Raw genomic sequence first — 144,179 nt, 5'->3', positions numbered from 1 at the left:
AGCTGAGAAGGCTGGAATGTTAACAAAGCTTCTAATACAAGCGATAGAGCAGGTTTCAAATATTCCAAGAGCATACAAGGGAGACCTTGTTTTAGAATCCCCTCCTACCATGGGGAAGCTGCACATATGGATGCAATGGACCACAAGTATGATCCTCATATTTGGTCAAAGCCTCAAACATCCAACATAGTCTTCCTTGAAGTGGTTCATCTCAATCATTGTCTGGGATCTTTGAAGTGCATGAATGAACAATGTACCTCCTTGGTCAACTATATATTGCTAATATAAGCCGTTTCTATGAAAAGCTCCTACACATGGGCAATATTGTGAGATAGCATATAAGAGCCTTACATGCCATTTCTATAAGGCAATTGATTTTTGTATTACATCATGTGAGTGTATAGTGTACTATGTCATACCAGCGGATGAGACAGCAATCCGGCTCATGATTCATCATGGCAAACATATACATGATGTGTGTAGCAGTGCATCCAAGACACTGACGGAAAGCACCAAAATGATGGTACATAGGATTTTGACCGTTGACCCACACGTAGGAGCCAAGAAGGTTCAAATGTGCTTAGCGAAGGAAATTATTAGCACAAAACTTCTTGGTAGCAATAGTAAGGACGAAAGTTTAGGTGAGCAACAACTATTTGCAATCGCAGAAGAGTTGGGACCCCTGGTGCAAGATAATTGGTATGTGTATTTGTCATTATCTTGTTACATGGGAAAAATTAAGGTATTGTGTATATTTAGTCCCAACACTTTGACACGTTTTGAAGGTGAGTGTTTGTTGCATGGGGGGGTATTGGAAAATTGATGCACTCAAACTAAAGTGAGACTGAACATATGATTTTTTTCACGGTGATAGGTTTCCTTGTCAGGGAAAGGAAGGAGAGAAATGTTTTGTCTTCAAAATGTCCATAGTAGGTCCAACATCCAGTGTAGAACTTGTTAATTGAATGAGACAAGATATGGATGGTGATCTTCGATGTGCGTGGATTCAATTTGATCACACTAGATGCATCAACGATTGGGTCACCATGGCTTCGTTGATTGGGTCACCATGGCTTGTCAAGTCTATGATCCAAGGTATGCGGGCAGCCTTGTCAGCAATGTAGGTCACACATGATGCATCCTATAACAATTTGTTTGCAGCATGCAGGACCTTCTCACTATTGCAACTTGTGAAATGAAGGAGGAAGATATGGAGTCTCAATGTTTTTTTTGGGAGTGCCTCAATGAGATAATGGTATCGCATGAATGTGAAAGAACTAACTTCTTTGGATTCATGGCAGACAAAGCTCAAGCAAATTGGAGTGCAATCTGAATTCTCTTCAATGGCAGTGACAAAAATAATGTGATGACAGGTGCGCGAACGCGCGTTGTTGCGGTCTATGTGCATTGGTATACAGAAAGAAGAGACTTAGCATTGACAAAATTAAGAGAGAGAGAGAGAGAGAGAGAGAGAGAGAGAGAGAGAGAGAGAGAGAGAGAGAGAGAGAGAGAGAGAGAGAGAGAGAGAGAGAGAGAGAGAGTCCATAAGGGAAAGATAGTAGGCTCCATAAGAGAGCGTCATAAGAAGCCGCCATAAGGGTGACTGAGTAGAGAGAAAGAGGAAGGATTTTTTCTAGAATTTGCTTGCCCGATTCCAAAAATAACTTGCTAAAAATTGCTCGCCTTAAAATTTCCCCCCATCTTACACCTATATGGATACAGTGGAGAAAAAGTCTTGTTTACTGATTGAGAAGGACATAGGTATTTGAGCAGCAGTAACAATAGCACAGGAGCCAAGATCATATTGATTAGAGTGAAGCAAGATCTAGATGTTCAAGATTTCAGTGGAGCCAGGTATTGCAAGCTCAAAGATGAGGTGCAGATAGATGCTCAAAAAATTGATCCAAGTGGTTATCCAAAATGTCCATAAGCAAGCAAACCATATAGTTTGGTGCATATGCAATGAGAATAATTGTACATGGATTATAGTGGTCAGATATACAATTGAGAGCCACAAATAGAAGTTCCAATAGATCAATAAAAAAAAGCCAGTCTAATCAAAGAACCAATTCAAAGGCAATATAAAGGGCAAGATGGAGCAATCTACAACCTGATGCTAAGTACTCTAAAAGAAGTTGTCGACAACTTGGTGAACACAGAAGTAGAGACTTCTCAACAAGAGCTTAAGATGGAAGAACCACCAATCATGGTGTACTGCTCAAATTGTGGAAGAAAAGGTAGACAATTTCCAAAGGATTGTCCTAGGAATGCGGACAATAGGGTGTTGGAATCAGGGTTGCATGAAAACACACACAACTTGGAGAAGATGAAGGAAGCTCAAGGCACACAACAAAGAGTGTATTACTTAGTGTGCAATGGAAAGATAAGATAGCTCTAGAGTGATGGGCGTATATACAATGCACGAAGGGAAAAACCTCCTAGTGAGAGAAAAAATGCCCCGATGCTCCAAAGTGTGTTCACACATCACTACCACATGTACATGGTAACAAGAGTGTTTTCACACACATCACTACCACATGTATATGGTAACAAATCCCCCCTGGGAGTGATGTGGTGAATGAGAGCTGGCACATTCGCTCTGAGGACATGATCAATCCACAAAGGGGAGTAAGCCTAAAGCTTTGAACTTCTCACGAGAGAACGCCTTTGTGAAAAGATATGCAATGTTGTCATGTGTTGGCAAGATCATCTCTCCTGCTAAGAGCCTCCCCGTGACATAGTCGTAATGCACCTCAATGTTTTTTGTGTGAGCATGAAAAATTAGGTTCCTCACAACTGCAAATGCGCTCTGACTGTCAGTGTAGATAATGTTGGCAGTGTCCTATCCAACACCCAAATCAGCCATAAGGCATTTGAGCCATACATACTCAACCATAGTTGTGAAGATTCCCCTATACTCAACCTCATAATTGGAAGCATGAAACAAAAATCACTTGTGGACACTCGCGTGTCAAAACAACCAATCCAATCTGTGTGCAAAAAAGCATGTAAATCTGGCGTCAATGATCTCCCCTTGGGATAAAAAACCCAAAGATGCAAAGTGCCACTCAAGTAGCAAAAGATCCACTTGATAGCTTGCTAATTCTTAGACCCTAGGCTATGCATAAATTTGTTGACTTGTGAGATTGCAAATCGAATATCCACCGGCCTCTTGTTGCATACATAACTGAGGCATCCAATATAAATTTTGGTAAAGAGTGACATCGCCAGAATCACTAGCATCATGAAGACTCAATTTCAAACATGTTTCCATGGAGTGGCAATAGGTTTGCAATCCTCAAGTCCAAACTTACATAGCAATGTCTTTATGTAACTTGTCTGACACAAGGCAATACCACCATCACACTGCATAAATTGTATGCCCAAGTAATGATGAAATAGCCCCAAATCTTTCATCTTGAAAGTGGCATTCAAATCAGCCTTAAATTCAGCAATATGTCTCTCATTTGGTCCAGTGATTAGTGAATCACCCACATAGAGAACGACAATAAGAAGTACATCACCCTCACACTTTACATACAATGTGCTTTTTGTTGGACTGTTACAAAAGCCTCGTTTGACCAAATAAGTGCCATCCTTCTCATACCAAGAACAAGGAGATTGTTACAACCCATACAACGCTTTCTTACATTTTCACACTTTATCTTCCTTCCCTTTAATGAAAAAACCAAAATGAGCTGCCAATGCACATAGAAAATGCACAGTAGTCATAAGCCAAGTGGGAGCAAAAGTCTCTTCATAATCTATGCCTTTTTGCTGTGCATAACCCTTTGCAACAAGTCGAGCCTTAAAGCGATCAATCTCACCATCCGGCTTGCGTTTAAACTTGTAAACCCTTTTGTTGATGAGGTTCATTCTGTTGTAGCATCTTGAATGTCCAAGGTGGTGTCTAGTGTGAGAGATGATGTCACATTTGTCCGTTGTAGCAGCATAATGGCGAGGCTATTGTTTATTTATTATGTTAAGAGTATGTACAAGGTAAGTAGAGAAGTGAGGATCTAAATTAGGTTTTTATACTTAGATGTCCAAATGGAAAAAACGCCATGGGAAAAAAGTACATTTGGGATAGATGCATTATTGGAGTACTTATTAGCATGGAAAATATTAATAAAGTACTAAAGGGATTATTTGTTGATGGATATAGAAATAAAAGGATAGAAATATGGGAAGCTCGTTTGCCTGTTGTAGTCCACTCAAGATGCATAGGGGGAAGCAAAAAAGAGTGTTTAATGCATATGTCCAATGATGGGACGTCCTATATTCATACACAAAAATGCATGGAAAACTATATGATGTGCAATAAATATTTTTGAGGGTTTTTTTAAAAAGAAGCTATAGCTATAAAAGCATATGATGTGGCTTTGGCACCTCTTTAAGAAGGCTTTTTGCTCTTAAGGATATGTGCTCTCATCTTACTAGGCACCGTGCGCAAGTATTGGACTCTATGTCACTCTATCATGATTAAGTTAATAGACTTTGACTCTTATGCTCATCTCATCCAGCATGAGCGACACAACTTAGATATGCCTAACTCTTCCAACTTGAGTGTAATCTTAATAACTAGGAATCTTAGCACAGATTTTATTAAGACTTGAAGCTTTGTGACTAACGCTTTGCTCATTTTCTGGCTTAGCAACCCGACTGTGACTATGCCAAAGAATGGGTTTTGCACCATGGCAAATTGACTTTTTACAATCTTTACTGCAAACTTTTCTTCAGGTAGAAGTAAGCTTGAATCCTCAAAAAGTGGATTAATGAAGGACCAAGTTGGCATTGAAGGTTTCTTTTGCCATACCTATTTCATCATCTTTGGATCTGTACCTTGGTTGGTTGGGTTGTCCTTCTTTGACGATGAAGACTCTATCGTTTGATTCTTCAGTTAGGCCAGTTGTAAGGAGCCTTTGATGTTGTTGTAGGCCTTTGATGATAGTTGGCATTTGTGTTTGAATAGGAGCATTGGAAGACTTAGGATCCAAATTCTTCTGCTACCTTGGTAGCTTCCTTGTTGACTTTGTTTGGCTTGAGCTCTTGTTGAGCTCTTGAGATCTTCATGCAACTTTGTCGTAATTGCAGTTGGTCTTTGGTTCATTGGTTGCCAAATCTTTGTATAGCCTCTGTCAAACCTTTGTTCAAGAGGAAGAGTCCATGTCCGCTTTGCATCTTCTTACAGGTTGTGGTAGACTTTAGCAGCTCTTGGTGTTGTTCAATTGTACACTTACTTCTTAGGTATCCTAGGAACTTGTCGCGGTTGAACCTAGAGGGCCTTCTACTCTGAGAGGTCCTCCATAGCACTTCATATGCCTTGACTTGCGGTTTTGGTACCCATATCTATCTGTTACCTCTGCAGCACTCTTGTTCTTTTAAACTCCATTGTGATGCTATCCACCCCATGTGTTTCTCTCTATGTTGATATTTCGTCTTCAATCCATACTGGATCACTGAATTTTATTAAACTGCTCAAAAAAAACACTTGCTTGACTTTCTTTTGCCTTCTTGAGTACTTGGGATGATATACCTTTGATTTCCTGGATGGCTTCCTAGAGGTTTTGTTTGGGTCAGGAATGGACTAGGAGTTTTTAAAGTTTGATTTGCTTGAAGAAGCAGATCCATGAGGGTTCTTTGATGTAGAGGCTATGATGCTACATTTTACTCGTGGATGGGGTTTCCACTTTAGCTTTACCTTTTTCTACAATCTGTGTCCTTGTTTCTTGTGACATGTGCAACTTTGAATCCAACATTAGTTGTACACCTGTATCGATTGCTTACTACCACTTAGGAAATAGAGTAATAGTATTGTATCTTCTTTGTAGGCCTTTTGTTGTCTAACCATTGATGTCCAAGGATGACATCTAGAGGCATTTCTTTTGAAGGCTTTACTTGAAACTTTACATGATGTTCATGCTTCTGGATGCTAAGGGAAGCAAATATTTCTCCTTGATTTGTAGTCTTACCCATGATTTCTCTATTATCTTGCTTGCATAGAGAAATTCCTAGAATGCTTTGGATGTTTGTCTGCCATCATATTGCACTTTTCTTCTTTATCGAGTAGAGCATTACATCTGAGACTTTCTCAATTTCCCCTACTGAGGACTATAGCTAGAGGGCCTTCTACTTTGAGAGGGCCTTGATAGCACTTTACTTTGCTTGATAATTTTTATTCATGCTCACCAATAATGTTGCACTTGATCTTTACAGGATTTCTTCATGTACTAAACTGGTCTTGATGTGGTGGTGTCCATGTGCTAAACTCTTTCTGCATCTTCTTTGCTTCGACCACTTGCTTTAGTCAATGTTGGCTCATTTTATTGTGATGTTGCACTTTTTGCTTGCAATTGTTACACATTGTCTGTCTGCGTTTGGTTAACCTTTGATCTTAGAAGATCCACTGCACTTTCTAGCAGAATCCATCTCTTTGGAGGAGATTTTGGTGTTGACCTTTGTGTAGCCTTTTGAGCTTTTGGTGTCGACCTTCAATTGATTTTGAGCTATCACCTATTTTGGCAGCTTGAGGTTCTACATCATCTTGAGATAATCTTTGACTTCAAGCTTACCATCCATATAAGTTTGTACAAGGTCATGAACTTGTTGGTATGTGTCATCTGCATCTCTTTATGCATATGTGAGCTCAAACCTTGTAGGATTTGTTGGCTTTTGACTTTGACTTATGGAAGTCAATTGAAACTTTTGTCCTTGATGATCTTCATAGAAGCATTTGTTAGGAGATTTTGAGGAATCTTGGTCAATTCGGAACTTCCAATAACCATATGATCGTTCAATGACTTCTCCTTTAAAGGGGTATGGCTAGAAGTTCTAGGGATTCTAATAAATGGCATCACATCTCCTTGTACAAGAGTTGAGTTTGATGGATTTACAGCTTCCCCCTTCCTAGGGTGATCACTAAATCTTTCTCCATGATGAGAGCTCAAAACTATTTGGCGTTGGTCTCACCCTTTGGGATTGTGAAGGCACATTGTCTATTGCATTCTCAATGTTTGGTATCTGCAAACCTTCTGCATAGTGTCCCATGTACCTCTGTGAAACATGACATATGTTTCTCCAAGTCAAGCTGTCAATTGCATTACTTCACCTAGATATTGTTTATCCTGTGGGTCTCCTATGACATGAGCTTCTATGATTTCAGGACCCAAGGCATCATTGATTGTAGATTTTTGTCTATATCTACGTCCATTTTGGTCATAATATGTGCTTGTCGGATCAAGCACTGAAACTTGACTTCTGATTGGTGAGAGTTTGGCTCTAGAAAAATTTCTGAGCTCCTTCAAGTAACATCATTCAACTCTAGAGTGGATGGGCTATAATGTATTCTTTCCAATGAAATAAACCATCCTTTTTTATCGATAACTGGGCATAATTCTACGAGCTAGTATGTAGGCCTCACTTTGATGTATCCCTTATACTCGTAAATGATTGCACACTACTGGCACTGGGTGCAGAATCATTTGCAAACCTGACACTCTTTTTGAACTTCCTTTGATTAAATTCATGCAAGATTTTTTTGTTGAACAGTTCTAGTTTAAGCTTTTTAGGTGCTTGTGCATCTTCATGCAGATTTTGAACTTGCATTGCTTTTATTGGAGCTTCTAATGTTGATGTAGGAGCTTTTGAATGTATCAAAATTGGTGAGTTAGATGCACTTACATCACAATTTTGTTTTTTAATCTGTACATGTGTTAGTGATGTGTGTGAAATCACTAGGACCGTCGGGGCATTTTTTCCCTCACAAGGAGGTTTTTTCCCCGTGCATTGTATATATGCCCATCATTCTAGGGCTATCTTATTTTTCCATTGAACACTAAGTAATAGACTCTCTGTTGTGTGACTTGAGATTTCTTTATCTTCTCCAAGCTGTGTGTGTTTCACTACAACCCTAATTGTTAGATTCTAACAATTGATATCAGAGCAGGTTGCGTCCTCTCGGGCTTAGTTGGCAGCAGCTCTAGCACATGCCTACTCACTTTCTCGGATTTGTATGAGCTTGGGCAAGCATCAACAGGTCGAAAAATACTTTAGGTATGCTCGACTAGCTCGGTCTGCTCAAAAATTTCATTTGGGCTTATTTCGGCCTCTGTTTTCACTACAGGTTGTACTGCACATTCTATTTTGTCATTTTGTGCAAAATTTTTGTCAGTGCCATATTTTTCATAACATGTCCCTTACAGTCTTCTACGATTTGTGCTATATAGTACGTGTTGTTCCTGCTTTGTTTCTCCTCTTCTTGGGCAGTTTTCACATCATGTGGAGCATTTGCCATGGCTAACAACAACACAAATGTGTTCAAGATGTTTGTTGCTAAGGATAGATTGCATAGGGAAAATTGCCCTATGTGGGCTTATATGATGCAACACGTCCTTGTGTCAAAGGGCATTTGCAATATTGTGCAGGGCATGGATGTACGTCCAGGTTTTGAGGATGTAGGTGATGTTGAGGATGTTGTAGGTTTTTCTGGCAAGATTTCTGCTACCATGGTAGTTTTGCCTACGGCTGATTCAGCAAAATCTGTAAAAGATGCTCGGGATATTCTGGTTGGTCTTTATGCAAGTCGCAATGAGGCTAAAATTACATTGATGCGTAAAGAGCTGGATTTGAAGATTATGCATGAGGAAGATGAGATGGACACTTTCCTTGCTAAAGTCAAGGATATCAATGAGCAACTTGTTTTTGCAGGTGAAGTCATTTTCTACAGTTCCCTTGTGCAGACTGCTCTTGATGCTTTGCCAAACTCTTACGAGACTTTTGCTAGTACTTGGAGACTTATGACCCGAGGGAATCCGGAAGTTGTCAAGTTTGATGCATTATGCACATTGTTGTTACAAGAGTCACTTTCTAGAAAAAATAGGGCTAGACAACGTGCAGTTGAACATGCCTTTATTGCTGCTCAAAGAAAAGGTGGTAACAACAATCTAGCCATGTTCTCGTGGTTCATCTACCAGTGATAAATCACATGATCCTAATGCTTCTGTTGGAACCAATTTGCTTGGGAAATTTGGTGAAAAGGGAAAAAATAAGATGCGTTGCCATTATTGTAAAGCTAATGATGACTTGATCAAGCACTTGTGCCAACAATGCCTCTTATGTGGTTAAGGGAGTTGTAAAGATTGTGCTTACTGCTACAAATGGTAGTTCTTTCACACTTGTTGATGCATTGTATGTACCTGGGATCAAGAAGAATCTTTTTTCTGTATTTGCACTTGCTAGACTTGGTCTTGTAGTCAAATTTGTGGATGATAGATGTACAGTACACGATCTCAGTTTTGGTGACGAAATTGTTGCATCTGGCATTTTATGCCGTGGGCTGTATAAACTCACTTTGTATGAGAAGTGTGGGTAGAATTTTGCAAATGATGTTGTGGATTCTAAGGCTATTTATGATGCAAAACTTTGGCATGCATGTTTTGGCCATTTGAATTTTTCCAATTTGTTGCGTTTGCAGAAATTTGATATGGTTGCTTCTTTGCCGCCTCTTGAACAACTTGTCAAACATGTTTGTGAAGGATGCATTTTGGGTAAGATGCAGTGTTTGAAGTTTCCAAAGGATGGTTCATTTAGGGTCACATGTAGGTTGCAGCTTGTGCATAGTGATGTTTGTGGGCCCATACAAACTTCTTCCTTTGGCAATTACCTTTGCTTCGTGACTTTCATTGATAATTACTCTAGGCATGCATGGGTGTATCCGCTTAAAGCAAAGTCCAAAGTGCCTATGTGCTTCAAACAATTTCTCGCTATGGCTAAAAATGTCTCAAAATGTACTATGGGCACCCTCCATCTGAATCGAAGGGGGGGGGGGGGGGGGTATATGTGTCATGAATTTAATGCATTTTCGGCTAGTTGTGGGATAAAAAAACCAATATACAATGCCGTATATGCCTCACCAAAATGGTGTTGTTGAGAGGAAAAATAGGTCACTTAGGCAAATGGCACGATGTATGGTGAAAGTCAAACTTTGCCGCATTCATTTTTGCTTGAGGCCATCATGTGTGCCACTTACGTACTTAACAGGTGTCCTACAAAAGTTTTGCAGTCTTTGACTCCTTATGAATGATACAAAGCCTTCTATTTAGCACATGCGCATTTCTGGTTGTTTGTCTTATGCTTTGGTGCCACAAACGTAGTGCAAAAAATTGGATGCTAAGGCTGTCAAATGCATTTTTGTTGGATATAGTGCTGAAAACAAAGGTTACAGGTTGTATCATCCACAAGCAAAGCATATTTTGGTCTCACAGGATGTTGTGCTTGTGGAAGATCTATTCAGCCCTTGATGTCATCATGCACTAGAGATAGTTATGTACGCTCACAAGAAATTTATGACACTTTGTTGTCTCTTTTTAGTTGTGGAAGTTTGAATGTAAATTCCAATGAGGCAAATGTACAACCTATGGGGGTTTCTTAAAAAATTAAGATCATGCTAGAGGTATGCCAAAATGGCTGGTGCATACTTTATGTGACAATAATATGGACGCACCTTTGTCTAGTTGTACTTGTTCAGGTCCTCACCATGCATCTTATGCATTAGATTGTTATGCTTTGGCTGTGTCTAACTTATGTGATGTTGAGGAACCTCTATCCTTTGATGAAGCATAAAATTCAAAAAATTGGGGATGGCTGTCATGGAATCAAAATATAATGCACTTATAGAAAATGACATATGGACTTTATGCGATTTTCCTCCTGGCATTGGTAAAAGTGGGTTCAACAATTGAAGACAATATAGCCCATCAACAACCAATTGACAACCTTCTAGCCTCCATGAAACTTCTCAACAGTGCCCAAGGACAGGCACTAAAATCTCAAGGGGGGAATGTTATCTGATTAACAAAATCTTCTAAAGGCACAATATGTACAAATGCACATCAGAGAAGCACTAAAGACTGGAGTTACACATTCACATTTTTAAAAAATGGTCATGTATTGTAAATTCTCGATTTATATCAAGCCATTGTAATAATTGTAATGTGTTACGAGCTCGATGATAGTTCCAAGCTGCTGTAAAGAATATGTCAGTTAGTGTGCCTAGGTTACATATACAGTTAATGATGGAGCCCTTAAGGCCTTTGGCACCTGGACATTGCACATTTTAAACCATATGGCTAAGGTGAAAAAGCACTCACATGGTTGGAATACATGCAATCTCAAGGACCATCTCCCAATTTAGTTACTTTGATGTGTGGTCTAAAAGCTTGTAGCAATTTGCAACCTCTAGAGAAGGGTCAAAAATTACATGCATAATTAGAGAATTAGTGATGGAAAAAGTACCGTGTTGTTGGTAACACATTAGTTGATATGTATCTTAAATATAGCAGCTTAGTTGTATCAAATCAAGTATTTGAAAAGCTGTCAGAGCGAGATATAGTTTCATGGACTACCACGATTGCAAGCTATGGTGAACATGGAGAAAGCACTTCCGTGCTTTGAAAAAATGCAACTTGAAGTGTGTGTGTGTGTGTGTGTGTGTGTGTGAGAGAGAGAGAGAGAGAGAGAGAGAGAGAGAGAGAGAGAGAGAGAGAGAGAGAGAGAGAGAGAGAGAGAGAGAGAGAGGACCGCATGAAATTAACATATTTTCTTCAAGGCAAGCTTGGAATCTATTCGCAATTGTGTAATTTTACTCTGTGAGGACTTTTGTGTGTGTGTGTGTGTGTGTGTGTGTGAGAGAGAGAGAGAGAGAGAGAGAGAGAGAGAGAGAGAGAGAGAGAGAGAGAGAGAGAGAGAGAGAGAGAGAGAGAGAGAGAGAGAGAGAGAGAGAGAGACTATTATCATCCTCAACGGTCAAATATGACCTATAGAAGCAAAGATGCATGTGATGTCCCTTGTATGGGGCTGATAAGTGATTCTCAATGCTCAAAGATCATGGTGATGAGAATCACATGGAGAGCCCACAATGTGGTAGGGAGAGGAAAGTGTGTAGGTCTAAGTCATGGCTAAAAGATGGGGGAAGCAAGTTCAGATGTGAGCAAATGTTGCTCACTCTAGTAGTGTGTGGTACTTATACTCTCGAGCTTATAGTGAGCGTAATGTACATAGTCGATGTGACTCTTCTCCATTGTCTAGTGCTCCATCTCACATCGAAGGGAGTGGGAACTAACTCGAAAGGTTGCGATGGTGCGTATTGTCAAGAAGGGGATAGGCTCAGCCATATAAGCGTGAGTACGGTTTCCATTTTTAGCAAAGAACATGGTTGTGTAGTTGGGGGAAATATGGTTGGTATAATGCATGAAGTGCAACCTATTGGGGTGTGTGTGTGTGTGTGTGTGTGTGTGTGAGAGAGAGAGAGAGAGAGAGAGAGAGAGAGAGAGGGATAAAATGTAAAGCCTAAGGAAAGGGGGAATTTGAAGTTCAATGAGAACTTTTGAAGCTCCTCCATCCGTTCGTTTGTCCCCCCCCATCCTCTCTCTCTCTCTCTCTCTCTCTCTCTCACACACACACACACACACACACACACACACACACACACCACCAATGTTTTTTGGCTTCTAAAGAATCCAATGGGTCACACTCATACATTACGCTACCCATATTGCTCCTAACTATAAAACCATGTTCTTCTCTATAAAAAAAAACCGTACTCACCTTTATATGTTTAAGCGTACCTTTTTGTCGATGGTACGCACTATCTTAGCCATTTGGCTTAGCTCTCGCTCCCCCCCCCCCCCCCCTCAATGTGAGATAGGGCACAGAGGCAATGAAAAAGATTCACATCAACTATGTAAAATATGCTCATTGCCTCCCACCGCATACCTCCCCCCCCCCCCCCCTCTCTCTCTCTCTCTCTCTCTCTCTCTCTCTCACCCACACACACACACACGACCACCAATATATTTTGGCTTTTGAGGAATCCAATGGGTCATGCTTCATACATTACACAATCCATATTGCCCCCAACTATAAAACCATGGTCTTCACTAAAAAGGGAAACCGTAATCATCCTTATATGGTTGAGCCTATCCCTTTGTCGATGGTACACACTATCTTAGCCATTTGATTAGTTTCCACTCCCCTCGATGCAAGACAGAGTTTTGGAGCAATGTAAAAGAGTGACATCGATTATGCAAGACGGGGCACTAGGAATGGAGAATAGAGAGAGAGAGAGAGAGAGAGAGAGAGAGAGAGAGAGAGAGAGAGAGAGAGAGAGAGAGGACATTCCATAAGAAAGTATGGAGAGCCATGGAGATGATGCAGAATACACACACACACACACACACACACACACACACACACACACACAAATTTTATAGATAGATTTTATAATCGTCATCGGAGGTCAAATATGACCTAGGGGACCAAAGTTACAAGTGATATAGTATATGTATGGCTGATGAGTGACTTTCGATGCTCCAAAATTGTGGTGATGAGAGGCTGGGAGAGGAAAGTGTGTAGGTCTAAGTCATGGCTAAAAATGTGAGAGAAGTAAGCTCGGATGTGACCAAAAGCTGAGCACTCTAGTAGTGTGTGGTACTTTGACTCTCAAACTTGCAGTGAGCATAATATGCACAGTCGATTTGACTCTTCTCCATTGCCCCAACGGCCTCTCTGGCATCGAAGAAAATGGGAGCTAAGCCGAATGGCTGCGATAGTGCGTATCATAGACAAGGGGATTGTTGGGGGTTCCATCGTTGCATAGCTCCAATGCCCAACAAAATTATCAATCCAAAGGGATGAGCTACCCAACTAGGGCATGGAAACACTCAAACGATTAGTGAGCTAATCATGGCAACACGAATGGTTGACTCTATGAGGTGAGCTTCTCGGCCTATGGAGGAGCTAAGCCACAATGAAGGGCAATCTCCACATCCACTTCTCTTCACCTCTAATCAAGCCAATCACACACACTAACGATTGCAAAACGCAGGCAACACTAATCCTATCATGCAACACACTAATTGCAAGCACACACACATAGATCTATTGAGCACCACACTCCAATCAAACCTACATGCACACACAAGCAAGAGCGGGCAATCACACAAGATTAGAGAGGGATTAACCACTAATTAGTTAATATCTAGCTGATCTAAGCATCATAGGCAATCATAAGAAGCATGAGAGAGGCATAGTGAAAGAGAATTAAGCATTGATTAGTGCTAACCAAGTCACATGAGCAAGGAGAAGTTCAAGGACTCCATAGGCACACACGTCAAGAGCTCTCACCAAAGAGTGCTCTCAACAAATGAGCTTGAGAACCCTAATTTCCTCACACACTGCCTTATGTACCTAGGGTAAAAACATGCAATGTCCGGGCACCCAAGGCCTTTAGAGCTCCACCACTTACTGAATCTACTACCTAGGCACACTAACTGACCTGTTTTTTATAGCTTGGAACTCCCATTGAGCCGTAACACATTAAAATATTATAATGGCTTGAAATAAATTGGGAATTTACAATACATTTCCGTTTTGGGAAAATGTGGAAAGTGTGTAACTCCAAACTTTACTGCTTCTTCTTGTTGATCTTTGATGTGCATCCGTAAAGCTCGAACCTTTAGCAACTTTTGTTAACTGACGTTGACTCAGTTAACATTCCCCCCTTCCGATTTTAGTGCCTGTCCTCAGACACTGTTGAAAAGTTTCCGTGGACGCAAGGGAAGTTTTTTGATTGGTTGTTGATGAGCTGATCGTCTTCATTTGTCGTTGAACTTGTTGACGAGGTCCAATTTGTTGCAGCATCTTCATTGGTCCGAACATGTTTGATGTTAGAGATGATGTTTCATTTGTCCGTTGTAATAACATAATGATGAGGCTGTTGATTATTTATGAAAATCATGTACAAGGGAAGTAGAATGATGAGATTCTAAATTAGGGTCTAATACCTGGATGACCAAAGGGAAAAAACCCAGTGGGGAAAAAGTGCCTTTGGGATACATGCATTATTGGAGTACTTATTAGCAATGGAATATTAATATAGTACTCAAGGGATTATTTGCTGATAGATATGGAAATAAACAATGCGATATCCGTGGAAGTTTACTCGGCCGATGCCAATTTGCCAAGGTCAGCACACCAAGCGATGGGGGACGTTGGGCAGTCACCAAGATTCCTATTCGCTTGATGCTAACTCCACTGTCGCATGTAGTGATTTTAACCCCAAGGTCAACACCAAGCGATGGGGAGCATTGGGTAGTCACCAAGCCTTCTATTCGCTCGGTGCTGACTCAACTGTCTGACTTGTAATCACATCATCGGTTTCCATCGTCGGTTATATGAAGGTCAGCACCAAGGGATAGGGAGTGTTGGGCAATCCCCAAGCTTCCTATTCACCCAGTATTGACTTCACTAAATTTTTTCTTTTCGTTGTCGGTTATCATGCCCCAAGGTCTTTGCTGGCCCTTGTAATGGATTTAACACCAAGGTCAACACCAAGCGATGGGGAGCGTTGGGTAGTCCCTAAGCCTCCTATTCGCTCAGTGCTGACTCCACTGTATGACACTGGTTTTGCCTATTGTAGTCCACTCAAGGTGCATAGGTAGAAGCAAAAAGAGTATCTAATGCATATGTCCAATGATGGGACATCCTATTTATGCATACACAAAAATGCATGGAAAACAATATGTTGTGCAAGAAGGATTTTAAGGAGTTCTTCAGAAAGATGGTGTAGCTATAAAAGCATATGACATGGCTTTGCAAGTTGGCACCCCTTTAAGAATGGTTTTCACTGACGAGGATATGTGCTCTCATCTTACTGTGCACTGTGAGTGAGTGTTGGACTCTACGACACTCCACCAATTGTAAGTTAATAGACTTCGACTCTTATGCTCATCTCATCAAGCATGAGCGACATGACTTAGATATGCTCAACTCTTCCAACTTGAGCGTAAGCCTAATTACTACGACTCTTAGCAGAGAGTTTAATATGACTTGAAGCTTTGGGACTAATGCTTTGCTCATTTTATGGCTCAACAGTCCGACTCTGACTATGCCAAAGAGTGTTTTTTCAACCCTGGCAACTTGACTTTTTAAATCTTGTGCTTACTACAAACATTTCTTCAAGTAAAAGTAAGCTCAAATCCTCAAAGAGAGGATTAGTGAATGACCAAGTTGGTATTCAAGGTTTCTTTTGCCATACATGTTTTATCTTCTTTGAATCTGCATTCTCGTTGGTTGGGTTGTTCTTCTTTGACTGTGAAGACTCCATTTTCTGTTTGATTCTCCAATTAATCCTGTTGATAGGAGTCTTTGATGTTGTTGTAGGCCTTTGTTCATTATCGACATCATCTGGCTTTTGACTAGGAGCATTGGAAGATTTAGGAATCTGAATCTCTTGATGACCTTTGTATCTCCTTTGTTGACTTTGTTGAGCTGAATGTCTTGTTGAGTTCTTGAGATCTTCAGGCAGGTCTGGTGTAGTTGCAGTTAGCTTGTGGTTGACTGCTAGCCAAATCTTTGTATAGCCTATGTAGAATCATTGTTTAAGAGGAACATTCTTTGAGATCCATCTTTGTTCTGTATCCTCTTGAGAGTCGTGGTTGACTTTAGCATATTTCCATGTTGTTCTATTGTATACTTGCTTCTTAGGTATCTAGAATATTGTCGAGGTTGATACCTGGTGGGCCTTCTTTCTTGGGAGGGTCTTGATGTTGCTTCATATGCTCTAACCTGCAGTTTTGGTACCCATATTTGTTTGTTACCTCCATAGTACTCTTGTTCTTTTAAGCTCCATTCTGATGCTATCCATCCCATGTGTTTGTCTCTCTGTGTTGATTTCTTGTCTTTAATCCAAATTGGATCATTGACTTTGACTAAACTGCTCGGGACAAATACTTGCTTGACTACCTTTTTCTTTCTTGAGTACTTTGGCTGAAATATCTTTGCTTTTCTGGGTGTCTCCTTAGAGGTTTCCATTGGGTCAACAATTGACTAAGTTTTGAAAGCCTGACTTGCTAGAAGAAGCTGATCCATGAGGATTCTTTGATGTAGAGGCATACGATGTTACACCTTCTTTGCTAATCGATGGAGGGCCACTTTAGCTTTACCTTTGTCTGCAATATTTACCTTTGATTCTTGTGACTTCTGCAACTCTGAATCTAGCATAAACGGTACTTGTAAATGTTGTTGGCTACCGCTTAAAAGAGAGTGATAGCATTGTATCTTCTTTGTAGGCCTGGTGTTGGTCTAACCACTGATGTCCAATGATGACATCTGCAAGCATTTCCTTTGAAGGCTTCACTTGAAATTTTACTTGCTCTTCATGTTGTTGGATGCTAGGTAGCAACCATTTCTTCTCAACCTGTATGCATACCGAGCATTGTTTTTCTATCATGCTTGCATGGAGTGATCTAGAGGATCCTTTGGATGTTCTTTGCAATCATATTGCACTTTGCATCTTCATTGCATCTGACACTTTCTCCTTTTGTATTGTTGAGAACTGTAGCTATTCTCACTGTTGGCTCTATTGAAAATTTCTATCCTGCTTTTGCCATGGTCTCATCTTGACCTAACTGTGTCTCTATGGAGGGTGACTTGAGACTGTGTTTTCCAATCTGAATTACATCATCTGATTCATCTGGCAATGAGTGATTCATCTTTGCACTTCCTATTGCTTCCTGATATTCATCAACCCACTCTTCTTAACTTTTGGCTTTGACGGCATTCTCTGCTCAATAGCTTTCGTGGTTGCTTTTTGTTCTGTCTGATCTGCACTTGCTATTTCTTGATTTGCTTTAAGCTCTTTTGAAGTTCTATTCAATGGAGATGATTCATTTTCAATAAGCTTTTCTTTAATGTAAGTCTCCATTTTAACTGTGCTTGAGGACCTTGTGCTGTTGTCCGCGGGTGACCAGTCCTGGTCTTTATTCTTTGATGTTTGTGATGAATCTGTCATGTTTGAATTCTGTACCTTTAACATCTTCTGGGCCATTGGCATTCCCATTATGACGTCCTCTGGCATATCTTTTGTTGTGATCACGTGGAATTGGGCTGTGATGATCTGTGAACTTACTTGAATGGTGGTGGAGACGATTAACCAACATTCTGCTCGTTTGTCTCTTGATATGCTTACAAATTTAGGAGCATCTTCCAGTTGTGGTTGGCCACATCTTTTCCAAGTGCGAAAGGACATGAGGTTCTTGTCTAGTTGAAAATCTAGCTTTACTTCTCTTGACAACTTTTCTTCGTTCTCACCAACAATGTTGCAATTGATCGTCTCAAGATTTCTTTCTATATTGACTGCTTTTGCTGTGGCAGTGTCCTTGAAATGAACTCCTTCTTCAACTTCTTTGCTTGATTACCTGCTTCAATTGATGTTGACTCCATTGGCTGTAATAGTCCACTTTTTGCTTGCAACTGTTGAGCATCGTGTGCCTGCATTTGAGTAACTTTTGATCTTAGAAGATGCACTGTACTTTCTGGTAGAATTTGTCTCCTCATAGGAGATTTTGGTGGTGACCTTTGTGTAGCCTTCTGGAATTTAGCTTTCATTGATTTTGCCTTTTATGTCACGTGTTCTGGCAGCTTTAGGCTTTGCATCATCTTCAGATAGTCTTTGACTTCAATTGGGTTATCCGTATGGGTTTGTACAAGGTCATGATGTTGTTGATATTTGTTACCATGTGCATCTCGATATGCATATGTGAGCTTGGTCACAAGTAACTGTTTGAACACTATTGGATTTGTCGATTTTTTGACTTTGATTTGTGGAGATCAGTTGAAACTTTTGTCCTTGATGATCTTCATAGAGGCATTTATCTGTAGACTCTAATGGGATATGGGTCAATTGGAAACTTCCAACAACAATATGATCTTTCAATGGTTTCTGCTTTGAAGAGGTCTGTTGGCTAGAAGCTCTAGGGCTTCTAATTGCTATTGCAATTCCTGGTACATGAGCTGAGCTTGATGGATTTGCAGCTTCCCCCTTCCTAGGGTGATCACTATAGCCTGCTTCATTATAAGGGTTCAAAATTGTTTGGCTTTGGTTTAGTCTCACCTTTTGGAACTGTGAAGATATACTTTGGGTAGCACTATTGACATTAGGCATCTGTAAACCTTCTGCATAGTTTCCTACGTATCTTCGTAAAACACGATGTATTATTCCCCAAGTCAAGTTGTAGATAGCATTATCTTTGCCGTGATATTGTCTATACCATGGGTCTCCTGTGATATGAGTTTATGTGGTTTTAGGACCCAAGTCATCCTAGATGCTAGACTCTCGTCTATATCTATGACTGTTTTGGTCAAAGAATATGCTCGTTTGGTCACAACATCGAAGCTTGATTTTCGATGGAGGAGAGTTTGGCTCTGAAATTTTTTTGGGGTTCACTCGGGTAATGTCCTTCAGCTCTAGAGAGGATGGGCTATAATAGATTCTTTCCTCTGAAATGAACCATGATTTTTTGATAATTTTGTTAATTTTTTGAGAGGTTTTTATTTTTATGAGGTTTTTTTCTAAATTTTAATCCCTTTTTTGAAATTTCTATGATTTTTTATTTTTCTTGTAATTTTTCTAGTGAATTTATGATTTTCTTAAGAATTTTCCAATAAGGTTTCTAATTTTTATTTTTATTTTTTACTTTTTTGATGAGTTTTTCTATTTTCTTTATTTTATATGTTTTTTTGGTAATTTCAAAAACTCTTTTTTTATGTTAGATTTTATTTTTTAATGTTTTAAAAAATAAAAAATAAAAAATCAAACTAACCTACTGACCTGGCGGGGCAGCGCGTGGGACTGCAGCGCTAATGGTGGACAACAGAGGTGGATGCAGGCTGGTTTAGCGCGTTGCACGAGACAAGGAGAGAATGGGAGTGCGACAATAGCGTGGCCGCTGCACAGAGAGAGAGAGAGAGAGAGAGAGAGAGAGAGAGAGAGAGAGAGAGAGAGAGAGAGAGAGAGAGAGAGAGAGAGACCTTGAAGGCGCTCACAACGAGACAGTGAGAGAGAGACGACGTGCGCTGATGTGGCAGTTGCAACCGTGCTCGCTGAGCCACGCGCTAAGGGGTTGTCTTTATGTTGCCGGACAGCAGCTAGCGAGGTAGGAGGTAGCGAAGAAGAGAGAGAGAGCACATGTCGTCAGCGTCGAAAGGCAACGGGGTACACGACATGGGAGGGGAGGAGAGGGTGTGTGTATGTGTGTTAATAAAACAAAAGGGAAAGAGAGGGTGGGGTACACGGTGGAGAGACAGAGTGAGAGGGGGAGGTGCTAGAGTATTGATAATCGCGCTTTTAGAGTAAGGGGGAAGAGAGAGAGTGAGGGGGAGGAGAGAGGTTGAAAATAATCGGACAAGAGAGTGAGTTGGAGTTAGAAAGAGAGTGAGGGGGTGTTCATGCGGAGAGAGAAAAAGGGAGCGGCCGGTAGAGAAAAAGAAGAAGCGAATTATTTTAATGTCGTAGGAAACTATCCCAAGAGACCGTAAAGATCTATCTGACACAGAGATTTTATGTGCCTAAAGGCACGGGTGTTGAAGCTCGAACCGGGGTTTTTTTAATTATTCCATCGTCCAAAAATGCCAAAAATAGGTCGAAAATAAGCCGAAACTCCAAAAAATCCCAAAAAATTGCCAGAAAAGACCAAAAATTTCTCAAAAACTTCTAGGAATCTTAGAAAATCACCTGCAATCAGAATCAAACACTTTCAATACGCAAAAGCACACCAAACATAGCAGTTTTTATCGAGAATGTCAAATTCGACAAAATCATCAACCCAGCCCTCGAAAATAGTAAAACGCTCAAAATTCTGCATACATAAGTCCAAATGCGCTCAAAATCAAGCCATAAATACACATTTAAAACAGCTCGTAAAGGTTGCCAAATATCAAATTTTTATGGAATTAGGCAAAAATTAATGTAAAAATTAGCAAAAAAATACCAAATATTTGTAAAAATTATCCAAAAATTATTGAAAATTATCCACACATTGGGATTAGTGGAGCTAAATAAAATCACAAAAATCACATCAATTCAATTGCCAAATAATTTGATCAATAAAATCCAAACTAAGCAAATAAATCGGTAAAATTAGCGACAAAATTAGATCAAAATTTGATGCAATTGAAGTGTGTAAGTCTCTGTTTTTGAGCTCAAAAATGCAACAATTAACCATTACACACATCAAACATGCAATCAAAAATTGAATTAATCATGCACATTCAACACTTTTTAGGCACACGCACACTAATAATTAGTAATTTTTACCAATCTTTAGGTGTGCACTTTCACAAATCTCTAGTTGGGCATGACCACAACACAAATCAATCATCACAATTGAAAAATCATTAAGCACACATTGATTTTTAGGTGCACAAACAAGGGCAAAATAGTGCACACACCTAAAATTAAGCATACACACTCAATTAGAATGCACATACACTTGATTTTAGTGTACACACACTTGCGATTGATCATTTAAGAATGCAATTAACTCAATTAGGCACCCAATCAGTAATGTACAATCACCAAGTAACAATTGAACTTGTCAAATTTATACGCCACCAAATCTGAAAAATTTCGGCATTACGACGGCATGAAAACGAACAGTCAAACAATTTTGAAAGCAACATAGCATCAACATTGCATTGCAAATAACATAGCATCAACATTACATTGCATCGTGGTGGAGTCTCTACACAATTCTACACATCTTTAGATTCTAGGGAGGTTGAGAATACGACCTTGATTACCTTTCCATTGAAGATCGATTCACGGTTGAAAGCTCCAATGCGTAGAGGCAAATTAGTGTATAAGTTAGAAAAAATTAGTGAAATTAGCGGGATTAGTGTGAAATTAGAGTGTGTAAACACACAATTGGCAAGATACGGTGATAAACTAGGGAATTATGAACACATTGCTTCATGCACACACATCCAAAATCCACAAAAATATAAACACACAAGTGGAATTAGTAGTGAAATTAGTGAGGAAACACATTCGATATGCCACAATTACACTAGCATAGGCCATCGTCCCCGGCAACAGCGCCAAATGTTGGGGGTTTCATCGTTACATAGCTCCAATGACCAACATAATTATCAATCCGGAGGGATGAGCTACCCGGTTAGGGCATGGAAACACTCACATGATTAGTGAGCTAATCATGGCAACACGAATGGTTGAATCTATGAGGTGAGCTTCTCGGCCTATGGAGGAGCTAAGCCACAATGAAGGGCAATCTCCACATCCACTTCTCTTCACCTCTAATCAACCCAATCACACATACTAGCAATTGCAAGACTCACACAACACTAATCCTATCATGCAACATACTAATCGCAAGCACACACACATAGATCTATCGAGCACCACACTCCAATCAAACATACATGCAAACACAAGCAAGAGAGGTCAATCACACAAGATTAGAGAGGGATTAACCACTAATTAGTTAAGATCTAGCTAATCTAAGCATCATAGGCAATCAATAAGAAGCATGAGAGAGGCATAGTGAAAGAAAATTAAGCATTGATTAGTGTTAACCAAGTCACATGAGCAAGGAGAAGGTCAAGAACTCCATAGGCACACACCTCAAGAGCTCTCACCAAAGAGTGCTCTCAACAGATGAGCTTGAGAACCCTAATTTCCTCTACACACTGCCTTATGTACCTAGGGTAAAAATATGCAATGTCTAGGTGCCCAAGGGCTTTAGGGCTCTACTGCTTACTGAATCTGCTACCTAGGCACACTAACTGACCTGTTCTTTACAGCTTGGAACCCCCATTGAGCCCATAGAACATTAAAATATTACAATGGCTTGAAATAAATCGAGAATTTACAATACATGACCATTTGGAAAAATGTGAAAAATGTGTAACTCCAATCTTTAATGCTTCTTCTTGTTGATCTTCGATGTGCATCCGTAAAGCTCAGACCTTTTGCAGCTTCTGTTAACTGGCGTTGACTCAGTTCACAGGGATAGGCCCAAGCATGTAAGTGTGAGAACGGTTTCTCTTTCAGTGAAGACCATGGTGTTGTAGTTGGGGGCAATATGGGTTGTGTAATGTATAAAGCGTGACCCACCGGATTTCTCCCAAGCCATAATACATTGCCGTTGTAGAAAAAGCTTCATTCACTTGGGAGTCAATTGAAGCATCATGTAGCAAGTGTAATGTATCCCATCTCCCAAGCCACTTCTTTATGTCTTGCATCCATCCCGTGCTCAAGATCTTTCTTTTATGCGTCTTTTGAACTTTTTTTCTTGCTTCCCATGCAATTGTAGGAATTCGATGTGAGGGGTTTTGATGCATCTTTATCATGGACCCAACAACCCTTTCCATGCACATAGTAGGAGCATATATGGTGTTTGTGTCTTAACTTGGAGAAAGTTTGTAAGAAAACTCTTTTGAACATTCTCAAACTCTTTCCAAGTAGACTTTGAGATGCTCCCGCCCCACACTTCAACTCCATAAAGAAGAACCGGTGTCACCAATGCATCAAAAAGATACTTCTTGAGAACCCAACACTTGATGTTTCCCACATTACACATGTTCTCAAATGCATAATCTCTTTCCCGCTTCCAAACAACGCAAGCACATTCATGCCACTTGTGGTTGGACGGAACCTCAAGGCCAAGGTACTTAAAGCTCTCAACAACTTCAATTGTCTCATTGTTCAATGCATGGCTTCTCCTTATGGTTGGTTTTCACAAGCAAAACTTTTGTTTTAATTTCATTCACAATCAGCCCACTATGCAAGCAAAATTTCTCAAGGCCAACCATAAGCTTTTGTGCATCTTTTATAGTTTGTGGTAGAAGTACTACATCAACCGCATACAACAAAAGCATGATTACCGCATTGCAAATAATGACCTCTTCAATGCCTTCTTCTTCCATAAAGTCAAGTACCATTTTTTCCAATTGATTGATGCATAGACCAAAGAGAGTTGGTGACAATAGACATCCTTGTTTAACCTCAATAATGCTTACAAAAATTTCCTAAATTTCTCTTCCCATGCGCAATTGACAAATCACCTTCTTAAAGATTCGAGAAATTGCAATCATAAACTCACTTGGCACTTGGAGTTCTTCCATCCTTCTCCACAAATTGTTATGTGGAATCATATCAAAGGCTTTCTTAAAGTCCACAAAACAACAATACAATCTCTTGCCTTTCAACTGACTTTCCTCCATGAGAACACGAAGAGTGACAAGATGATCAATGGTGCTATGGCATCAAGAAAAACCTGCTTGTCCTTTTGCATGCTTGTCATTCTCTTCGGCCCAATCACTCAATTTCATCTCCATTATGCACCCAAATATTTTTGCCATAAGAGACCCAATCATTATAGTCCGGTAGTTGTTTAAATTCTTTACATCCCCTCCTTTATGCAAAGGCTTAACCCAATTAATACTCCAATTATAAGGCATATCATATTGAAGTGCAAGGTTGAACATATCACACATCCACTCATGGGTAAAATCTCCTGTCCATTTGATCATCTCCGGCTTGAAACCTTGAAGATCTTCCGCTTTGCGAGTGGCCAACTTTTCAAGCCCATCGCATATATCCTCAATAGTAAAAAAGAGGGCATACATGGGAGTGAACCATAAAATGATATTTTTGCAGCATTTTCTTGCTCATATAACTGCCTACAATGTGTGTACAAATCCACAAGATTCAAGTTGCCAAAATTCTTAACCCACTTGCCCCTCAAGTTTCTCCAAAATCTTCCACATGCATGTGCCTTTTCTTGGACTTGAAAAAGTTGGTGCTTTACTTCCCATCTTCTTCTCTTCTTTTGAATCAATGCCTTGTATCTATGCAAATGACTTTGATAGTTGTCTTTGTCCATAGTTGCATCAAGCTTTATTAAGGACTTTTGAGCATCTTGACATTCTTTGACAAACCACCTTTTGCATGATCTATCTTTGTTGATACCATGGAGATGCTTTATGGCAAACCATTCTTCCGCACAATAACAAAAATATTTTTTAAAAGCTTCCCATTTAGTTTCCAATGGTGCGTCATATTGAAGCTTTGTCATCCATAACTTTTTCTCAACCATTTCAATGTACATTGGGGTCCGTTTGAAATCCATACATAGTGATAATTTCTCTACCCTTTGGCTGAGATTATCATGCTTGGTTGCTTCTCCACATGAAAGTGTTGGAATTAGGGTTGCAGAGAAACACACACAGCTTGGAGAAGATGAAGGAAGCTCAAAGCACACAATTCAGAGTGTGTTACTTAGTGTGTAATGGAAAGATAGATAGCCCTAGAGTGATGGGCGTATATACAATGCACAGGGGGAAAAACCTCCTAAAGAGGGAAAAAATACCTTGACGGTCCTAGTGTGTTTAGACACATCACTTCTACATGTATATGTTAATAGATCCCCCCTAGAGTGATGCAGTGAACGAGAGCTGGCACATGAGTAAAGGGAAGTGCCATGCCCTAAGGACATGATCAGTCCACAAAGGAGAGTAAGCCCAAAGCTTTGCGGAAAGCTTCGAGCTTCTCACGAGACAATTCCTTTGTGAAAAGATCTACAAGGTTGTCCTGTGTTGACACATAAGCCAAGCTGATCTCTCCTGCTGAGAGCCTCTCCCTGACATAGTGGTAATGCACCTCAATGTGCTTTGTGCGAGCATGAAAAACTGCGTTCCTCGCAACTGCCAATGCGCTCTGAATGTCAGTGTAGATAATGTTGGAAGTGTCCTATCCAACACCCAAATCAGCCATAAGGCGTTTGAGCCATACATACTCAACCGTAGCTGTGAAGACTGCCCTGTACTCAACCTCACAACTCGAAGTGGCCACAATAGGTTGCTTCTTGCTCAACCACGATATACATGAACTGCCAAGCATGAAACAAAAACCATTTGTGGACACTCGCGTGTCAAAAGAACCAGCCCAATCTGAGTCCGAAAAAGCATGTAAGTCTGGCGGCAATGATCCCCCCTTGGGATAAAACAAGCCAAGATGTAAAGTGCCACTAAGGTAGCGGAAAATCCTCTTGACAACCTGCCAATGCTTAGACCCTGGGCTATGCATAAATCTGCTGACCTGTGAGACTGCAAACTGAATATCCGGCCTCGTGTTGCATACATAAATGAGGCAGCCAACAACAATTTATAAAGAGTGACATCAATAGGATCGCGAGGATCATGTAGACTCAACTTCAAACCTGTTTCCATGGGAGTGGCAATAGGTTTGCAATCCTCAAGTCCAAACTTACATAGCAATGTCTCTATGTAACTTTTCTGACACAAGGCAATACCACCATCACACTGCTTAAACTGTATGCGCAAATAATGATGCAACAACCCCAAATCTTTCATGTTGAAAGTAGCATTCAAATCAGCCTTAAATTCAACAATATGTCTCTAATTTGGTCCAGTGATCAACAAACTCATCTACATAAAGAACCACAATGAGAAGTACATCACCCTCACACTTTACATACAATGTGCTTTTTGTTGGACTGTTAAGAAAGCCTCGTTCGACCAAATGAGTGTCAGCTTTCTCATACCAAGCACGAGGAGATTGCTTCAACCCATACAAAGCCTTCTTACATCTGTACACTTTGTCCTCTTGTCCTTTTATGAGAAAACCGCGAGGCTGCGTTACATAAACTTCCTCAAATATGTCACCATTCAAGAAAGCAGTAACAATGTCTGATTGATGTACATCCCAACCAAAAATAGCTACCAATGCACATAGAAAACGCATAGTAGTCATACGACAAGTGGGAGCAAAAGTCTCTTCATAATCTATGACTTTTTGCTGTGCATAACCCTTTGCAACAACTCCAGCCTTATGGCTCCCACTTGTCGTATGACTACTGTGCGTTTTCTATGTGCATTGGCAGCTCATTTTGGTTGGGATGTACATCAATCAGACATTGTTACTGCTTTCTTGAATGGTGACATATTTGAGGAATTTTATGTAACGCAGCCTCACGGTTTTGTGATAAAAGGACAAGAGGACAAAGTGTGCAAATGTAACAAGGCTTTGTATGGGTTGAAGCAATCTCCTCGTGCTTGGTATGAGAAAGCTGACACTCATTTGGTGAAACAAGGCTTTCGTAACAGTCCAACAGAAAGCACATTGTATGTAAAGCGTGAGGGTGATGTACTTCTCATTGTGGTTCTTTATGCTGATGATTTGCTGATCACTGGACCAAATGAGAGACATATTGCTGAATTTAAGGCTGATTTGAATGCTACTTTCAAGATGAAAGATTTGGGGCTGTTGCATCATTACTTGGGTATACATTCCTTCGTCTTCTCCAAGCTGTGTGTGTTTCTCTGCAACCCCAATTCTAGCAAGGTTAAAATGTAAAGCCTAAGGAAAGGGGAAATTTGAAGTTCAATGAGAACTTTTGAAGCTCCTCCATCCATCCGTTTGTCCCCCCCCCCCATCCTCTCTCTCTCTCTCTCTCTCTCTCACACACACACACACACACACACACACACACACACACACACACACACACACACACACACACACAACATACATACCACCAATGTATTTTGGCTTCTAAAGAATCTAATAAGTCACACTTCATACATTACGTCGCTACCCATATTGCTCCTAACTATAAAACCATGTTCTTCTCTAAAAAAGAAAACCGTACTCGCCTTGATATGTTTAACCGTACCTTTTTGTCGATGGTACGCACTATCTCAGCCATTTGGCTTAGCTCTTGCTCCCCCCCTCAATGTGAGACAAGGCACGGAGGCAATGAAAAGGATTCACATCAACTATGTAAAATAAGCTCATTGCCTCCCACCGCATATTCCCTTCCCCCCCCCCCCCCCCCCCCCACTCTCTCTCTCTCTCTCCCACACACACACACACACACGACTACCAATATATTTTGGCTTTTGAGGAATCCAATGAGTCATGCTTCATACATTACACAATTCATATTGCCCCCAACTATAAAAGCATGGTCTTCACTAAAAAGGGAAACCGTAATCATCCTTATATGTTTGAGCCTATCCCTTTGTCGATGGTATACACTATCTTAGCCATTTGATTAGTTTCCACTCCCCTCAATACAAGACGGAGTTTTGGAGCAATGTAAAAGAGTGACATCAATTATGCAAGACGGGGCACTCGGAATGGAGAGAGAGAGAGAGAGAGAGAGAGAGAGAGAGAGAGAGAGAGAGAGAGAGAGAGAGAGAGAGAGAGAGAGAGAGAGAGAGATTTTATTATCGCCTTTGGAGGCCAAATATGACCTATGGGACCAAAGTTACAAGTGATATAGTATACGTATGGCTGATGAGTGACTCTCGATGCTCCAAAATTGAGGTGATGAGAGTCGCAATGGAAAGCCCACACTGTGGGCTGGGAGAGGAAAGTGTGTAGGTCGAAGTCATGGCTAAAACTGTGAGAGAAGCAAGTTCGGATGTGACCAAAAGCTGAGAAATCTAGTAGTGTATGATACTCAGATTCTCGAACTTGCAGTGAGCATAATGTGCACAGTCGATTTGGCTCTTCTCCATTGCCCCAACGTGTTACCATATACATGTGGTAGTGATGTGTGTGAACAAACTAGGTACGCTGGGGCATTTTTCCCCTCTTTAGGAGGTTTTTTCCCCCGAGCATTGTATATACGCCCATCACTCTAGGGCTGTCTATCTTTCCATTGCACACTAAGTAATACACTCTCTATTGTGTGCCTTGAGCTTCCTTCGTCTTCTCCAAGCTGTGTGTGTTTCTATGCAACCCTAATTCCAACAATTGGTATCAGAGCAGGTTGCGTCCTCCCGAGCTTAGTCGCCAGCTGCTCCAGCACACACCTGCTCACTTTCTCCGATTTCAGTGAGCTTTGGCAAGAGTTCGCAGGTCGAAAAATATTTCGGGTCAGCTCGTAGAGCTTGGTCTGCTCATTTTGATTTGGGCTCATTTCGGCCTCCGTTTCCACTACAGGCAGTATTGCACAGGCTATTTCATCATTTTGTGCAGAATTTCTATCAGCGCCGTTTTTTGCATAACATGTGCCATACAGTCTTCTACGGTTTGTGCTATATAGCACGTGTTGTTTCCGCTCCATTTCTCCTATTTTCGGGCAGTTTTCACATCAGGTGCAGCATTTACCATGACTGAAAACAACAACACAGATGTGTTCAAGATGTTTGCTGCTGAGGACAGGTTGGATGGGGACAACTACCCTATGGGGGCTTATATGATGCAACACGTTCTTGTGTCAAAGGGCGTCTGGAATATTGTGCAGGGCATTGATGTACGTCTTGGTTCTGAGGATGTAGGCGATGTTGAGGATGTTGCAGGTCTTGCTGCAAGGATTGCTGCTATTAGAGTTGTTTTGCCTACGGCAGAACAAGCTCGTTGGGATGTTAAGGATGCACAGGCTCATGCATTGATTGCGTTGTCTATGAAACGCACCATTGTTCCTCACATCCGTTCAACAAAATCTGCAAAACACGCTTGGGATATTCTAGCAGGTCTTTATGCAAGTCGCAATGAGGCTAAAATTGCTTTGTTGCGTAAAGAGCTGGAGTCGAAGATTATGCATGAGGAAGATGATATGGACACTTTCCTTGATACTGTCAAGGATATCAATGAGCAACTCATTTCTGCAGGTGAAGTCATTTCAGATAGTTCCCTAGTGCAGACTGTTCCTGATGCCTTACCAGACTTTTGCTAGTACTTGGAGACTTATGACCCAAGGAAATCCTGAAGTTGTCAAGTTTGATGCATTATGCACATTGCTGTTGCAAGAGTCACTTTCCAGAAAAAACAGGACTAGGCAGCGTGTAGTTGAACAGGCTTTTATTGCTTCTCAAAGAAAGGGTGGTAACAATAATGCAGCCACTTCTTATGGTTCTACTGCGAGTGGCAAAATTTTTGTTCCTAATTCTTTTGCTGGCAGCAATTTGTCTGGAAATACTGGTGATAAGGGAAAAAAGAAGATGCTTTTCCATTATTGTAAAGCTAATGATCACTTGATCAAGTCGTGTCCTAAATTGAAGGCCAAAGAGGCTAAGAAGAAAGAGGGTGGTTCCACTGCAAATGCTGGTTCCACTACAAATGCAGCCATTGTTGAGTCTTCTGTAAAAGGAGACTGTAATGCTGATGTTGATGCAGAATGGGCTTTTAGCGCAGAGTGCACTTACAATCCTGCTGTCCATGATGCATGCTTGTCAAATGCTGCAGATTCACATGTGTGGTATTTCGACAGTGGTGCTACAAAGCACATTACCTCACATCGTGAATTGTTTACCTCTCTTGAGTCTATCCCTCATGGGAATTCAGTCACTTGTGCCAACAATGCCTCTTATCCGGTTCAGGGAGTTGGAAAGATTGTGCTTACTGCTGCTAATGGCAGTTCTTTCACACTTGTTGATGCACTTTATGTACCTCGGATCAAGAAGAATCTCTTGTCTTTATCCACACTTGCTAGACTTGGACTTGTAGTCAAATTTGTGGATGACAGATGTATAGTTCATGATCTCAGTTTTGGTGATGAAATTGTTGCATCTGGCCTTTTGTGTCGTGGGCTGTATAAGCTCACTTTGTATGACAAGTGTGAACAAAATTTTGCAAATGCAGTTGCAGATTCAAGGGCTATTTCAGATGCAAAACTTTGGCATGCACGTTTTGGTCATCTGAATTTTGCCAGTTTGCTGCGTTTGCAGAAATCTAATATGGTTGCTTCTTTGACGCCTCTTGAAGCACCTGTCAAACATGTTTGTGAAGGCTGTATTTTGGGTAAGATGCAGCGTTATAAGTTTCCAAAGGATGGTTCAGTTCGGGCCACATGCAGATTGCAGCCTGTGCATAGTGATGTTTGTGGGCCCATGCAAACTCCGTCCGTGGGCAATTACTTGTACTTCGTGACATTCATTGATGATTACTCCAGGCATGCATGGGTATTTCTGCTTAAAGCGAAGTCCGAAGTTTTTATGTGCTTCAAACAATTTCTGGCTATGGCTGAAAATGTCTCGAAATGTACTATGGGCACCCTCCATTCCGATCGAGGGGGGGAGTATATGTCTCATGAATTCAATGCATTTCTGGCTAGTCGTGGGATAAAACACCAATGTACATTGCCTTACACACCTCAACAAAATGGTGTTGCTGAGAGGAAAAACAGGTCACTGACGGAAATGGCATGGTGTATGGTCAAAAGTCAAGCTTTACTGCATTCTTTTTGGCTTGAGGCCATCATGTGTGCCACTTATGTACTTAACAGGTGTCCTACGAAAGCCTGGCAGTCTATTACTCCATATGAAGCATGGCATGATGGAAAGCCTTCTATTGAGCACATGCGTGTTTTTGGCTGTTTCGCATATGCTTTGGTGCCACAAGTGCAACGAAAAAAATTGGATGATAATGCTGTCAAATGTATTTTTGTTGGTTATAGTGCTGAAAGCGAAGGTTACAGGTTGTATCATCCACGAACAAAACGTATTCTAGTTTCTCGGGATGTAGTGTTTGTGGAAGATTCTGTTCAGCCCTTGCTGTCATGTACTAGAGACAATAATGTAAGCTCACATGACATTTATGACACTTTGTTGCCCCTTTTGAGTTGTGGAAATACGAATGGAATTTCCAATGAGGCAAATGTACAACCTATGGGGCTTTTTGAAAATGTTCTAGATCAGCCTATTACTGATGCAGATGTACATGATGTACTTGATGAGGAAAGGGCTGAAAATGAGCAAGCTAGAGGTATGCCAAAATGGCTGGTGCACACTTTGCGTGATAGTAAATTGGATGCACCTTTGTCTAGGCGTATTCGTTCAGGCTCTCACCATGCATCTTATGCATCAAATTGTTATGCTTTGGCTGTGTCTAGCTTACATGATGTTGAGGAGCCTCTGTCTTTTGATGAAGCACATAATTCATAAAATTGGATGGCTGCCATGCAATCAGAATATGATGCACTCATAGAAAATGACACATGGAATTTATGTGATTTGCCTCCTGGCAAAAAGGCCATTGGTACGAAGTGGGTTTACAAGTTGAAACACAAGCCGGATGGTGAGATTGATCGCCATAAGGCTGGAGTTGTTGCAAAGGGTTATGCACAGCAAAAAGGCATAGATTATGAAGAGACTTTTGCTCCCACTTGTCGTATGACTACTGTGCGTTTTCTATGTGCATTGGCAACTCATTTTGGTTGGGATGTACATCAATCAGACATTGTTACTGCTTTCTTGAATGGTGACATATTTGAGGAAGTTTATGTAACGCAGCCTCACGGTTTTGTCATAAAAGGACAAGAGGACAAAGTGTGCAAATGTAAGAAGGCTTTGTATGGGTTGAAGCAATCTCCTCATGCTTGGTATGAGAAAGCTGACACTCATTTGGTGAAAGGAGGCTTTCGTAACAGTCCAACAGAAAGCACATTGTATGTAAAGCGTGAGGGTGATGTACTTCTCATTGAGGTTCTTTATGTTGATGATTTGCCAATCACTGGACCAAATGAGAGACATATTGCTGAATTTAAGGTTGATTTGAATGCTACTTTAAAGATGAAAGATTTGGGGCTATTGCATCATTACTTGGGTATACAATTTAAGCAGTGTGATGGTGGTATTGCCTTGTGTCAGAAAAGTTACATAGAGACATTGCTATGTAAGTTTGGACTTGAGGATTGAAAACATATTGCCACTCGCATGGAAACAGGTTTGAAGTTGAGTCTACATGATGTTGGCGATCCTGCTAATGTCACTCTTTATCAAACTGCTGTTGGTTGCCTCATTTATGTATGTAACACGAGGCCGGATATTCAGTTTGCAGTCTCACAGGTCAGCAAATTTATGCATAGCCTAGGGTCTAAGCATTGGCAGGCTGTCAAGAGGATTTTCCGCTACCTTAGTGGCACTTTACATCTTGGCTTGTTTTATCCCAAGGGGGGATCATTGCCGCCAGACTTACATGCTTTTTCGGACTCAGATTGGGCTGGTTGTTTTGACACGAGAGTGTCCACAAGTGGTTTTTGTTTCATGCTTGGCAGTTCATGTATATCATGGTTGAGCAAGAAGCAACCTACTGTGGCCACTTCGAGTTGTGAGGTTGAGTACAGGGCAGCCTTCACAGCTACGGTTGAGTGTGTATGGCTCAGACGCCTTATGGATGATTTGGGTGTTGGACAGGACACTGCCAACACTATCTACACTGACAGTCAGAGCACATTGGCAGTTGCGAGGAACCCAGTTTTTCATGCTCGCACAAAGCACATTGAGGTGCATTACCACTATGTCAGGGAGAGGCTCTCAGCATGAGAGATCAGCTTGGCATATGTGCCAATACAGGACAACCTTGCAGATCTTTTTACAAAGGCGTTGTCTCGTGAGAAGCGTGAAGCTTTCCGTAAAGCTTTGGACTTACTCCCATTTGTGGACTGATCATGTCCTTAGGGCATGACACTTTCCTTTATTCATGTGCCAACTCTTGTTCACCGCATCACTCCAGGGGGGATTTGTTACCATATACATGTGGTAGTGATGTGTGTGAACACACTAGGACCGCCGGGGCATTTTTTCCCTCTTTAGGAGGTTTTTCCCCCCGAGCATTGTATATACGCCCATCACTCTAGGGCTATCTATCTTTCCATTGTACACTAAGTAATACACTCTCTATTGTGTGCCTTGAGCTTCCTTCGTCTTCTCCAAGCTGTGTGTGTTTCTCTGCAACCCTAATTCCAACACAACGCCCTGTCTCGCATCGAAGGAAATGGGAGCTAAGCCGAATGGCTGCGATAGTGCATATCATCGACAAGGGGATATGCTCAAGCATGTAAGTGTGAGTACGGTTTCCTCTTACAAAGAGAACATGGTGTTGTAGTTGGGGGCAATCTAGGTGGTGTAATGTATGAAGCGTGACCCACCAGATTTCTCCCAAGCCATAATACATTGGCGTTGTAGAAAAGCTTCATTCACTTGGGAGTCAATTGAAGCATCATGTAGCAAGTGTAATGCATCCCATCTCCCAGTACACTTCTTTATGTCTTGTATCCATCCCGTGCTCAAGATCTTGCTTTTATGCGTCTTATGAACTTTTTTGCTTGCTTCCCATGCAATTGTAGGAAGTCAATGTGAGGGGTTTTGACGCATCTTTATCATTACTCAACAACCCTTTCCATGCCCATAGTAGGAGCATATATGGTGTTTGTGTGTTAACTTGTAGAAAGTTTGTAAGAAAACTCTTTTGGACATTCTCAAACTCTTTTGGACATTCTCAAACTCTTTCCAAGTAGACTTTGATATGCTCTCTCCCCACACTTCAACTCCATAAAGGAGAAACGGTGTCACCAATGCATCAAAAAGATACTTCTTGAGAACCCAACACTTGATGTTTCCCGCATTACACATGTTCTCAACTGCATAATATGCTCTCTTTCCCGCTTCCAAACAACGCAAACACATTCATGCCACTTGTGGTTGGACGGAACCTCAAGGCCAAGGTACTTAAAGCTCTCAACAACTTCAATTGTCTCATTGTTGTACACAATGCATGGCTTCTCCTTATGGTTGGTTTTCACAAGTATAACCTTTGTTTTAATTTCATTCACGATCAGTCCACTATGCAAGCAAAAGTTCTCAAGGCCAACCATAAGCTTTTGCATACAACAAAAGCATGATTACCGCATTGCAAATAGTGACCTCTTCAATGCCTTCTTCTTCCATAAAGTCAAGTACCATTTGTTCCAATTGATCGATGCATAGACCAAAGAGAGTTGGTGACAACGGACATCCTTGTTTAACCTCAATAATGCTTACAAAAATTTCCTAAATTTCTCTTCCCATGCGCAATTGACAAATCACCTTCTCAAAGATTCGAGAAACTGCAAGCATAAACTCACTTGGCACTTGGAGTTCTTCCATCCTTCTCCACAAATTGTTATGTGGAATCATATCAAAGGCTTTCTTAAAGTCCACAAAACAACAATACAATCTCTTGCCTTTCAACCTACTTTCCTCCATGAGAACACGAAGAGTGACAAGATGATCAATGGTGCTATGGCATCAAGAAAAACCCGCTTTTCCTTTTGCTTGTCATTCTCTTCGGCCCAATCACTCAATTTCATCTCCATTATGCACCCAAATATTTTTGCCATAAGAGACCCAATCATTATAGTCCGGTAGTTGTTTACATTCTTTACATCCCCTCCTTTATGCAAAGGCTTAACCCAATTAGTACTCCAATTATAAAGCATATCATATTGAAGTGCAAGGTTGAACATATCACACATCCACTCATGGGTAAAATCTCCTGTCCATTTGATCATCTCCGGCTTGAAACCTTGAAGATCTTCCACTTTGCGAGTGGCCAACTTTTCAAGCCCATCGTATATATCCTCAATAGTAAAAAAGAGGGCATTCATGGGAGTGAACAATAAAATGACATTTTTTCAGCATTTTCTTGCTCATATAATTGCCTACAATGTGTGTACATATCCACAAGATTCAAGTTGCCAAAATTCTTAACCCGCTTGCCCCTCAAGTTTCTCCAAAATCTTCCACATGCATGTGCCTTTTCTTGGACTTGAAAAAGTTGTTGCTTTACTTCCCATCTTCTTCTCTTCTTTTGAATCAATGCCTTGTATGTATGCAAATGACTTTGATAGTTATCTTTCTCCATAGTTGCGTCAAGCTTTATTATGGACTTTCGAGCATCTCGACATTCTTTGATTAACCACCTTTTGCGTGATCTATCTTTGTTGATACCATGGAGATGCTTTATGGCAAACCATTCTTCGGCACAATAACAAGTAACTTTCTTGAAAGCTTCCCATTTAGTTTCCAATGGTGCGTCATATTGAAGCTTTGTTATCTATAACTTTTGCTCAACCATTTCAATGTACATTGGTGCCTGTTTGAAATCCATACATAGTGATAATTTCTTTACCCTTTGGCTGAGATTATCATGCTTAGTTGCTTCTCCACATGAAAGGTCAATACATAAGGTCAGATGGTCAAATTTCAGAGTCCGTTGGGCAAACATAAAACTCTCTATGCGATACATGATGACTTTAATGAGTAGCATTTAGTCAATCACACTATCCCCATTATGTTTCCTACATGTAAATCCACTGGTTCCACTCCATAAAGATACACCATTGGCAATGAGCATACCCGTGCTATTACACATGTGTAAAAGTAACTTTTCATAGTGATCCGACTCTTTCTCATCCATTGAAGTATGATCATACAAGTGAACTTCCTCCAAGTCCTTTGAAATGTATGGCATATCAAATTGTTGAGTATCATGTTGCAATGTTTTTGTGCGAGCATTCATATCCCTTAATATATGAACATCACCTTCGCCTTTGAAATAAGCAATGTCCTCTTCTAAATAAAAAAATGGTTGATCTCTATCTATGCAAGTATAAAAGGGGGAATCATGATGAGGAATGTAGCAATCGGCTACAAAAATGGGTGCTTTTTTGGTTTCATAATTTTCAGCAATACATAGCGTTTGTACTTGTCATCTTTCACAATTGATACAAAATCTTTCAATCCTTTCTTAACCATACATGCTACCCCTCCTTGCCCTCTTCGTTGCTTGAGATTCTTTGACCACATCAATGAATGTACATTGTAATCCTCCAAGCCGTTAATTCTTTGTGTATTATGCTTCTAAGTTTCAACGAGAAGTACAATATAGCCTGTGCTTGTTAGTTCATTAATGCCCACCCCTCCCATTCCATGGGTATCCATTATAATTCCAGAAGCATATTTTCAATTGTAACTCGGTCTCATAGGTCACGCATCCCTATTTGCTCGAGGGACTCCTCCTTGGGCACATTTTCTTCGTTAGAGATCTCCTTGTTTTTCTTACTCTTTTCCTCATATGCTTTGCGACGCATATTTTGTTGCTTAATAGTGTGATCTTCACATACAAAACATTTTGTATCCCTCAAATAGATACAACTATTATCAAGGATAATCTTTCGTTTGGTCTCATCCGGCATGGTGCATACAATTGGCTGTTCTCCCGAGTGAGGAGCTCCTTGCTTCCCCACTCTATGTGCCCCATAGACCATAACTCCTAACATGCCAAAGTGGGTTTTGAAGAAATCTTCAATAACAATGGCAAGAGAAGGAGGTGTCTCTAACTTCTCTTCGCGAATTCCACGAATAACAATGTTCTTGGAACGTCGCTCCTGTTCCTTCAACTCCTCCACATCCACATTTTCAACATTCTTTGTTTGAACCATAGCCTGCATGAGTGAGGATTAGGAACCACATTGTTACCACATACATCAACCCAAGACTTGTTTGTGCAGACAATTTTCATGTCGCATACATCCCGGCTCATGGTGTCAAATTTCTCTCAATACATGGTCATGCTCTACTTCACTCATGCGCTCCTTCAAAGCATTCAAGTCCATAAGAGAGCGTTTACATTCCTTGACTTCCTCCTCAAGTTGCATCAAATGTGTTGTTTGTATCTCAAGTGTCCTCTTGAGATTCTCATTTTCAACCACAAGTAGCCTTAGTGTGCCATTCTCCATTGCAAGTGCCCGTAAGTCTTCGCCTTGTTTGTTTACAGTCTCTTGCAACGATACCAAGTATGCCATGATCATGGTTTTCGATGTCGTTGGTTGGGTGGTTGTGTTGCTATTAGGAGATTTTGGATCATTTTCCACAATGGTTGTGGACCTTGTTGAAGAAGAAGAACCCTTGCGAGTGCCGGAAGACATTGTATATAAAATAAGAGATGAGAGTCAACTTTTTTGAACCTGTTCACTTCAAAAATGCTGCTACAGAAATGCCTTCCGGGTCTTTTTTTTTTTTTGGGTCTTTACATCAATGCGTAGAGGGTGTGGTGCTCTTCAATTGAAGCTATAGATCACCCAAATCGGAGTTCGGATGAAGAAGTTATGATAAAAAAAGTAATTGTTGTCTACTAGGTCAAAAAACGGCTGCGTTTTTTGTTGTGTGTGTGTGTGTGTGTGTGAGAGAGAGAGAGAGAGAGAGAGAGAGAGAGAGAGAGAGAGAGAGAGTACCTACTAAGAAAACTAGGGAGAGAGATAGAGACGGATAGATAGAGATGGTGCTACCTATGATAGGTACATATAGAGATGGAGGAAGGGAGAGGAAGAAAGAGAGAAAGAGAAAGAGGCATATTGAGAAAGAAGGAAGAGAGAGAAAAAAGAATTCAAGAGAGATTGTGTGTGTGTGTGTGTGTGTGTGTGAGAGAGAGAGAGAGAGAGAGAGAGAGAGAGAGAGAGAGAGGTTGGAGGTTGAGAGAAGAGGGCTATTGAAAGTGATGGTGCAATGTGGAGGAGCAAGAGGGGTTGTGATGGCTCAAAAAAATTGTCACTTGCCACCGATGGTAGAGGTGGCAGTGGGCGGGAGGGGTGGAAGGGCGAGGGGGGGGTCTCTTATAACGTTCCCCGTGTAGAGATACTCTGTAGCATCATGACTACATCAACCTAAACTCTCATGACTACGGGTGAGGCTACGGTCGCTTGCACTGCGGGAGTCGATCTACTATGAGGAAGAGGCCTACTGTAGCGGTTGTCAATGATCTAGGTGTGTGGAGATACTCTGTAGCATCGTGACTACATCAACCTGAACTTTCTCCAAGGCAGTCAATTTTGTGCTAAAATATTTAGCTTCATCTATGTTAGGTCATCAACAAGGTCAACCCCATACTACCACACTACTCTGAGCGTGCACGAGGAGGGCGACGACCCTAGTTCACCACATAGTTGTAGAGGAGAATAATGAGGAAGCCTTTCTCATTATTACACTTTATAGTGTGTGGCCTGTCGTCCACACTAGCCTGACCACCCATGCACTTTGGCATGGGCGTCCTCACCCATTGAACCCTAGATGCCACCTGGTCATGGCGCTCCAGCCATCCGGTCGGTCGTCTATCATGACATTACAACCTATGTGACAATAGGAGAGGACATGGGTGTGAAATAATCGATTAGGAGCCTGCTGCTGCGAATAGCTTAGGGTGGGTGTAGAATGCAACCACCAATGAAAAGTGAGGAAGAAGTTTGCTCTTCAAGGGCCTCCCATCTTTTAGATAGTATGAAAATGGGCACTCCATTTCCCTCCAACTATAGAGCACCACATTGACCCTGCTTCCTTTCGCTTTATGTGCCTTTGTACCGTGTGAGCCGAGTGTAAGACCTTCTTTAGAATCAAGGTCCTAAGTTGCAACAATAGGATATGACGCCTTCAACGCAGCATAAGAAGGGTTGATTGGTGAAGAAGCTTGCACCGCTTGAAGTTGAGGTGAAGATGAAATTGTCTTGCAATTAAGCAAGATGCGAGTTTGATCATGCACTGGAAGGGCTAACGAAGAACATGTCCTTCAAAAACCGAATCTAAACTGATCCACTCCATTCGAAACAACATTTCCAATCGAAACAACATTTCCAATTAGCAATGAGCCTTTGGGGCCTCGGCTTTGTCCAATGGCACATGTTACGTGTGAACACACTAGGCCGGACGAGACGGCATTATCGAATGTTCTTGATAGTGACTGTCGCAGCACCTTCTTCTCTGCGTCACCTTGAGCGCAGCGCCGGAGGCGCTCTTGCTTCATTGCCGAGTCTTGACCGAGCCACCAGCGTCCACCCTTTGCCACGCTGTGACCTGCAGTCGACTGCTTCAGACCTGCCGTTTGCGTGTCTCCTTCGCTTTACAGCTGCCTTTTGAGTGAGGTTCGTAGCGGCTCTTCCCTTGGTTCCCATCAGTCCCGCCTTGGCAGTATAGTGGCTCTCGATTCTATTCTCGTCATTTGGCATCGGCAACCTACGCAATTTCGCTTGAGCTCAAGAGTCTGGACTCGCCGATCACCGTAAAGGTATTTCTGTTTCTTTTTTCAAGATCATGTCTTTTGATTTCTAAGGTTAGCACTTTCAGAGCTTAACAGTTAACCATTAAGGACCTAGGTTTAGATAAAGCTGCAATGCTAAATAAATTTGTAGTGTAATTTTTATACACCTTCTGGGACAGAGAATGGGAGATGAGGCTTGGAGGGCATAGGAAAATGTGTATGCGCACTTGTGCTCTCTGGGAATTGGATCCCTCGTGGCAGACAACGCAAGAACAAGGGGATGTCGCAGCTCAATAGTGCATGGAGACCTACTGTCACCTACACTGAGATTGTGTGACACACGGGGGTGTCGCGGCTCAACCGTGCATGGAGACGTGTAGCGAGTTTGTGTGACACGGCACAGATTCCAAGGGATGCTAGATTGTGAGAAACGACGTTAGAGTGTAAAATGAAGGTGTACTGCATACGAATATGCTACACAAACATTTATACAAGATGGAAATATCTCCATATGTTGAGGATGCCCTAGCAAGAATCAGCAGATTAAGCGTTCCAAGTGGGCTGAAACCATGCTAACTCCTAAGAGACTGGCCACAACACATCCAACTCTCGCCAAGAGTGAGGCTGGTCCAGCAACCCATGGTCCTTTTGGGTCCACCAGTCAGGCATATCTCGTTTAGCGGTACTTGGGTCTGCTACGAGGCTAGTACCTATACACTCGGACTATCCAAGTGGAATACCTTCTCACCTATATCACCTAGTGCTCATGTTGTCGTGTTGCTTTGTGGCATTGCGAATATCCGGGAAAACTACTTGAAGAGCTGGTTCTAAATTGGTGGTGAATTGATCAAAATGTATGCCGAATGTGGTGCTTTTATGAAAGCTTGGAGAGGCCATGCGGAGCCCCTTTGATAAGGATCTAGAGTTACCAGCAGCCAAGACGACATTCCTTTGTACTTTTTCTATTACAATCAATTAATTCTACTTGGAATCTTTGTATCTCAAAGAACCGATACAGACTCTGGCGTGGCAGCACACTCAACTCCAGCCGAGAACTCACGGGTACAATGTGGGTGTCGAGGCTCATATGTGCAGACGTGCTGTGTGTCCAGACTCACTACTCTAGAGGATGACGCAGTACCATATATGAAGATGAAGATGACAATCTTGACCCAACAACTACTACTCACATGTACCACCATAACTTACTATAGTGATCCTTAGCGTTAGGGCAATGTCGGCAAGGAGGGGACCTTTCTGGCAACGGACATTTGCTCTGATAATGTCCATACTCCTTGCACGTGTAGCACAAAATTGGCCTATTGGAGGGGCAAGGTGGGTGCGGCCCTTGCTGCATGGGGACGGATGTTGATGTGTAGAAGCTTTAAGGAACTGAAGGAGCATTAGCATGATAAAAGCTGGGGGATGCGAAGTTGTTGTGCATACCTTGCATAGGAGGTGTTGTTAGCAGAGGTGGCATCGGGTTTTGATAGCCATAGGGTGAAACCATATTGGATGCAGGTGTCAACCCTTGTTGAAAGTTGGGGCGAGTCTTTGTTGTAGCTGCCGCATTCCCTTCAGATAATAGCACTCTTTGTCATCATGGCCAGGTTTCTCGCAGAAATGGCAGTAAGCTCGAAGTGAGCAGTCTTGAGGAGGATGCCCTGGTGAGCGACAGGAGGAACACCACACCATCGGCGGCTTAGTGTCTTGCTGTGCCCGGAGCTCTTCTAGCTCCCACTTGATTTGTTCTGAAGCCTCTTGTTGTGGAGACTTTTCCTGTCTAGGAGAGAAGGACCTTTCCTCTTGAAGTGCTCTTTGTAACTTCAGTGCTTCTAACTCCCTGCGTAAAGACAGCAAGGGGTCAGAGGGATTTTCTGTGAGTGCTGAGGCAGTCTCCACCTGAAGGGAGTCCTTAAATAGCCTCCTTGCTCCTTCTATCCTGGTAACGGCCGCTATAAACTCCTCTAGAGATGCATCAGGTTGGAGACTTTCGCGTAGTTTCTGCTGAGACGTCTTTGGAAGAGCTTTCTCTACCCACTTCTTGACCATAAACTCCCCTGGTTGCTGAGGAAGCTTGGCAGCCAGAGACTTGGTTTTAGTCATGAGTTCTGCAAAAGTCTCCTCTGGCTGGAGCACCATATTGGCCAACTCATCCAAAACCTTTTCCTGGAAGTCACGTGGCCTGAATGGTGCACATAACTGTTGTCTTAAGGGTGCCCAAGTTGCAAAGTGATTCTCTGCAAATTGACTGTACCACTTGTCTGCTAAACCATCTAAGGTTGATGGATACAATACCAAATAAGCATCTTCCCTGTTAAGACCACGACCTCTATAGAGAGATACAAACCTCCTTGCATGGTCGTCTGCATCTTCTGAGGAGAGTCCCTTGAAGGTAGGAAATTTGTTGTTTACCTTGGCCAACACACCGGTCAACGCCTCCATGGTCTCTTGCTCAGGAGCCTGTTGCTCAATAGCTTGCTGTAACAAAATGGGGGAGAGCTTCACTGGGAAAGGTGACCTGGAAGATGTAGAACCGGATGGAGGAATGGATGAGGCTGTATGTGGAGGTATGGGTGATGAGGTTGGTGGACTTCTACAAGGTACCAAGGATCAACGCCTTCTGTTGTAGTACTTCAGAGGACTCAGTAGTGCACTTTGACGCTCAAATGACCGCCTTGTATGTGTCATGCAGTGACCACAAACCCAACCCAACTTTGAGCAAGAAGACTTTTAATTGGCTGAATGAACACAGGTCTGGACTCTCTAGACCAGGGCAAGTGACTAGACCACCTAGCCGGACCAGGGACGAGGAAGGGCTAGACAAGGGATGAGGACTTGGTTGGACGTGGGCGAGAGAGGACTAGACCAGAAGGGCGAGAGGCCATGACAGCTAGAGTAAGCTGTTGTCACAAAACGGGCACCACGTGCCAATAGAAAAGAACATACTTAACATACTTTTAGCACTTCAATAACAACTGAACTGAGAGAGAGAGACGAGACGCGACGCGGAGTGGCGGAATTCCACCCCAGAGAGTATTGGCCCCAAACCTTGGCGCCCCTTTCTGTATTTCTTTATATTGCATCAACACAGTACAACCCGGTACTCCAGACTCTGCACCTTCTCCAGGAAGCATGCTAGAGAATGAGCCCTAACCTCATATTTAAAGGCCCTTGGCCTGAAAAGCACTTACAGTGAAAAGCCTTCAAAACTCAAAAGCTTCTTGTCCAAAAAGCAATGCCAAAAGCTGCCAACGTAAATCACGGAAATCCATACAACCTTCCACGTCATTAGCCAGCACAAAACGCGGAATTCCGTACAGCTTGCAACGTCATCATGATAGCGCAATTTTTGAAAAATCTTCCACGTCATCAGTTTGTGTGTGTGTGCGGGTCCTTCTTTATTTGAATCCTTTATGTCACTTGGGGCCCCATCAGACGGGGTCCCCATAAGTTGGTAGGACTTCTTTTATTACTTGCTCGTCTTAGGGTTTAGGCCCCTCGGCCGGCATCTGTAAGTTGGCTCCCTTCTTTAGGCTGACACGTCAGCAGTTTGTTACAACTGTCTAAGGTGAAAACTGGACCAGACCAGCAGGTTGCACTAGTCAAGGTGAAGTAGGCCAGGCTAGGTAAAACCCAGCTAGTCTAGGCTAGGCAAAACCCAGCTAGCTCCTCGATTTCTCGATTTGCACCTCAACAGAGAGCGAGACTTCAGTTGAGGTCCCATCGGGCGTGCCAAAAAGGAGAGCACCTGTAGCGCGGATAGTGTGTCGTGCTCTCTACAATGCAATGTGCGTGACATCTCACTTAAAACAGAATGAAAACAAGGAAACAATAGACAACAGCTGATCAACACAAAGACACAACAGCAGACCAGAACATATGGACTCGACTATCTCAAAGAACCGATACAGACTCTGGCGTGGCAGCACACTCAGCTCCAACCCAGAACTCACGGGTATAATGGGGGTGTCGAGGTCAGATATGCAGGGATGTGCAGATGTACTGTGTGTCCAGACTCACTACTCTATACGACGACGCAGTACCATATATGGAGACGAAGATGACAATCCTGACCCAATAGCTACTACTCACATGTACCACCATAAAGAGCCACCAACGGCTCATAAATGTCAGCCATCTAAGTGTATCTCCAGACTGAGTGGAGGTGGTGACCTGGCCACGATGTCCTCTAGACCATCGTCCGTATCCCTACCACGTGTCATTGCCCAGCCCAGAGAGTCCTTCCAGTGTGAACCATACCAGACCAATTGTACTAACTGTGTGTCCTGTGAAAGTGACACTGTAGCCTGCTACAAGGATCATACCATTGATCTGATACTTGGAAGCACACCACCGAACCGGCCACCTTACCGTGTGAGCCGAGCCCAAAATGAAAAAATTATGAACCAAGTGAAAGACCTCTTGGAAAAGGGTCTTGTCCAGCCGAGCACTTCACCTTACTGCTCTCCAGTGTTGTTGGTTTTGAAGAGAGACGGATCTTGGAGAATGTGCATTGACTATAGAGCTCTCAACAAAATCACCATCAAGAACAGAATTCCGATTCCTAGGATCGATGATAATCTAGACCGACTACAGGGATCCTCTTGTTTCAACAGGATCGATTTGAAGAGCGGATATCATCAGATCCAAATCGCACCGGGAGATGTCTACAAGAAAGCTTTTTGGACGATTTTTGGGTTATTTGAGTTTTTGGTCATGCCTTTTGCCTAACCAATGCTCCAGCGACATGTAACCGAATGATGGATAGGATTTTTTGAGAGTATAGACTATTTGTTGGCACTTTCTTTGACGACATCATTGTTTTTTTCAAGGATGAGGTAGAACATAGAGAACATCTGCTACAGGTCTTTCAGGCATTACGAGATCACAAGTTGGTGATTAATGCAAAGAAAAGTGAATTTTTCCTACCCGAGATACACTTTTTGGGACACATTGTCTCAGCAGCAGGAGTGCAGATGGATCCGGCTAAGATAGAGACTATCCGTGATTGGCCCGATTTGAAGAATGTCCATGAAGTTAGAAGCTTCTTGGGCTTATGTTCTTACTACAGGCGGTTCATTCGAAAGTTTGCGAAGGTTGCTTCCCCTTTGCATATGTTGACGCAGAAAGGAGTCCCTTTCTCGTGGGGACCAACAGAGGTAACTGCCTTTCAGACATTGAAAGAGAAATTGACTACAGGACCAGTTTTGACTTTGCCAGATTTGCAGAAGTCATTCGAAGTATATTGTGATGCTTGTGGTCATAGTCTGGGTGCGGTCTTAATGCAAGAAGGCCATGTCATTGCCTACGAGAGCCGATTGTTCTCAAGGCGGAAATTGACAGCACAGATATACGAGAAAGAGCTTTTGACAGTTATCCATGCTCTTACTCAGTGGCGACATTACCTACTCGGAGCCGATTTTACGGTCTTCACAGATCACCTGAGTTTACGCGACTTCTTGTCACAGAAGTAGCTATTGGAAAAGCAGATGCGGTGGACGAATATTTTGTCACAGTTTCACTTCCCGATTGTCCATGTGCAGGGACAGAAGAACTTGGTGGCAGATACTTTGTCTTGGAAGCCGTTGGTTCTGGATATTTCTGCGATACACCATAGGAGCTTCGAGGATACGGTCGATTAGTATGCCATAGATATAGATTTTGCAGATATTTTCCCTCGGATACGGAATGAGGAGGTAGTACCGGGAGATTCCATTCGGGATGGCTACTTGATGAAGAAAACCATGTTGTGTGTTACATAGCCGTTGAGGGAAAAGGTTGTAACCGAATGCCACTGTCCACCTTTTACGGGTCACCGCGGCATTGCTACCACCTTGAAAGGTGTGGAGAGATGCTTCTTTTGGCCGAGACTCAAGAAGGACGTGGACGATTTTGTACGCAGTTGCTTGGTATGCCAGAAGGTCAAGTTTGACAGGCATAAAGCACAGGGATTGTTATAGCGTTTACCCATACCCACCCGCCCCTGGGAAAGTATTGCAATGGATTTCATTTTTGATCTCTCGAGAACACAGAGTGGTCACGATGGTATGTGGACTGTTATTGATAGATTTAGCAAGCAAGCTCACTTCATTCCAGTGAAGAAAACAATCAAGCCGGATAACTTAAAGAGACTGTTTGTGGCCCAGATCTTCAGATTACATGGTATGCCTGAGACGATTGTCTCCGACAGGGACCCCAGATTCACGAGTTTGTTTTGGAAGGCTATTTGGGATAACATTGGCACGCAGTTGCAGTTCTCGTCATCGTTCCACCCGCAGACTGACGGGCAATCAGAGATTGCTAATTCAGTGGTACTAGATTTATTGAAGTCTTACATCTCGGATCAGAAGACTCAATGGGAAAAGTATTTACCTTTGGTGGAATTTGCCTACAATAACACGATACACTCTTCAACGGGGAAGGCGCCATTTGAGATTATTGGAGGTGCTACGAAGGTTCCACCCTTCCTAAGCACGAAAGATGAGATTTTTGAAGCCGACGAGTACACGCGGGACTTGGACACGGCTTTTGCCAAGGTCCGTGAGGCTTTGCAGAAATCTCAAGAAAGACACAAAAAGGCAGCAGATCGACATCGTCGCAATTTGAAATTAAAGGAGAACAATGGGGTGCTCTTACGTTTTGAGAAGGCACGCCTGAGAAAGAAAAAGGGAAAGGAGCGGCTTTTTCCAAAGCTTAGCATGAGATACTATGGACCTTTCCAGATTTTCGAAAAGATAAATGATGTCTCCTTTCGACTGAAGCTGCCCGATACTTAGAGGATTCACAATGCTTTTCTTGTGAGTCTCCTGAAGCCTTTTAAAGGCGATGTGCCCGATGATGGAGAGCCCGATAAGCAACCCGAAGTGGAGGAAAACGAGGAGATACTCGTTCTAGAACAGATTTTGGCACATAAAGATAGAAAGGTAAGAGGTAAAATGATAAGGCGGTTCTTGGTTAAATTCAAGAACTATCCCGCATTGGATGCGAAGTGGATGGAGCAGGAGGACCTGACAGATATTCCTCAGATTGTGAATCTTTACCTTGAAGCTTTTGGTTTAGCATAGTCTATTCCAAGTAGAACCCCGAAATCAGCTGGGCTGAATTTGGTGCAGCGGGTATGCACAAAAGGGGAGTCGCTCCACTCCTTTGTCAACAGATTGCCCTATTTTTGATACTAAAGTCATTGATGTCTCTTTTGAGTTTCAGGGATACTGTGGGCTGACAGTATTCTGCTGTAATGACTTTATGAACTGGAATTCCCGATAACATGGTACTGATTTGTTCTTGACTTGTCTAAGTGTAGGAACTGATAAACGAAATGACTGCAGCATTTCGGTATGAAAGATCTCGATAGACGTGATTGCAATAAGGATTAGTTAATCGAGTATCTATGAGGTCCCGAGTGGATCTAGATGCGATTGCTAAATACGTTGCTGATTAATCATGGTCTGAGATCCGAATGCATTTTTGAATGTGATTTGTCATGTGATCTCTTGTGATGTCAAGAGATGTCGTGTGATGTACTGTCGATTGGTACATGTGCTAGATGTGTGTTCCTAGTGCGTCGGTACTAACAGTCAGTGTCTGCTAAGACAGTTTATGGCCTTTGTCTGTTTTGCAAGCGTAATTGAGGGCGATTACAATGCTTTCAAGAGGGGGTATGTCACAACTGGTGACGTGGCATGGTGACACAGTAGATACACACTCTCTCTGGCAGGCAGTCCCGGAAAAGGCGGTAGAATTGCTGACGTGGCAGTACGGCAGGTTTCGGATTTTGCGCGGAAAAATCTGTTGACAGTTGCTAACGTGGCAGAGCGTACGGAACTTGCTTTTTGCGATGACTGTATGACAGATTGTACGGAAAAGTAGGGCTGAGCTCTACGCAAATGTTTGGCAGCTTTTGGGCTTTGCTTTATCTTTAAAAACCTATTTTTAAAATATGGCAGCTTTTGGGGCTCTGCTTTTAGCATCCCTTTTAAACCTTTATAAGCGTGGGCAGGGCTCCCACTCTGCAGAGCATCTGGATGCAGAGTCTGAGAGTGAGACCCTCCCACTCCCTTGTACTTTGAGCACAGACTTTAGCCTATGTGCATCCAGTGCCCTCTCCACACCTATTCCTTATTTTCCCCCATTTACCAAGTCGTGGGGCTGGAGGAGTGGGTCGGGCAGGCTGAGGTCATCCCTATATAGGCAGTTAGGGGGGATCACTTTTTGGCAGTACAGATTAGCCCCAGCAGTGGGGCGCCCTCCCTTGGGTGCCCCAGTGGGCAGCCATACGTGGCCTGCAGCCATCGGGCAGGAGAGGGAGCAGCCTAGCGTTTTTGGGCTGCTCCTCAGTCCAACGTTTTTTGGCAGTCCACCGCGAGCAGTAGGAGGAGAGGTGTGCCATAGTTACCCGGAACACGGAACGGGAACGGCGACGGGATCCCCGCGGAACGGGGGAATTGCTAGGGGTCCGGAACGGGAACGGCGCGGAACGGGAGGTATAAAAAACACCCAAATAGTGCATTTTTTAGCTCCTTGTGTTTAAATACAAGGAGTATTAGAGTGCTTTGACTCTAATACTCACAAAAAACTCGTTTTGAAGACCATTCAACCTTGCTATGACTAGATGATGAGAGAGAGAGAGAGAGAGAGAGAGAGAGAGAGAGAGAGAGAGAGAGGCTCGAGAGAGTGAGAGGGAGAGGGAGAGATTTGAGAGAGTGGGAGGGAGAGGAAGAGAGCTTGAAGGCTTGAAGCCTTGAGCCTTGAGAGAGTGAGTCTTGTGAGGGAGAGATCTTGAGAGTGTGAGAGGGAGAGAGCTTGAGCCTTGAGGATTAGCTTGTGGAGAGAAAGGGGAGGGGGGTGCATTTTATGAGTCCTTGAGGCCTTGCACACTTCAAAAAGAAGCCCAAACATTTACTTCAATTTTTTCAGTTTTTGCCAAATTTGTTTGTAGCCGTTGGCCGTTCCAGGGGCGTTCCGGAACGTTCCGGGGGCGTTCTGGAACGTTCTGGAACGGCCGTTCCGGTTTGAACTGGCCACTCGGAACGTCAGACGTTCCGGAACGTTTCGGAACGTTCGGGAAGGGAACTGCCCCCCGGAACGCCGGAACGAGGGCTAGGGGGCGTTCCCCGGTAACTCTGAGGTGTGCAGCAGCAGGGGCAGCCAGCCAGGCACTCGATTGCCCTTCCTCCTGTTGCAGTCTTTCTCTCATGCACTGGGAGTGGCAGTGCTAGATCCATTGATCGCATTCCTACTTCAGCCAGGAGGAGATCTACACTTTGCTTTTGTCATGGTTGCTCGGTGGCTTCCCAGTTGTCGCCCATGTTGTCGTCATGTCAGTGATCTCATGTGCAGGACCAGTTGGCAGTGTTAGTTAGCAGTCGCGGTTGTGTGCACCCCGGGTCTATCCATTGACATGTCAATTTTATGCCGGACCACCCTTAATCACTTGTATGAGCAGATTGTTATGAGCATGGAGAGCCTTTCCGAGATCTCTCTCTCTCTCTCTCTCTCTCTCTCTCTCTCTCTCTCATTCTCAGATGTCCTGTCTTATTCTACCTATGTGATCTCTCTTCTCCACAGGTGTGCCTTGTTCATGTGTTTGGCATTGCAGGTGTTCTAGATCGGAGTCGAGGCACCCACCGGGTCACGAGCCAGGTCTTGTCCTCATTGCATCTCCGCTGCCACCTTTGACATGGTATTAGATCTCGATGGTGTTACGACCACCTGAGTGCTCGGATATGGCTGATCCGGTGCGGTTTTGGACATGATTGAGAGAGAAGAAACTTGCTGTTTTTATCTGGTTTTCTCCGAGTTTGGGGTAGCTTTGGGTATGTGGAGGCCTTGGATCTTCGTCTACGACTTCCCCGCCTTTACCCTGATTACCCTGACCTCTCTTCACCGAGGGGAACCCGATGGAGACTTCAGGATGTGTAGCAGTGCTGGAATGCTTCAGTTATCCGAGATGGAGTCATGTTACCGTGCTTTCCCGCAAGGAGAGTAAGCATGCGGTTGTTGGATCCAGAGGGGGAGCTACTCATTTCCTGCTTCTTCTTCAGAGAGAAGCGTTTGGACGGCAGTAGGGTCTTCTTCATTCCTTCTGGAGGAGATTTCTATGGCTGTGTTTTCTTCGAGAAGATGGATTGGCAGATTTGCTTTGCCTTTTGCAAATGCACGTCTTTCTTCCTATTCTTTGGGTAGCAGGTTGATGATTTAGTTGCACTTTTGTTTCAGATTGTGGATTATGGATGACAAAGGGGGATTCCTTCCCGAATTGAAGAAGGGAATGTTCCATGATTTTTCATTTTCCATCTAAGGAAGGAAGTTCCAAATTCGGCTTCAGTAGACCCTTGTTTATCCGGTATGCAACAGTTCAGGTACATGTTCGAGTACATGTGAGTTGGCTTTGACAGGGAGAGGAGGATACTTCTACCTCCAGAACCACTTCTTGTTTGATCATCTGACTTCCTTGGATGAGGTTTAGAGGTGGAGTATGTGGTGCCAGACCCTTAGCCAACAATGACAATAGTACGAGGAGGTTATGTTGGAGTTTGGACCTTCCTTTCTCCATGTTTTCTCCTTTCCCCAGTGGTAGTGTGGCCCTACAGAGTTGGTCCCTTCCTTGCCCTCTTGTGAGCTTGTCAGTATCAGTTGTGGAACAGTTTACGATCGTTGTTAGCTAGTCTACATCAGTTGTGGGACAGGTTTACAACCCTTAATGGGCAGTTTTTCTTGATGATCGACAACAGATTTGTCGAGATCCTTTGGATGACAGATTTGCACGTAGTGTCGGCAGTTCTTGGGGACACCTAGTTCCTACTTCCGCAGTCAACAACATTTGGATGCTTCTTCCATACATCCCTTTGGAGAGCTCCAACCTTGGGGGCAGCTCTTCTTCAGGTGTGCAGATTTGGCAACGGCTGGCTAGTATAGCAGGTTCTTCCCTTGCAATTTTGTGCCCAGTTTTTTGGCATGTTGCAAATCAGCCCCAGTGTTCTTCACGGGCTAGTTCCCCGAACCGGTTCCTTTACTCTGCGTTTGAGTATTGGAGTTCATTAGTGGGTATGTTCTCTTCAGCACAAGTACTAAGGAAAATTTTCTGATGAAAGATTTTTAAGGAAGCAAGTTACAACAGTAGGAGTATATGTGCTATACCGAGTCTGTATGCAGTTTCGCATATTGTATTGGATTGTACCGACTGGTTTGATCTTGGTAGATACAGAGATATGGTGGACATTTGGTTTGATCTCAGGGAGTTCGCTTGAGTAGCTAGGTCTTGTTGGACCCCGACGGCTTCTTTGGCAAACATGATCCTCAAGCAACGACCTTTCAGATCTTCCTATTCTTTGCAGTCCGAGTTTACCGGTGGTGTGATTCTCTATTAGTTTCGAGCTTCATGAGATTCAGGCTTTACTATTCATTTTTAGAGGAAGCAGTTTTACTCCACATTGGCTCAGATTTCTTTCTAGTGGTACTTATTCTCTTTTCCCAGGATTGAGCGGGAGGGGGACTTCCTACCTTTGGGGGAGTTCTCAGCTTTCTCTCTCGAGCATTCAATGTCAGTGTTTGCTCTATTCCGACGTGGGTTGAGTCACTTGCTACCTCAGAGTGTACTTTTGAGGATACTTCTCTTTTAGAAGGGGCTTCCAGGTTATTATCTTCATTCGACTACCGGTGCTCCATTCAACGGAGTACCACACATGGCGTCTTTCAGTCCTAGGTTTCCTTGCCCATTCATTGCAGCTTTGGATGGTGTGCTTGAGTCCACAATGCAGTTATTATCTTGGCGGATATTTTCCCTTAGCCATTTCGGTGGTTGCCCCGTCTTTCGGATTTGTGGTGTGACGGTTGCTCTTCACAGTGCACCCGAGCAGTAGTTCCTATGCCTCGTCTTCCAGATTGATCCCTGGAGACTGTACCATACATGACACACCTACTTCCCTCCTCCTTAGACCGGCATGTTCTCTTTCGTACAGGTGGATACTGGTCCTTCTCGGACTAGGAACCAGTTACAGTTAGCCATGGCATTCTTCAAAGAGGGGAGTCAATCTTCTTGCTTCTCCCAGATTTGGTTCTAGGTTCCACAAGTATATCAATATCATTATCATTATTATCATTTTTCCTTTCGGATACACCTATCCTTGGTGATCGAGTTACACAGGCAGAGACTGTTGGAGAGTTATGACAGTTATCCATGGTTCGAATGTTCTCCCTTCAGAGGGGGGTATGGAGCCAGCTTGCGAGTTGGTTTCCGCGGACTACTGCTTTTTGCAGTTTTTGGCAGTTTTTGGGGCCTCACTGTGCAGAGCATGTGGACGCAGAGTCTGAGAGCAGAGGTCTCTCGGGAGTTGTACTTTGCAATGGTTAATGATAAAGAAATACTGAAAGGGGCACCAGACTTTGGGGCCAATATCTATGGGCACGGAACTCGTCGGGCCGTGTCGACTCTCTTTCTCTCTCTATTAAAGTTCAATGATTTTGAAGTTACTATTTGTGTGTTGCTATTCATTCTCGCTTGGAGTGTCCAAGCCTGTTACATAGCATTGGGTAGGTTGGAGAGGATGTGTTCACAGGTTGAGTTTTAGGAGCCTCAGACGAAGCTCTGGCTCTTTGACACTTTGGTGGCTTTCGCATTGCTCTATGGAGATGAGATATGGGGACCTTCATTAGACCATCATGGGAGGTCGGGTTGCACTGATGGATGGAGGGACATGGAGAAGTCTCTGATCTCTATGATCTTGCGGCTTATTAGAGCCAAGGCTTCAGTACCACGTTATTATCCTCGCAAAGCTAGCTGCCTCCCCACTAGTGGTTGAGGCGCTCACCAGATCAGTCTCCTTGATACACCGCCTGTGGGACCTTCCCCAAGATAAATATGCCCGCCTAGGACTTGAGTCATCCCGATAGTTAGCCATGCAGGGAGATGCAGCATGCTGGTATGGGGAGATGACATCATGGTTTCAGGAACATGGGCTTAGCATGGACAGATTGCCCCCCTTCCAGGCCGCTTCCACGGCTTGTTTAGAGAGGGCTTTGGACCACTCTCTAGAGTCATGGGGTGCGAGGACCAGAGATGTCTGGGATTGTTTTTGCTCGAGCTGTGCAGATACACAGAGAGCCTGACGAGAGGAGAGGCTAGCCAGTCTCAGAGACAGACCACAAACTTCTTTAGAGTAGACACTGGACATCCGGAGGAGCTACTACCACAGTAGAGCCCACATTCTCCTCGCACCAAAGGCACGCTGGTCGACTGAGCGACCGAGCTAGGGAGATCCAAACGCCCACGATTGCAAAGGACTACATAGCATCGATGGAGGCTGCATCAGAGGATTCGGTTCACTTTGGCCCGACATGCACGACGCCCGGTCAGATTACTGACCATGAAGGAGATTAATGAGATCCGCTAGCGACCGATGCTGGATCTCCTGTGATTTAGCTCTTTCTAAGGATACACCCACACTGTGTTGTCTTAGCCCCCCATTCACTTTACCCCCTACCTCCTACTCATATCCTACACAAGCCCAGCTAGCTGCTTAGCTCACATCTAGTAGCTTAGGATTCTATATCTGTTACTTAGACTTTGGATCAGATCCACCACATTGTAAGTTTCTGGTCTCATAGGTCAGTTTGGCCTTGTGAAAACGTTAATATAACATTTCATTTCATTTTATTTCTCATTTGCTAGATGGGCACTCCCTTGTGGGCACCCCTTTTTTTTCTTGAAATCTTACTACCCTTGCCAGAAGCAGTTTTCAAGGTTAAGACCTCATTAAGAATCTCATGCTTTGTCATTAAGAGCTCCAAAAGTTCATAAAACTGCCGCCTGAACCTCCTCAACCATCTGGCTTGGAAAACATCAAGTAGTTTATCATCCATGCTATAGATACTTGAAACTATTATGTAGAAAGCACACTTGCAAGGACGAGCAGAGGAGAAGTTAAGATTACCGTTGGCAACTGTGTGTTTTTCATTATTCAGCAAGCACAAGCTTACAATGGGGCATGTAGTTGCTTGGATGGGAAAAACATAAGAATGTGTGCTTACTGTTAATTAACATATTAGTGGGGGCACTAGTCTCTTGGGCTCTTAACATGTCCATTTTTCCTGTCTTTTTGCAATCACGTTTAGATTTCAGCATTGATCCAGTTAAGATCAGTGTCCCAGTGGGCCTCTTTTGTAAAAGCTCTTCTTTGTTTATGTTTTGTATTGAAACACATAGAGCCTAGACCATAATGGCAAGGCTTGGAGGTGAATGTGACGTTTATTGGAGCATTGCGAGAGTTATTGGTGTCACCGTTAGCCTCTTTAGTAATAGTAATAATACAGACTCTTGAGTCTTTAGGAGAAATTGGATAGAAAAATGTTGCAGGGAGCTCAAAACTAATTATGGTTTGACCAATGATCAGGACCTTTCATGAAATTCTACTGAAGACTTCAGATCGTGAAGATGAAATTAGTGGCCTTTTGAATTAAAACACAGGTTATCATTTTCAAACCTGAACTATGATGCCTCTCACTTCTGGCATTTGAGCCTTGATGTTTCCTAAAACCTATTTTCTAGGCTGCTTAGGAAGCTCAATTCTAATGCGCATTTCGATAGGTCATACTTGTCATGGAATGAAAGCAAACCAACTGGCAAATGCTCATTGAGTTTTTATGTTGAAGCTCTTGATTTGCCTTTTAAGTATACTCACAAACTAAATTTAGCTAATAAAGCACACACTAACTTCCATAAACTGACACTTCTAGGTATCAAGTCCATAAATCTAATTGGATAAAGTATTCTTCAGAAAAGAATGGATGAAAAGGGTCAAGATTTTGTTGGAGCTCCTGTATTGCAGTCTAATTCCAGAGAGTTGTTAAAACATGAACAGTCGCTTTCAGAACAGCAGGTATTTACTGGACTGTCTTAAATTACTAATTTATACCTCATTAAGCCTCAGAAAACAACAAAACAGAAGAACAATGGTAACAATCTATGAGAATCTATAGTTGCAAAGATTATTGATCTAAGTGAGGCTCCCTAGTAGGGACTTAACGCAAGGAAGGCTCATCCTGTCCTTTTACGTATTTCCACTAGACATTTCTTATCCCCTTTCGTTTATATAATATCGTTTTGAGTGGTGGACCCATGCACACTATCTAGAGCTGACAGTAAGATTCTTTTTTGGCTCAGTCAGTATCCGATCTCAATGTGTATGGAACTGCAAGATTGTTTGGATTTTTGAAAGTTTGAAAATGAGCATTCCAAAGGGGGTAGGATACTGAGGATTTTAAGAGCCCTTTGCAGATAGATCTTTAGATGTGGAGTCGTCCTCTTTTTGGCTGACATTAGGATCAGATGTGTACTTTCAATCTTTTTCCGACAATAATTTTGACGGATAGGGAATTTGACAACAATGATGATATGTCTTCTAAAAGCAAAGTAATCTCTTGCATAGAATTTATGCTGTATATGAGACAGAGTGGTTATCACAAATAGTAAAAGCAATGCAAAATTCCTCACTGTTGGCAGGCGACATTATTTTTTGACTTGGGGTCTATGTTCTTCTCTAGATAGACACGATATGCAGTGGAGATCAGCAGTTGGAAGAAATATTACATGTTGAAAGTGGGTCTGGTCCTTCAAATTCCTCTTCGTCTCCTGCGAAGGCATGTCCTGTGGCCAATAAGTCCATTGATTCTACCAAGCCAATAGCTACAAAGCTGACTTCTGAAGCTCATCAGCCGGACAGTGCAGGCGGCAGCCAGAACATGTCAGCGGATCAGATGGGCACTCCATGTCCGACAGCAATAACCCATCACACACTACTTCGAGTAGGAAGTCGCTCAAAGATTGAAGCACTAATGGCACCACCAGCATCAGATGCTGCAACTTTACGCCGGCAAGTAGAGTCTCTTCAACTTGATCTTGAGGCACATATTGAAAACGAACAGCATCTACAAGATGTGAACCAACAACTTAGAGATAGGTGTGTCTCTAGGTCTTCCTGTTGAGGGATTGAATTATGATAAAGACCGGGGATTTTTTGAACTACAAACTGTTCCTAATTGTGTCTTTCTGATGTTGTAAAGGCAGGCTGGAGTTATACATGAAACAAAATCATGAGAATGTAGAGCGCGCAGAAGCTGAATTCAATACCCTTCATGAAGACATGGAGCAGACACTTGAACTACAGCGTCGTCTAGCACAAAGGTTCACAATTGTCTTGGGTTAAATAAAGCTTGTCAAACTATGATGCCTAATCCCTGAATGAGGTAATTTAATGTAGTGCAGATCAGCCTCACTTGAAAAAGAAAAAAAGACATTGGAACAAGCTTTGAAAAATAAAATGCAGGAGTTTGAAGATGAGCGATCATTGTTGCGTTATCAAATTGACAAAATGTGTGATGACCTTCTTGTTCGGACTAGTGCGCAAGCTCAAGCAGAGGCCTTGCAAGTACTCTACTTCCAAGATCTGTGTTGTGCCACATTTGACTTATACAAAGATATCCTTAAGATTTTTGAGGTTTTGTGCTATGAAGATTGCTATCAAGTTACAGCATCACCTTCTACAAGGCTGTTGTTTGTGTATCTGATCTGTCTTTTAAAATACATTTTAGCATCAATGTGAACTTCTGTGATGTATGTTTGAATAGAATGCTCAAGGTTTTGCTAAAGGAATCTTTGTTTTTGCTGCAATGCAATGATTATGTTTGTTTGCATGCTTGTTTGGAGATACATATCATTGCTGACAAACATATCTACTATCCTGTTTAATTTATCCAGTAGGTTAAGTACCGTATTCAGTATGCTATATAGCATGCTATCTAGCACATCACAAATGAGAATTAGGATATTTAGCATAATCCAATATGCGAACAAGCTCAGTAAATATCTTTGTAAGCTTGTCTAGAATGCAAACTTGCAATACAGAATGCTAATTAGCATGCCTTGGTTGACAAGCAACATTTCTGGTGAAAAAACGTCCATAGTGAAGCCATGTAACTGAAAGCATGCTTACGTCTGTGAATATCAACGGGTATCATCTGCCTCACTGGCTAGGCATCTAGATGACTACAAAGCTATCCATTTATTGTGCACGGGGAGCTCCCACAGTCATGCATGAAGGAGACTGATTAGTAAGTGCCTCAACTCTGGTGAAAAAATGTCCATAGTGAAGGCATGTAACTGAAAGCATGCTGACGTCTGTGAATATCAACGGGTATCATCTGCCTCACTGGCTAGGCATCTAGATGACTACATGAAGGAGACTGATTAGTAAGTACCTCAACTCTGAGTAGGGTAGCACTAAGCTCTGCCATGACAATCTCATGGGGGATGGAGGCCTTACTTTTTATTATCTTGGATGTCATAGTCAACAAGGGTCACCCCATCCACCTCCATTCGTAATAAGTATAACCCAGCCTACAAGAATGGTCCAAACTAGGTCTTGAAAATTGTACGTCATGGAACAGGAAGATGTGACTAGAGTATTAAACAACCAGAGCTTTGTGTGAAGTTTGCACATCCTCTTTAAAACACCCGAGGCAACATATCCTTTTGTCAGTTGAACATCAGCAGCCCCTCTCAATGAGAAAGGTGGGCCTGTGCAGAGTACCCCCAAGCATGTATTTGAATAAGCCCATACTCCATTAGTGTACTATAGGTTTACCGACAAACTACTAGCCTGTGAGTATAATTGCAATGCATTCAGATCTCTCTACAAACGTTTTGGATAATCAGTTTTCATCTGCATATAGTAAGAGAGGGATCGATATGCTGTAAAGCTTAGTTGTCCTGTAGGAATGTGCATGGCAAGCGAGTTCATATACATGCCATTGAGTGTGGGACAAGGCAGACATCCCAGTTCGCCCCTATGGTGGAGTGAATAGGGCCCTCAGGTGTATGCAATCTGCGATTCACTATTTCATATAATGATAAAGTCCCCCAAGTAATCTCTCAAGGTAACCCAATGTCATACATCCCCTATGCAGCAGTCTAGCCCTATGAGCTGCATTAAAGGCTTTGTAGAATCCACTAAGCAACAATAATCCTCCTCCATAAAAATCTAACCTAGAGTAAGAATGTGGTCTAGCGTGGATTGTCCTCTCCTTAATCATGTCTGTCCTTGGGCTCTAAGGTGCACCCTGTTACCCTCTCTGAAATGAACACGTGGAGTGGATCTCCCGGCTACACGGACCACCTGCAGACACGCGTCGGACGAACCACCCGACCATAGCCACCATCCGGTAGCTCCCCTGTGTTGGGCAGCGTCCGAGGACGTAGGCGTGCACCTGTAAGACCGAGCGTCCCATACCACCCGGCTTCACCTCCTCGAGGTGAGCTCGCGCACTCCTAGCCTCACGGGCTAACCATTGGCACTCTGTCAGTGGGGGTCGATATCACGGCTGGCCACACTGGCCAGGTTCACACTACGTCCACCCGGACACTGGACGCCCATCCCGACGGCGTCTAGGCTAGATCCCCTCTCCTGTGAGCTGGACATAACACTCTCATTTGATGTAAAGGAAGGAGTGGCACTGAAAACGTGTGTGCTTCTAGCCTTCCAAATAATCCACAAAGTAACGCTGGATTGTGACAAAGAAAATGTCACATGGGTGGGCATCAAAAGCATAGACAGTGGACAGCAGCATGTCATCATGTGCCCTGCCTATATCCCAAGTCTCAGAGCAGAAAAACTGGATTTGTTGCTGGCCCCTCATTTAGCAAGTGCGACCCTGGAAACTGCTGAAGCCAAGTGAGTGCCCCCCCAAGTCACATAACTATGATGCAAACCAGCTCGGCTTAGAAGCATACATACCGCTCGCCAAACTAAATGAGGATGTGGGCAAACCCAAAAGCAGTGTCGTGCGGACTCATCAGCCTGTAAGTTGCGTGGCTGAAAAGTCGGATCATGGCCGGAGTAGGCTGCCCAAGTGCTAACAGGGAGAACATCCTCATGAAATACTAGATACACTTGCTTATGTGGAGTCCTAAGTACATGATCAAAACTGCCAGAGGAAAGCATGTGAAATCTTCTGGTCAAGGCAATGCTGCATGTGACGAGAGAATGGTTCAACCAATGCGAACGGTGTATTCAGCCCCCGGTATCTGATAAGATGATCACAACCACCCCAAATCAATCGTGAAAAAGGGTGGCTCCTTCCATATCCGTAGGCGCCAAGCAGGGGAATCATGAGAAGGACACAATGGATCCACACATGCCCTCTTGCCACGAGAGCCGACCACTTTGATAGGCTGCATAGTGGGACAGGACAACTGTGAAGGTGAAATCTCAGCCCGGAGTGACCTCAATCCTCAAAGGCCGAGAAAACCATGGATCCTCGCCATGCCAGAATAGGGTGGTTGCTACCATCAAATGATCAAAGTAACCCTACCAGCCATCGTGGCTTGGCACAGTCATCTCCCCACTAATCGCTGCAAGCCAATCATCTGAGATAGCTGCCTCAATCTCAGCCGTAAAAATAGCAATCTCCTTATGGAATTCAAACTCTTAATCAATAAATTAGTCTCTATCAGTGTAGCCTCTGACCAGTAAGCATATATTGAGTAGCTGCCATCCCATCTAGCCCAATCTATATGAGTCCTCTCTACCAGCTGATGGCCATCCTTATCCTTTGCGTTTGTACTCCATATCAATGGCTGTCTCTCTATCTCTGCCAAAGACCTCGACTGCTCACCAAGCATACCACTCAGGATCTCCCAATGCATGGAAGACCAATGATAGAGTTTTTTTTACAATGAACTACAAATCTGGCTCAAACTTTTGCTGCATATCAATGCCAATGCTCACCCTAAATCCCAAATAACGGCAAGCCTGACAAGGTCCCAGCCAAGTGATGCCATCCGAGAATCCCCAATGGCACTTCTCCTCCACGCACACCAAATATCCATAAGACTCGTACCAATTGATGGCACCGTTATTGGCCAGGCAAAAAAACTGAGCACTACAGGCAAACTATCTGGATTAATGCAAAAACAACAGGGTATCATCTGCGTACTCCTGATCCAAGAGGTCAGGCTCCTGAGACAAAGGCATATGAAAACTGCAAAATGATCTTTCCCTCTAGATAGAGAGACATGGCCTCAACAAAGAAGAAGAAGCGATACAGTGCCAGTCTTCAGTCCTGCCGCTTTTATCGAGATAAGCCAAGGCATTGGCCACCAATACTAGCCGCAGTAGAAGTGGATCTATAGAGTGATGATTCTGAAATGTGCATCTCCATTGTTCGTAGACTTTAGCATCTAGTCCTCTGCCCTCACTCGAGTCTGTTGATACTCTGGATGTAAATCCGGAAGATGTTCCTCCCGAAGAAGCACAAAAGAGCAAGGTGACCACTGAGGTGATCGATTTTGCAGAGGAACAGTTGTTGCCTGACAATGCTGGATTTATAACTGTGCCATCAACAGTACTTAGCTGTTGTTTGAGATGACATGGAGTCATCAGCTTCACCATCTACTGCGGCATTTGTTGAGTTGGAGTCTGCACCTCTTGCTGCAACGACAACAACTGAACCTGTGAATCTTCTGAGTACATTCATACGGCTGTGACTGCCGAGGTCATCATGGAGCCTCTAACAGTGGGTATCATAATAGAAGACACTGCAGTTGATGCCAATGAAGGCAGCCACTGTTGATTCAGATATTGCTCTTCGATTCTAGTGCAACTGTTTGGACGATCCCTGTGGAGGCCTCCATGGAGGCAGTTGGTTCTCCCTCCAAGGATGTTGAATCTGTTGTTATAGCACTATTGATTCTCCTGTTGTTGCCGCTGCTGATTCTACTGCACCCTTAGATACTGAATTGTCGGTGCCTCTCACCACAGATGGAACCGGCCTGTAGACTCACTAAAGGGCGGTAGACTTTGGCTTTCACCCGATCTTTACATTGATTAACTGTATGTGTACTTTACGACACAAAAGAACTTCACGAATAAACCTATGACTGGAATTCAACACTTCAAAAACAAATCACAGTAGACAGTGACACCGCGTTGGCCCCAAAGGTTGGTGCCCCTTTTGGTATTTCTTTATTGCAATTATACTTTGGAGAAAATCTGTAAATTTCTTCGTGCTGTCTTACTTTTACTGGGCTGAAAATGGCCTACTCTAGCTCAATTTCGGCAGCATAACGATAGTAGAAGGCTTCACAGACAAAATCCCCATGCACTAGGTGACTTCCCACATGCATTAGAGCACTTTGACAAACCTGGCGAGAAAATACAGCAGGCTGAAATTACTTTTTTTTGCCTCTAAAATGCACCGGAACACCTGTTTCGCAGTTCCTTAGCTTCCCCGAAGCTCCTGGGACTTTTTGGCATAAAAATGGGTCGAAACCCTAAACCTGCAGAAAATTACAGGAAGCCGTGATTCTCTGTTTTGGGCTCCGTTTCGTATGCCGGTCGCATCTCTAGCAAGCACTCGAGTTCCCACACGTGTAGGGCTACTTGCCCTTTGATTTGGACAAGATTTCTTGCAAAAAATCTCTTTGAATCAACCTGTACCTTTTGGGTTTAGCAATCAGGTAATCCGGTATTTGTGCAAGAGGCTCTTGCCTTGGCAATCGTGCATGAACCCACAGAACTGTACATACAAATGAATAGCCCTCGAGTGGGCATCTCAATTCTGTATTCATAAGAGGAGAGAGTTGCACGAGAGCAGAATCATCGTGCTACATAGAACAGAGGAGAAGGCAAGCTTTCCATTAAAGCTGCGATCACCTGCACCAACTACTCACACACACAATAGGCACTTATTGAAGTCAAATCAGATCCTGTCTCTTCTTGATTGATTTGGGGTGCCAGATCTTGCTGATGTGTCTGGCAGATTGTTCTGGAGTTGCCATGTGTCCAGTTTGCCCTTTTCGAGTTAATTTTCTAGTACCCACCAACTTATAAAGTGTCATGTGGGGCCTAAATGACTTCGACGTGAGCCTAGCCACCCTTTTACTACTTGGATTCGAGTGCCAATCGGCTCAACCATCTCGTGGCGACTTGGCCTTCACTGCTACGGGTGAAACTCTTGGCCATCAGCCGTTTTACACTGGCCATACAATGTCCGGACATTTGTGACTTCAACAAGAGGTCCCAAAAATCAAATAAAAATCAAGGTAAAGAAATCAACAACTAAAGTTAGTGGTTGTCAGAGCCTCGTGACATACCTCCCTCTTGAAATCGCAAACGTCCTCGATTGCATGCCTAATATACATGCCATAGATGATTTAGTGTGATTAGCACCCTTTCATCATCACATGTATGCGCGAGAAAGTTGAACTTCACCAAATAAGTCCGTGCAACTTTTTCCTTGAATTTTCTCTCCTTTTGTGCCAAAATCTGCTCAGGTACCAGGATCTCATCAAGTAACTCAACTTTTGGTTGATCGGCACATCACCCACAAAGGGTCTTAGAAGACCCACGTGAAACACGTTATGAAGTGTCAGGCAATTTCAGCCTATAAGCAACATCGCTGATCTTGGCAAGTACTTGAAAAGACCCATAGTAGTGCATGTTGAGCTTTGGAAACAACCTTTCCTTGCCCTTCATCTTCTTTAATCTGGCCTTTTCAAACCGCAGAAGAACCCAATCACCACGTGAAAACAACAGTTCACGTCGGTGACGATCAACAACTCTTTTCTGCTTTGCCTGAGTCTTCTCTAAGGCAAGCTTAATTTTCTTATACATGTCATCCATACTTTCAACATATTGATTTGCTTTGAAAATATTGTCCTTTGTGTGGAAAATGGGAGGAACCTTTTTGCCACCTTCAACAATTTCAAAGGGTGCCTTGCCTGTTGACGAACGCACCGTTTTGCTGTATAAATACTCAAGTATAGGTAATTACTGTTCCCACTTGCCCTTATTTTCCGACACATAGTATTCAAGTAGATCTAAGACAATAGAATTAGCCTCTTTTGAGTGTCCATCAGTTTGTGAATGAAATGAGGCTGAAAACTTGAGCGTAGTGGCCATGTTTTCAAACAAGCCTCTCCAAAACAAGCTCGCCATGCGAGGATCTTGATCACTAGCAGTTGATTGTGGCATACCATGGTACTTAAATACATTGCACATAAACAATCGTGTCATCTGATCAGACTTTATCTCCTTCCTGACATGAATGAAATGGGCATGTTTGCTGAACGTGCAAATAATCGTCCATATACCATCATTCCTTGTCGGCGTTCTCGAAAGATGAAAGATAAAATCCATAGCAATACTTTTCCATGGCTTATTTGGAATAGGCAATGTTTGCAATAACCCTGGTGTCTTTTGCCTGTCAAACTTGACCTTTTGGCAAATTATGCATGCTTGCACAAAGGCATCCACATCTCTCCTCAAACTAGGCCAATAAAAGAATGTCTCCACCACTTTCATTGTTGCATCTATACCTCGATGCCGTGCATACGGTGGGACATGACTTTCTACCATAACCTTATGTCGCAATGACCTAGTGATACATAGTCTGCCATGCATCATCATAAAACGGTCCCTGAGGAGATAATGCTCATATGGCATTGTCCATCTTGCAACTGTTCAAAAATTCTTGCAAAATCTTTACCAGTAGCATATTGTTCCTTCATGTCATCAAGCTCATGATGATAAGGATTTGACACAGCTGAAATTTGTGGCTTTCTTGATAACACATCAACGACAACATTCTTCTTGCCTTCCACATGCACAATTTGAACTTGGAATATAGAGAGAATGTGTGCCGATCGCATATTCTTTTCAAATAACTTTTACTGTGTCTTCAAGAAGTATTGCAAGGTCTGATTATTTGTTTGGACAACAAAATCAGCACCTAGCAGGTAGTGTTTTCAACTTGAAAGCGCACGAGTCACAACCAATAGCTTTTTCTCATAGATTTGCATAGTCTTTTTTGGTCCTTGCAAGATTCTGCTTTCGTAAGCCACTACCCCACCATCTTGCATTAACACTGCCCCGATATTATTGCAACATGCAGCACACTGGACCACAAATGACTTCCTGAGATCTAGCAAAACAATTATCTGATCCGAAGTCATCTTTTCCTTTAATAGATAAAAAGCTGAAATCTCTTTTTGTGTCCATTTGAAAGTGACCTCTTTCTTTTGCAGAGCATGTAGGGGTGAAGGAATCTTGACAAAGTTCCGGATGAAACTTCTGTAGTAAGAACATAATCCCAAGAAGTTACTGGCATCACGTAGAGTCTTCAAGTCTGGCCATGTCTTGATTGCTTGAACCTTGGTAGGATCCATTCAGACACCATCCTTTGACACTATTTGGCCAAGAAGTAGATCTCTTCCAAGAAGAATTCACTTTTCTTGGGATTGATGAGTAACATGTGACTACGTAGCTCTTCAAACACAATGGTCAAGTGATGCCTATGCTCCTCTTCATTCTTCGAATAGACTATCATGTCGTCAAAGAATGTGCCGACAAACTTTTAATGTTGTCGAAAAATCCGATCCATCATCCTATGAAACGTAGTAGGAGCATTTGTGAGACCAAATGGCATCACTAGAAACTATAACAAACTTGGACACTCCAAGTCAAGATTCTACCGCGACACAACAGAGATTCATTTCAAAACAGTTCATAGTTCACAATTGATTCGACACGGCCCGATGGAGTTCCGTGCCTAGAGATATTGACCCCAAATACTGGCGCCCCTTTCGGTATTTCTTTTTGTATTCTCTGTGCTCAAAGTACAAGGGGGTGGGAGGGGTCTCACTCTGAGACTCTGCTGTAACAAACTTGGATACCCCAAGTCAAGATTCTACCGCGACACAACAGAGAATCACTTCAAAACAGTTCACAATTGATTCGACACGGCCCGGCGGAGTTCCGTCCAAGAGGTATTGGCCCCAAAGACTGGCGCTGCCAACCGGGGAAGGTTTGTGTATGCTCTGCTGCCCATTGTAAGGCCAACCACGTCACCAGTTTGTGACATACCCCCCTCTTGAAAGCATTGTAATCGCCCTCGATTACGCCTGCAAAACAGAGAGAGGCCATAAATCGTCTTAGCAGACACCGACTGTTAGTACCGAAGCACTAGGAACAACACATCTAGCACATGTACCAATTGACAGTCACATCACAGGACATCACTTGACATCACATGACAAATCACATTCAAAAATTCATTCGGATCTCAGACCATGATTAATCGGCAATGTATTTAGCAATCGCATCTAGATCCACTCGGGACCTCATAGATGCCCGATTAACTAATCCTTATTGCAATCACGTCTATTGAGATCTTTTAGACTAAAATGTTGCAGTCATTTCGTCTATCAGTTCCTGCACTTAGACAAGTCAAGAACAAATCAGTATTATATTATCGGGAATTCCAGTTCATAAAGTCATACAACAGAATACTGTCAGCTCAGAATATCCCTGAAACTCAAAAGGGATATCAGTGACTTTAGTATCAAAAATAGGGCAATCTGTTGACAAAGGAGTGGAGCGACTCCCCTTTTGTGCATACCCGCTGCACCAAATTCAGCCCAGCTGATTTCGGGGTTCTACTTGGAATAGACTATGCTAAACCAAAAGCTTCAAGGTAAAGATTCACAATCTGAGGAATATCTGTCAGGTCCTCCTGCTCCATCCACTTCGCATCCAATGCGGGATAGTTCTTGAATTTAACCAAGAACCGCCTTATCATTTTACCTCTTACCTTTCTATCTTTATGTGCCAAAATCTGTTCTAGAACGAGTATCTCCTCGTTTTTCTCCACTTCGGGTTGCTTATCGGGCTCTCCATCATCGGGCACATCGCCTTTAAAAGGCTTCAGGAGACTCACAAGAAAAGCATTGTGAATCCTCTAAGTATCGGGCAGCTTCAGTCGAAAGGAGACATCATTTATCTTTTCGAAAATCTGGAAAGGTCCATAGTATCTCATGCTAAGCTTTGGAAAAAGCCGCTCCTTTCCCTTTTTCTTTCTCAGGCGTGTCTTCTCAATACGTAAGAGCACCCAATCGTTCTCCTTTAATTTCAAATCACGACGATGTCGATCTCCTGCCTTTTTCTGTCTTTCTTGAGATTTCTCCAAAGCCTTACGGACCAAGTCCAAGTCCCTCGTGAACTGGTTGGCTTCAAAAGAAAATCTTATCTTTCGTGCTAAGGAGGGTGGAACCTTCGTAGCAAATTCAATAATCGGGGCACCTTCCTCATCAAAGAGTTGATCGTGTTATTGTAGGCATATTCCACCAAAGGGAAAAACCTTTTCTCATGTAGTCTTTTGATCCAACGAAGAAGACTTCAACAAATCCAGTACGACTAAATTTGCAATCTCAGATTGCCCATCTGTCTGCGGGTGGAAAGATAACGAGAATTGCAACTGCGTGCCAATGTTCTCCCAAATAGCCTTTCAAAACAAACTCGTGAATCTGGGGTCTTTGTCAGAGACAATTGTCTCAGGCATGCCATGTAATCTGAAGATCTGGGCCACAAACAGTCTCGCTAAGTAATCCGGCTTGACTGTTTTCGTCACTGGAATAAAATGAGCTTGCTTGCTAAATCTGTCAATAACAGTCTAGATACCATTGTGCCCACTTTTTGTTCTCGGGAGATAAAAAATGAAATCCATTGCAATAGTTTCCCGGGGCGGGTGGGTATGGGTAAAGGCTATAACATTCCCTGTGCTTTATGCCTGCCAAACTTGACCTTCTGGCATATCAAGCAATTGCGTACAAAATTGTCTACGTCCTTGTTGAGTCTCGGCCAAAAGAAGTATCTCTCCGCACCTTTCAAGGTGGTAGCAATGCCGCGGTGACCCATAAATGGTGGATAGTGGCATTCGGTTAAAACCTTTGCCCTCAATGGCTGTGTAACACACAACATCGTTTTCTTAATCAAGTAGCCATCCCGAATGGAATATCCCGCTACTACCTCCCCATTCCGTATCCGAGTGAAAATATCTGCATACTGATCGACCATATCCTCGAAGCTCCTATGATGTGTCACGGAAATAGCCAGAACCAATGGCTTCCGGGACAAAGCATCTGCCACCAAATTCTTTTGTCCCTGCACATGGACAATCTGGAAGTGAAACTGTGACAAGACGTTCGCCCACCGCATCTGCTTTTCCGATAGCTGCTTCTGTGACAAGAAGTAGCGTAAACTCTGGTGATCTGTGAAGACCGTAAAATCGGGTCCGAGTAGGTAATGTTGCCACCGAGTAAGAGCATGGATAACCGCCAAAAGCTCTTTCTCATATATCTGTGCTGTCAATTCCGGCCTTGAGAACAATCGGCTCTCGTAGGCAATGACATGGCCTTCTTGCATTAAGACTGCACCCAAACTACGACCACAAGCATCAGAATATACTTCAAATGACTTCTGCAAATCCGGCAAAGTCAAAACTGGTCCTATAGTCAATTTCTCTTTCAATGTCTGACAGGCAGTCACCTCTATGGGTCCCCACGAGAAAGGGACTCCTTTCTGTGTCAAGATATGCAAAGGGGAAGCAACCTCTGCAAACTTCTAACTAATGAACTGCCTGTAGTAAGAACATAAGCCCAAGAAGCTTCTAACTTCATGGACATTCTTCAAATCGGGCCAATCTCGTATAGTCTCAATCTTGGCCGGGTCCATCTGCACTCCTGTTGCTGAGACAATGTGTCCCAAAAAGTGTATCTCGGGTAGGAAAAATTCACTTTTCTTTGCGTTAATCACCAACTTGTGATCTCATAATGCCTGAAAGACCTGTAGCAGATGTTCTCTATGTTCTGTCTCATCCATGGAGAAGACAATAATGTCATCAAAGAAAGTGCCCACAAAAGATCTATACTGTCTGAAAATCCTGTCCATCATTCGGTTAAAGGTCGCTGAAGCATTGGTAAGCCCAAAAGGCATAACAAAAAACTCGAATAAACCGAAGATCGTCCGAAAAGCTGTCTTGTAGACATCTCGCGGCGTGATTCAGATCTGATGATATCCGCTCTTCAAATCGGTCCTGCTAAAACAAGAGGATCCCTGTAGTCGGTCTAGAATATCATTGATCCTAGGAATCGAAAATATGTTCTTGATGGTGATTTTGTTGAGAGCTCTATAGTCAATGCACATTCTCCAAGATCCGTCTTTCTTCAAAACCAACAACACCGAAGAGCAGAAAGGTGAAGTACTCGGCTAGATAAGTCCCTTTTCCAAGAGGTCTTTCACTTGGTTCATAATTTCTTCATTCTAGGCTCGGCTCACATGGTAAGGTGGCCGGTTCAGTGGTGTGCTTCCAGGTATCAGATCAATGGTATGATCCTCAGGACGAGCTGGCGGCAACTCGCCTGGCAGGCCCTCAGAAAAGCAATCGGCATGAGTGTGGAAAAAATCTTTGCGTTCTTTTTCTAGGTCAAAACATATTCAACCTTCAATCATCATTCAGTTCTCTCCAGAAAATCGAGGAAAGAAGCTAAATTTCATCAAGTACAATCTCTGTGCCCTTCATTTGTCGAAGTCACTTTCTCAGCCCGAGAGTCAACCGCAGCATCGTTCGTATGGTACCAAGGGATTTCGAGGAGGACGTCACAACCTCCCAAGGGCATTAGGTAGAAGTCCTCGTGCCCTAAACACCCCTGACATTGCAAACGAAGTTTGCCAATGATCGGTGTAATGTCATCATCCCGTCCGGGTGCCGCTAGAACTACCTTTGCCTGTGGCCTCAGCTTGTCGGGCGTAATTCCAAATCGAGCCGCCAATTCAAGTGAAAAGAAGTTGGCCCTCCATCAAAGAAAATGAGGGGTTCGTGATCTTTCACTTTGCCGAAGTGCGGCAATGTGGTACCAGTTATGCTTTCATCTGCCTTTTTTGCCACATTCCTCTACTCCTCTAGAACTCTCTGGCCTGTCTTCAGTCTGTTCTTGCTGTGCCTCTTTGGGGCACTTTGCGGAGATGTGCCCATGTTCCCGCATCCAAAACACTTCCCCTCTTTGAGATAGATAACCCTTTCTCTAAGAGTCTGTCGGAAACGTGTTATCATTCTTTTCTTTGTTTTGGGAACTCTCTCTTGGCTGTCGGCCGTTTCACACTAGCCATACAATGTCCGATCATTTTCTACTTTCATTGTTAGAGGTCTGTTGGGTTCTCTGAGTCAAGATCATATCAGTGGGGTAAGTCAAATTTCCCGAATGTATCGCAAAAAGCCTGTTTCACATGACCTATCAATTCTTCAAAAGAATTCAACTTCTGTTCCAAGCAGTAGTCTCGAATCTCTGTAGGAAGTCCACAGCAAAACGCTCAATCTGTTCCTTAAACAAGACCTTCGTAAATGAAGAGGTTGGTAGAAAAGAGTTTCAAAATCTCTCGCATTAAGCGTCCAAAGAATCTCCCTTGGTCATCCGAAGATGATTCCAAGCAGTTCGTATATCTCTTTCGCACTCCCGAGTCAGCCAAGAAGAAATAAAAAGCCTTTCAACCATTTAACCGGAGCTTCCTCTCTCAGTAGAAGAGTGAACCACCATGTTCGAGCATCTCGGAAAGGATTCAAATCGAGTGTCCACCTTCTTTAAATTCTTTTACTTTTTTGCTTTTATCTTCGAGGTAGTCATATTGGTTGACTTCATAAATGTTTCTTCTTTGCATAAAACATGTGATCTTTGGAGTCCGAAGTATTTGAGGATGAGTCCTTGGTAGAACTGTCAGAAACTGGGCGAAATCTAGGCTTCTTTGCCTTTTTCTTGCCCTTTCCGAAGCTTTGCTTTTTTGCTTCGCTTGTCCATGTCTTTCAACAAGTACAGGTTCTGCTTTTCTGCACTCGTTTGTCTTTTTGGCTTTACTCCCTACGTCAGAGGAGAAGAAATGGCCACACGCTGTCTCGAGTAAATCTTATCAATCTGGTAATTCTTCAGGTGTATCACCAATCTCGGGTCCTTGGAGTACTCAATCAGTTTGTACTCCTTTTTCTAGCAAACTTGTCTGAAATTTTTTTGCCCAAATCTTCATTCTTTTCTTCAGTTCCCGCGCCGGATCTTCAACTTTTCTTTGCCTTCCCACTGAGAGGTGTCATCTCTGTCAGATTCTTCACCAGAACCCATGTGTAATCTGGGATTTCAATGGCTTTATGCCCTGTAAGACAGAGCGATGAAGACGGGAGCGCGCCAGATGCGCGATGTATGAAGGGTGGGAGTGCCTAATAAGTCTGGGGCCGGGGCATGAAGATTCTTTTCCAAACGCTGTGTGTGTTGTAAAAAGGATCAGATCCTTCGTAGAAGAAGAATCTTTCTGCGCTGTGATACCACCATAACAAACTTGGACACTCCAAGTCAAGATTCTACTGCGACACAGCAGAGATTCCCTTCAAAACAGTTCACAGTTCACAATTAATTCGACACGGCCCGACGGAGTGGCGTGCCTAGAGATATTGGCCCCAAAGACTCGTGCCCCTATCTGTATTTCTTTTTGTATTTATCTATGTTCAAAGTACAAGGGAGTGGGAGGGGTACTCTCAGACTCTGCGTCCAGATGCTCTCAGAAGTGGGAGCCCAAGCCACTTATTTATTTGTTACAAGGGATGCCAAAAGCAGAGCTTCAAAAGCAGTCAGTTTTAAAAGTCTTTTAAATAAAGAAAATAGCCCCAAAAAGCTTTCCAAAAATTGTGTCTACTTTTTTTCCTTGCTTTTTCTCATGCAAATCAGCCATGTGAGCATTCCGTACGGACTGTCGCAAATCACGCCGTAAATCACGGGGGTCCGTACATGCTACGTCAACACTGCAGCGCGAAACTTGGAAATCTGCCACGTGTCATTGAATGTCAACCCGGGGTGTGTTTGTGTATCTGCTGTGTCAAGACCATGCCACGTCACCAGTTTGTGACAGAAACTCATATGGACCAAATGTCGTCCTAAACGCAATCTTGTGCACATCCTGGGGCCTGATACGAATCTGATGGTATCCACTTTTGAGATCTATCCTACTGAAAATTGCACTCTCTAAACGGTCAAGAATATCATCAATCCTTGGAATAGGGAATCTATTCTTGATGGTATTCTTGTTCAATGCACGGTAAGAGCCATCCTTCAGAAGTAGTGGAGAGCAAAAGGGTGAAGAACTAGGTTGAATCAGCCCTTTATGAAACCGGCCCGTAGGGGGTTAGACTTTGGCTTACACCCGAAATTCTTTACTTTAGACTTTAGGACACAAAGGAACTTCATGAATAAGCGTGTGAGTGGAATTCAACACTTCAAGACATTTCTCGACTTGGTAGCTAGAGCGCTACCAAGCAGACAATGACACCCTGTTGGCCCCAAAGACTGGCGCCCCTTTCGATATTTCTTTATTCTTATTATACTTGAGAAAAACTTGTAAACTTCTACAAGCTGTCCCACTTTTATCGGGCTAAAATTCCTCTACTCCAACCTGATTTCGGCAACATAACCACAGTAGAAGTTTCCACGGACAAAATCCCAAGCAAACATTGACTTTCCACACACTTTAGAGCTCTTTGCAAAACCTGGTGAGAAATTGCAACTCGCTGAATTTTCTGTTTTGCACTCCGATCAGCCTGCCGATCACTTTTCTGGGTAGCCCTCGAGCTCTCGCACCTGTAGGGTCACTTGCCCTTTGAATTACACGAGATTCCTCGCGGAAAATCTCTCTAAATTGTCCTGTACAAGCACCCAATGCTTTCCTGAGGCTCCCCTGGCAAATAAACGATCCGAACGCTTTCACCTAACTCTCACCAAGCTGTCCAAACCCGTCCATGGCTGTAATTGCAGGTTTTTGACCCAATTTCGCAAGCATAACGGCGCAAAAATCTCTGTAGGTCAAAAGTACACGTCAAGGACACTTTCCCTTGTGGTATGGAAGCTTTCTAGTGAGCTGCAGGTCAATTTCAGCATGTTGTAATTTTCTGTTTTGCCACCGTTAGGTGCCTACTGCCCTGTACACACATCGCAAGGCCTTTCCGAGGCTCCCTTGGCAATTCCCTGCAGTTTAGGTGCAAAACCCTAAACCTGCAAAAAAACACAGCAGGCTGTAATTCTCTGTTTTGGACCTTTTTAAGTGGAGCGAGCACGCCTACGCGTGTCTCAGGTGCTCCCGCACGCAATGGGACAATTCCCTTTCAAATTGGACGAGTTTTCACGCGAGAAAACTTCCCGTTTTCGCATTCCTTCGCGATGGAACTGTGCGTACCTGAAGGGGATTAGCAATTAGCTAATTTGGTTCCTGTACAAAAGGCTCTTGCCTTGGCAAACGTGGATAAAACCCCCAGAACTGTACATGGTCATCTGAGAAGCCCAACCAGTGGAGCATTACCGTATGTGCAAAGGGGAGAGAGAGATGCGCGAGAGCAAATTGTTGCGCTACATAGAGCAAGGGAGAAGGCAAGCTTTCCATTAAAGCTGTGAGCACCTGCACCCACTACTCACACACACACTGTAGCACACACTTAATGTACAGAAATCAGCTCTCTCTCTCTCTTGGGCGTCGCCCTCTTCATGCAGATCTGGCAGATGCATCTGGAGCCGCCATGTGTCCAGTTTGCCTTCTTTGAGTTAATTCCCTAGGGGCCTAAATGACTTTGAACTGAGCCTAGACACCCTTTTACTACTCGGATTCCAGTGCCGATTAGCCCGACCAACTCGTGGTGACCTGCCCTTCCTGACTGCGGGTGAAACTCTCGGCCGTCGGCCGTTTCACACTAGCCATACAATGTCCGGTCATTTGCAACTTTCAGTGGCACGATATAAAATTCTTCTGTCCATATATGATGGGATATGCAAACGGAGCTTTCCTATGATGGCAGTAACACACTCTGAATGGCCAAGACATGCCGAACCTGCCTCTGTTATGTACCCCATCTCTTCAGCTTTGATGCCCAATTTGATAGCCAACTCTGGTGAGATAAAGTTTGCCTTAGCACCTGGATCAAAGAAAATTAGTGCCCTTTGATCCCTTACTTTATCCCACGCTCTAACTGACTGGCATCCGAGTTTGGCCTATGGCCCACCATATATGACACTACACTTTTGATGGGGTTGGGCTTCTTCCCTTTCTTGTCCTCTGAGTCAATTGGCCTCTTCCTCTATGGACAATCTGCAGTAAAATGACCAGGCTGCTCATAAATAAAGCATTTATTCTCAGCCATTAAAGCCTTCTTCTCTTTGAACAACTTTCGCACAAAAGGCTTCTTCTTCTGTTTCTTAGCATGTCCTCCAGACGTCTCGGTTGTGTCCTTAACTTTCTCTGCTTTTTCAGACTCCTGGGATGCTTCAGTAGTCGCTTTTGCAAAGGGCTTCTTTGCTGAATTTTTCTTTGGCTGGCCCCCTTTCACGCTGCCTTGGAATCCACTGTCTTCTTCCTTCAACAAGGCATGATTAGTGTTGGCAACTTTCATAAACTGAGTAAGGGTGGCCACTATGTTCTTTGTACAATAGTTTCTGAGCCATTAGGCAGCCCACAACAATACTCCTAAATCTACTTAGCCAATGGTACGAACATTTAGGAAGTTACTAAAAGCAACGCTTTACAAAATTTCCGTTTGCACTCCTCTAAGCTTTTGCAAGTAGCGGCATTGAGTTGGTGCCAATGTGTCATGACATCGGCTTCAAATTCGATTGACAGCCACACAGATGCAAACATTTGCTTGAAGTAAACCCATGTGGTGGGTGCTTGTCCTTGCATCAACAGTGTCGTCCACCATGTATGCGCATTGCCTTTCAAGAAAGTGGCAGCTTTCTTGACTTTGGAGGCTTCTGTAAAATCTCCCCCTGCATAGGTACTATCAAACTGCTGGAGGAAAGTAAGAGCCCTCGTCTTTTCCTCAAATCCGTTGAATGTATGAAACTTCACAGCTGCACCACTTTCTTTGTATGGTTTTGGCTTTTCTAGCACTTCAAAATTATCATAGGGAAGTGTCTGCAACATGGGTACAATGGTAGGGATCATGTGTGTCCCTTGGCCGTTAACATTTTGGTTCCCTGGTGCCATATTTGCCTGCCGAGCCAACTAAAAGCGGTCTTTGGCACCCCAAACTGGCCCTGATTACACTGAAACCCTGGCTGTAAGCCAATGTTACCATACATGGGGTTTGGCATCATGCCTTGCATGCCCTGAAAGATTGTTCTGGCATGTATTACTGAGAGACTACTGATTTCTAGGGGCATAACCAGCCATGCTTTGAAACACAGATCCACCCCCGAAATACCCAAGATGTACCGTAGGTGGTGGAAAAACCTAATGCATAGCCTGGAAAGTAGTTCCATGTCCATTTAAACCAACAGTTGGAGTGTGAAAGGTGGTTGGTTGAACTTCTATAGCTTGTGGAATTGGCGTTCTAGCCACCTGTTCGTGGACAGTAAAGGTTTGTCTCGGAGCCCCAACTGACTCCGCAACATGCGAATGCTCCCTGCCCTGCTGGGATGCATAAGGGACCTGGGCTTGGAGCCTCAACGGGCTCTACTAAATGAGAAAGTTGTCTTGTTTGCTGTGACTCTGGTGGAGCTTGCAGAAATTCCATAAACGTGGGATTCTACACCAACCGAGTAAACACATTCATAGCAGCAACCAATTGTGTCCTGAATGCATCCTCATCTAGTTGCCCTGTCATAAGTCCTTGAACTTGTGCAGCATTCACATCAATGAAAGGTACAGACAGTGGTGGCCGTGAACTCTCGCCAACCTCAAATACTTGAGGAACAGTCTGTCCGTCCTATGAAGAGGAACCCTCTTCCTTGGTGTCATTTGTCATGTCAGCCATAGTGTAATTCCAAGTTCTTGTGCTTTGTGTCTTCACCCAAAACAAACCAAGGCTCACGTCTTGAGGAAAAAGTGATGCTGTCTAGGTGATGGAACCACGGAACCAACCCGTAGACTCACTAAAGGGCGGTAGACTTTGGCTTTCACCAATCACGACTTGGCAGCTAGAGTGCTCCCAAGTAGACAGTGACACCGCATTGGCCCCAAAGGTTGGCGCCCCTTTTGGTATTTCTTCATTGCAATTAAACTTTGGAGAAAACCTGTAAACTTCTACGTGTTGTCCCACTTTTATTGGGCTGAAAGTAGCCTACTCTAGCCCAATTTCGGCAGCATAATGATAGTAGAAGGCTTCACAAACAAAATCCCCATGCACTAGGTGACTTTTTGCGCGCATTAGAGCACTTTGACAAACCTGGCAAGAAAATAAAGCACGCTGAAATCTCTATTTTTTTCATCTAAAACGCTTTGGAACACGTGTTTCGCAGTTTCCTAGCTTCCCCGAAGGTCATGGGACCTTTCAGCTTAATAAAGGTTCAAAATCCTAGACCTGGAGAAAATTACAGCAAGCTCTAATCCTCTGTTTTGGGCTCCATTTCGCGTGCCGGTCGCATCTGTAGCAAGCCCTCAGGTTCCCCCGCATGTAGGGCTACTTTCCCTTTGATTTGGACAAGATTTCTTGCGAGAATTCTCTCCGAATCAACCTGTACCTGCTGGGAATTAGCAGTCAGCTAATCCAGTTTCTGTGCAAGAGGCTCTTGCCTCGACAATCGGACATGAACCCTCAGAGCTGTACATACAAAGGAATAAGCCTTGAGCTGGGCATCATGATTCTGTATTCATAAGGGGAGAGAGGTGCACGAGAGCAGAATCATTGTGCTCCATAGAACTGATTTGACTCGAGAGCACACCTTGGCTCTGATATCATGTCAAAGGTGTAGTGGATAAGATGAATCGGATGATGTACGAGTCTACAACTGTAACAAACTTGGACACCCCAAGTCTAGAATCTGTCGCGACACGAGGGAAAATCACTTAAAATATCTCACAACTCAGTTCAATTTGGTCGACACGGTCCGGCGTAGCTCCGTGCCCAAGTAGAACCCCCACAGGGTCCTCGCTCTCAGACTCTGCGTCCAGATGCTCTGAGAAGTGAGGCCCTTAGGGCTCTTTTATTCTTACAAGGGATGCCCCAAAAGCTGTTTATCCCAGAAGCAATAAACTCAAAAGTATCTTGTTCAAAAGCTGCCCAAAAAGCAGTCAGCGTAATTTGCGAAAATCCATACAGCGTGCCACGTCAACAGCTGTCAGAACAAAATGCGGAAATCCGTATTGTCTGCCACGTAGCATGCGAGCGCAAATCCCAGAAATCCGTATTGCCTGCTGCCACGTAATCTGTCCGCCTGCACTGTGTGTTGCCACGTCGTCAGTTTGTGACATACCCCCCTCTTGGAAGAATTGTAATCGCCCTCGATTACGCCTGCAAAACAGCAAGAGGCCATAAACGAGTTTAGTAGACACTGACTCTTAAGTACCGATGCACTAGACACGACACATCTAGCACTTGTACAAAGACGACAATCACATCACTGCACATGACATCACATGACAATCAATCACAAAAACATACATTCCAAATTACAGACCATGATTGCCAGCAAGGTATTTAGTAACCACATCTAGATCCATTCTGGCCTCACTGATATCAGGTTAACTAATCCCATATTCGATCATGTCTATAGAGATTTTCGACTCAAGCACTGTCATGTGCAAGTAGTCAATTGCCTCGAGCACTGTCGTGTGTGAGAATCATTCGCCTTAAGCATTGTCGTGTGCGAGAATCATTAGCCTCAAGCACTGTCGTGTGCTAGAATCATTTCTGGGGATCCCAATCCATTACTAAACAAAGTGGTCAAATCATTCAGTTCTAGCTGTGTGGCCATCTCATCCCACAGGAACTCTTGATGCGCGCACAACAGTTCCATTGAATCGGTCGTGATTCGATATTCATTATCAGGTTCATTCGGGAGCTGTCACTGCTCCAAAATCATCATCATCTCATTCTTGTTACTGTTATCTGTTCACAAATAGCAGGACCTTCCATAAAATATTAGTTTCATTCTAAATTTATGATACTTATCGAGTTCATTCTGGAGCAATCATCGCTCCCAATTTCGTCATCCATTATCATCGATTTTACCTGTTATCTGCACACAACTAGCAAGTTCTTCCTGACAACATTAATCTCATAAATCAAACATCATCTTCGGAAATTCCTATTTCAAAATTCTTCACTCACACACTTCATTCATAGTGAGCACAGTGTTTCAATCATCTAGTCATCTCATTCGTCCAAAAGTCTTGATGCACCTAGATCCCTGTGTAGCCATCTCATCCCGCAGAAACTCTTGATGTGCTCACCACAGTATCTAGTCATCTCATTCATATGGGAATCTTGATGCACTAGAATCGTTCAAATTCATCATTCTTATCTCGAATCGAAAGGATATCCGATTCATTCGTGAGCTATCATCGCTCTCGATCTCACCATCTCATCCTTGATTTCACCTGCGAAACAGACAAGGAGATGGCTCACCTCGTTGCAAAAGAGTGGATGTCCAGCTCCATGCTTCCCAATCCTTACAAAAGCGAGTTTCTCGCTCCTATTTCCAGTTATTTGTTCACAAACGACCAGATGTTCAACACAACAAGATCTCTTTCAGTGTCCTTTCCGTATTTTGTTCATCTTCTCGCCAACATTTCTGTTCTAGCTCTTCCTGTGAGTAAAGCTTCGGCTTTTCTGCACTCATCTATCCTTTCAACTTTCGTCTCGTCCTCAGAGGAGAATCAATGGCCTCACGCAATCTCGAGTGAATCTCATCAATCCGGTAATCTTCAGGTGTTTCGCAAATCTCGGGGCTTTGGAGTACTTCATCATCTTTTAACACCCATGTCAACCTCCAGTGGACGCTTGTATTCTGCTCTGGCAAAGTTAACCAAATTTTTTTTTCCCAAATCTTCATTCTTTTCTTCAGTTCCCCGCGCCGGATTTCAACTTTTCTTTGCCTTCCCGTTGAGAGGTGTTATCTCCATCAGATTCTTCACGAGAACCCATGTGTAATCTGGGATTTTTAATGGCTTGAGAGATTGGCCCCAAAGACTGGCGCCCCTTTCAGTATTTCTTTATATTAATCTTTGAGCAAAGTACAACTCCCGCAGGGTTCTCGCTCTCAGACTCTGCGTCTAGATGCTCTGAGAAGTGAGGCCCTTAGGGCTCTTTTATTCTCACAAGGGATGCCCCAAAAGGTGTTTATTGCAAAAGCAATCAACTCAAAAGCATCTTGTTCAAAAACTGCCCAAAAAGCAATCAGTGTAATTTGCGGAAATCCGTAGAGCCTGCCACATCAGCAACTGTCAGCACAAAACGCCAAAATCCGTACTGTCTACCACGTCAGCATGCTAGCGCAAATCTCGGAAATCCATGTTGCCTGCTGCCACGTCATCTGTCCGTCCGCACTGTATGCTGCCACGTCATGTGTTTGTGCAACAACCATGAGCAAACCTCCTCACAAAGATGGGCAGCCACTGAATCTACGATCTACTGCGATGAAAGTCCATGGAATCCGCCTCCGCATGAGATCTCTGAAAATGCTAGAGCAGCGAGAGAGAAACCAAAGGCAATCTGCACTACTCTACAACTGATCCAATGCTCATGAGAGGGACAGGGTTCATTTTATAGGGATCACTCCAATTTGCCCGACCCACTCCCACAATTACCCCACGACCTATAAATATGGGGGCGCCTTGAAAAATGCCACATGCCAGCCTATCGGACATACATGGCTCGTACCGCCGTAAAAGGTACGTCTACCTCAAATATGGCTGGGCACAGCCACAAAACAGGCCTCACTTTCTAAACTGCTCCTGGGAGATACTCAAGCCATTACCGAACAGAAGATGAAACTCTTTTAACCTTTCATCGAGAAGCTAAAGAGAAAGAGAGATGGGAAGAGGGAACAAGGGGGAAAGGAAGCTAGATGGAAGGAGGACAAAAGGGAAAAGGAAGCAAGAGGTAACAAGGACATAAATATGGCGGAGGTAGGAGAGGCAAATGCATAGGGTGGTTAGCATTGAGTTTCCCGAACACGCTTGTGACAAGAGCACACAAATAAAGCATAAACATGTACTGTATTTTCAAAGATCACTCCCAGAATGTTTTCAGTAGGTTGAACACCCAAGTAACAAGCGAAATGCTTATGCCAGGTAGACTGGATGCTAGGGTGGAAATGTTGATTGCCAAGAAAAGAGAAGTCCTGTCGCAACAGACATCTCGAAAAGCATACCCCTTGCCCACGAACGAAAGTCCTTTTTATGCCCTCATAGCTGGAGTGGTCCAACTATTCATAACTAAACATCTTATAAAGGGCCAATACAATAAGTGGGGGATTTGTTAGTTCGTAAACACGCTATTTCTAAGCAGTTGGTTCAACTTTGTACTGAGGAACGGTTCTTTTCTTAAATATTGATGTGAACTCAATACTTGTGTTAATGTGTAGGCAGAACTGGAAGCTACTCTAGCTTCAAAAAATAAGCTTGAAACCTACCTTCAGAATAGTATGGATGAGGCCGAACTTTTAAAACATGAAGTGGAAAAGCTTAACTCAGACCTATGCGAGCTCATAGCCAAGGTAAAAAAAATGTCATTATTCTGGATATGATTGGATATAACTATATGTCTTTAATTTCACCCCATTCTAATGGGGATATGAAAGAGGGGTTTCAACAGGAAAAAAGAGATCAAGTGCTGGAAAAAAGCCATAAGACATGTCTCTTGAAACGATTTTTTCGCGGGCTTCTGTTAGCTGTCAGACACCAGCAATTACGGGATGCAAAAGTAGACTCAGCCTTCTCTTTTGCAAAACTGAGCTGTTGCAGGCGTGGGCTCAACAGTTTACAAACTGCAGCTTTGCGTGCAAAACAGTTGCGTTTAGGTTACAGGCGACGTGCACAGGTGAGAGCCTTCTTCTTAAGGTCAACAAATCTTTTGATACCATCTCAATGACGGTTATGGGGAATCGTATTGGTAGTTTCCTTTACAACCAAGTTTTCCTGCCTACAGGCATGCTTGGAAGAGTGTTTCAAGGCATGGAAACTTTATCATCTGGCTAGCAGGAACTACAGGCAAGCTGCTCTACGAAGACAGAAAAATCGGATTCGCCGCATGTTTGTTGATTGGCACTACACAGTCAAGACTGGGCGAATGAGTGAAGGTGAAGAGAATCGCTTGATGCTTTTGTCCAAGCGATATTGGTCTACAGCTTTTAAAAAACGTACCTTGAAGCACTGGACAAGATGGATACGATATTGGGCAAAGCCTCTGAAAGGGAAATTAAAGTTACTGCAAAATCGTCTAGAAAAATTGACTTGTGGGCAGGCCTTTGCTCTATGGAAATGTTTTGTTCGAATGAGGAAAATGAAGCGTTTTAGGATTATTCAAGCGTGCCTGCATGTGAAGTATCGGACTCAAGAATGGACCTTTAACAGGTATCGAGTTGACTAGACTCTCTTGCATTTTTTGCTGGATAAAATTGCATTGTATGCTTGATTGCATAGTTGGACATGCTCGGCTTATTGATTTATTTTCTTTGACAAGATAGATGGAGAGAAAAAGTCATGCTAAAGATCATGCAAAACTTGTTGATCTTGAAATGCTTGAATCTGAGAAGATCATTATTATACCAGAAGGTTTTGAAAAGTTGGTCATTGTATGTGCAATGGAAACATCGGAAGCATATGTCGAGGGCTGTATCGTTTAGGCATTACCTCCACGTTTTGCAAGCGAAGGTGCGGGAATAAAGTTTATCAATGGCCTATCTTCCTTGAGCTGCCCTAGCTGCAAAGTACAATCAACAATGACGATGCATAGCTTAAAAATCAGGGTTTCATAGCACCTAGAAAAGCAATAAAGCAATAGCTTCTCCAGCTTGATGCAGTACGTTTTTTTTGTGCTCAACTGCAGGCCATTGCGTGGTGGAAAGTTGGTGCTAAACAACGACAAGCTGAGATGAGGGCCTTGCAAGAAGTGAATCATGCTCTGGCAAGAGCAGCCATGCTTTTGTGGCGTGATTATCATGTTTTGGTTTCCAAAAAGTAAGAACGTTCCTGTTTCTTGTAAACTACTGCGAAGTTCGTAAACCACGAGCCTAACTATAAGCTAGACTGTTTGCAAGCTCGCTTCCATTTACAAGCCTGGTCTAAAAATGGATGCTCTTCAAAAGGAAAGAAGAGCCTCCATTGTCTTACTGAATAAGCATGTAGCATTCTATGTAGAACATTGTGTGTGTGTGTGTGTGTGTGTGTGTTTTCGTGCATACATGTGCTGATTGCTGATTGTCTGTTTCTTTTTGTTTTCTTCTTTTTCGGTGGGTGTATGTTGGTGGCGGGTGGTTGGTGGGTCTGGTGCTAGTGGGTTGGGTGAGTATTAGCATCATCTACAACTTGTAGGTTGTTGGGGTTCCATCACCTTGTCTATTATTGCCAAGGGTCCCTAAAGGGATGGCGGAAGACTTTTTTTTTTCCCCAGAAAAAGATCCTTCATTAGTTAACAAACCTGCCCAATGGGCTACAAACTTCCCTGTAACAGAGGGCTACATCATGGGAGACCATCTAGTTTAGAGGAGGAGAGCTCGTCCTCTTTAGACAGTGAACAAATGAGCAAGAAGACCAAGGAGTTCAAGGAAGGGGGTCAGGCCATCAGGTCACGGAACTCTCCAAGGTGCGAATGGCGGCATCCTAGTTGAAAGGAACTACACAGACATGGTGGTCTACTCTGTTGTTACGTAGAGAAGCACTTGCGACGTGTGTAAAATTCAAGAAAGTTTTCACCTCGAGTTGGATATCAGATGAATATGAAAGAGATGTCATCACGGCTTGGGATCATTTGAGAATGACTAAGAAAGATACATTGGATGACTACTACCGGAGGTTTTGAGATACTTATTTGTCAGTGTCTTCGTTTCGCAAGATTACTTTGAGGGACCAGATTGAGCAGTTTTGTTGTGGTTTGCCAAAAGAGATTCAAGAGTATTGTCTACAACAAAAGTGTGGCTCTATTCAAAGACTTAGGGGACATGTTAAGCAAGGATTTAATTTGCATGCCGGCTCATTGACTTGTTGTACAGATAGGATAGTATTCATCTCAATAGGGCAAGGGTCTTCCAGTGAAGAGAATGAATCAGGCGAACCGGATGACAATTCATCACAAGATTCTGGAGCAGTAAGAGAATCAGATGGTAGGGCATTCGAGTTCCGACAAACTAAGGGAACCAGATGCAAGTTCTGGAGAGGATTCCGGAGAAGAACAAGGATCGGATGATAGTGCGTCTCAGGGTTTCGACGATTGAGACTGATGTGCCAATGGACATGGGAGGCTAGCGAGGCTACCCATCGGTCTCAAGGCACAAGGAAAGGAAGGAAAGGGAATCAGCTGGTAGCTCGGAGAATTCACGAGATCCAAATTGAGGTGCCAAGGATAGGGAGGTCAGAAGGGCTATCAACAAGTCAAAGGGCACAAGGAAAGAACAAAAAGGTCAGCTGGATAATTTGGTCAAGGGTACTTTTTGGCCCTCAGTTCAAAGTGGATGGAGGGAGAGAACCTCACAAACTCTCTTCAAAGAGAGTTGTACCTTGATGATTTTGGGCTATCAACAGTGTCTATGCCAAAAGGTACCGATGAATCAGCAGGTTGAATCTGGTGTGGTGTGGACTGCACAAGAGAGGAACCACTCCACTACCTTGTCCCAGATTGCTCAGATTGAATAAATTTCTCTTTGAGATTTTAGGGTACTAACGGGCTGATAGTATTGTGCGGAATGACTTTATGAATTGTGTGCACTAAATTGGAAATTTCCTTGATTGAACTGAAAACATGTGCTCTTTCATGTGTGTATTGTTGGAGACATGTAGAAAAAGATGAAATGTCTGCAACATTTTGTTTGATGAATGATTTAAACTTAGTGCATCTAGACATCTATTAGATATGGGTGAGATCTGGATGTGATGGCTAAGTGAATGAGAATTGAATGAGATTCTAGTGCATCAAGATGTTTATCTGGATGAGATGACTTGATACTATTGTGAGTGCATCAAGAGTTCCGGAAGGATGAGATGGTGGCCAATGATCTAAGTGCATCAAGAGTTTTGGACAGAATGAGATGGCTAGATTAAATGATTGAAAACACGGTGTTCAGTGTGAACTAAGTGTGTGATTTTGTGAAGCGGAATGCACTGTCATGTGGGGATGGTCATTGGCATGGTTTGCTTGATTAAATGTGAGAAATGAAAGGATATTGCCGATTGGCAGCCTGTTAGAGTGGTAGGTTGTTTCTACTACCGGGGAGGCATCACTTTGGAGACAGTGGATTTGGCATTGCAACCCCCTTGTTCAATTGGACTAGGATCCTGGCTAGTGGCATTGGCCTTCGTTGAGCAATGAAGGAGCCCCTCTATCCTTTTTTGTCTTCCTTGGGAGGAGGCTTCTTTTGTGGACCCGACACCCACCTCGTCGTCCACATCAGTTGGAGGTATGGCAGGATCAACGCATCCTCCCAGCTTTCCAGTGGCTCCGGATCAGCCGCAAGATATGTTTTTTCGTGTGGATGATAGCACATATAGGATTGCCTGTTGGCACTTGGTCAACAGTCACTGGTCATGATCCGACTTGTCAGAGATGTACTTTAGAGCCCGAGTCCTTGCGGCACTGCTTGTGGGTTTGTGTATATGCGCAACGTGGATGGTAGTTTGTTGTTTGATGATAAGAGTGGGCTTCGTGATGTGCGTGGCAATTGCATGGCTTTTGCAATTTCCAGGGTTACGCATCTTTTTTAGGGCTTGCCCCACAGATCGAGTCTTCATGCTTACTCCTTTCGGATATAGACCAGGCACTCTATAATGATCCCAATGCAGGTCACCAAGTGGATTTCTCGAGCAAGACATTGTTTTCACCACAATATGCAGCATCACGCTCTAGACCATGTGGAAGGCTCGCTGTGCTCACATTTTGGCTCATATCCTCCCCTACGTCCACCATTTGGACAACTATTTGGACTTAGCTGCTGCATACTCTTGGCAGTCAGTGGGATTCTTCAGCCAGAGCAGGGTCGATGCGTCTCTCTTCACACATGGGCGAGGTCGTCAGTTCTTTTCTGTCGAGATCATCACCACATCACATGGCATTATACACTCCATAGTGGTTACCACGAGGCTGTGGCAACCACTAACCTTAGTTGTTGGTTTCTTTCCCTTGATTTTTATTTAATTTTTGGGACCCTCTTTTTGAAGTCACAAATGGCCGGACATTGTGTGGCCAATGTGAAACGGCCGACGGCCAAGAGTTTCACCCGCAGTCTAGAAGGGCAGGTTGCCAGGAGATGGTCAGGCTAGTTGCCACTGGAATCCGAGCAGTAAAAGGGTGTCTAGGCTCAATTGAAAGTCGTTTAGGCCCTTCGCGACACTTAAAAGTTGGTGGGTACTAGGAAACTAACTCAATAGAGGCATAAGGGACATTTGGCGGCTCTAGATAAACTTGCAAGGTCTGCACGAAGAGGGGGCGCCCAAATTGAGAGAAGGGGTTGATTTGCTTCATTGTGAGACTACATCGTGTGTGTGAGTAGTGGGTGTAGGTGATCAGATCTTTAATGGAAAGCTTGCCTTCTCCCTTGCTCTATGTAGCGCGATGATTTGCTCTCGTTCATCTCTCTCTCCCCTTTTCACATATGGTATTGCCCCACTAGTTGGGCTTCTTAGATGACCATGTACAGTTCTAGGGTTTTATGTGCATGTGACAAGGCAAGAGCCTTTTGTAGAGGAACTGGATTAGCTAATTGCTAATCCCCCACAGGGGTACACGCACAATTTCATCGCGAAGGATTGCGAAAACGGAAAGTTTTCTTGAGTGAAAACTCGTTCGTTTCAAGGAGGAACTGTCCAATTGCATACAGGAGCACCTGAGACACACGTAGACGTGCTCGCTCCGCCCAAAACGATCCAAAACAGAAAATTACAGCCTGCTGTGTTTTTCTGCAGGTTTAGGGTTTCGCACCTAAATTGCTGGACATCGCCAGGGGAGCCTCCGGATGCTTAAGCAGGGCATTGGGCACCTGACTGTGCCTTAACAGGGAATCACAACATGCTGAAATTGACCTGAGCTCACTGGAAAGATTCCAAACTGCAAGGGAAAATGTCCTTGACGTGTACTTTTGACCTACAGAGGTTTTTGCGTCGTTATGCTGGCGAAATTGGGTCAAAAACCTGCAATTACAACCATGGACAGGTTTGGACAACTTGGTGAGAGTTAGTTTGCAATAAGAATAAAGAAATACTGAAAGGGGCGCCAGTCTTTGGGACCTACATGGTGCCGCCGTCTGCTTGGTAGCGTTCTAGCTGCCAGGCCGTGGTTTGTTTGAAGTGTTAATTCTACTCACACGTTTATTCGTGATTCGTGAAGTTCCTCTGTGTGGTAAAGTTCAAGTAAAGAATCGGGTGAAAGCTAAAGTCTATCGTCCTCATGGCCGGTTTCATGGTCCCAAAGGTGGTGCACTTGTGAAGTTTGATACTTTCAGCGGCTTTGAGCATAAGGCAAAGGCTCTTACTTTCCTCCAGCAGTTTGATACAACTTATGCAAGGGGGAATTTAACAGAGGCCTCCAAGGTTAGGAAAGCTACCACTTTCTTGAAAGGGAATGTGCTTACATGGTGGACGACACTGCCCACCACATGGGTAAACTTTAAGCAAATATTTGTATCTACGTGGCTGTCAAATGAATTTGAAGCCGATGTCATGACGGATTGGTTTAACTCACTGCGGCTACTTGCAAGAGCCTACAGGAGTACAATCCGAGGTTCTGTAAAGCGTTGCTCTTTATAACCTCCTACAGGTTTGTGCCACTGACATAGCAGATTGAGAAGTATTGGTGTGGGTTGCCTAAAGGGCTTCGAGATTACTGTACAAAGAATAGAGTAGCTACCCTCATTGAGCTTATGGAAGTTGCCAACACTGGTCTTGCCTTGTTGAAGGGAGAGGATAGTGGGTTTCAGGGCAACGTGAAAGGGGGTCAGCAAAAGAAAAATTCAGCAAAGAAGCCTGTTGTGAAGGTGACTCCTGAAGCGTCCTAGGGGTCAGAAAAGACAAATAAAGGCAAGGACTTAGCCGAAATGTCTGGAATGCAGGCTAAGAAACAGAAAAGGAAGCCTTTTGTGCGCAAGTCGTTCGAGGAAAAGAAAGTTCTAATGGCTGAGAATAAATGTTTCATATGCGAGCAGCCTAGTCACTTTGCTACAGATTGTCCACAAAGAAGAAGACCAGGTAATTCGGATGACAAAGAAGACAGGAAAGGCAAGAAGCCCAAACCCATGGCTGGTTTTGTAACAAACTTGGACACTCCAAGTCAAGAATCAACCGCGACAGCACCAAATAACCACTTCAAAACAATTCACAGATCACAATAGGTTTGCACTGGCCCGGCGGAGTTCCGTGCCTAGAGATATTGGCCCCAAAGACTGGCGCCCCTTTCGGTATTTCTTTTTGTATTAATCAATCATCAAAGTACAAGAGAGCGGTTAGGGTTTCACTCTCAGACTCTGCGTCCAGATGCCCTGAGAAGTGAGGCCCTCACCACTAATTTAAAGGTTACAAGGGATGCCCAAAAGCAGAGCCCCAAAAGCTTTTAAAATCAAAAGCATCAGTTCTCTCTCTCTCTTAGAGAGTCTTTTCTCTTTTTTTTTAAAAAAAAAGCAAAAGCAAAATTAGCGTCGCTCATCATTTTCCAAAAAAAAAAATAAATTTTTTTTTTAAAAAAAAAATAATCCGCCTCCGCGATTTCCGGAATTTAGGGTTTTTGGCAAAAATTAGGGTTTGCAGGAATTTTATGGTTTCTGACAGAAATTAGGGTTTCTGTTGTCCGCCACGTCATCACTTTGTGACATACCCCCCTCTTGAAAGCATTGTAATCGACCGCGATTACGCCTGCAAAACCGACAAAAGCCATAAACCGTCTTAGCAGACACTGACTGTTAGTACCTACGTACTAGGAACACACATCTAGCACATGTACAAAATCGACAGTCACATCACACGACATCACAGGACATCACCAGACATCACAGGACATCACATGACATTCAACATTCATTCGGATCTTAGACCATGATTTATCGGCAATGTAGCTAGCAATCACATCTAGGTCCAATCGGGACCTCATCGATGTCCGATTGACTAACCCCTATTGCAACCATGTCTATTCGAGATCAATCAGACCAAAATGCTGCAGTCATTTCGTCTATCAGTTCCTGTACTCACAAGAAGTCAAGAACAAATCAGTATCATAATCAGGAATTCCATTTCATAAAGTCATCCAGCAGAATACTGTCAGCTCTCAGTATCCCTGAAGCTCAAAGAGACATCAGTGACTTTAGTATCAAAATCGAGGCATCTGTTGACAAAGGAGTGGAGCGACTCCCCTCTTGTGCATCCCACTGCACCAGATCTTCGGCCAAGCTGAGTTTCTGGGTTCCGTTTGGAGTAGACTATGCTAAACCAAAACATCGAGGTAAAGTTTCACAATCCGAGGAGTATCTGCTAGGTCCTCCTCCTCCATCCACTTCGCATCAAATGCAGGAAAGTTCTTGAACTTAACCAAGAACCGCCTTCGGACTTTACCTTTCTTCGTATCATTATGTGCCAAAATCTGTTCAGGAACAAGGATCTCCTCGTTTTCTTCCACTTCGGGTTGCTCATCAGGCTCCCCATCATCAGGCACATCACCCTTAACAGGGTTCAAGAGACTCACATGCAATGCATTATGAATCCTCCAAGTATCTGGCAGGTCCAATCGGAAGGAGACATCATTTATCTTGTCAGTAATCTGGAAAGGTCCGTAGTATCACATACTAAGCTTTGGAAAAAGCCTCTCCTTTCCTTTTTTTTTTTCTTAGGCGTGCCTTCTCAAAAGTAAGAGCACCCAATCATCCTCCTTCAGTTTCCAGTCGCGACGATGGCGATCCGCTGCCTTTTTCTGTCGTTCTTGAGACTTCTGTAAAGTCTCGTGAACCTTGGCAAAAGCCGTATCCAAATCTCGCGAATATTCATTCGCTTCAAATTTCTAATCTTTCGTGCTCAGGAAGGATGGAACCTTCGCAGCAGTTTCAACAATCTCTCATGGCGTCTTCCCCGTCGAAGAGTGTATCGTGTTATTGTAGGCAAATTCCACCAAAGGTAAGTTCTTTTCCCATTGAGTCTTCTGATGCGAGATACAAGACTTCAATAAATCTAAAATCACTGAATTGGCAATCTCAAATTGCCCGTCAGTCTGCAAGTGGAACGATGACGAGAACTGCAACCGCGTCCCAATGTTCTCCCAAATTGCCTTCCAAAACAAACTCATAAATCTGGGGTCTCTGTCGGAGACAATCGTCTCAGGCGTGCCATGTAATCGGAAAATCATCGTGATCATTCTGTATTCTCGGGAGATTAAAAAAAATGAAATCCATTTCAATATTTTCCCAGGGGCGGGTGGGTGGGTATGGGTAAAGGCTGTAACAATCCCTGTGCCTTATGCCTGTCAAACTTGACCTTCTAGCATACCAAGCAACTGCGCACAAACTCTTCCACATCCTTCTTCAGTCTCCGCCAAAAGAAATCTCTCTCTACCCCTTTCATGGTGGTAGCAATGCTGCGGTGACCCGTAAAAGGTGGACAGTGGCAATCAGTCATAACCTTTTCCCTCAACGGCTGTGTAACGCACAACATAGTCTTTTTCATCAAGTAGCCTTCCCGAAGGGAGTATCCAGCTACTGTCTCCCCATCCCGTATCCGTGTGAAAATATCTGCAAAATCTGTATCTGTGGCACACTGATCGACCATATCCTCGAAGCTCCTATGATGTATCGCGGAAATAGCCAGAACCAACGGTTTCCGAGACAAAGCATCTGCCACCACATTCTTCTGTCCCTGCACATGGACAATCTGGAAGTGAAACTGTGACAAGATGTTCGCCCACCGCATCTGCTTTTCCGAAAGCTGCTTCTGTGACAAGAAGTAGCGCAAACTCTGATGGTCTGTAACGACAGTAAAATCCGCTCCGAGTAGGTAATGCCGCCACTGAGTAAGAGCATGGATAACCGCCAAAAGCTCTTTCTCATAAATCTGTGCTGTCATCTCCGGCCTAGAGAACAAACGGCTCTCGTAAGCTATGACATGGCCTTCTTGCATCAAGACCGCACCCAGACTACGACCACAAGCATCACAATATACTTCGAATGACTTCTGCAAGTCCGTCAAAGTCAAAATAGGTCCCGTAGTCAATTTCTCTTTCAATGTCTGAAAGGCAGTCACCTCTGTGGGTCCCCACGAAAAAGGTACTCCTTTCTGTGTCAAGATATGCAAAGGGGAAGCAACCTCTGCAAACTTTCGTATGAACCGCCTGTAGTATGAACATAGTCCCAAGAAGCTTCTAACTTCATGGACATTCCTCAAATCGGGCCAATCACGGATAGTCTCTATCTTGGCCGGGTCCATTTGCACTCCTGCTGCTGACACAATGTGTCCCAAAAAGTGTATCTTTGGTAGGAAAAATTCACTTTTCTTTGCATTAATTACTAATTTGTGATCTCGTAATGCCTGAAAGACTTGAAGCAGATGATCTCTGTGTTCTGCCTCATTCTTGGAGAAAACAATGATGTCGTCAAAGAAAGTGCCAACAAATAGCCTGTATTCTCGAAAAATCCTATCCATCATCCGGTTAAATGTCGCAGGAGCATTGGTTAAGCCAAAAGGCATCACCAAAAACTCAAATAACCCAAAAGTCATCCGAAAAGCTGTCTTGTAGACATCTCCTGGCGCTATCCTGATCTGATGATATCCAGTCTTCAAGTCAATCCTGCTAAAGCACGAGGATCCCTGTAACCTGTCGAGTATATCATCGATCCTAGGAATCGGAAATCTGTTCTTGATGGTGATTTCGTTGAGAGTGCTATAATCGATGCACATTCTCCAAGATCCGTCTTTCTTCAAAACCAACAATACTGGAGAGCAATACGGTGAAGTACTAGGCTGGACAAGACCCTTTTCCAAGAGGTCTTTCACTGAGTTCATAATCTTTTCATTTTGTACTCGGCTCACACGATAAGGTGGCCGATTCGGTGGCGTGCTTCCAGATATCAGATCAATGGTATGATCTTCAGGCCCTCTCAAAAGCAATCGGCATGAGCGTGGAGAAAAAAATCTTGGCGTTCTTTTCTTCAGGTCAAAACATATTCAACTTTTATCCATCGTTCAGTTCTCCCAAAAGAATGAGTAAGAAAACTGAAGTTCATCAAGTACAATCTCTAAGCCCTTCATTTATCAAAGTCGCTTTCTCGGCCCGGTAGTCAACCACGGCGTAGTTCTTGTGGTACCAAGGGATCCCGAGTAGAACGTCACTCACGTGCCCTGAACACCCCTGTCATTGCAAACGAAGTTTGCCAATGCTCGCTGTAATGGCAACATCCCATCCGGGTGCCAGTCGAACTACCTCCGCCTGTGGCGTCAGTCTGTCGGGCGTAGTTCCAAATCGAGCCGCCAATTCCAAGTGAAAAGAAGTTGGCCTTGGCTCCTTCAAAAGAGCTTCTTGATCCTTCACTTTGCCCCAAAAAAAAACGGCAAAGTTTGTACTTTCATTCATTTGATTCGGTGCAAGTCCCACGCCATGTGGTACCAGTTCTGCTTTTCTATCTGCCTTTTCTGCCACATTCCTCAGCTGCTCTCGAACTCTCAGACCTGTCGTCGTCTTTATCATTCTGTTCTTTCTGTGCCTTATCAGGGCACTTTGCGGAAATATGTCCATGTTTCCCGCATCCAAAGCACTTCCCCTCTCTGATGAAGCGAGCTCTCTCCTCAGGAGTAAGCTTGGGTCGTGCATCCTTTTTTTTTCTCTGGGTTGCTCTTTTTCATTCTACTTTCATTCCCAGAAGTCTGTTTGGCTCGTTGTGTCATGGCCTCATCTGTGGGGTAGGTCAGACTGCCAGAGTGAATGGCAAAGCCCCGCTTCGCATGACTCATCAACTCCTGAATAGAAGCTGACTTCTGTTCCAAGCAGTGATCTCGGATCTCTGTAGGTAGACCCAAGGTAAACCGCTCAATTTGTTCTCTGAACGAGATCTTCTTGAATGAAGAGGCGGGTAGAAAAGAGCTCCAGAATCTTTCACAATAAGAATTCACTGTATCGCTCTTGGTCATCCGGAGATGGTTCCAAGCAGCTCGTATATCTCGCTCAAACTCTTGAGTCAACCAAGAAGAAATAAAAAGCCTCTTGAATTTCAGCCATGTAACTGGCACAGTCTTGCTTAATAGAAGCGTGGACCACCAAGTACGAGCATGCCCCTCAGAGTAAGAGGCAGCTCTCCGAATCTTGGAGTGCTCTGAATAGCGTCCTCCCGCGAAAGCGATGTCAAACTGCTGTATAAGAGACAAAGCCTTCGAAGCATCTGAGTATCCTGAAAAGTATCAAACTTGATCGAGTGGCCACCTTCCTTAAACTCTCGGACTTTCTTGCTGTTATCTTCGAGAAAGTCATACTGGTTGGCTTTGTAAAAATTCTTCTTGTTCGCATAAAACTTTCCGTCATCGGAATCTGAGCTGTCTGTAGACGAGTCCTCAGTAGAACTGTCAGTCTCTGGGCGAGATGTAGCCTTCTTTGCCTTTTTCTTGCCCGTTCCGAAGCTTTGTGTCTTGCTTCGCTTTTTGCTTTTTTTCTGTCTTCTTCGCTCTAATCCGAGGAGCTAGAAGAACTGTCAGAAGAAGAAGAAGAAGAACTGGGTACTCCTTCAAATCGAACACGCTTCTTCCGTTTCTTTGCTTTGTCGAATGTCGACTGACGACCCAAATATCCCGGGAAGTCAGTACCTTTGTTCTGCTTTTTGCCGTGCTTTTTGCCTTTCTTTTGCACGTCGAAAAGCTGAGCAATCCGTGCATCAACCACGTTCTCCAGTTCCTTCTCCGTATATTTCTTGGAGGTAGAAGGTTTCTTGAGAGCGGGTTTCGGGAGTGGTGTTGTGGTTCTCTGCCACTCTGTCTGTACCTCTTTCAAAGAGGTCTGGTTCATATATTTTACCATCTTCGGGTCCTTGGCAAAATTGAGCATCATCTTTGTTGCATCGCCAATCAATTGACGACGCTCCATCTCTGTTTGCTCCGCCTGAGTAGGCCGAGGCGGGCCATACTCTCTGTCTGAATCTTCGTTGTGATCCCAGCCCGCATCTCCAGATGCAGAGGGAGTCGACTGATCATTGCCTGAAGCCATAGGTGCCGCGGAAAAAAAATTCGGGGATCGGATTTCCCGTAGAAGAGAAATCGGTCGTGCTCTGATACCACTGTAACAAACTTGGACACTCCAAGTCAAGAATCAACCGCGACAGCACCAAATAACCACTTCAAAACAATTCACAGATCACAATAGATTTGCACTGGCCCGGCGGAGTTCCGTGCCTAGAGATATTGGCCCCAAAGACTGGCGCCCCTTTCGGTATTTCTTTTTGTATTAATCAATCATCAAAGTACAAGAGAGCGGTTAGGGTTTCACTCTCAGACTCTGCGTCCAGATGCCCTGAGAAGTGAGGCCCTCACCACTAATTTAAAGGTTACAAGGGATGCCCAAAAGCAGAGCCCCAAAAGCTTTTAAAATCAAAAGCATCAGTTCTCTCTCTCTCTTAGAGAGTCTTTTCTCTTTTTTTTTTAAAAAAAAGCAAAAGCAAAATTCGCGTCGCTCATCATTTTCCAAAAAAAAAAAAATAAAATTTATTTTTTTATTTTTTAATAATCCGCCTCCGCGATTTCCGGAATTTAGGGTTTTTGGCAAAAATTAGGGTTTGCAGGAATTTTAGGGTTTCTGTTGTCCGCCACGTCATCACTTTGTGACAGGTTTAGTGCGAGACATGGTGGACGATAGGCTAAACTCAGATGCTAGCGAGCTATGCAGAGCATGGGGTAAAGTTAGAGACGAGACATCACTTATCTTCTTTGATCCGGGTGCTTAAAGATAACTTTCTCTCACGAGAGTTGGCCAAGAGTTGGCCATCAAAGCTGAAGAGATGGGGTACACAACAAAGGCAGGGTTGGCATGTCCTGGCTACTCAGAATGTGTTACGCCTATCTCATTGGAAAAGTGCATCTGCATATTCACTCATATGTGGACACAAAAGAAGTTTACATCATGCCACTGGAAGGATACGATGCGTTGTTGGGAATTCCGTGGATGCTTTGTATACGTGGAGTGCTGGATGTCTTCAACAAAAAGATCACCCTTCAGCATAGAGGCAATACTCACATCCTTGATGTAAAGCTTAAAGGGGAGTCTGTCCCTCTTGTATCTGCTTCGGCTACCACTTCTGTAATTAAGAATCATCTTTCTACGTACTTGATTTTTGCATGTGATGTTTCAGATAATTGTCAGTCAAATTTATTTGTGCTACATAAAGAAAGGTCAGCATTTTTGCGAGAGTTTAGTGACTGTTTTTTGATTCATTACCATCTCAGTTGTTGTCGTAGAGGCCTGAGGATCATGCAATAGATTTGGTGCCAAGTTGTAGCCCACCAAATAGGCCTCCGTACAGGGTTACTGCGGCTCAGCAGAAAGAGATTATGGGCCAAGTAGAGGAGTTGTTAGAGAAAGGGCTGATTCACGCTAGTAGTTCACCCTCTTGCTCCCTAGTGCTTCTAGTGCAGAAGAAGGGTGGCTCTTGGCGCATGTGTATTGATTACTGTGCGTTGAAATACCATCAAGAACAGGTTTCCTATTCCAAGGATTGATGATATTCTTGACAGACTAGAGTTTGCTGCAATTTTCAGGAGGATAGACCTTAAGAGTGGGTACCATCCGATTCGTATTAGGCCACAAGATGTGCACAAGACTACGTTTAGGACGACATTTGGTGTGTATGATTTTTGAGTGATGCCGTTTGGTCTTACAAATGCTCCTGCTACGTTCAATAGGATGATGGATCGGATTTTCCGCCCACATCAGAAGTTTGTCTATACATTGTTTGACAACATGATAGTCTACTCAAAGAATGAAGAGGAGCATAGGTGTCACTTGACCATTGTCTTCGAAGAGCTACACAGTCATAGGTTACTCGTTAATCCTAAGAAAAGTGAGGTCTTCTTGGAAGAGATTCACTTTCTTGGTCACATAGTGTCAAAGGATGGTGTTCGAATGGATCTTGCCAAGGTTGAAGCAATTAGAACATGGTCAACTTTGAAGACTGTGCATGATGTCCATAGCTTCTTGGTCACATAGTGTCAAAGGATGGTGTTCGAATGGATCTTGCCAAGGTTGAAGCAATTAGAACATGGTCAACTTTGAAGACTGTGCATGATGTCCATAGCTTCTTGGTCACATAGTGTCAAAGGATGGTGTTCGAATGGATCTTGCCAAGGTTGAAGCAATTAGAACATGGTCAACTTTGAAGACTGTGCATGATGTCCATAGCTTCTTGGGCTCATGCTCTTACTATAGAAGCTTTATCAGGAACTTTGCCAAGATTGCTTCACCCTTACATGCGTTACAAAAGAAAAAGGTCACGTTCAAGTGGACACAAAAAGAGATTTGAGCTTTTAATATCTTAAAGGAAAAGATGACTTCCAATCCAGTAATTGTCTTACCAGATCTTAGGAAGTCATTTGTGGTCCAGTGTGATGTGTGTGACAATAGTATTGGGGCAGTGTTAATGCAAGATGGTTGGGTAGTAGCTTACGAGAGCAGAATCTTGCAAGGGCCAAAAAAGACGATGCAAATCTATTAGAAAGAGCTACTGGCTGTGATTCATGCGCTTTCTAACTAAAAGCACTACCTGTTAGCTGTTGATTTTGTTGTCCAGACAGATCATCAGACGTTGCGATACTGCTTGACACAGTCAAAATTATCGGAAAAGGGCATGCGATAGGCAAACATTCTCTCTATGTTCCACTTTTAGATTGTGTATGTGGAAGGCAAGAAGAACGTTGTGGCTGATGCGTTATCAAGAAAGCCACAAATTTCAGCTGTGTCAATTCCTTCTTATCATGAGCTTGATGATATGAAGGAACAATATGCTATTGATGAAGATTTTACAAGGATCTTGAACAGTTGCAAGATGGGCAACGCCATGACTACTACCTCCTCAAGGATGGTTTTATGATGATGCATGGTAGATTATGTGTCACAAGGCCATTGCGACATAAAGTTATGGTAGAAAGCTATGTCTCACTGTATGTAGGGCATCGTGTTATAGATGCGACAATGAAAGTGGTGGAAACATTCTTTTATTGGCCTACTTTGAGAAGAGATGTAGATGCCTTTGTGCGAGCATGCGTTACTTGCCAAAACGTCAAGTTTGACAGGCAAAAGGCACCAAGGTTATTACAGCCACTACCTATTCCAGATAAGTCATGGGAAAGCATTCCTATGGATTTTATCTTTGATCTTCTAAGAACGCTGTTAGGGAATCATGGTATATGGACCATCATTTGCATGTTAAGCAAGCAGGCCCATTTTATTCCTGTCAGGTTGAAGATAAAATCTGATCAGATGGCACGAATGTTTATGTACAATGTCTTCAAGTACCATGGTACGCCACGGTCTATTGTCAATGATCGTGATCCTCGTCATATGACTAGCCTTTTTGGGAGAGGCTTGTTTGAAAACATGGGCACCACGCTCAAGTTTTCATCCTCATTTCATCCACAAACCGATGGGCAGTAAGAAGAGGCTAATTCTATTGTCTTAGATCTACTGAAATGTTATATGTCAGATAATAAGGGCAAGTGGGAACAGTATCTACCCATGCTTGAGTATCCGTATAACAATATGGTGCATTCGTCAACAGGCAAGGCACCTTTTGAGATTGTTGAGGGTGGCAAAAAGGTTCCTGCCATTTTGCACACAAAGGACAAATTTTTGGAGCAGATCGTTATGTTGAGAATATGGATGAAATGTATAAGAAGATCAAGCTTGCCTTGGAGAAGACCCAAGCAAAGCAGAAAAGGGTTGCTGATCGTCACCGTCGTGAGTTGTTGTTTTCACTTGGTGATTGGGTACTTTTACGGTTTGAAAAGGCAAGGTTTAAGAAAATGAAGGGCAAGGAAAGGTCGTTTCGGAAGCTCAGCATGCATGACTATGGACCTTTTCAAGTATTTGATAAGATCAATGATGTTGGATACAGGCTGAAATTGCCTAACACTTGGAAGATTCATAATGTGTTTCACGTGAGTCTTCTAAGACCCTTTGTGGGTGATGTGCCAGAAGATATGCCAGAAGTTGAAGAACTTGATGAGGTCTTGGTACCTGAGCAAATTTTGGCACATAAGGAAAGGGAAAATTGTACGACGCTATTTGGTGAAGTTCAAGAACTATCTACCTATGGATGCAAAGTAGATGGAAGAGTGTGAACTTTTGGAGTCACCAAATGTATTGCAACTTTACCTTGAGGCTTTTGGGTTATAACCTATGTATGCCCCAACCCAACGTGTTCGAAAGAGGGGTATTAATGAAGCTAGCACATTAAATGTACATACGGATTTAGTGCAATAGAAGTGGATACTAGTCTGGAGAGCTGCATGATCTTCTCCAAGCCCGCCTTCTCGCAGAGGTGGGCAAGATCTTGGATGTTCAGTTCCTCGGACGCGGCTACTATCAGATCGAGTTTGAGACCTCCAAGATGGCATCCAAGGTCATCGCCATGAGCCCCTTGACCATCCGAGCAGTTCGAGCCCACTTTCGACAGTGGAGATATGGTTTTGACCCTGCTTCAGATGTTCTGGTAGAGGAGGTAGACCTTCCCATCTCCGTCTGCTTTCCTAGTTTGAGGAGGGAGTACCTACCACTTTTGTCCAGGATAGGCCAGCGATTGGGACTGGCCTGGAGACACCTCGCACGGCAGCCTCAATATGCCAAGGCGGCCGGCATTCCCTCAGTTCGCGTTCTGGTTAGGGACACCCACACTCTCGCGAAGGTCATCCTACTTCCTCGAGTGAGTGGGGGTTGGTTTAGACAGAGCATGGAGTATTCGGGCCTCCCGAATCAGTGCTTCATTTGTCGACAGATGGGCCATCTTGCGAAGGCCCGACCTACACCACAGGCCCAGCCCGAGCCTTCAAGAGCTAGCCAGCAACAGCAGACAGAGACACAGAGTACAAAGGCAGAGCCACCCTCCGAGCCTGGGGCTCAAGCGGAGGAGGGTTGGCATGGTCGATGACGGTAGGGGCCTCAGCGACAACCTGGCACCCAGAGTGGTCCTCAGGCACCTGCCCAGCAGCAGTGGGTTCCCACAGGGAACCGATTCGGCCCTCTTCAGCAGGACGAGGTCCCTACCACCGCATCACCCTCACCCTCAATAAGCCCCCCTTCCCCCGAGTTCCCCCCCTCCTCTTCAGCCCCCCCTCGCTGCCTCCTGCTCCCTCCGCCTCTCCACCTCTCCCTCCTACCTTTGCCGATCCCCCTCTCCCCCCCCTCCCTTTGCTCCCGCACCCCCCCTTCCCACTCCAGTCCCACAGTCAACCCAGGGAGCAGGGCCATCCTCGGCTACTAGGAGATCTCTTGGCAGCGCCTTTGCCACGAGTCGCTTGGCGAGAGAGGGACAGCCTTTCTTGCGACCCCCTCTTCTGGTACAAACGTCTCCCTTTGCAGCAGTCCCTCGTGGTCTGACAAGCTTCGACATTCGGCGTCAGTGGGACTTCTTTGCCTACGACTTTACACGGTATCTCGACGACTCCTCACCAGACCTTGAGGCAGCCTGCTTCAGGGTTCATGTTCTGTTCCTTGCAGCTAGGGGGATAGAGGCCTTGGACTTAGCGGTTGGCTCTCTTTTCCCTTTTGTGGTAGGGACCAGACTGAGTGGACTTTTGACTCAGTGTTGGAGTGGCTATAGACACAGGCCCTAGAGTTCTCTCATCACATGGGAGACCTAGGGGTTACAGACATGCTTCAGACTCTTTGGCCATTGGCCAAGTTTGCTGTGACACCTCCAGACGCAGCAGGATGTAGACACATTGTGGTTCACTTTTTTGCTGATACGCAGTGCCCGCCATGCTATGTACACATACATGAGGACTCCTGGACAGAGGAGGTTGCTTTACGCACAGCTTGGTCTACTTGGGCTTGGGCTAGGCACTCTTTGCAGTCACGCTTATCTCGAGGACGCTCGGATGCGGATTACTCCCCATCCAAGCCAGCCTCGAAGATAGCACGTTTAGCTGATGCGGCAGCAACTGTTCTCTCTCGCTCCCCAGGAGGATCGTCTCATGGAACGTACAGGGATTAGGTGGGCCCCAGTTTTAGCGTCAGAGGGGCCGATTGCTTCAGGAGCTTCAGCGATGCCTTGTGGGAGGAGAGATTGACATTCTTATGCCACAAGAGCATCACCTGTGTGAGAGCCGCATTAGATGTTGTGGTCAGCTTTTGCGTGGACGATATGATACTTTTTGGTCAGCTGCTTTTGGACCTGGAGGCATCCAGGTCGGGGTATGATGACTATTGCGGATTCTTTGCAGCAGGCCATTGTGGGCAGAGGGATTATTGTGCCAGGCAGGGCTCAGTGGATTACTATGCAGGTTCAGGGTTGTCTTGTGGGCTTCCTGAACATCTATGCGCCCAATGTGGCGAGTGTACGAGCAGAGTTTTGGTCACAGATTGTTAAGTCTCTGCCGCAGGCAGAGCAATGGTGCATAGGGGGTGACTTCAACATGTTGGAGGACCCCTTTGATAGGATTGGTGGTAGCCATGCTACTGTGCATGGAGCTGAGCTGGCAGCTTGGGAGAGGTTTTGTATGACTCTGAGGGTTTCGGATGTATGGCAGCATTCTACCTTTGTGAGACCCCCAGACAGCGTGGCCTTCTCTCGTTCGGATTGCAGGTGGGAGGAGTGAATCTATCGCGAATAGATCGCTTCTACACTAGTGACCACTTCTGTGACTTGGGTGGGACAATTGGCATTCTGACAAGGACTTCCTTTTCGGACCATGCACCAGTGATCCTCACAGTGATAGACAAGCAGAGGAGGGGGAGCACGATGCTACGCATCCCTGAGAGGGTCTTGCTGGACTCTACGCTCAGAGAGCGAGTGGAGGCTCTTTGGATAGAGAGCTTAGACATGCAGGATTCTCCTGCTGACAGAGCGGCCTCAGGACTAGCTCAACTTAGTCGATTCTTTCTTCAGGAGTCTTTGGCTCGCTTGGCTGTAGCGAGAGAGGAGCAGCGTCTCCAACGGGGCGTTGCTTCCTTGCAGAGGATGCAGGAGCAGCATCCAGACAGTCCTTGGTTGGAGGAGCAATCACAGCAGGCTCGCCAGGAGCTTGTTAGCACAGAGGAGAGGTGCCATGAGTTTGCTTTCCATCGACAGGCATCTCAGTGGACCCAGGTGGGTGACAGAGTGACAGGTGCTTTCTTTGAGACAGTGGGACCTCGGCATACACATGCCAAGGTCAATCAGTTGAGGAGGCCTAACAGGTCAGTTGCTTCAGAGCCAGAGGACATGCGTGCAGTTGCTACTGACTTCTACCGCGATTTATTGTCTGCAGAGCCTTAGTCGGAGCGTCATGATGCATGCAGAGAGCAGGTGTGGACACAGATCCCTTGTCTTGTGACTGAGGAGATGCGTCAGAGGCTTGAACTACTTCAGCTCGAGGAGTTGCACACAGCTCTTAGTGCACTCCCCCGTGGTAGTTGTCCAGGTGAGGATGGCTTGACTCCGAGTTTTTTCTTGGAGTACTGGGACTTGCTTGGCCCAAATCTCTGTAGTGCTTTTTAGTACATCCTGCACACAGGAGAGATGCTTGACAGCATGAGTGAGGGCGTGATCTACCTCATTCCCAACGAGGGTGGCTCCTTGGATGAGATTCGACAGTGGCGCCCCATCACCATCCTCAACTCAGACTACAAAATTCTTGCCAAGGCTCTGAGTTTGAGGATTCAGCCACTTCTAGAGAGCATTATACATGGGACTCAGACAGGTTTTGTCAAGGAGCGTAGTATCCTTGACAACATCTTTACTTTTTGGGAGGCTTCTGCCCTAGCGCAGCTCCGTGGTGAGGATCCGGTGATTCTTCTTCTCAATTTTGAGAAGGCCTATGACAGAGTTGACTAGGACTTTCTGGAGGGCACTCTACGCAGGATGGGCTTCTCAGATGCTTGGATCAGAGGGGTGTCAGCTTTGTACAGACGGGCACACAGTCAAGTACTTTTGTCAGGAGGTAGAGGTGATCGCTTCATGCTCACACGTTCGGTCAGACAGGGCTGCCCTCTTGCCCCCTTCCTCTTTCTGTTCTATGTTGAGGCGATGAGCAAGTTTTTGGTGTCGCAGCAGGTTGGTTTACGTGGCTTAGCACTTCCTATTCGGGGAGATGAGCTACTGGACGCTGAGTTTGCAGACGACTCAGCCTTGTACTGGATGGCCAGGAGGCCAACCTTCACAGGTGTGAGCAAGCTCTTGAGACTTTCTGTTGTGCATCGGGCGCATTGATCAACTGGAGAAAGACAGTGGCTTTCTCGGTTGGTAATGCTCCTATACCCGATTGGATGCCAGGTGAGGGTTTCAAGTGGATTCCTCGAAGGACTGCAGTTCGATACTTGGGTTGTCAGGTTGGTTTGGACTTGTCTCTCAAGCAGCAGATTGCTCCCCTCCTCGTGTCTATCAGGAGGAAGTTGTTACATTGGAGCTCTGCACGACTTTCTCTGGCAGGCAGAGTTGTAGTGGCCAACCAGGTGTTGTTGGCTACTATGTGGTACATCACTTCTTGCTGGATCTTCTCGAGTTCTTGTATCAGCCAAGTAGAGAGGCTGACCAAGAACGTCCTTTAGTCAGGGCGTGACACTCTGATAGCCCGGCCAAAGTGGCTTGGCAGGTCATCACGCTTCCTTGTTCTCAGGGAGGGCTTGGGATCATAGACCCAGCACAGCAGAGCAGAGCCCTTCTTGGGAAGTTCATCATCAGAGGACTTCTTCCAGGTGAGGAGCCCTGGAAGGAATTCTTGCTGCAGTGGCTTCGTACTAGGGTGCCTCAGGCTGGAGACCCCTGGCGACCTTCGACCAAATGGATTTTCACAGAGATGCGTAGAGTTGGCTTGAGCAGGAGACTGGAGGACCGCTTCGCTGTGAGTTTGCTCCAATCTTGGGAGCATCTGCGGCGAGGCCTGGAGTAGCGTCAACCTACTTGCACGGAGGAGCGCCTAAGACAGCCCCTTGTTTGGAACCCCATGGTTAGTACTCAGAGAGGCCACTTGGTTGGTAGTCGGCCTCATGTTTCCTTGGGTCCCATGACAGAGGGTCCAGTACGCTCTTTAGGTGACTGGTTACAGTTTTCAGGCTTGTCAGAGGAGCTTCATGGCTTTCAGCTTCAGGGCATGAGAGGGGTGCAGAGCATGTGTCAGGACATCTCAAAGGCAGTACCAGCTGAGTGGCTCACACCTCTCAAGTCAGCAGCGCCCCGATGGATGGGAGCCTTCACGCGACTGGAGGTTCTCATCTCAGTTCGGGCTTGCTCAGAGACTGTTCCATCCCTGTTTTTCGAGATACAGGGTGAGGGACGCTTACATCGAGTTGCAGTAGAGGCCCCGCAAGTGACAGAGTGCTGTTTTCAGAGGATCCGAGCAATGGGTATCTGTGGGAGGACTTGTGTCATCGATCGTGACCCAGCAGCTCTTGAGGCTGGACACTGGAGACTGTGGGCTTGGGAGAGCTGTCCACTGGCACGAGTACAGTGGGATCCTGGAGAGTGGCTTTGGAGGGCCCCTTTCTCCTCTGCAGACCACCCAGGTGTTCCTTTCTTTTAGTACACTGTTCGACTAGGACGTCACATACTGGCAGCACAGAGAGAGGCCCCCCCCCCCTGCAGCTCCTCATTGGCAGGAGGAGGGTCTCACAGCTGAGTCCTTGGCAGCTTTTTGGGGGAGGTTGTGGAACTCCAGACAGCCGAGGTGAGTCACTTTGTTCCAGTGTGGTTGGTCGCACACAGAGCTACAGCAGTTGGGAGCTGGCTTGTACATAGTAGTGGTCTCTCGGCCGTATGTGCAGCTTGTGACCATCTTGTGGAGAGTCACTGTCACTGTCTTTGGGACTGTCCTTTGGCACAGCAGATGTGGCTTTGTGTTCTTCGGCTGATGCCAGCTCTTTCCACGGCTCGGCAGTACACTTGGGGGGCAGCTGCTTGGTCCACTCTCACGGGCCCGGCTCTTCAATTTGAGCTATCTTCCACCGGCAAGATGATAGTGATACAGGGGGGACGACCTACACTCCAGCCTGCCCACAGAGCTTGCTCCACAGGAGTGGTGCAGTGAGAGAGAGGAGTGCTGGGAGCTCATCAGTGGCCTGACACTCTGGTTCATCTGGCGGGCCCGCTGCTTCCGCATCTTCGAGGCTCGCCCTGTACCACCAGCAGAGACTGTTCGGGATCTTTGGCTAGAGTTGATCCATACTCTCAGAGGACAGCTCGAGAGACTCCAGGGCAGCTCCGACCGCATGCGGGAGCGCAGAGAGGCTTTCCTTTTTGTAGTCGGCCATCTTCGTGCCCAATCCTTGTGTAGGGTCTACCCATGTCCTCTTAGTATCCAACTGTATAAGATCCGACGGATGATTTTATTAAATCTCCGTTCGTGTAATTGCCAATGATGGAGCCTCAAGAGAGTATTGGTAGGGGGGTAATCTTTCCATACTGAACCCGTGTCTCTGAAAGCACAGAGACAGTTGCGCATACCAGCATGATGTATCCCCTTTCATTGCTAACTGTCGAGAGGATTCGAAGGCCAATCTAGTATATCGACAATTATTTGTATCCCACAAACCATGTATAAAGGACACTGATCTGGTAAGAGCTTCAATATCTATCGGAGGGGCAGCTAGTTCCGCTCAGATAATCGCGTGTGGTACAGAGGCCTTGGCTCTAATCATTCAGGAAATCATAGATACCAAAGGTCTCTCCATTGGCTTCCAATTATCATGATCCACAGATGGTCCCCAAATCTAGACTCCATAAAGCATAGCCGAAGCCACCACAGTATCAAAGAGCCAAAGTTTTGTTCGTGGTTCCTGAAATTGCACTTGTGAACACATCCTCTCCAACCCTCCCAAGGCCGCAGAGGCTCTGGACAATCTAGCCTCCGCTGCTTTCTTGAGAGTAAACTTCAGTCGCAAATACCACACCAAGGTATGTGTATGCATCTGTGTACTCTATTGTATCCTGGCCATATGCAAATGTAGGTGCCGATCTCCTAACCCACTGCGGTGTGGTGTTAAACACCATAACTTTGGTTTTACCCAAATTCACCGACAGTCCGCTGTCCTCCGCGAATTTATGTAATGCATCTAACTGCCTCTGCATTCCATTTGGTGATTCTGGTATCAATACAATATCATCTGCATACAACAACAAAGGGATCCATGACCCTGCAAGTTGAGCACCTCTGTCACCCTCTCTATGAATGTAATCTGATACCTCATCTATATACACACACACACACACACACACACACACACACACACACACAGAGAGAGAGAGAGAGAGAGAGAGAGAGAGAGAGAGAGAGAGAGGAGGAGGAGGAGGAGAAGGAGAAGAGAGTTCTAACGTCGTAGGAAACTATCCCAAGAGACATTATAGATCTAGCCGACGAGGAGAGTTGAACTCAAGACCACTCAAGACCTGTTATTCAAGAGGGAAATGGCATAACCAATCTACCACACTTTGGCGATAGAAAGGTTATACCATTTTCCTCTTTTGATTAGCACACACACACCCAAGAAGAAGAGAGTTTTAACGTTATAGGAAAGAAGAAGAAGATTGTGTAACCCTCGTAGGAAACTATCTCAAGAGACCTTAAAGATCTATATGACGAGGAGTTGAACTCAATACCTGTTATGAGAGAAAGAGAAATGAAATGAAATGACCAATCTGTTACAAAATGGTGATTCTAATACCATGTCTGGGTACAAAAAAACTAGATACTACTATTAGAATCCATCCTCATCTGCACTCTGGATATCGAGAGAGTATGCTGGACTCCTCTGCTGTAGTCTTCGTGGATGCTGTGTAGCCCCTCTCCTCAATCGTGGCTGTCTGGATCTCCGTAGCTCCAGGGCTCGGTCGATGAGAGTGCCGGTAGTGGCCGAATGAGTGTGGGCCAAGCTGTGCAATGATGACTGCTCCTTTGGCTGTCCCAGAAACTTGTAATCTGTCTCTGGGACTGTCTCTCTCTATCTCTCCCCAGTAAAGTGTCTCTATATCTGTGTAACTAAAGTAGATATAGCCCAAGACTTCTCTGATCCTCAGAACTCATGACCCTAGAGAAAGGACCGAAACCCTCTCTGAATAAGCAATGGAAACGGCCCCGTATCTCATAGTACACTGTGCAATGACAAATGTAACATAGCTCTGTCGTGTCTGGCTCTAACGGGCATAAGCGGCATTTCTTGCTGACTGCTAGTATCCCTATAAATCTACCAGTCTCAATTCTCCAACTGATGTGAGGATGTGCGTATCTGACCAATGGTACACTGCAAACCATGAGACATATGTGTGTCCATGTAGCTGGGTCGAATCACAGACCCATCTCCTGTGAGGTGGAGAAGATGCTCTCTATATAAAGCCATCTTTGTGCCCAACTCCTGTGGCGGCTCTATCCATGTCCTCCTGGTATTCAGCTGGATCAGGTCCTGACGAATGAATCTAGTAATCTCCACCCGTGTAAGAGACATCGAGGGTGCGCCTGTCCATGGTGAAACCATGCGTCTGAAACCATGATGTCATCTGTGCATACCAGCATGAAGTGTCCCCCTAAAGAGCTAACTGTCTGGAAGACTCAAGGGCCAGACTAGCATATCTATCTCTAGTAGTATCCCACAAGCTGTGCACAAAGGAGATTGATCTGGTAAGCACCTTAATCTCCGTAGGAGGGGCACATCCAACCAAGAGCCATGCTTCAATGCTTAAGCTTTCCATCTTCATTACTATGCTATTATGTATGCTATCAAGAAGAGTGATGATAAGTGAGTAACTTATTCTTTCTCCTATGAAATGTTTCTTCTTCCTCGTCCTCACCCTCATTCCTTGCTAGCTCTTTCCACCTTCGAAGATGTTTGAGGTCTTGGGAGGCTGAGGCTTGGGATAGTTACCTGAGACTTGGAGATTGTCTACTATTGTGCCTATCAAAGCAGGTGATCCTACAGAGCCTGGAAATTACCGCACTATTATGGTTGGGCACACATTGGCACGGTTGTATGCATCCATTCTTCAACAGCAGTTGAGTAATTGGGCAGAGGGTGAGGGTGTACGAGCAAAGGGCCAAGCCGGTTTCAGGAGGGGTTTATCCACTCTTGATCATATTCTGACACTCGGAGCCATCATTGAGGAGGGCAGGTCACATGGGAGACGGATTTATTGTAGCTCTGTGGATTTCCGCAAAGCATTTGACATGGTACTGAGAGCTTGATTGATGCGCAGACTGCAGGAGATGGGGGTGCCTATTAGTGTTGATTTGGGGGATTATGGCTCTATACAGATCAGTGATGGGACATGCACGCACTCCAGAGGGGAAATCTGATTTAGTTCACTCCACCATTTGGGTGAAACAGGGTTGCCCATCTCTATTTGGTATGTAAAAGTTGATGAGGTGTCTGATTACATTGACAGTGAGGGTGATAGAGGTGCCCAGTTGGCAGGGACGTGGATCCCATTGTTGTTATATGCTGATGATATTGTGTTGATCTCTGACTCACCAGAGGGTATGCAGCGACAGTTGGATGCATTACACAAATTTGCAGAGGAAAGTTGATTGTCTATAAACCTTGGTAAAACCAAGGTTATGGTGTTTAGCACTACACCACAATGGATCAGGAGATCAGCACCGACTTTCACATATGGTCAAGAGATTGTAGAGTATACAGATGCATACACTTACCTTGGAGTTGTCTCCACTGGGCTGAGGTTTTCTTTGGGGAGAGCAGCAGTCCGTGATCTGTCTCTGAGACCTCTGGAGGAGCTTACTACTATACTGACATAGACACTACATGATGCAGCAACAGAGGCATACCCACATACCCAGCCTGAGCAGAGACGCCGTTCGCGGAGCATGCCCCAGAATAGTTGGTGTGATGAGGAATGCCGGGACACTAGATCTAGACTTCAGAGGGAGGTGATTTTGGGGTACATCACTCACAGACAGTCACAGATTGACTTCCGACGCCTAGTGCGGCGGAAGAAGAGGACATTTTTGGCCCGCCTAGAGTAGGATCTATACGAGCTATTCTTGAGTCAGGACTCACGTGAGGCATGGCGGCTCTTTCATGAGCACTCTCCCCCCCCTTGCCATCACTTCTACAGAGGCGTGGGGCCAGTACGCATCATCTCTGTACATAGTTCCTAAGCAGCCCCCCCTTCCCGACCCCCCCGATCCATGCCCACACACACGTGCTTTTTTCACCGCTGAGATGGTGAGGAAGGCCATTGACAGGATGAGGACTGGGAGAGCATATGATCATGATGGCTGAGCATCTCACGCATGCCAGAGATCTACTAGCAGAGCTTCTAGCAGTTATGTTTAACCGTGCCATGTGTGAGGGCTTGCCTGATACTTGGAGCCTATCTACTATTGTACCTATCTTCAAGTTAGGAGACCCTATGGAGCCTGGGAATTATCGCACTATCATGATTGGACACACATTGACACGGTTGTATGCATCTATTCTTGAGCAGCAGCTGAGTAGATGGGTAGAGAGGGAGGGGATACGCGCAGCCGGGCAGACAAGGTTCAGGAGGGGTTTTTCTACTCTTAACCATATCTTGACACTCAAAGCCATCATTGAGGAGGGCAGATCGCATGGGAGACGGATCTATTGTAGCTTTGTGGATTTCCGCAAAGCTTTTGACACAGTGCCTAGAGCTAGATTGATGCGCAGATTACAGCAGATGGGAGTACCCACATAGCTCATTTGGGGGGTAATGGCATTATACAGGTCAGTAGTGGGGCATGTACGCACCTCAGAGGGTCTATCCACACCGGTTCACTCCACTATTGGGGTGAAGCAAGGCTGCCCGCTCTCTCCTACTCTATTTGGTATGTATGTGGATGAGGTTTCTGAGTACATTGAGAGAGATGGTGATAGAGGTGCACAGCTGGCAGGGACATGGATACCACTACTGTTATATGCTTATGATATTATGTTGATCTCCGACTCTCCGGAGGGGATGCAACGTCACTTGGATGCTTTGCATAGGTTTGCCCAAGAAAGTGGTTTGTCCGTCAACCTTGGTAAAACCAAGGTCATGGTATTTAATACCACCCCACAGTGGATCAGGAGGTCAGCGCCCGCATTCACATGCGGCCAGGAGACAGTGGAGTATACAGATGCTTACACTTACCTTGGAGTGGTTTTTAGTGGGCCAGCATTTTAATTGAGGAGGGCAACAGAGACTAGATTGACAAGAGCCCATGCAACATTGGGTAGTTTGGAAAGGATGTGTTCATCGGTTCAATTTCAAGAGCCTCGGACGAAGCTCTGGCTCTTTGACACTTTGGTGGTTTCTGCATTGCTTTATGGAGCTGAGATTTGGGGACCTTCATTGGATCATCACGGGAGGACAGGCCGTGGTGATGGATGGGGGGACATCGAGAAGCCTCTGGTCTCTATGATCTCGCGGCTCATTAGAGCCAAGGCTTCAGTACCACGTGCTATTATACGAGCAGAGCTAGTTGCCCCCCCACTAGTGGTTGAGGCGCTCACCAGATCTGTCTCCTTCATACACCGCATGTGGGAACTTCCCAGAGACAGATATGCCCGCCTTGCACTTGACAGTTAGCCATGTAGGGAGATACAGCATGCTGGTATGGGGAGATGACATCATGGTTTCAGGCGCATGGGTTCAGCATGTAGAGAGAGAGAGAGAGAGAGAGAGAGAGAGAGAGAGAGAGAGAGAGATGAAATGAAATGTTATATTAACGTCTTCAAAAGGCCAAAATGACCTATGAGACCAAAGTGTTACAAAATTGTGAATCTGATACCATGTCTGGGTACAAAAAGACTAGAACAAAAATACTACTACTACTAGAATCCATCCTCATCTGCACTCTAGATGTCGAGAGAGTATGGCTCGAATCCTCTGCTATAGTCTCCATCGATGCTGTGTAGCCCCTCTCCTCAATCATGGCCCTCTGGATCCCTATAGCTCCAATGCTCGGTCGATGAGGGTGCCGTAGTGGTCGAATGAGAGTGGGCCGAGCTCTGCAGTGATGGCTGCTCCTCTGGTTGTCCCATATCTAGTGAAAAGAAATCTGTAATTTGTCTCTGGGATTGTCTCTCTCTAGCTCTCCCCAGTAAAGTGTCTCTATATCTGTGTAACTCAAGTAGATATAGCCCAAGACATCTCTGATCCTCATAACTCATGACCCTAGAGAAAGGACCGAAACCCTCTCTGAATAAGCAATGGAAACGGCCCCGTATCTCATAGTACACTGTGCAATGACATATGTAATGTAGCTCTGTCGTCTCTGGCTCTAACGGGCATAAGCGGCATATCCTGCTGACTGCTAGTATCCCTCTAAATCTACCAGTCTCCAGCTGATGTGAGGATGTACGTATCTGACCAATGGCACACTGCAAACCATGAGACATATGCGTATCCATGTAGCAGGGTCGAATCACAAACCCATCACTTGTGAGGTGGAGAAGATGCTCTCTATAGAAAGCCATCTTCATGCCCAACTCCTGTGGCGCCTCTATCCATGTCCTCCTGGTATCCAACTGGATCAGGTCCTAACGAATGAGTCTAGTAATCTCCACCCGTGTAAGAGACATTGAGGGTGCCTGAAGAGATACTGGAAAGGGGGCAGCCTGTCCATGGTGAAGCCATGCATTTGAAACCATGATGTCATCTGTGCATACACGCATGAAGTGTCCCCCTGAAGAGCTAACTGTCTGGAAGACTCAAGGGCCAGTCTAGCATATCCGTCTCTAGTAGTATCTAACAAGCTGTGCACAAAGGAGTCTGATCTGGTAAGCGCCTCAATCTCCATAGGAGGGGCAGCTAGCTCTGCTCGAATGATAGCGTGGGGTACGGAGGCCTTGGCTCTGATCAGTCGAGAGATCATAGATACCAAGGGCCTCTCCATACGTCTCCAACCATCTTGGCCTACAGAAGGTCCCCATATCTGCACCGCATACAACATAGCTGAGGCTACTAAAGTATCAAAGAGCCATAACTTTGTCCGAGGTTCGGAGAGAGAGAGAGAGAGAGAGAGAGAGAGAGAGAGAGAGAGAGAGAGAGAGAGAGAGTGTAACAAACGGGAGTGCATAACAATATAAAATACATTCAGATAAATAGAATTTACCACTTATTGCTAAAGCCAAAGGATATAGAGAGAAATAGATAGAGAGAGAGATAGAGAGTGAGAAGATCGACACAATACATGGGACTAGAAGATGGAGAGAGAGATAGAGAGTGAGAAGATCGACACAATACTGGGGACTAGAAGATGGAGAGAGAGATAGAGAGTGAGAAGATCGACACAATACTGGGGACAAGAAGATGGGCTGGTCTCCCCCCCCCGTAATAGTATCTTTATTATTGAGGAGAAATCTATACAAGCACTTGAACCAAACGTATTACCACGTTCGTTCTAGAATAAGACTTGATGATTCCCGGAAGCCTCGGCTTCCGCGTCCTAGGGTAAAACCCTATTCCAAGGAACTTCCGTTCCTTATTCCAAATCCTTGAGAACCAAGGTTCTCGCCTCTGGATCTCACCTTCCAGACTCAGGGCATGAAATCCCTGCAACTCTCTTTTCCAACTCTGTTTCCAAAGTCCTCTTCTCGCAGAACAACTCTGCTTTCCCGGACACGAAGTCCTTACTTGGGAATCCCAACTTCCGGATCACAACTTGAGAGACTACCTCTCTCCGATCCGTGGATCTACTTCCCAAACTCGGGTACGAAACCCTTGGGCTGATCTGGCTCTAGTTCCTCAGAGCGCTTTTCTCTTGCAGAGGCTCATGCCTTCCTCTACTCCTACTCCCTCACGAAGAGGAAGTACACCTGCAATCAAATACTCAGAGATCATAACATGAAAATCGTTACCTTCAAAGTCTCGACGCTCGAAACGCAACTCGGTTCTCGTAAAGCAATTCCCCGGAATGATCTCTACATAGAAGATCCTCTCTTCCAATCCTACACACAAAAGAGGTGTGTTCTCGGGTTCCTTCTCATAAATCAGCCCTACGACGTTTATGGGCTGAAAACAGAGAAAAACAGCAGCTTGTCACGATAGAAACACGCTCCGTAGGCACTTCTTCGCGAGGGCACTCGTGCACTGGGTCTTGGCAACATCGGGTACACTTGGGACAGTCATGGGCATCACTGGCAAATGTCTTCTTTGCAGGTGAACTCTGCAGCAGCATCTCCTTCTTGCAAAAACTGATCCTCCCCTCTGAGTGAGGGCATGTGATGCTTTTATAGCTCATGGCCAGGGGCACGAATAGCTGCTCGCGTACAGATCGCGGCCGTTTTTTTTTTTTTTTTTCCGTTGTTCTGCCAAAAAAAGAGAGAGAGAAAACATTGGCTGATCTCTTGCCTTATTTATCAGATGGTCGCAGCTGGTGAGACGATGTGCGTAACTGGCATCGGTCGTTGGCGAATCTCATCAATTTCCTCCATGGTTAGTAGTCTGACCGGGCGTCGTGCATGCCTGGCGAGCGTGCTCTAAATCTTTTGACGTAGCCTTCGTCGATGCTGTGTAGTCTTGCGCAATCGTGGGTGCCTGGATTTCCCCAGTTCAATCGCTCGGTCAATCAGTGAGATATGGGGGGGAGCTCTGCTGTGGGAGTGGCTCTTGCGGCTGTCCCGTGTCTGCTCTGAAGAAGTCTGTAATCGCTGGTGTGAGACGGGGGGAAGCTTTGCTGTGGGAGTGGCTCTTGCGGCTGTCCTGTGTCTGCTCTGAAGAAGTCTGTAATCCGTCTTTGAGACTGGTTAGCCTCGCCATTCATCAGGCTCTCTCTGTGTCTGCGCAGCTCGAGCAAGAACAAACCCAGGCATCTTTGATCTTCGTATCCCATTACTCTTGAGAGTGGTCCAAAACCCTCTCTGAACAAGCAATGGAAGCGGCCTCGTATCTCGTAGTAGACGGGGCAGCGGCATGTATAATGCAGCTCAGTCTCAGGTTCCATGTCACACAAGGGGCATGTCCTGGCCTCTGCTGGTACTCCGCTGTATCTCCCGGTTTCAATCCGCAGCTGGTGAGACGATGTGCGTAACTGGCCAATAGCACACCGTATCCCATGAGACAGGTGGGTATCCATGTATCTGGGTCTCATCACGAAACCATCTTCCGTAAACTGGAGAAGGTGGTCTCTGTAGAAAGCCATCTTCGTGCCCAGTTCTTGTGCTGGTTGTATCCATGTCCTCCTGGTGTCTAGCTGGGTCAGGTCTTGGCGGATGAGCTTGGTGATCTCCGACTGTGTAAGAATGAGAGATGGTGCATCCAATGCGTACTGGAATGGAGGCAGCCTGTCTATGCTGAACCCATGCGCCTGAAACCATGATGTCATCTCCCCATACCAGCATGTTGTATCTCCTTGTATGGCTAACTGTCGAGAGGACTCAAGTGCTATGCGAGCATATCTGTCTCTGGGAAGTTCCCATGTGCGGTTTATGAAGGAGACTGATTTGGTGAGCGCGTCTACTACTAGTGGGGGGGCCGCCAGCTCTGCTCGGATAATGGCCCGTGGTACTGATGCCTTGGCTCTAATGAGCCACGAGATCATAGAGACTAGAGGTTTCTCCATGTTCCCCCATCCGTCTGTGCGACCCGGCCTCCCATGGTGATCCAATGAAGGTCCCCATATCTCAGCCCCATAGAGCAATGCTGAGGCCACCAAGCTGTCAAAAAGCCAGAGCTTCGTCCGGGGTTCCTGAAACTGAACCTGCGAACACATCCTCTCTAATCTACCCAAAGCTGCGTGGTCTCTAGTCAGTCTGGTCTCTGCTGCTCTTCTGAGTGAGAATGTGGGTCCAGTAAAAACCACTCCAAGGTAAGTGTAAGCGTCTGTGTACTCCACAGTCTCCTGGCCGTATGTGAATGTAGGTGCTGATCTCCTGATCCACTGTGGGGTGGTATTAAACACCATAACCTTGGTTTTACCAAGGTTGACAGACAAACCACTTTCGTGGGCAAACGTATGCAAAGCATCCAATTGGCGTTGCATTCCCTCTGAGGATTCGGAGATCAACACAATATCGTCCGCATATAACAAAAGTGGAATCCATGTCCCTGCCAACTGTGCACCTTTATCCCCGTCCCTGTCAATGTAGTCAGAAACCTCATCCAAATACATACCGAAAAGAGTAGGAGAGAGCGGGCAACTCTGCTTCACCCCAATAGTGGAGTGAACCGGTATTGAGAGTCCCTCCGGGGTGCGTACATGCCCTACTACTGATCTGTATAATGCCATGATCCCCCAAATGAGCTCTGTGGGTACTCCAATTTCCTGTAATCTGCGCATCAATCTAGCTTTGGGTACTGTGTCAAAAGCTTTGCGGAAGTCCACAAAGCTACAGTAGATCCGTCTCCCATGAGATCTGCCTTCCTCGATGATGGCCCTGAGTGTCAAGATGTGGTCAAGAATTGAGAAGCCTCTCCTGAACCCTGCCTGCCCAGTTGCCCGCAGTCCTTCCCTCTCTGCCCATCTACTTAGCTATTGCTCAAGAATGGATGCATACAATCTTGCCAGTGTGTGCCCAATCATAATAGTGCGATAGTTCCCAGGCTCCATGGGGTCTCCTGATTTGAAGATAGGTACAATCGTAGATAGGCTCCAAGTGTCCGGTAGGCCCTCACACATGGCACGGTTAAACATAACTGCTAGAAGCTCTGCTAGTAAGTCTTTGGCATGCATGAAATGCTCAGCGACTAGGCCCTCATGATCATATGCTCTCCCAGTCTTCATCCTGTCAATAGATTCTTTCACCATCTCAGCGGTGAAAAAGACACATGTGTGTGGGCATGGATCAAGGGGGTTGGGGAGGGGCGGCTGTGTAGGTACTGTGTACAAAGATGATGCGTACTGACCCCAGGTCTCTGTAGAGGAAATAGCGGGGGGGGGGGGGGGGGGGGGGGGGGGGGACTGCTCATGAAAGAGCCGCCACGCCTCGCGCGAGTCCTGACTCAAGAATAGTTGATATAGATCCTGCTCGAGTCGAGCCAAAAAAGCCCTCTTCTTCCGCGGCACCAGGCGTCGGAAGTTCATCTGTGACTGTCTGTGAGTGACGTCCCCCAGCAGCACCTCCCTCTGAAGTCTGGCTCTAGTCTAGCGGCACTCCTCATCGTACCAGCAGTTCTGAGGCATGCTCCCAGATCGGCGGCTCTGCTCAGGCTGGGTGTGTGGGTATGCTTCTGCTACTGCCTCATGTAATGTTTGTGTCAGTATAGTAGTTAGCTGCTCCAGAGGTCGCCCCTGGTCTTCAGTGCATAGGCGTCTGTAGATTCCGTCCATGTATACAGAGTCCGTCTCCCTTGTGAATGTGTAGCTAGTAGGGGCTGCTACTCGTGGCCTGTGTGCTACACTGAACTGGAAGGAGATGGTCATTGACACCAGAGCATGATCCATTGCCACCCCGACCGGTCTAGGCCCAACTGTGAGATCCTGGATACTAGAGATGAGGTTCGGTTGTGCCATAACATAGTCCACCGTGCTGGCTCCATGTCTGTGTGGGAAGCATGTAAAACCTCCCGCAGCAGGAAATCTCTGTAGGCCGTTCAAGTCCAATCCATGTGCAATGCCCATGTCTATCAGGTGTCGCCCATACTCAGTATATTCCATATCGTGCGATAGTCTGGAAAGGCCCGTTTCTGCCACATCTATCTCTCTTAGCATCTCCTCTGAAGTATCATAAAACACTGCCTGGTGATGGGCAGTCCTAGCATTTAAGTCCCAGAGGATGATAATGTCACCGTCCCTAGAGAACTCCCATATGTCATCATCCAAAATAGAGAAAGGGGATTGTCCTCTGGGTGGTGCATAAACTGATGTACTCGGGGGGAAGTAACAAATAGCTAGATAGAGGTATCTGCCTGTCTCTGCTTTTAGTCTCACCCACATGTACCTAGCCTGCTCGTCCCTGCGGGCTATATGTATCAGTGGCTGCAGATCCTCTCTAAATAACACTGCCACTCCTCCCGAGCCCCGCCCTCTGTGCTCTGAGCGTGTCTCCTGTCTGTAGGCTGTCTCCCACCTGTATCCACTGATGTGAGGCATGGATTGCCCAGGGGCCTACTGTGTCTCAGAGTAGAAGATGATGTCTCTTCCAAGCAGCTACTTTGAGTGTGGTCCCATAAGACTCGCACCGTCATGTGGAGCGTCGCTCGAGTATTACCACTTTTCCGTCTCGGTAAAAAGCGATCTTGCCTTTTTCCCTTGCCGCTCTAATATCCGGCATTACTTCTTGCATATGAGCGATCTGCGAGAGGGTGAGATCATCCCCGAGAAAGATGCCAGTCTCTTTAAGAGTTGGTCTTTTCTTCAAGAATGACTTCTTTGCCTCCATGGAGGGAAAACGGAGGATGAGTGCTCTTTCTTTTGAGGTTTCTCCACTGCCTCCATTTTTCTTTATGTTGCCCACTCTCCATGCCCTTGTGTGTGTCGGCTCATGAATCCCCATCAAGGCTGTGAGTTCTTTTACTTCTTCGTCCACATTGCCTTTGTCTTTAAGACCGCAAATTCTCACATGTAAAGCGCGCACCCTTCTCCTCTGCTCCTGCTCTAGTGTCTGGTTAATGATGTTGTTTGGTGTGGACGTGGGCGTTATCTCCTTGTCTTTTCCTTTCTTGGCCACCTTGATCCATTTCTCGGCTTCGTCCGCCTTCTGTTGGGTTTTGGTAAGAACATCCACCCAAGAAGTCGTCATTCCTTTGTGTTGTTCTTCTCCCTCTTTGATGGCCCGTACTTGTTCCTTGATCGTGTTGATTTCTTCGATTACCGAGGGTTGCAGTTCGCCCTCTTCCAGTGTGTTTCTTGATCGGGCTTCGGCGAGTTCTTTCTTGAGTGACGCGATCTCTTCCCTTGGGTCGTCACTCGGTCTTCCAGCGTGCTTATTTTGCTCTCTTGGATCAGCACACGTCCTTCGAGTATGTTTATTGTGCCCCAGAGACCGCGGTTCATTTTGGTAATGGTCTCCGTCATTTCCTCTGTCGATGGTTTTCTTCACCATCTCAGCAGTGAAAAAGACACATGTATGTGGGCATGGGTCAGGGGGGTTGGGGAGGGGCGGCTGTTCAGGTACTGTGTACAAAGATGATGCGTACTGACCCCAGGTCTCTGTGGAGGAAATAGCAAGGGGGGGGGGGGGGACTGCGCATGAAAGAGCCCCCACGCCTCACGCGAGTCTTGACTCAAGAATAGCTGATATAGATCCTGCTCGAGTCTAGCCAAAAAAGCCCTCTTCTTCCGCCGCACCAGGCGTCGGAAGTCCATTTGTGACTGTCTGTGAGTGACGTCCCCCAACAGCACCTCCCTCTAAAGTCTGGCTCTAGTCTGGCGGCACTCCTCATCGTACCAGCTGTTCTGAGGCATGCTCCCAAATCGGCGGCTCTGCTCAGGCTGGGTGTGTGGGTATGCTTCACCTGCTACCTCATGTAATGTCTGTGTCAGTATATTAGTTAGCTCCTCTAGAGGTCGCCCCGGGTCCTCAGTGCATAGGCGTCTGTAGATTCCGTTCATGTATACAGAGTCCGTCTCCCTTGTGAATGTGTAGCGAGTAGGGGCTGCTACTCGTGGCTTGTGTGCTGCACTGAAATGGAAGGAGATGGTCATTGACACCAGAGCATGATCCACCGCCACCCCTACCGGTCTGGGCCCAACAGTGAGATCCTCGATACTAGAGATGAGATTCGGTTGTGCCATGACATAGTCCACCGTGCTGGCTCCATGTCTGTGTGGGAAGCATGTAAAGACTCCCGCACAACAGGAAATCTCTGTAGGCCGTTCAAGATGGCCAATCCATGTGCAGTGCCCATGTCTATCAGGTGTCGCCCATACTCAGTATATTCCATATCGTGTGATAGTCTGGAAAGGCCCGTCTCTGCCACCTCTATCTCTCTTAGCATCTCCTCTGAAGTATCATAAAACACTGCTTGGTGATGTGCAGTCCTAGCATTGAAGTCCCCGAGGATGATAATGTCACCGTCCCTAGAGAACTCCCATATGTCATCATCCAAAATAGAGAAAGGGGACTGTTCTCTGGGTGGTGCATAAACTGATGTACTCGGGGGAAAGTAACAAATAGCTAGATAGAGGTATCTGCCTGTCTCTGCTTTCAGTCTCACCCACATGTACCTAGCTTGCTCGTCCCTACGGGCTATATGTATCAGTGGCTGCAGATCCTCTCTAAATAACACTGCCACTCCTCCCGAGCCCCGCCCTTTGTGCTCTGAGCGTGTCTCCTGTCTGTAGGCTGTCTCCCACCTATATCCACTGATGTGAGGCATGGATTGCCCAGGGGCCTGGTGTGTCTCAGAGTAAAATGATGTCTCTTCCAGTAAAGCTATCCTCAAAAGCACCCACATCAAGACGCATAGATCCATTGCAGTTCCAGGCAGCTACTTTGAGTGTGGTCCCATAAGTCTCGCACCGTCATGTGGAGCGTCGCTCGAGTATTACCACTTTTCCGTCCCGGTAAAAAGCGATCTTGCCTTTTCCCCTTGCCGCTCTAATCTCCGGCATTACCTCCTGCATATGAGCGATCTGCGAGAGGGTGAGATCGTCCCCAAGAAAGATGCCAGTCTCTTTAAGAGTCGGTCTTTTCTTCAAGAATGACTTCTTTGCTTCCATGGAGGGAAAACGGAGGATGAGTGCTCTTTCTTTTGAGGTTTCTCCACTTCCTCCATTTTTCTTTATGTTGCCCACTCTCCATGCCCTTGTGTGTGTCGGCTCATGAATCCCCATCAAGGCTGTGAGATGAGATGAAATGTTATATTAACGTCTTCAAAAGGAGAGTTGAACTCAATACCTATTATGTGTGTGTGTGTGTGTGTGTGTGTGTGAGAGAGAGAGAGAGAGAGAGAGAGAGAGAGAGAGAGAGAGAGAGAGGAGGGGGGGGGGGGGGGGGGGGGGGGGGGGGGAAGAGAGAATTAGTGTTTACTCTGATGCTTTATTTTCATAGGAAAAAGAAGGAAAAAATGGCAAGTGTTTTTAAGGAGAGACGATTGCGGAAGGTATCAATTTCTTGACAATACAGTTCTAGTATGTCATAACTTGTCGTCAAACTAAGTGGTGCAAATTTGCTTTATGCATGTTCATGAGCATCTCTCTTCCGGTTTGCTAGGTAAGATTTGTAGCAGAAGTTTACAAGTTGTGGATGATTGTTACTAGCCTCTTACTTTGACATCAAGAACATTAGATGCTTTTTGAAAAGCTAGTAAGTGCAACATTATGCTACACAGGTGGCAAGAAATCTGCTGTTGTTCTGGTGGGAAGAGATGCAGTGGAACAGAGCCACTGCTCATTTCATGCAAATTTTGGCTTCTCGACGAAGGCACAATCTTCTTAGTAATGCTTTACACAGCTGGATGCATTTCACATTTGAAAACTTGCTCGTTGCAAATGCCAAGTTCCAGAGTGACCTTCTAGATGCCAAGGTAAACAGTAAATGGTGCGATATTTGTTATGTTGAAAGAGTATTGCATAGATTCATCAGCACAGAGAAAGAAACATACATATTTATCAAGCTTCATAGTGATCAGTTTTGCCTCAGCAGCAGACAGAAAAATTAACTTTTGGCAGGCACAATGTGAGGCACAAAAGAATCAAACCACTGCTGTTGACGTGGAGAACCTTCAACTGATTGACCGGTTGCATGCAATGTCTTCAGATATTGCCCACCTAAAAATCACAATCTGTGATAAGGTAAAACAAGAGGAAGACTTGCATCAGTCTTTAGAAGATACTGCTGTTGTTCAGAGCACAATGCGAGCAGAACTTGAGCAACAGCATTTTCAGATAGAAGAGCTTGAGCTTGAATCTATCACATTGCAGGTACTAGAAAAAGCTTGCTATTGATATTCAAGTCTTGTGTACATCATCATCTTCATACCTTCAGAAATTGTGTAGAAAAAGCTGCAATCTCAAAATACGAAGGAAAATGTCGGTGAAGTTCAACATGCGTTGGAAATAGAAGGTTTAGAGAAGGCAATAAAAACACTGCAAAATCAGATTGAAGAGAAATCAAGCCAAATAGAATCATATGCTAAGGTTAAGCTCCAAAACGTCTTTTTGTGTTGACTTTGTGAGGTTTGTTTGACCGCGTAACGCCTCTAAATCAGTTTTTTTCACAATAAGCTCATCAACATGATGTACAAGGTGTCTACCTGCAGGCTCTCAAAGACACAGCAGAAAAGCTGGAAGGCACCTCAGATGAATCTCAAGAGCAACTGAGCAATGCTTTTGAGATTGCTGGATCGTTGCGCAAGATTTTAGACGATCGTGAGAACCAGTTTGCTACACTTGAAGGCAACTGTCGGGTATGGCTCACCAAAACATCTACTGTTTATTGGTTACACCCACCATTGGTATTTACGCATTCAACTAATAATTTATTCAGAGGAGAGAGTTGGAGCTAGGGGAAGTTCAGAGAAAGCTTGCTGCTTCGACCAATTCATTTGCAGAGACCATAGAGGCCCGTGATGCTAGAATACGAGAGCTTGAGGGCAATCTTGCTCATAAGCAAAATGAGGTGAGTTTTGTTATAATCTAAGTCTGTCCCCATGGAGATAATCCTGCAAGTCATCCTTCCTATGTGCAGGTTCAGGAATCACAACAGGAAATGCAAGATTTGCAAATGGCACTTGATGCAAAAGAGAGCCTTGTGAGGAAACTTGAATATGAGATGAAGCTAAAATCAGGTAGCATGCCTCATTTCTTTGAGATATGTAATCCTATTATTAGATGCCTCATGTTGACGTGCATTTTGTGCAGACAGGGATTCATCAAGAACAAAGACATTCGTGTCCAGCTTGAGTTCGTGGTCTTCTGCAGCAGGCCAACTGGATGCGCTTGCTGGCTTTCAGATGAATGCTCATTCCATACAAATGGAATCAATGAAGCATGTGTACATGCAAACAAAAGCAGCACTGCAACAGGGAATTAGTCCTGACCATTGTGTCTCGGGCTACAGGGTATCTGCCTTCAAAGTGCAAACAAAACCATCCAATGCAGCATGGAGAGTTTATGGTCCATCATCGCCTCTTCAGGAAAAGAAGGCAGCTTTCCTACCATCCCACCCTTTCAATAGGGAGGACGACGTAACCAAAGGATCTGATGTGGAACAACCAGAAGACCCATCAAACCATAACATTGAGGGCAAGACTAGACAGCTTGACTTGCAACGACATACAGCAGGTACATCACAAGACCTAGCCACCAACTCTCAGGAGAGGGATTGTGGAAGCATGCCCACAGAGTGTAGTCACCGTAATCAGCAAGGAATTTCGTCAATTTTGAGCCCCATCTTCAAAGGCGAGGCTTTGGGAAGTTTTCCATCTTCTTATCATGGATTTATGAAGAAAGGTGACAATGCAGCTGTTTTCAGCCTGCACAATGATGAGATGAAGAAGCATCCAAAGTCAGAGTCTTCAAGGTCGTCCAACTTTAAGCTCTTTCTTGAGCCAGTGGACAGCTTGCATGTGGAAATTCAGCAACTGCAAGCGCGCATTTTGGAGCGCATGAAATCTTCAAATGTACCAGAAGGCAGCAGCAAGTCGTGATTGGATCCTCTTTGCCTTTGTTCTATTTATTGTGATGCTTGCCCATATGTACATTTCTACTGGTGGGAACAAGCAGTTTCGTCCCCTGTTAAATCGAGAATGTAATTAGCCTGCAACACTGAAATCTCTCTCCCCCCCCCCACCCACAAGTGGTTACTTCAGGATAGCCTGTAAGGTGTCAAGGTCAAGCAGGTCAGTGTTGGTCTTTTGGATTGTGCCCACAATGTTAACAAGTAAATATAACAAGCATAACTAGTTTGCCTTGATGGACGCACTGTGAAGATGGTAAGATTTCAAAGTGATAGTAGTGATGTGGATTTTACCTCATGTTATAGCTTGTGATGATGGCATCTTGTGAAAACAATCCAGACCTCCCTTGTAACAGCCATGTTGGACATATGTTGCAATAATGACATTCTAGGCATGCAGCTGAATCAAAAAAAATTGTGGGGGTGCCACCTTTGGTATACATACCGACCAAAGCACCTCCGAGCACAACATATATTCTCTGTGAATACTCTTACCCAAGATAATGCATTGCTCTACTTAGGTGATTGCACCTGGAGAGAAGGCCTTGTCACTTTGCATATGGTGCAAAATTCCTCACGCCTACAAGTTCCATGCATAGGTCTTTGCATTTGAAGCGGGGCCCTTTTTGCTTTGCATCTGGTGAAAATAGTCCAGAGCGAGCTTACCTCATCCATGTTGTGCATATCCTGCAATCAACTCGCTCCAAGAGACATCCTCGGCAAGGAGCTCATCCAGCATCCATTCCTTTCATTAGGCCTGCGCTAGCTGATATACCTTTGTGCACTCTAGTGAACAATCCAGCCCTTGCAATCCAGCAATCCTGCCCTAATGCTGGCCCTTAAACCTGTGCCCATTGCTTGCTAAAATTGCCACTCTACATAGCCCTCATTCCTCGCAGTCAACCCTTATTGTTGTGTTTCACTAGCAATCTCATCATGAATACTATCCCCATGGTAGCATCTTGCACAATGCTATAGGCTTTCAAGGTGCACACAAGGGATTGCATCTGAAGAGGGGCCTCTCATGAAAATAGTCAAGAGCTTAATTGGCATGCCCATGTTGGACATGTCTTGGAATCAACGCACTCTAGGAGAGCACATTCCAAGTAGGAAGTTGATCCAGACTTTTCAAGAGCACCTCGTGTTTCTCCAATAGCCCTTGACTAGCAACCTCATCGTGAATACCGTAGCCCATGGCAATGTCTTGCATAATTACAGACCTTCAAGGTGCATAATAGGTGATTGCATCTCGAGAGAGGCTCTTTTCGCTTTAAAAAACAGTTCAAAGCTTCCTTGCCATGCCAATGTTTAGCAAGATACACTCAAGTCGGCGCATGGTTTAGACATTGATGGGTTGTAGGCTTGCCTACTCTACTACACATTATGGAGTCCAGAGTGCTTCTTGCTCCAAATACACACAAGGCACTCATGGAGCCTACAAGAATAGTTTGATAGAGTGAGAGACAATTACAACTCAAGGATCGAGAGTCCCAAGACTACACCGCAGACAATTTCGGTTCTACAAGGGCTCTTAGGAGAGAGACACCTAGATGATAGATAGAGGACACACACCCCGGTACACTTGATTTGTCACATAGCCAGACTTCGCATCTATCTCTCAAGTGAATTTCTTCTCTTTAAAGGTTACCGAAGATGCATTGGCACCAGAAAAGCTCAAATTGGAACCATTCAACAACAAATTTTTGTGTGAATTTTGTAAGAGTGTCCAATTATCACCGAAGGATGAAAAGGGTGTTAGGTATTTTGCAAATGATAATGCATCCACTGCCACTAGTGTGCAATCATTCAAAAGTCTAAGGGAACATCAAAGTGAATAAAACCTTCTGCTTAGCACAGTCTTTAAGTGAGCTCACAAAAGAAAGGCTCATTCTCTTGCTCTCCATTTTTGCAACTATAGCCTTCATTGTTGATTGCTTGGCGGTGCTGTGAGAGAAAATGGATGTGTGCGAACCAAGGCATTACCAAGCACAACATTTCTTGCAACAGCCCTTGGCTGACAATAGAAGATCAAATATTTAAGCCCATATCAGCATGTTGGGTAGAGCCACATGCCTTCAAGATACATGCGTAGGTGATTGCATGTGTACAAAGTCGCTCACTTTGCATCCGCTAAAAACATCCTAGAGATTTCTTGCCCTGCTCCTCTTGTGCATATCTTGCAATTAATGCATTCCAAGAGATGCTGCTCCGAACAGTAAGCTGCTCAAGCACTTTTTGTGCTTTCTCAAGTGCACCACATTTGGTATACTTGCCAAGGCAGTGCCAAGTAGCTCGTTTTTTTCCAACAACCTCGGGCTAACAATATCATCGTGAACTCTTTTGCCCATATCAGCATCTTGCATAATGCCACATGACTTCAAGATACAAGCGTAGGTGATTGCATTTGGAGAGCTGCCCTCTCTTTGCATCTGCTGAAAACAGCCCAGCGCTTCCTGGACCTGTCTCTATTGGGCATATCCCACGATCAAAGCATTTCCAAGGGACGGCATTCCAGACAGGAAGCTCATCGAGCACTTTTTGTGCTTTATGAAGTACACCGCATTTGGCATACATGTCGAGCAAGGCAATACCAAGCATGGCGTTTTTTGTCAACAGCACTTAGCTAACAATATCAACATGGATCCTATTGCTTTGGTACAAAACCTTCTGCTTAACACAGTCTTTACAAAAAAAAAACTCGTTCTTCTGCTCTCCATTTTTGCTTCTGTAGCCTCTATTGCTGAAAACGGATGTGTGTGGACCAAGGCATTACCAAGCATGACATTTTTTGCAAGAGCCCTTGGCTGACAATATAAGATCGAATGTTTAAGCCCATATCAGCATGCGTAGGTGATTGCATCTGGACAGAGGCCCTCACTTTGCATCTGCTGAAAACGGCCTAGAGCTTTCTCACCCTGCTCCTCTTGTGCATATCCTACAATTAGTGCATTCCAAGAGATGCGGCTCTGAACAGCTCCTCAAGCACTTTTTGTGCTTTCTTGGCATACATGCCACGGTAGTGCCAAGTACCTCGTTTTTTTCCAACAACCCCTGGCTAACAATATCATCGTGAATTCTTCTGCCCATATCAGCATCTTGCATAATGCCACATGCCTTCAAGATACAAGCGCAAGTGATTGCATTTGGAGAGCTGCCCTCTCTTTGCATCTGCTGAAAACAGCCCAGCGCTTCCTGGCCCTGCCTCTGTTGGGCATATCCCGTGATCAGAGCATTCCAAGAGACGTCATTCCGGATAGGAAGCTCATCGAGCACTTTTTGTGCTTTTTATAAAGTACACCACATTTGGCATACATGTCGAGCAAGGAAGTGCCAACCACGACATTTTTTGGCAATATCCCCCGACTAACAAGATCAGCGTGAACTCTTTTGCCCATACCAACATCTTGCAAAAGTAGGATGTCTCCAGCACGTTATCATCGATAGTAGTTGTCATCCATTCTGATAGCCTCTCTCTCTCTCTCTCTCTCAAGGGAGAATTGCCCGGCCCAGCAAGCTTCAGAGTAGAGTCTCTCTCTCTCTTTCTCATGGAAAGCATCGGCGAAGTGCCAACAACTTCCCCCACGTGTAAGAAGACGCATCCCTCACCGGCCGCCCACAAAGCCTCTTTCATGCGGACAAGGAAGAGGATGTCGGCAATAGAGAAGGAAATGAGAGAACGGAGAAACGAAGTGGAAGAGTAGAGGAAGGAGAGGAGCACTATTCTTCAAAGATGGACCAAAGAAAGAGATGGCATGCGTAGGAGGATCGCTTTGCTTGAAGAGAAAGTGGTCTTCCAAGATTCCATCATCCAAAATCTACAAGCAAAAAGTGGGCGGCTGAAGAAGGCAAAATTCAGCCATCCATGATGGAAAAATTGAATACCATGAGAGAAGAAATACGGGTTATCAAGGAAGGTGAGGAGAAGAAGTCATCGTCCGCGGTCATCTCCGCAACACAAAAGAAAGTAGAGGCGGCCGAAAAATGGATTGAGATTGCCAAGAAAGGGAAAGGTAAGGAATTTCCTTGTACACCCACTCTTATTAACATGACCCTCGAAGAGGAACAAAGGAGGAGGATGCGGGCTCTCCATGTGAGGGTAACCGGCCTCAAGGACATAAACAATGTGGAAAAAGAGGTCACGAGTCTCACATCCATGATGGAGGTGAACAAGCCTTCACACACGAAGGCATGGAGAGTGGGCAAGAAGAGTGATGGCCCCAGAGAATCTTCAAAAGGGAGAGCTCTCATACTATGCTTCCCCTCCTTGGAAGAGAAGAAGGAATTCTTGAGAAAGAGGCCTACTCTCAAGAAGATAGGTATTACCCTCGTGATGATCTCACTCTCTCACAGCTTGCGCATATGAGAGAGGTAATGCCAGAGATTACGACGGCAAGGGAGAAGGGAAAGATGGCCTTTTACAGAGATGGCCAGGTGGTGATTGTAGAGCATCGCTCTACATGACGGTGTGAGACCTATGGGACCACACTGAAGATGGCTAATTGGATTTGTAATGGATCTATGAGTTTGGAAGTTGGTGCCTTTGAGAGCAGTTTTAGAGACAGGGACATTTTTTTCTTCTCAGAGACTCATCAGGCCCTTGGACAGCTTATGCCACATGTGGTGGGATACAGATGGGACACAGCCCACAGGACAGTCGCGAAATCTGAGCATGAGAGTAGAGGTTCAGGAGGAGTAGCAGTGCTATTTAGGGAGGAGTGACATCCACTACTACATATTGTACCGAGAGATGATCATGCTACATACATGTGGGTGAGGCTGAGAGCTGACACAGGCCGATTTCTATACATTGCCATATGTTACATCCCCCCAGTACGTCAATATATGCTGCATCTAGAGGATAGACGCCTTTCTTTATACTAGATGATATATTGGAGTTTTTTAGGGATGGTGATATCATCCTCCTAGGGGACTTCAATGCCCGAACGGGCAACTCTCAGACAGTCTTCTACGACACTTTAGATGAGATGCTTGGAGAGCTAGATGTGGGTGAGTTGGGGCTTGACAGATGCTCACATGATAGAGAGCAGACGGAGTATGGGAGATACCTCACGGGGATGACGACTACACATGGGTTAGCCATACTTAATGGGTTACAGCGATTTCCTGGAGCACCCAGTTTCACATGCTTTCAACACAGACTCGGGGCCAGTACAGTGGACTATGTTATGGCACAGCCAAGCTTTATTCCTTGTATTCTGGATTTCATAGTGGGAGCCAGACCAGTGGGCATAGCAGTGGATCATGCTCTTTTGACATTGTCTATTTCATTTCAGCATGGTACAACCCCGACATCACGAGGCAGGTCACATACCTGTTATACATTTACACCAGAGACGGACTCGGTTTATACAGAGATCTATAGCCGTCTATCCACAACTGGTCCTGGCCTCTCAATGGAGGAGTGCACCACTTTACTAACTGAGACACTGCATGGTGCAGCATCAGAGGCATACCCACACACTCAGCCGGGTCAGAGGCGACATTCTGGGAGCATGCCCCAGAATAGTTGGTATGATGAGGAGTACAGAGAGACGAGAGGCCAGCTTCAGAAGGATCTTCTTTTAGGAGTCATCACTTACAGACAATCTCGGATTGCTTCCAGGCGCCTTGTGCGACGGAAGAAACAAGCTTACTTGGCCCAAATGGAGCGAGACTTGTATCAGTTGTTCTTGAGTAGAGACTCAGGAGAGGCATGGCGATTCTTTCATGAGCACTCCCCTCCCCCAGCGATTACTTCTCCTGATGTGTGGGGCCAGTATTCCTCATCGTTATATATACGGTTCTTGGACAGGACCCCCTTCTAGATCCTACAGAGCCATGCCCACCTACCAGCACCTTCTTTACCACTGAGATGGTAAAGAGAGACATTGACAGGATGAGGACCAGCAGGGCATATGATCATGATTCTTGCAGTGTTGTTCAATCGTGCCATGTGTATGGGGTTACGTGAGACTTGGAGGTTGTCTACTATTGTGCCTATCTTCGGGCAGACGATCCTACAGAGCCTGGGAATTACCGCACTAATATGGTTGGGCACACAATGGCACGGTTGTATGCATCCATTCTTGAGCAGCAGTTGAGTGATTGGGCAGAGGGTGAGGGTGTACGAGCAAAGGGCCAGGCCGGTTTTAGGAGGGGTTTCTCCACTCTTGATCATATTCTGACACTCAGAGCCATCATTGAGGAGGGCAGGTCACATGGGAGACGGATTTATTGTAGCTTTGTGGATTTCCGCAAAGCATTTGACATGGTATCGAGAGCTCGATTGATGCGCAGACTGCAGGAGATGGGGGTGTCCGTAGTGTTGATTTGGGGGATTATGGCTCTATATAGATTAGTGATGGGACATGTACGCACTCCGGAGGAGATATCTGATTTAGTTCACTCCACCATTGGGGTGAAACAGGGTTGCCCATTGTCTCCTACTCTATTTGGTATAGATTTGATGAGGTGTCTGATTACATTGACAGAGAGGGTGATAGAGGTGCCCAGTTGGCAGGGACGTGGATCCCATTGTTGCTATATGCTGATGATATTCTCTTGATTTCTGACTCACCAGAGGGTATGCAACGACAACTGGATGCATTACATAGTTTTGCAGAGGATAGTGGATTGTCTGTAAACCTTGGTAAAACCAAAGTTATGGTGTTTAACACCACACCACAGTGGATCAGGAGATCAGCACCGACTTTCACATATGGTCAGGAGATGGTAGAGTAAAGAAATAGATGCATACACTTACCTTGGGGTTGTCTTCACTGGGCCGAGGTTTTCTTTGGAGAGAGCAACAGAGACTAGACTGACTAGAGCTTTTGCGGCCTTGGGAGGCTTGAACAAGATGTGTTCATAGGTTCAGTTCCAGGAACCTCGGACAAAGTTATGGCTCTTTGATACTTTAGTAGCCTCAGCTATGTTGTATGGGGTGCAAATATGGGGACCTTCTATAGGCGAGGATGGTTGGAGACGTATGGAGAGAACCTTGGTATCTATGATCTCTCGACTGATCAAAGCCAAGGCCTCCATACTCCACGCTATCATTCGAGCAGAGCTAGCTATCCCTCCTATGGAGATTGAAGCGCTTACCAGATCAATCTCCTTTGTGCACAGCTTGTGGGATACTACTAGAGACAGATATGCTAGACTAGCCCTTGAGTCTTCCAAACAGTTAGCTCTTGAGGGGGACACTTCATGCTGGTATGCACAGATAACATCATGGTTTCAGATGCATGGCTTCACCATGGACAGGCTGCCCCCTTTCCAGTACTCTCTTCAGGCACCCTCCATGTCTCTTACACGGGTGGAGATTACTAGACTCATTTGTCAGGACCTGATCCAGTTGGATACCAGGAGGACATGGATAGAGCCGCCACAGGAGTTGGGTACAAAGATGACTTTCTATAGAGAGCATCTTCTCCACCTCACAGGAGATGGGTTTGTGATTCGACCCAGCTACATGGACACACATATGTCTCATGGTTTGCGGTGTGCCATTGGTCAAATACGCACATCCTCACATCAGCTAGAGATTGAGACTGGCAAATTCAGAGGGATACCAATAGACAGCAAGATATGCCGCTTATGCCAGCTAGAGCCAGAGACATAGCTACATTACATGTCATTGCACAGTGTACTATGAGATACGGGGCCGTTTCCACTGCTTATTCGGAGAGGGTTTCGGTCCTTTCTCTAGGATCATGAGTTATGAGGATCAGAGATGTCTTGCGCTATATCTACTTGAGTTACACAAATATAGCGACTCTTTACTCGGGAGAGATAGAGAGAGACAGTCCCAGAGACAGATTACAGATTTCTTTTCACTGGGACAGCCAAAGGAGCAACTATCACTGCAGAGCTCGGCCCACACTCATTTGACCACTACCGGCACTCTCATCGACCGAGCATTGGAGCTACGGAGATCCAAACGGCCATGATTGAGGACAGGGGCTACACAACATCGACGGAGACTACAGCAGAGGATTCGAGCCATACTCTCTCGACATCCAGAGTGCAGATGAGGATGGAATCTAGTAGTATCTTTGTTCTAGTTCTTTTGTACCCAGACTTGGTATTAGATTCACCATTTTGTAACAGATTGGTCTCATAGGTCATTTTGGCCTTTTGAAGTCGTTAATATAACATTTCATTTCATCTCTCTCTCTCTCTCTCTCTCTCTCTCTCTCTCTCTCTCTCTCTCTCTCTCTCTCTCTCTCTCTCTCTCTCTCAGTTTCCTTTGTACACAGTCTGTGGGATACTACCAGAGACAGATATGCCAGGGTGGCTCTAGAGTCCTCCAGACAATTAGCTCTTAATGGGGATACATCATGCTGGTATGCACAGATGGCATCATGGTTTCAGACACATGGTTTCACCATGGACAGGTTGCCTCCTTTTCAATACTCTCTACAGGCACCCTTGAGGTCTCTCACACGGGTAGAGATTAATAGACTCATTCATCAGGATTTGATCCAGCTGGACACGAGGAGGACATGGATAGAGCCGTTACAGGAGTTGGGCACGAAGATGGCTTTCTATACAGAGCATCTTCTCCACCTCACGGGGGATGGGTTTGTGATTCGACCTAGCTATATGGACATGCATATTTCGCATGGTTTGCGTTGTGCCATTGGCCAGATACGCACGTCCTCACATCGGCTCGAGATTGAGACTGGCAGATTCAGAGGGACACCAGCAGATAGCAGGATATGCCGCTTATGCCATCTAGAACCAGAGACAGAAGTACATTACATATGTCATTGCACAATGTACTATGAGATACGAGGCCGTTTTCATTGTCTATTCAGAGAAGGTTTTGGGCCTCTATCTAGGGTCATGGTTATGAGGATCAAAGATGTCTTGGGCTATATCTACTCGAGTTACACAGGCATAGAGAAACTTTACTGAGGAGAGCTGAAGAGAGACATCCCCAGAGACAAATCACGGATTTCTTTACACTAGATATTGTACACCCAGAAGAACAGACAGAGGAGCAGCCAACGGTGGAGAGTTCTACCCGCACTACTGGCATTCATAGACCGAGCATTGGAGCTAGGGAGATCTAGACAACCCCGATGGAGAAGAGGAGCTACACAGTTCGAAGGAGGCTACAGCAAAGGATTCAAGCCATACTCTTTCGTCGTCCAGAGTGCAGATGAAGATGGATCTCTACTCCCCTCCCATATTGTCTTCACATTGTACTGCTTAGTTTAGGGTCCCGCAGTATTTATATTTTGTTATCCTAGTTTAATTTATTTTGTTAATCTGACTTTGTATCAGATACACTGCATTGTAACTTTTTGGTCTCATAGGTCACTTTGGCCTTTTGAAGACGTTAATATAACATTTCATTTCTCTCTCTCTCTCTCTCTCTCTCTCTCTAGACTGCTAGGTGTGGACTAAGCAGCTAAACAGCTAGCTGGGATAGCTAGATCACAAGAGATCCAGCATCGGTCTCTGGCGGATCTCATCAATCTCCTCCATGGTCAGTAGTCTGACCGGGCATCGTGCATGTCGAGCCAAAGTGACGCGAATCCTCTGATGCAGCCTCTGTCGATGCTGTGTAGTCCTCCGCAGTCGTGGGCGTCTGGATCTCCCCAGCTCAATCGCTCGGTCGATCAGTATTTTATTGTCATTTTGTCATTCTGTCATTTTGTCATCTTGTTACTCTGACTTTGTATCAGATCCACCACATTGTAACTTTCTGGTCTCATAGGTCACTTTGGCCTTTTGAAGACGTTAATATAACATTTCATTTCTCTCTCTCTCTCTCTCGTAGCAAACAGGTTGCGAGCAGGCCTCTAGCAGGTTCTCTCTCACTCTCTTTCGTAGCAAACAGGTTGCGAGCAAGCCTCTAGCAGGTTGCGCAGGCGGCAAGCAGGTCGTGAGCAAACCTAGCAAACCCAGCAGGTCTCTCTCTCAGCGTGCAGGTCATCTTGTCTCTCAGTATGTAGGCAAGGCTGAACACGCGGGGCAGGGGGCTTCTGAGAGCGACGTGCACGGTTGCAGGGCAGGTGGTTTGTGCAAGCAGATTGGAGGCTCGTGCAAGTGCAACTTGTGACAAGGCCTGCGCAGGCAGCAAGACGGGCAGGTTACTCTATGTAGGTTTCACGCAGGTTACAGTGTGCAGGTCTTATGTTGCATAGTGTGTATCAAATGTATGCAATGTATGCATAGTGTGGTAAAGGCTACTATATGCATAGTGTGGTTCAGAGTAATTGCACAAATTGTGAAACAAGTGTACAAATAGAACAAGCGGACATGAGGAAGCAAAACAACAAGGGCGACCCCCTCGAAGATGCCATCCAAAAATGCAAAGAGGAAATGCAAGACCATCAACAAAATCAACCGCAGCCTCCTAGGTACGATAAAGATACTTGAGGATCGGGTGACGGCCCAGGATGAGGAGATTGCACGACTCAAGAAGGAGCTTGAAGAGGTGCGCTCACAAAGTGCACTCGAAGGAGCTCAAAAACATAAAAGAGCAAGTGCGGGTCATCAAAGAAGGGGAGAAGAAAAATAAAGAAATGACGACTTCTTGGGTGGGCATAATTACAAAAACTCAAAAGAAACCGGATGAGGCCGAGAATGGATTGAGGTCACCAAAAAAGGCAAAGGCAAAGAATCAACCCCAACTCCCACACCCACCATCATTAACTTGACACTAGCAGAATAGCAAAGGAGGCGTGTGCATTCCTTACATGTGAGGATTACCGGCCTCAAAGACCAAGATAATGTTGAGGAAGAGGTCAACGAACTCATGTTTAGGGGTTACTGCGTCAATGCATACAAAGGCTTGGCGAGTAGGTAACAAGAAAAGTGAAAGCAAGGGGGAAACTTCCAAGGAAAGAGCGCTTATCCTCCGCTTCCCTCTTTGGAAGCAAAGAAGGATTTTTTGAAGGAAAGACCCACTCTTAAGAAGATGGGGATTTTTCTTGGGAACGACCTCACACTCTCGCAAATTGCTCATATGAAGGAGGTAATGCCAGAGATTAAAGCGGCAAGGGAAAAAGGGAAGACTGCTTTTTATAAAGATGGGAGGGTCGTGATAATGGAACAACGCTCCACATGACGGTGCATGACCTATGGGACTGAATTAAAGGTGGCCGCCTAGAACTGTAATGGATCTCTACGCCTTGATGTAGGTGCCTTTGAAAATAGTTTCACTCGGAGGGATATCATTTTCTATCCGAGACACATCAGGCTTCTGGGTAGTCCATGCCACAGGTGAGCGGATATAGATGGAAGACAGCTTGTAGACAGAAGATCCGATCAGAGCATCGAGGACGGGGCTCAGGGGGAGTGGCAATTTTATTCAGGGAGGAGTTGCAGCCATTGATACATATAACACGCAAGGATGAGCAGGCTAGGTACATGTGGGTGAGACTGAAGGCAAAGACAGACAGATATCTCTACATTGCTATTTGTTATTTCCCTCCTAGTACGTCAGTATATGCACCATTTAGAGGAAAGTCCCCCTTTTCTATCTTGCATGATGACATATGGGAGTTTTCCAGGGATCGTGACATTATCATACTGACATTATCATACTGGGGGATTTCAATGCTAGGACTGCACATCATTAGACAGTATTCTATGATACTTGAGAGGAGATGCTTAGGGAGCTTGATGTTACAGAGATGGGCTTATCCAAACTATCACATGATGAGGAGCACACTGAGTATGGCAGATAATAGATATGGGCACTGCACATGGATTGGCCATTTTGAATGGCCTACAGATATTTCCTACATCAGCGGGAGGTTTCAAATGTTTTCCACACCGACATGGGGCTTGCATAGTGGATTATGTTACGGCCCAGCCATGTCTCATTCCATCCTTTCAGGATTTCATGGTGGGCACTAGGCCAGTTGGAGTAGCAGTTTATCATGCTATCTTGTCTTTCTTCAGTTCAGCACAGCTCCACTAGGAGAGGTCCCACACACACTCGGTATACCTTTCACGAGGGAGACAGCTTCCGTATACATGGATGAGATATACAAGCAGTTATGCACTCAAGAGCTAGGACGGCCACTAGATGAGCTCACTCAGATATTGACAGAGACCCTCCATGATACAGCATAAGAGGCATACCCCCACATTCAGCCTACATGGAGACGATTGGGGAGCATGCCCTAGAACAACTGGTATGATGTGTGTAGAGAGACGAGGATCAGATTGCAGAGGGAGGTGATCATGGGTACTACCACACATAGACATTCACGAATTGTCTTTTGTCGGCTAATGCAACGAAAGAAGAGGACTTATATATCTTAGCTAGAGCGGGATCTGTATAAGTTGTTTATGAGCGAGGATTCAAGCAAGGCATGGAGACTATTCCATGAGCATTCACCACCACCAGCCATCACCTCCACAGAGACATGGGGGCAATATGCCACATCTCTCTACACAGCATCAGGGCAGCCACCTTTGTCGGACCCACCGGAGACATGCCCTGAGACGTGTACTTTCTTTACGGCTGAGAGGGTAAGGAAAGCTATTGACGGGATGAAGACAGGGAGAGCACATGATCATGATGGCCTGGTAGCAAAGCACTTCATCCATGCCAGAGATATGCTTGCAAAGCTTCTTGCTATGATGTTTAATTTAGACATGTATGAGGGTTTTCCTAAGACTTGGAGTATGTCCACAATTGTACCTATTTTCAAATCAGGAGATTCCATGATTCTCAGAAATTATCGCACCATCATGGTTGGTCACATATTGGCTAGGTTGTATGCATCTATTCTTGAGAGGGGCAGAGAGAAAGGGCATACGAGCATCAGGGCAAGCAGGATTCAGGTGAGGCTTCTCCACTCTCGACCATATTCTAACACTCAAGAGCTATGATTGGGAGGGTAGACACCATGGCAGGAGGATCTAGTGTAGCTTTGTGGATTTCCGCAAAGGTTTTGACACAGTGCCCAGAGCCAGGCTTGTACACAGACTACAAGACATTGGTGTGCCCACAGAGATGATTTGGGGGATCTTGGCTTTATACAAGATAGTGGTAAGGCATATACGCACTACTTAGGGTATGTCTAAAATGGTCCACTCCACTATTGGGGTGAAGCAGGGATGCCCCCTATCTCCCACTCTTTTTGGGATGTATGTGGATGAGCTTTCAAACTATGTAGGACGAGAGGGAGACAAAGGTGCTCAGCTAGCAGGGACATGGATTCCGATGATGTTGTTATACGTTGATGATATAGTGTTGATTTTTTACTCTCCGGAGGGGATGCAACGCCATTTGGATGCTTTGCACACATTTGCTCATGATAGTGGATTGTTTGTCAACCGTGGAAAAACCAAGGTTATGGTGTTCAACACCACATCATAGTGGGTCAGGAGGTCAGCACCCACATTCACGTATGGCCAGGAGACAGTGGAGTACACATATGCATACACCTCAATGGACCGGTGTTTTCATTGAGGAGAGCAGCTCAATGGACCGGTGTTTTCATTGAGGAGAGCAGCAGAGACTAGACTGACGAGAGCTTATGCCGCCTTGGGAGGATTGGAGAGGATGTGTTCGTAGATTTAGTTCCACGAACCGCAAACAAAGCTCTAGCTTTTTGACGCTGGAGTTGAGATATGGGGCCCCTCAGTAGACCATTTCAGTCAAATGGTTTCAGCATGGATAGATTGCCTCTGTTCCAGGACTCCTTGGATGTACCCTCCCTATCTCTCACACGGACAGAGATCACCAGACTCATACGTCAGGATTTGATTCAGCTAGATATCAAGAGCACATGGATACAGCCGGCGCAGAAGTTGGGCACGAAGATGGCTTTCTATAGAGAGCATCTTCTCCAGCTCACGAAGGACGGTTTTGTGACTAGGCCTGCATAAATGGATACACACTTATCTCATGGGATACGATCTGCTATTGGGCAGATACGCACATCCTCACATCAGCTTCAGATTGAGACTGGCCAATTTCGAGGGGTACCAGCAGAGGCTAGGATATGTCATTTATGTCGCCTAGAGCCAGAGACAGAGCTACACTACACATGTCATTGCCCGGTATACTATGAGATACGAGGCCGCCTCCACTGTGTGTTCAGAGAGGGTTTTGGACCATTCTCTAGAGTCATGAGATACGAAGATCGGAGATGTCGTGGATTGTTTCTACTAGAGCCGCGCAGAAATAGAGAGAGCTTGTTGAGGACATTACGGGAGAGCCAGTCTCAGAGACAGATCACAGACTTCTTTACACCAGGCAGGGACATCGAGAGGAGCAGTCATCACAACATATCTCAGATCCCACCCACACCAAAGGTACGCGGATCGATCAAGCCATTGACCTAGGCAGATCCAGGCGCCCACAACCACGAAGGTGACAGCAAAGGATCCAGGCCATCCTAGCTCGACAGGCAAGACGACCAGTCAGAGTATTGACCATGGAGGATATTGATGAAATTCGGCAACGACCAATGAGGGATCTCATCCAATGATTTGTATCTCATTTGATCCATCTTTGTTTCAGCTTTGTATCAGCTAGCCCATTATATCAGCCCTCACCCCATCACCCCTCCCCATCTATTTCGTCTCAATTTCAGTTTTTCAAATCTTTGTACTTTTTGTACTCAGACACCGTATCAGATCACAATTGTAACTTTTGGTCTCATAGGTCACTTTGGCCTCTTGAAGACGTTAATATAACATTTCATCTCTCTCTCTCTCTCTCTCTCTCTCTCTCTCTCTCTCTCTCTCTCTCTCTCTCTCAAGAAACCCTCACTTCGCATCTAGTTAAAACAGCAAAGAAATTCCCCGGTCAGCTTTAATGGGCATGGGCATATCCTTCCATGAGAGTGCTCCAAGGATCTCGTTTGGCAAGAAACCCTCACTTCGCATCTGGTTGAAATAGCCACCACAATAAAATCACCTGGCATGCATCTGTTATAAGCAAGGGAAGTCTCATCATCACCTTCGGTAATCGGGGGTTGCATCTAGAGATCAGCAATGTCATTGAATATTCCACAACCGGATTAGCTGCATTACGATCTACACTAAGATACATCAATTGCTGAGTCTTTAGGCTTTTAGTATTGCGCTCAACATCTACAAGCTTTTCGCCATCGAGTCCTTGGCAAGCCTGACCTCCACAACCTCCACCATTATAGCATCTCGCTTCATGTTTGCTTGCAGGACTTTAAGGTCCATGGCCATAGCCATCTCCAGCTCCTTGGCTTTTGAAATTTCCCAGCCAGAGAAGACATTGGGTGTGGGAGTTGTAGTTGATGTCAGACTATGCTGCTCTTTAGATGTAGAGAATGTGCCACTGGTTACGCTTCTCACTTCTGCTCTTGATTGCTTCTGCTAGTCTTGCATCTTTTTCTCCTCGCTTTTAATAGCCCACCTTCGTGCTAACTAAAAGCAGCAGTTCAGCTAATCTATTATAAAAACTATCATCGACTCCCCATTGACAAGGAACGAGCATGGTGCAAATATAACAGATGACATTAGCAGTACCTCCTCTATTGACATAGAATCAAAAGGTTCCATTGCCATCGAATCTACGTTGATATGCCCCTCTTTTACGCTTGCTTTGAGTTCTTTGATCCAGGAACTTCCAACTCCATGAAATGCTCAAAACTCAAACTTGCACAAACTGACGTGTCTGAATAAGCAATTGCAAGGTCAACCATCAACTATCACTAGTGTCATCCTCATACGCATGAACAAACAGGAGGTACCAGTTTACAGATGTATCTATCAAAATACTCTCTTTGAGAATTCTCTCACCCACGTCATTGTCTTCACCCACATGCCTTTTAAGTGCGTGCATAATTTGTTGTAGTTGGAGAAAGTTTCACCTGCAGAAAACAGCCCATTGCTTCCTTGCCAGAACCATGTTGGGCATATCCTACATTCAACGTGTTGCAAGGGACAAAGACCTCCAGCAACCCCTAGATAGCAATCTCATCATGCTTTATCCGATTACAAAATCTTGCACAACCTCGCAGTCCATTTAAGGCGCATGCATGGGTGATCACATCTTATGAGAAGCCTCCAGCTGCTTAAAATGGGGGATATCCCACAGAGAAATCTTGCACAACCTCTCAGTCCATTTAAAAAAGGCGCATGCATAGTGATCGCATCTTGTGAGAAGCCTCCAGCTGTTTAAAATGGTATCCCACCCTCAGGACTATTTGCCTGAGATGGTGACAAGCCCATTTGATGGCATCGACGGTGCGCGAGTGGGGCGCGGGGAGTGAGGGGCAGGACACGTGGCGAGTCACATGGCGGTGCATGGGCAGGGTTGCTCGCTGCAAGACGTAAACCCGAGCTCGTCGGGGAGCTGCGGAATGCCGACATGGTGGGGTGATGTGGCAAGCCACGGTGGACAAGGTGGGGTCCCAATCTTCTATGCATGGAATCCTCTTTCCAGTGCTATTGACAAGATACATATCACCTTCTTCATCGGTGACCGTGTGTAATGATGCTTGGATTCTTCCCCACTTTCTCAAGTCCAAGAGGCCCCGTTTGTCCACTATGGTCGGTCCTTGCCCTTTTTGTATGGAAGATGTATGCTTGTCTATCAAAGGCAAAATACCGATTATATGTAAATGAAAAGCATTTAGGCATGGTTGTTGAACCATTTCAAACAAATCTTGCATTTCGTGGCTATCACTAGAGTCTCCCCCATCCATCTCGTTTCTCAGAGGTGGTATAAATTTGATACATATCAAGAGGACCTTGTCGCCCAAGCATCTCGTTTGAAGAGGCTATCCATTGTGGCTGTTGCTCAACGGCTGGGAGTTCCATTTAAATCCAATGACAAGCCATCCCTTCCATTGTCGCCCTTATTCTCTATCTTGCCCGGGTTTACAAAGATTTTTCCACCTCTCCCCAACTATCCAAACATGAAGCCATGGCAAGAAGATCCTCTGCCCTACTAATAGCATCAAATTTCTCCTATTTTTGCATTGCAATACCCTAACACACCCAAGTTTACAATGAAAGAGCTCAACTATGGGTGATTGTGGAGAGATGTCGATTCTTCGCGACGAATGTAGCTTGGCAATCCAGAGCAGGGACAGAGGCTCAGAAGTGGCGAGCTCTTTTAGAAGAGGAGGGGGAGAGGAGAGCTGCATCGACACAAGGCCATGGCGAGCTGCAACATCACTTGCTCTACCTGCTTGTGCTTGTGCCATTCGGAAGAGGGGGGGGACAAGGCTTGCAATTGCAGTCCCTCGACGCTCTTTCTGCCTGTGGAGCATGCATGGAGAACCTTCATAGTACCACAGTGTAACTACCTCTGCAGCCCCCAATCATGCATTTTTGAAATCGCATGATGTGGCACCCAATCCCGTCATCATTCCGCACCTCGTCTAGCCCCACCTCGTCCACCATGGCCTGCCTCGACACCCTGCCACGTCAGCACCCCCGTAGCCCTTCGACGAGCCGGGTTTACATCTTGCAGCTGGCAACCCCGTCCTTGTGCCGCCATGCGACTCGCCATGTATGTGGGCTTCTGCCGCACCTATCGAAGCAAGGGCCTTGCCTAGCACTGTGTGCAAGTCATAGATGGCTCCAAGCACGCAACTAGCCTAAACTAGTAAGCTCAAAGATGGCAATGGTGTGTCACTCACTGCTCTACGCTTGCTGTCGTGGAGGATTCCTCGCCGCGAAGAAGGAGTTGTCGCTCCGTCGCTCTCAACCGCTTCGCCGTCGTCGCAATGATCTCTCTCTCTCTCTCTCTCACACACACACACACACACACACACACACACACACACACACACACAAGGAGATGAAGAAGAAGAGAATGGAGATGGAGCAAGAGCACTCTTCAATTGCACAAATGAAAGAATGAATGATTTTTAGGTTTAGGTGACTTTTATATGAGCTCGCCCCATTCACACTTAGGCACCTATACTTAGCCAACTAACCCTTGAATGTTCTTGTTAGAGTGCGCCTTTCATCGGCGATCACTCTTACCCTTTTCCTATTGGACCGACAAGCCCGGCCCATGACTACGAGAAGTGGACGCCAGTGGTTAACATGCCCTCCTTCCTGATGTAGATTCCGTCCTCGAAATATAACAGTGCAGCATTGGGATCCACGATAGAAGTACCTGTATCAGAAGAAAAACAATATTGTGAAAGCTCAAAGGCAGCATGTACAGGTGTGCAATAAGTGAGATGCATACATGATATTCTAGGAAATGCAAAAACAAATTCATGAATTGTAACATTGCCAATTAGAACAAGCGTAGTACATGAAGAAAATGCAATTGAGTTAGGGTCTATTAGGTCGACTCTAAGAGAAGTACACAAGAGCTAGGGCTAAAGTAAGTACTAGATTGACCAACGTTAATTAAAAAATGTCGACTAAAGAGTAGTTAACCCTAGGAATGTTCGTCAGGGTCTAAAGACTAGTGATCTTGTTACTTATACCACTTAAGTGTGATCCACATAAAATACAAGGAAGTTTGTGCTATTTGCTTTCTCTTTTCTTTTTCTCTTTTTTTTTTCTTTTTTGTTGTTGTCATCATAGTTGGTACAAGTAGTTGAGGGACTCGAGGTTTCAAATACCAGTAGCTGGGAGACTCAAGGTCTCAAATATCAGCTTCAGCATAAACTAGCCGGGAGACTCGAGGTCTCAAATACCAGCTTAACACATAGGCTTCCATAACACAAGTCACACTAAATTATATCCTCATAGCCTAAAACATTACTAAAGTTACTACAATTAATATATTATTTAGGAATTAAAGTCAGCAATTAAGTGGCATAGTTTAGCTTAACGTCCTGATACCTACTTAAAGCCAACTAATAGACCAAACTCAAAGAGAAGAACAAGGTACTAGAAGTTTGAAAAAATTATATAGTATCTAAATTGGCAATGTCACAACTTCATAAATTTTATGCATTGTTAGAATTCAAATGACAAGATGTAAACATGTAAATGTGGAAGCATAGATAAAAGGAAGTAGTACACCTGATATAGTGGAGAACATCCGTTGTAACATGTAAATATCCATTGTCGTTGTCCTTCAAAGGCATCCTTATGTAGTCACAAACTGTACCATAGTCACGACCAAACATCCACCTTCCAAAGACACATTAGTGGAAAAAGGTACCAACACTTATTAAACACAATTAAAAAACATAAAGAACCCTAACCTAATTATTTGCACTCCCCTAGAGAGTCAAGGGAATAGGATATTGTAGAGATTGGGGGGGGATCCTAAGTCTAAACCCCTATCCTCGTCGTCGACAAAAACAAAGTCATCATCTGTGAGACCATATGTGCCATCCGTGTAATCATGTAAATCTTCTTCTTCATCAGAGGCACCAATGTTTACTAAGAAGGTCACTAGACGCCTATAGTCATCTTGGTCAAAAGGGTAGGCTTGTGCAATGGGAGAAACACTCTCTACTAAGTATGGATCAGTCGTGGTCAAGAGACGTATCAGCCATTCTAACTCCTCAAAATTCCTCTCACATGCTCGTGTACCTACCAAATCCCATTCACAGGAAAGCACCGGAAAGACCATGTGAAACACTTGTGAAAAGTAACGAGTGTACCTCTCACCCAAGGCAGGAGTGGATGACTCTAGCATACTAGCCATATCTGTACACACAGATAGATGATGGTTAGAGTGAAAATATTACAAGGGTCGTGTTCTTGTGCATAATGTGTTTTTATGATTTTGTGTTATGTACAGAACTTGTAAGTTTCCACATTATTGTTTGGTGGCTCTTGCTCTTTTACTTTATTATCTTGTTTTTGTGAGTATAAGGCTTTATATATACATTCCCTAGGATTGGAGATTGAGAGGTCAGGGAGGGAGGTTGAGAGGGAAGCAAGTGAATGATGGATTTCAGCAAACACTCCCCCCTTCATTGGGTAGATCATACCTTTTGGAATGATGTCGTCACCTTTTGAAACCAATTGTTCCAAGTTGTTATGGGTGAAGGCTTTAACCAATAGTTTTCGACCGCCCTATGCGTTTCATCTAGCCGCAAGGGTGGTAAGGTACTCTCTCATGATTTTATTTGCAACGTTGTTGTAGGTGGTGAACTTACAACGGGAGGTGCAAACTCTTCCTTGTTTGTATGGATATGTACAATGGTGGGTGGAGGTTGTGTCAAAGCTTCTATTTCTGTATAGGAACTATATGAAGAGCAAGAAGCTTCATTTGACTTCCCTGTTCCTGAACTAGGTGGAACAAATCGTTCTTTCTTCGATACCCAAACTAGCTCCGGAGCGGGTGTGTAGCATTCCGTGATTTTTTTCTTTTCGCAATCTTCAATTCGTTTTGGAGCCACAGGATTGGGCTCACATGGGCCAGGTGACAAGTAAGAGCACAATTTACGTTTTGACACCCAGATTTGATCATTTCCTTCATAGTAGCCTTGGGCTTCCAATAGTTTTTTAGGAATCTAACGCAATGTTTCTTTACATTTCTTGGGGCGAGTGGGACGTCTCTTACCAGACTTCTGTCTTTTAGCACTAGCTATGGTCGCTAAAGAAGCTTTAGGGACCCACTTGTATGTTTTCTTTGTTATATTGGGATGGGTCTTGTGTGTCTCAAGCTTTATTTTAACTACATCAGTTAAAGCTCTACAGAGTTGGGCTATGGGGACATATGGTTCAACCTCTTGGACATGCAATGTTTTGGGTGTTATTTCCTTAAGAGGCAATATCTCAGGGACTATGGCTTGAGTGGCAGGGCTAAGAGTTGGTTTCGGCGTTGTGACATCCCATGTCCCCCAATCAATAGTACATTTGGTGGCTATCATCCAGATGCGTCCTAGGTTTGTATTACCCTCCATAGTTCCAACAGGCATGACCAAAAAGTCTTGAGCTACAACCTCATTTTCATAACTGACATAAGTGTGCCAGATTTCAAAAACCACAGTTTTTTTTTGTTGACACCCTTGACTTGGATAATACTTTTAGATAGAGGTGGCTTCCCTAACTGACACTACACCCCATATGATAGCAGATTATATTTAGCACCCGTGTCCAATAAGGTGTTATAAGCACTTTTTAATAAGCGCTGTTTAGCTCAATAGAGTATCGTAGAGGGGTGTCAGAGTCCAACCAATCCTCGTTGATTTCAATGTGGAATGCATGTGTAACTCCAAGGTCTTATGCGTTGTTGTCGCTCTTTGTTAGGAAATAAGACGTAGCTAAATAGATAATTGAGCAGATTACTTAATGGAGAGAGATAGATTTCACACACAAGAGATTATAGAGTAGAGAGAGAGAGAGAGAGAGAGAGAGAGTACACACGATATACGTGGTTCACCCAATGTGGGCTACGTCCACGGGAAAGCAGCCACTCAATGGCTTTAGCACTTCAAAAGAAGAAGTAGTTTACAAAGGGGTTAAACCCTTGATAGAGCTCCCGCCTTGCTTCACTCTCACCACCTCACACTCACCTTGTTGCATCAACTTCACACTATGAAATGTGTGTAGAAATGGCCTTCTTTTATAGGCCAAAAGGGCTGCCCTCTCTTATGAGAGGCAGCCATGTGAATAAGTCCAAATCGGACCCTCCAATCTGCCCATGTGTGGCCGTCCTTGAGAAGACAAGTTCGCTTTTGAATTCGGCCACCGGCCATTGACTTCCGACCACCGGCCATCGGCCATTGACTACCGGCCAACCGACCGGTTGTTTTCAGACCACTTTCCAGCCGCCGTCCGGCCATAATATTCCTGCGAAAAAGAATATTCCGGCGGAAAAAAAATCTCGGGGGCCTCTAAAGTTGCCCCTGATTCTTGTCCGTGAAAATTTTGGTTTCCGGTGAGTGATTTTCCTTCACGCACGATGGATTCTCCTTATAATGGGGGCCTTACAAATGTACGCTTTTACCACAGAAAATTACAAGGGTAAATCAGGCTCCATACTTAACAATCTCCCACTTGGAGACTGATCTCCAAACCAAGCCTGTGACTGCTTTCCATTCTGGCTTCTTATCGTTGAATGCCGATTGAAGATGAGCAAAAGCTCAACTTCTCCTTGTTGACCACCTTTGTAAACATGTCTGCAGGATTTTCACTTGTATGCACCTTTCCTAGCTTTAGCTGTCCCTCTTCCAAAAGAGTGCATATGAAGTGATATCTCACCTCAATGTGCTTTGTCCTTGAATGAAAGGCTGAGTTCTTCGCAAGATGGATAGCGCTTTGGCTATCACTGTACAAGACACAATTGTCTTGTTTGAATCCAAGCTCTTCTAAGAATCTGTGAAGCCACATAATTTCTTTGCTTGCCTCCGTCATTGCTACATACTCTGCTTCCGTGGTAGAAAGTGAAACCACTTTCTGCAACTTTGAAGCCCAGCTTACTGCTGTGTCTCCAACCATGAACACATAGCCAGTAGTGCTCCTTCGAGTATCTTTGTCACTTGCCATATCTGCATCAGCATACCCTTCTAGAAAAATATCAGTTCCTCCAAAATACAAAGAATTTGTTGTTGTCCCTTTTAGATACCTAAGTATCCACTTCACAGATTGCCAATGATCTTTACCTGGGTTGTCCATGAACCTACTCACAACTCCCACTGCATGTGCAATGTCTGGCCTTGTCCAGACCATAGCATACATTAGAGAACCTACCGCTGCAGCATATGGAACTTTAGACATATAGGCTATCTCCTCTTGTGTCTTTGGACACATATCCTTCGATAGTTTAAAATGACCAGCCAAAGGTGTAGAAACTGGTTTTGCATTTTGCATTGCAAACCTTTCTAGTACCTTCTTGATGTAATCTTCTTGAGATAGCTTTATTGTCTTCTTCGTCCTGTCCCTTGATATTTTCATACCAAGTATCCTCTTTGCAGCACCTAAATCTTTCATTGAAAAAGATTCGGACAGCTCCTCTTTTAGGTCTTTGATGTCCTGCATGTTAGCACTTGCAATCAACATGTCATCAACATACAACATTAGGATGATGAATTTCCCATCTCCCAAATTCTTCGTGTAGACGCAGTGATCCGAGTTGCATCTTGTGAATCCATGATCCAACATCCATCAATCAAACTTCAAGTACCATTGTCTTGATGCTTGCTTTAAACCATACGAGCTCTTCTTTAATCTGCAAACCATTTTCTCCTTACCTTTTACTTCATACCCCTTTGGTTGAAGCATATAGATTTCCTCCTCTAAATCACCGTGAGGGAATGCCGTATTTACATCCATTTGCTCGAGATTTAAATCATGAGTAGCCACAAGGCTTAAGACAAGCCTAATTGAGTTCATTTTTACAACAGGAGAAAATATTTTATTGAAGCCAATACCTTTCTTTTGAGAAAACCCTTTTACCACAAGCCTAAACTTGTACCTTTTCTTCCCACCTTCTTCTTCCTTCAGCTTGTACACCCATTTGTTTTGAAGTGCCCGCTTACCTTTAGGCAACTCAACCAACTCCCATGTTTGGTTGGGATGTAGTGAGTCCATCTCCACTTGCATGCTCTTCGTCCATTCTTCTTTGGATTCATGTTGCATAGCTTCTTCGTATGATTCCGGCTCTCCAGAATCTGAGATCAAGAGATGGTTGAAGGAATGAACAAACCTTTATGGAGGTCTACTTGCTCTTGTAGATCTTCTGGGAATAGGTTGAGGCTCCTCATTTGGTTGACGTTGTTGCACATTGTCACCATTTGCAGTCCTTGAGTCTTCACCGTCCTCAAGCTCCATGTACTCATCACCTGTTTCTTTTGTTTGTTTTCTTTCCAAGTAATCTTTGTACATATTTTGTTCGTTAAAAATTACATCCCTACTCCTTAAGATTTTACCATCTTCAGGATTCCATAGGCGATACCCAAAGTCTCCTTCTCCATAGCCAATGAAGAAACACTTTTTGGACTTTGCATCTAGCTTTGATCTTAGGCTTATATCTATGTGCATGAAAGCCTCACACCCAAACACTTTGAGAAATGCATAATTCACCGGTTTACCTGTCCATGCCTCTTCTGGAACTCCCCCATCCAATGCCGTTGAGGGTGACCGATTGATTAAGTACACAGACGTACTTACAGCTTCTGCCCAAAGCTCAAGCGGTAGGCCTGCATGTAGCCGCATGCTTCGTGCTCGTTCCATGATTGTCCTGTTCATCCTTTCCGAAATCCCATTTTGTTGAGGTGTCCTTGGGGTTGTCCTTTGCCTCCGAATGCCATTGCTAGCACAAAAGCTTTCAAAAGCTTGGCTGCAATATTCACCTCCATTGTCAGATCTGAGGCATTTAACCTTGGTATCTGTTTCATTCTCCACAAAGGCTTTCCACCTTTGAAATATGGAAAATACATTGGATTTATTCTTCATGACATAAACCCATGTTTTTCTAGTCGCATCGTCTATGAATGTTACATAGTACAATGAGCCACCAAGTGATGGTGTACTTGCAGGACCCCAAACATCAGAATGAACCAACTCAAGTTTTTTATTTTTTCTTTCATTTCCTGATTTTTGAAATTTTACCCTCTTTTGTTTACCATAAACACAATCTTCACAGAACTCTAAGTCCACTTCTTTCAAACCTGGTAGAAGCTTCTTTGTTTGAAGGATTTGCATTCCTTTGGCACTCATATGCCCAAGTCGGTAGTGCCACGCCGCACTGTCAACTTCTGTAGTTGCTGCACAAGCTGAAGGTTGCGTGCTAACAGTACACAAGTAAAGTGTACCAACCTTTTCTCCCTTGGCAACCACCAAAGATCCCTTTGAGATCTTCCACCGTTTGTTTCCGAATGCAATGTTGTGACCTTCATCGTCCAACTGTCCTGTAGAGATTAAATTTTTGCGAAGAGAAGGAACATGCCTAACATCTTTAAGCTTCCATTCATTTCCGTTAGCAGTTTTGACAGAAATTGTACCTTTGCCGACAATCTCACAAGCTTCATCATCTCCCAAGTATACATACCCAAAATTACCTTTGGTGTAGTCTTGGAAATGTTGCTTGTGTGGTGTCGCATGGAATGAAGCCCCGGAATCTACTATCCAGGAATTAGACACATTGTCTAATGAGAGAATTAGAGCATCTTGCTCTACTTTACCTGCC

At 44.6% G+C, this 144,179-nt stretch overlaps 1 protein-coding gene across 8 annotated transcripts; it reads left to right on the top strand.

The window, feature by feature from the left end:
* Positions 1-39,551: 39,551 nt before the first annotated feature.
* Positions 39,552-119,536, top strand: LOC147422914 (uncharacterized). 8 transcript variants are annotated; one of them, XM_086501785.1, is made up of 17 exons: positions 39,552-39,700; positions 55,221-55,632; positions 55,740-55,856; positions 55,938-56,100; positions 78,888-79,019; positions 79,118-79,342; positions 79,451-79,875; positions 79,989-80,175; positions 80,351-80,481; positions 116,522-116,573; positions 116,802-116,996; positions 117,142-117,393; positions 117,469-117,609; positions 117,732-117,878; positions 117,959-118,090; positions 118,160-118,259; positions 118,333-119,536. In XM_086501785.1, the coding sequence occupies exons 2-17, from the start codon at positions 55,415-55,417 to the stop codon at positions 119,118-119,120; spliced, it is 3,405 nt and encodes a 1,134-aa protein (XP_086357911.1). In that variant the 5' UTR covers positions 39,552-39,700; positions 55,221-55,414; the 3' UTR covers positions 119,121-119,536. The 8 variants fall into 8 exon arrangements, with proteins under 8 accessions (XP_086357911.1, XP_086357914.1, XP_086357916.1 ...); XM_086501788.1 differs by having other exon boundaries at positions 39,568-39,700; positions 55,217-55,632; XM_086501790.1 differs by lacking the exon at positions 39,552-39,700 and adding an exon at positions 53,862-54,552 and having other exon boundaries at positions 55,217-55,632; positions 118,337-118,514.
* Positions 119,537-144,179: the final 24,643 nt, after the last annotated feature.

Source organism: Adiantum capillus-veneris, chromosome 26 (assembly GCF_014529385.1).
Source record: "Adiantum capillus-veneris isolate H3 chromosome 26, ASM1452938v2, whole genome shotgun sequence".
Classification (NCBI taxonomy): Eukaryota; Viridiplantae; Streptophyta; class Polypodiopsida; order Polypodiales; family Pteridaceae; genus Adiantum; species Adiantum capillus-veneris.
Note: the sequence above shows the minus strand (reverse complement) of the source record. Positions and strands in the feature narration are given on the sequence as shown.

Coding starts and splice junctions, on each gene's coding strand:
- LOC147422914 (XM_086501784.1), top strand. CDS start 54,457: ATGGATGAAAAGGGTCAAGATTTTGTTGGAGCTCCTGTATTGCAGTCT. Junction 55,857..55,937: donor CAGCGTCGTCTAGCACAAAG/GTTCACAATTGT, acceptor AATGTAGTGCAG/ATCAGCCTCACTTGAAAAAG. Junction 79,876..79,988: donor CAAGAATGGACCTTTAACAG/GTATCGAGTTGA, acceptor TTGACAAGATAG/ATGGAGAGAAAAAGTCATGC.